Source organism: Dermochelys coriacea, chromosome 4 (assembly GCF_009764565.3).
Source record: "Dermochelys coriacea isolate rDerCor1 chromosome 4, rDerCor1.pri.v4, whole genome shotgun sequence".
Taxonomy (NCBI): domain Eukaryota; kingdom Metazoa; phylum Chordata; order Testudines; family Dermochelyidae; genus Dermochelys; species Dermochelys coriacea.
The window spans coordinates 97330720-97474898 of record NC_050071.1 but is presented as its reverse complement, the minus strand read 5'-3'; the positions used below and the strand labels follow the sequence as shown (position 1 = coordinate 97474898).

General features: G+C 39.9%; 2 long non-coding RNA genes across 2 annotated transcripts; both read right to left on the bottom strand.

Moving 5' to 3' along the window:
• Positions 1–30109: 30109 nt before the first annotated feature.
• Positions 30110–33364, bottom strand: LOC119854867. The gene is made up of 3 exons (XR_005292661.2): positions 33133–33364; positions 30971–31082; positions 30110–30572 (listed from the first exon to the last, which is right to left on the bottom strand). It is a non-coding gene; the product is annotated as an uncharacterized LOC119854867 (long non-coding RNA).
• A 62158-nt stretch (positions 33365–95522) lies between these two features.
• On the bottom strand, positions 95523–121406 carry LOC122459849. Its single transcript, XR_006280803.1, has 3 exons — positions 121223–121406; positions 116115–116198; positions 95523–95885 (listed from the first exon to the last, which is right to left on the bottom strand). It is a non-coding gene; the product is annotated as an uncharacterized LOC122459849 (long non-coding RNA).
• Between the last annotated feature and the right edge of the window lie 22773 nt (positions 121407–144179).

Here is a 144179-nt window from a genome sequence, read left to right as displayed (position 1 = left end):
CCAAAAGGCCAAGTTGATATGATTCAAAGACTGTTGAAATTATGCTGTTAAAAATGAGATGTGGAGCCAGAGGATAATGAGCCAAAATTGGCATGTCAGAAAACAGGCCTAATTGGTGGACAAAATAATGAGGGGATGGGCTATTCTACCCTTCCTGAGTCATTAAAAGAAAGATTGTGGGGGGGGGGGGGGAAGTACAAAAGAACAAATGGAAGGAACACAAAGGCTACCATCCTGGCTGCCACCGTAACCATTTCCTTGGGCCTTCATCATCCTGATCCTGAGAGGTGTCCTGACCAGAACAGGCCAGAGAGAGAGAAGCACCCAGATGACATCACCACCATTACCAGCTCCAGCTGAATCTCAAGCACCACCACCTGGGATGACAGTTATTACCATCTTTGATACCATCTCAGAGACTGTCAAACAGGGGTGTTTACCTTCTAAAACTTGCCTACATCTAAAGGAAAGAGGAACAAAAACTGTTTAAAGGAAAGCTTAATTTAATACTTTGCATTTCCCATGCTTGATCTGTTTTTCCTTCTTTTCTGCACCTTTAATAAATGGTTAAAAGGATTTTTAATGGGGGTTGTCTCATGGTGCTAAGATAGCTGAGGTCTCTGTATTCCACTTAACACTGTCTAATGTTTGACACTGACTGGGTTATGTTAACATCTTTAGCCAATATAGCCCCTCTAAAATTAAATATAATAATTATAAGTGAGATCAAAATCAGGCCCTAATTTTCTCCATTCCACATATTCTCCAGGAAGACCTTGGACAGTGACATTGCAGTTCATCTGTATACAGCACTGTGATGGGGTGTTCATCCCACAGTAGCTCTGAAGGGGTTAAGGTGGCAAAAGAGACCAGTTAGCCATAGGATGGATCTGCTGGGCAGCTAAGGAGCATTGATACTAATTGAGAATGAAGCGCACCTGGGCAGGAATAGGCAGGACTTCTACAAAGTCCAAGAGTTGAAGATAAAGGGGGCTGCAGTGAGGTGAGTCTGTAATCACACTTCCTGATACAAGGGGGAGAGTAGGACCTTGAAAAAGGCAGTGTAGGAAGCAATCCAGAGAAGGAGCAGTGAAAGTCAGAGATAGTGTAGACCTGAACTTCAGGTTCAAGGGTCCCTGGACTGGAACCCAGAGTACAGGGTGGCCTGAGATTCCCCTACAAGCCACTGTGGGAATGGCACAGTCAGAGCAATGGATATGGAGCATTTGAGACTTGGTCGGAGGACTAAACCACAAAGGAGTGGCGCTGCAGCACCTGACTAGCAAAAGCGGGGCCACAGAGAGAGTGTGACTAAGGCAACTGGCTGATTGACCACTGGATGGGGCATGAACAGTGGCAAGCTAATTCCCCAAAGAGCCACAAGAGCACTGTTGATCAGTGAATAGCTGATCCTGTGACAGGGACTATATACATACTTATTCCTTTTTTCCCATGCAACCTCTTCGCCAGCATGTGGCTCGTGCTTGGCTGATGTTAGCACATATGTCAATGGATTGTTATCTATGCATACTGGAACCTTGGCTACATAAAAGGTAGTAATTAAATTTGTCCCATTTCATGCCAAGAACTCCAACTTGTGAGCAGAATTGTTCTTTTCTGCCTCTTCAGACTTCTACAGGCAAATGTAACTCATCTCAATTCTCCATCATGCGCTTGATACAGTACTTATACCAAGTCTAGCATTTCTGTGCAAGATGTAAGGCTTCTGAGGATCAGCATATGCAAGTACAGGGGCCTGTGTCAAGCACTTGATGATCCATTGGAATGTCTCCTCACATCTGAGTCCCATCAGAGTTCAAAGTGCTCATACTCCTTAAAATAGGTCTTCTCTTTAGGTGTCTTCTTGTCAGTGCCCTGAGATCTGGTAGGGGGAAATATCCCTGTAAAGTTCATATAGGGATCTCAGAATCAATGAATAGTTCTTGACAAACCTGTGTTAGTATCCACAGAATCCTAAGAAGGATTGTGGGCTCTGTCAGTTGTATGCCAAAGGACAGGTATTCCAAGCATTATTTTATTGGGGTCTGGCAATAACTCATGTTCACACATGCTGTGGCCCCCATACTTAACTGAGGTCTGGCAGCAAAGAAATGTCCAGTGACAGTTTCAGGCCATAAGCCTGCAGACGATCCAGGATCTTCAGCAGATGTCTCTTGTTCCCTTAGGGTCCTTCCAAAAATAAGGTCATCTAGGTAAACTAGAATTTCTAGTTTTCAGAGTGGTAGCCATGTTAGTTTGTATCAGCAAAAACAATGAGGAGTCCTTGTCGTGCCTTAGAGACTAACAAATTTATTTGGGCATAAGCTTTCATGGGCTAAAACCTACTTCATCAGATGCATGGAGTGAAAAATACAGTATAAATATTACAGCACATGAAAAAATGGGAGTTGCCTTACCAAGTGGGGCTTGGTGCTAACGAGGCCAATACAATTAAGGTGGAAGTGGCCTATTCTCAACACTTGACAAGATATGGAAAAGTACTTTTGTAGTACTAACGAGGCCAATGCAATCAAAGTGGACGTCCCCCATTTCCAACAGTTGACAAGAAGGTGTGAGAAACAGCAGAGGGAAAATTACTTTTTGTAGTGACCCATCCACTCCCAGTCTTTATTCAGGCCTAATTTCATGGTGTCCAGTTTGCAAATTAATTCCAGTTCTGCAGTTTCTCATTGAAGTCTGTTTTTGAAGTTTTTTGGTTGAAGAATTGCCACTTTTAAATCTGTTATTGAGTGTCCAGGGAGGTTGAAGTGCTCTCCTACTCATTTTTTAATGTTACAATTCTTGATGTCTGGTTTGTGTCCATTTATTCTTTTGTGTAGAGACTGTCCAGTTTGGCCAATGTACATGGCAGAGGGTCATTGCTGGCACATGATGGTATATATATCACATTGGTAGATGTGTAGGTGAACAAGCCCCTGATGGTGTGGCTGATGTGGCTAGGTCCTATGATGGTGTCCCTTGACTAGATATGCGGACAGAGTTGGCAACGGGGTTTCTTGCAGGGATTGGTGCCTGGGTTAGTGATTTTGTTGTGTGGTGTGTAGTTGCTGGTGAGTTGCTTCAGGTCGGGGTACTGTCTGTAAGCAAGGACGAGCCTGTGTCCCAAGGTCTATGAGAGTGAGGGATTGTTCTTTAGGATAGGCTGTAGATCCTTGATGATGCACTGGAGCGGTTTTAGTTGGGGGTTGTAGGTGATGGCTAGTGGTGGTGTTACTTTCTTTGTTGCGCCTGTTCTATAGTAGGAGACTTCTGGGTACCCTTTACTCTCATTGTTTTTGCTAGAATTTCTAGGAGATTCATGCCTCTGACCACCTTCTCCATTACCTCTAGAAGGTTGCAGATGCTCCTGCGATTCCCTGAGCCATCCCCTCAAACTGGTAGAACCCAAGAAGGCAGATGAAACCAATTTTCTTTGTCATGTTCTCCCAGAAGGATCTGATAGTACCCGCTCCTGAGATCAAAAGCACAGGATGATTTGCTTCCTCACAGACAGTGAGGGTATCATGTACTCAGGACATTGTATATTGATCTGGAATAGTTTGCCTTAGATCTAATAGTCAATGCAAACACGCACTTAGCCATTCTTTCTTGCCATGGCAATGGGAGAGGCATAAGCACTCAAAGATTCCTTGATAATTCCCACATATATCAGCTTTTTGATATGTCCTCTCATATCTTTTACATCTTCAAGAGGAAGCCTCCTGGATCTCTTCTGAAAGGGTCTGCTGTCACTGAAGCAGATGTGGTGTTCTTCTCCCTTGACAAAGCCTACATCACACTCATGGAAGGAAAATATCAGGCACCTCAGCCATTTTGATACAGATGCTATTTTCCATTTCCCAAGTGCAAATGATTCTCCAAAGGCCTTTGGGTCTAGGTATCTAGACTGTAGGTCTTTAGTGGCAGCAGCCATTGGAATCAGTTATGTACATGTGGGCTAGTGTCATATTCACAGGTATGGGAATCTCAGTCTTCATTTTGACTGACTCAATATACTCCTGCTGAGGATGCTGGAAGTATACTAGTCTGCACAAACAGTTCTTTTGGTAAATCTTCCTCAGGAGAATCAGTCAGGATGACCTGGTCATTCACTTCCTCTTCACAACTTGCAGTGCCTTCCACAAGATATTCTGCTCCTATAGGTATCAGTACAGGCTTCTTCACAGACGTCAATATCTTCCCCATAGTTCCACCTCAGGGTTGGCAAGCCTCTCTATCCTTTTTGTGGTAGGCATGCCTCACACAAAGATAGTCTTCTCCTCCCTTTTCATGGCATTGTCTGGTAGATTGTCCAAACATATTGGCATTAGTACCAATGAGAATAGACATCTGGCTGTGCCTCTGCAGATCCAGTGTTGCAACCATGATATTAGAGAAACAAGGTGGGTGAGGCAATATCTTTTATTGGACAAAAGGCAGACTAAGGCTGATGTGTCCACTTTCCCCCTGAAGTGACTGGAGCCAGATGTCAACTCCAGATGAATGGTGATGTATCTAGAGTAAGGATACTCATAATCTGCTAACCCCTGCAGTGGTAAGTGTCTCAATAAATTGTCATACAGGCTATTGAAGATAATGGTCACTTGTTATCCACTAAAATGGCTTCTACCATCAATGAAAATTCAAAGGCAAGGCCTACCAGGCCTTTCAGATAAGTATTATCTCCAGCTTCTTCACAACTGAAACAGATCAGAGGATTTTGGCCCACAGGATGACGTGGTCTCCATCTGTCCTGATCTGGAGGTGTTACAGTAGACTGCTTATCTCCCATCCTCATGACATGCTACCTTCAACTGCTTTTGCACATCCTTTTCTGTGGTGGTTACCGTTTCTTCCCGACCACTGGAAGGTGCTGCTGCTTTGGCCTGTTATACGGGAGCCAAGAAGGCCTTTGTCACTGTCTCCCTATTTTCTTCCTCTCTGACTCTCTTTAATAGGACCGGGAAGGTGGGCCTCTCTCAAGAATAAGCTCAGGAGTAACACATCATCATAGAGGGTCCCCCAACACGTCAGGCTCTCTCTCTCCAGCTAGATACCCTGTTTCAGAGTCACTTGAATTAGTAACTTCTCCAACGTCAGCAAGAACTCAAGACATTTTTTCACCCTGATGTTTAAGATTCCTGAACCGGTAGTACAGGCCTTGTCCATTCTCAGTGGTTCCACATGTGCTCGCTAGGGCAACCAGGTTACATTGTACAGTGGTATCAGGTTTGCTGATCCTGAGGACCCTTATGACATCATATGCAGAATCATTAGGTTTTCTGCCATCCTCTCTTTTCTCTGTCAGAGTATTGGCACTCCGATCATCTGGGTGGCCTGGGCCATCAAACTTTCAAGATACTCCTCCCCTGAAGCAGTGGGTAACTGCCCTGAAAATGTTCTGAGTCTTTTAGGTGCTGCCATAGTTGTCAGGTGAGCCACACTTTTCCACACGTTGTCCTACTATCTGGAATTAAATTATCAGTTGTGGGTACAGGGGGAACATTCCCGACATCAAATTTTTTAAATTCCTTAGGGCATTTCATAGATAGTAAGGTCAGAAGGGACCATTCTGATCATCTAGTCTGACTCCTGCACAACACAGGCCACAGAATCTCACCCACGTACTCCTGCGAAAAACATCACTTATGTCTGAGCTATTGAAGTCCTCAAATCATGGTTTAAAGACTTCAAGGAGCAGAGAATCCTCCATCAAGTGACCCGTGTCCCATGCTACAGAGGAAGGCGAAAAACCTCCAGGGCCTCTTCCAATCTGCCCTGGAGGAAAATTCCTTCCCGACCCCAAATATGGTGATCAGCTAAACCCTGAGCATATGGGCAAGATTCACCAGCCAGACACTACAGAAAATTCTTTCCTGGGTAACTCAGAGCCCACCCTTCTAATATCCCATCACAGGCCATTAGGCCTATTTACTATGAATAGCTAAAGATCAATTAATTACCAAAATCACGTTATCCCATCATACCATCTCCTCCATAAACTTATCGAGTTTAATTTTAAAGCCAGATAAATCTTTTGCCCCCACTGCTTCCCTTGGAAGGCTATTCCAAAACTTCACTCCTCTAGAGAGTGAAACCTTAGAAACCTTTGTCTAATTTCAAGTCTAAACTTCCTGATGGCCAGTTTATATCCATTTGTTCTTGTGTCCACATTGGTACTGAGCTTAAATAATTCCTCTCCCTCTCCGGTATTTATCCCTCTGATATATTTATAGAGAGCAATCATATCTCCCCTCAACCTTCTTTTAGTTAGGCTAAAGAAGCCAAGCTCCTTGAGTCTCCTTTCATAAGACAAGTTTTCCATTCCTTGGATCATCCTAGTAGCCCTTCTCTGTACCTGTTCCAATTTGAATTCATCCTTCTTAAACATGGGAGACTAGAACTGCACACAGTATTCCAGGTGAGGTCTCACCAGTGCCTTGTATAACGGTACTTAAACCTCCTTATCCCTACTGGAAATACCTCTCCTGATGCATCCCAAGACCGCATTAGCTTTTTTCAAGGCCATATCACATTGGCAGCTCATAGTCATCCTATGATCAACCAATACTCCAAGGTCTTTCTCCTCCTCTGTTACCTCTAATTGATGCGTCCCCCGCTTATAACTAAAATTCTTCTTATTAATCCCTAAATGTTTCCTTCCTATACCAGAAAATACTGTAGTTTAGAATTAAAATCTGTAGTTGCAGGGCCAGTGGCCACAACTCGCACTACATCCTGAATCATTATCCCCCAAACTGGCAGTCCTTCAGATGGTAGCATCTACTTTGGTACTGCATAGGATCAGGGCACGGAGGTTCCCAGTTGTGGTCCTGATAAGTCTGCTTCTCACTGTGATTTTTCCCCAGACCTTCACAGTTTTGAGGACAATCACTGTTTGTTCAGACATACTTTCACAGTGGATCCCTGTTACTATAAAGGATTTGTCTGGCTACATGCCTTCCACTTTGCTACAGTCAGAAAATAAAGTGCTACCCATCTTGTACTTTAGGGACTACTCCAGTAGGTGGCACTGGAGTCACTGCTCACAAACTGAGCAATAAATTCTGTACTGACACCCTTATAAATTAAAATCTCCTTGTAAATTAAAATCCCAGCAGTGCTTTCCTCTGTTGCTTCTCCCAAAGGTGCAACTCAAACCTCTCCTGGACACTTGCTACATGGAGTGGCTTCTCCCCTCTCCTCGCATGAGTTGGGGGCTGACTTCTTTCTCTAACACCTGGTGCCTCTGCCTAAGGTAAGTAAATGTTTGAGACACAAGATGTGCTGACCCTTGGGGAAATGAATAATGCTACCACTGCTGGCAAGGAGAATAAAACCCAGTATACAAAAAAGAAAGTACATCAACACAAATTCCAGCAAAAAAATGACATCCAAAAAAATAACATAACAAAGGCGGACTTTACTGGAAGCAGGAAATGAGGATCTGTGGAAAGAAAGATCGGATTAACTAATAAGTACTAACATCAACAAAATGTTTTGCTTCCCAATGCTCACAACTCTTCCCAATTACCTTCCTTGCACCTCCACAGGCAAGTGATGCTCTGGATGAGACTGGAGATGACTGCTGTAGCACTGTGAATGTTGTCCAGCGTAAACAAAAAAGGTCCTCTTACAGTGTATTTCACCTCAAGGTGAAACAAGGTCTGGTTCCCTGGCCTGGAGTCCTGTAGGGGTCTCAGGTAGCTCTCAGTAGCCAGCGTGGGATCAGATCTCTACCACTCTGGAGGCTGGTCTCTGCAGGGCTGGCACTGCCTGATCAATACCTTAGATCCCATAGCAATTCAAAGACTCCCTTAGTGGGGAGTGGGAATTAATCAAGACTGCCTGAGCTATTCTGCGTCTCTTAGCTCTCATACTCAAAGCTCAACACCGAAACTAAACCTAATCGATCTCCGACTCAGGCTGTCCCCTCCCACTGAGAGGTGGAGAAGTCCTGGCTCATCATTGGTCAAGCACACTGCTTGTCCGGATCACACCAAACAGAAACATCCCAGTCGGCCTCAGCTGGAGTTTCTAGTCCATTCTGTCCTGACCTGACTTCAAGCACTGACACCATTTCCCCGAGGGCTCTGGTAGCCACTATTGTTGCAGAACAAAGGGTAGCACCCCCTACAGGCTCAGTCCAAAGTTCCAGGAACTGGCAAACTCCAGATAAAAAGTTACATCCAGATTTCTCATGTTCTCACTTTTGTCATGCCTATGGTCATTTTAAACCTGTGGCTAAATGTTCTGGCTGGATCACCACAGGTACATTTATATTCTTTATACCCAATGTTTTCCCTTTTGTTTGTATTTTTTTTAGTTGATATTAAAACTTAAGTGTCAGAACCTTATTGAAAAAAGAGATAGATAGATAGATAGAAAAACAGCTGAAGAGGTGGCAATCAGATATTTATATATAAATATTTGGGGAACATATATAAACCCCTTTGGAGTGCAATGAGAACAGAATCAGAAGAATTATAGATGATCTAGGCCATTTCCATCAAATTCATCCCTCCATCAGGAATAAAATCTGCCAGTATTTATCTGGTGTAGCATTGGGTTTTAGTCAGAAGACTTAGAAGCACTCTCTCTTAATAAGTAACATCCACTGCTAAAAGCTCTATCAGCTGCTAGAGATTTGAGTAAAGTAAATGTTTGTCCAAATTAGTGTAGCAACACAGACGTGAGTCAGACCTTCCCCTTTAAAAAATTTAAGACTTCTTCTTTTTAGAAGCAACTCCATTTATTGCTTTTTTTCCAGCTCAGAGAGGTGAATGCCGAACTAGCAATATTTTCCTAAATATTGCCATTTTCTGCGGACAGATGGGGCTGGTTAATTTTGGCTTTTCTGGCTGCATATGTGGAAGACTTGGAAGCAACCACTGCTACATACAGCACATCACAGTATGTGTTACATATGCAAAGATTTTTATTTCACATGAGTTCAAAGTGGTAGCAATAGGAATTAAGGACAGATTTAGTTTAGGTTTGGGTTTGGGGATTAGATTTAGACTAAATCAGGTCTAGGGTATAGATACAATAGCACTGACCCCTTACAAATCATTCTGGCAAAGTTCCAACCCAAGATAGAAGATGTGCACTAGGAACAAATGTTTTCATAAGATTTTCATACACATCTGACACAGAAAATAGGTCTTTTCTCATTTTGGATTTAACTCATAACCTTAACCACAGAGGTATTGAATACAGCTCTATTGGTATAGATCTGTCAACCCTTATAAAAGCCAAAGGTATTCATATTTAAGATACCAGTTTTGGGCTATCTGATTAGCTGATCGTCAGTAATAAAGGAATGGCAATTAAATAAAAGAGCGGCAATTAAATAAAACAGCATATGCAAACAGTTTATGCTCAGATTCTACTGAGAGACGTCACTATTATTTCTTTATAATTAGAATAGACAATAACTGTGGTAAACTGTGTGGTTTACTGTTGGCCTTTTCCCCTGCTGCTGGTGATGGCTTATCTTAAGTGATCACTCTCCTTACAGTGTGTATGATAAACCCATTGTTTCATGTTCTCTGTGTGTGTATATCAATCTCCCCTCTGTTTTTTCCACCAAATGCATCCGATGAAGTGAGCTGTAGCTCACGAAAGCTTATGCTCTAATAAATTTGTTAGTCTCTAAGGTGCCACAAGTACTCCTTTTCTTTTTACTGTAATTGTGAAGTTATAGTACTGCAAGATAACAGCCATGAAATCAATCTGTGAGAATATTAACTTTGAAACAATGCATCTTTCAATCTTTCCTTTTTCTTAACAATGCATAGATAGTTTATAATAGCAATCAGGCACTACAAAGTATGCAGAATTGTATTTAGGAGGTTAAAGCAACCCAAGCCTTCAGCTGTGTGTCTCATAAGAGAACAATGAAAACTGTATTGTATTTTCTTTGCTAGGCCCTATAACCATCTTCAGATAGGTGCTAATAGGTGATTGAAAATAAAATGTTCCTAACAAGAGAAATGCTGTACTTTACTGATTCTCTTCGAGTCAAAGAGTGAATTCTCTGCTCTGGGCTAGCAGATCCTGAGCAGAAAAGTTGTTTTAAACCAAAACAAAAAGGAATATTTAGCACTGTTAAGAAGCCTGAGCTCTCTGGAGCTAGGCTTTAGTGTGAATGTAGAAGCTGCTTTATAAGAGCTCTAAAGAGCTGCGTATGTGGCTGAGGAATCAACAGCTTACATTTATTGAAGTGATTTAGAGGTGGATCTTGGGCCAACTGCATCACAAGCTATTAACAACTTTTTTGTAATTTGTCATGTGTTTTTCATGATGTAACTCATTAATTATTATTAATCAATCAGTGTCTAGAAATACATCCCTTGCAGACAGAATACTGAAATTAATCCTTCCATATAAATGATTCCCAGTGTGTCTGTTACTGCCAATGGACTTTGTGCTGGGAAGAATTGGCTCTCCCTGTAGAAAATTAATTACACTGCTTGGGTACGTGGCTTGTGAGTACCACAGAAGTGAAAACATAATTTTTAAATATTAGGCTGTTTCTAGTTGAAGATAGAAATGTGCCCTCCCCTCTTTAAAATGTAACATTGATTTATTCCATTTCTTGGAAGTCTACCTCATGACTGAATGTGATACCTAATGGGAAAAAGATATCACTTATTATCCTCTTAAGTCTTGAAGTTTTAGAAGTAAAGATAACAGGCAACACACTGTAGAAGAACAGAGTCTTGAAAATCCACCATCAAACCCTAACAGCCATAAATTCATTAAGGATATAGACAATATCTTCCTTAATGCTTCAAAGTGTTAACAATGAAAACCTACCTAGTAAAATTGCTTTTTGATAAAAACCTCTCTCTTCTCAATGGCAATTCTACTATATTTAAAAGGGAATTTAGAGGAACACAGACTCATTTCAGGTCAGCCTTTCCCATAACAATGTGCCTGCAACAAAGGGCAAGACTGGTTAGGTCTTTTATAAAACTACCAGAACACATTTGCCATACAATCCACTTAGGTAGCCTGTTCCCCAAAACTGTAGCCAATCCCAGTTATCACAGTCAGTGTCATGCTTTTCTACTAGTTTCCACCAAAGCAGTTTCAACTTTATGTATTTAATTTACTTTGAAGCATGACTAGCCAAATATTAATGGCCAGTGGCTCCATCTCCCACTGATCTTATGAATTAATAATTTTAAGTCTTGTGAATGTACTTAAATTCACATAGCAAGATGTGAATGCTTTCTGAACCACAAATAACTGAACGGCTACTTGCAATTTGGACTAGATTATATTCAGGGCCAATAGAAGATTGCAGAAAACCCTGAGGAAAATGTTAAGTATTTTCCTTCATTAGTAAAGAAAGTATGTAGAGGTTGTTTCTAAAAAAAGACCACATTCTCTGAAACATAGTGTCAAATGTTTATCATGTATCAGACGAGGGTCTAATATTGTTTGTTAAGAAATCAAACTAGGCTGTGAGGTTTAGTATACAGAGAATGAATGGTTATATAAAGTGAATCTCTGAGTGCCTTTCCATCTTCTCCTGATTTCTCTTCCTCATATTTCACAGCATCTGACAGTCTTACTAATAAGAAGTGAAGATAAGAGATGTCCCATAGGGAAGGTTGACATTTTGGGCCTCTAAGGGCTCCATATATTAAAAAAAAAAATCAAACCCTTCTTATCTACTTCATTTTAAAACTAAAATGTTGCATGAATTGGAACAGGTGACTACATGGCTGTGCTTGAATGGAGACCCAGAAACTCTCAGGTCTAGTGCCCCATTTTCCCTGTGCGGAGTTCCCATGGCAACACTTTTATAAGAAGTAAAAAGAATTATTTTTTTTTAAAATTCTCTCTTTTTTCTCCCCTTTCCTCTTGTGCCCATTTGGAAAGTGTTGCTCCCTCATCTTCAGGACACTGGAAATTGCCACTCCATCTGCTCTATTTGTTGCATTTGAAAAGCCTGTCCTAGTTCCCCCGTGTCCCTTGGGTGTCTGATTTACCACATCAAATGCAATGCAGGCAAGGCAGGCTTTCAAGAATGAAAGTTGTGAGAGGAAGGGGCTGGCCCAAAGCTATCTTCAGTTCAAGCACTTGAGAAACATAGTGTGTGTCATTTAAAAAACAAAAAAACAAACATGTCTGTAATTTTCCAGGGACTCTGGCTATAATCGCTAAAGATAAAACACAGAATATGAAGTGTAACTGCTAGTTGGATGCTTTCTGAATATTAGAAGCCATTTATTGTCAGATGATTTGTGCACTGATTTGAAAGTTGCTCTGTCAATATTTAGTAACTGAAAGGTATATAGGTTTGATTGCAGTTCACCTTGGGAAACCAATCTAGGCCTCTATGATGTAAATGGAGCATTTACTAATTAATAAATAAAATAAACTCATTTCACAACGAATTCTTTTTTTTTTCCTCTTAATACAGACATGCAACTCTACCGTAAATAAAAGTTGAATGACTGGCGTACAACGTATAACTATTATATAGGCTTTATACGTTAAGAAAGAACATAAAAGCCAGGTGGCTTTCATGCTGATTTTGAGCATCTGTCTCACTAGGGGCCTGATCTGATCTGCAATGAAGTCACTAAAAGAAAAGGAGTAATGAAGTCACTGGGAGACTTTCCATTAATTTCCATGGGCTTGGGATAAGGCCTCAGGGGAAGTGTGCAATGTTATCATAATTCAGGATCATTAACATAAGAACATAAGAATGGCCATACTGAGTCAGACCAATGGTCCATACAGGCCAGCATCCTGTCTTCTGACAGTGGCCAATGCCAGGTGCTCCATAGGGAATGAACAGAACAGGTAATCATCAAGTGATCCATTCCCTGTCGCCCATTCTCAGCTTCTGGCAAACAGAGGCTAGGGTCACCATCCCTGCCCATCCTGGATAACAGCGACTGATGGACCTATCCTCCATGAATTTATCTAGTTCTGTTTTGAACCCTGTTATAGTCTTGGCCTTCACAACACCCTCTGGCAAAGAGTTCCACAGGTTGACTGTTTGTTGTGTGAAGAAATACTTCCTTTTGTTTGTTTTAAACCTGCTGTCTATTAATTTTATTTGGTGACGCCCCAGTTCTTATGTTATGAGAAGAAGTAAATAACAGTCATGATTTTTTAGACCTTTATCATACCCCCCCCTTAGTCGTCTCTTTTCCAAGCTGAAAAGTCCCAGTCTTTTAATGTCTCCTCATACGGAAGCCATTCTATACCCTAATAATTTTTGTTGCCCTTTTCTGAACTTTTCCTAAGTCCAATACATCTTTTTTGAGATGGGGCAACCACATCTGCACACAGTATTCAAGATGGGGCATACCATGGACTTATATATAGGCAATATGAAATTTTCTGTCTTATTATCTATCCCTTTTTCTTAATGATTCCCAACATTCTGTTCACTTTTTTGACTGCTGCTGCACATTGAGTGGATGTTTTCAGAGAACTATCCACAATGACTCCAAGATCTCTCTTTTGAATGGTAACTGCTAATTTAGACCCCATCATTTTCTATGTATAGTTGACATTATGTTTTCCAATGTGCATTACTTTGCATTGATCAACATTGAATTTCATCTGCAATTTTGTTGCCCAGTCACCCAGTTTTGAGAGATCCTTTTGCAGCTCTTCGCAATCTGCCTGGGACTTAACTATCTTGAGGAGTTTTGTATCATCTGCAAATTTTGCCGTCTCACTCTTTACCTCTTTTTCCAAATCATTTATGAATATGTTGAAGAGGACTGGTCCCAGTACAGACCCCTTGGGAACACCACTATTTACCTCTCTCTATTCTGAAAACTGGCCATTTATTCCTAACCCCCTATCTTATAACTAGTTACCGATCCATGAGAGGACCTGCCCTCATATCCCATGACAGCTTACTTTTATTAAGAGCGTTTGGTGAGGGACCTTGTCAAAGGCTTTCTGAAAATTTAAGATTATATCATATCCACTGGCTCTAACCATGTCCACATGCTTGTTGACCCCCTCAAAGAATTCTAGTAGATTGGTGAGGCATGATTTCCCTTTATAAAAACCTTGTTGACTCTTCCCCAACAAATTATGTTCATATGTGTGTCTAACAATTCTGTTCCTTACTATAGTTTCAACCAGTTTGTCCAATACTGAAGTCAGTTTGCCTATAATTGTTGAGATTATCTCTGGAGCCCTTTTTAAAAATTGGCGTCACATTAGCTATCCTCCAGTCATCTGGTACAGAAGCGGATTTAAATTATAGTTAGTAGTTCTGCAATTTCACATTTGGGTTCCTTCAGAACTCATTCATTTTTCCTTTTGTCAAAGGGTGATGTTGGCCTGGAAGGGGCTCAAATACCATCTCTGACCTGGTTTGGTTTTCCTCCAAGGTCATGACACATAGAGGCATAGATTCCAAGGCCAGATGGGACCATTGTGATCATTTAGGATGACCTCCTGTATAACACAGGCCATAGAGTTTCCCCAAAATCATTTCTTTTGAACTAGAGCATATATTTAAAAAAAATCTGATCTTGTTTTAAAAATTGCAGTGATGGAGAATCCTCCATGATCCTTGGTAAACTGTTAACATTTACCCCTTATTTCCTGTCTAAATTTGTCTGGCTTCAGCTTCTGCCCATTGCATCTTGTTATACCTCTCTCTTATTGCCTGAAGATTCCATTATCAAATATTTATTCCTCATGTAAGTAATTACACGCAGTGATCAAGTCACTGCTTTATCATCTCTTTGTTAAGATAAATACACTGAGCTCCTTGAGTCTATCACTATAGAGCATGTTTTCTAAACTTTTGAACATTCTTGTGGCTCTTCTCTAAACCCTTTCCAATTTATCAACATCTTATTTGAATTGTTGAAACCGGCACTGGACACAGTATTCCAGCAGCAGTCACACCAGTGCCAAATAGAGAGGTAAAATAACCTCTTTACACTTATTTGAGATTCCCACGTTAAGGCATCCAAAAATCTCATTTGCCCTTTAGGCCACAGCATTACATTGGGAACTCATGCTCAGCTGATTGCCCACAATCCCCCCCCACCCAATTTTCTTTCAGAGTCACTGCTTCCCAGGACTGAACCACTGGGAGCCTCTCCAAGAGGAAACATGAAGTCTTAAGGCTGACTTGGTGGGAAACAGCTCTGAGGAGACCCAAGCCTGAAGTGGAGATCTCAGGATAGAAGGGTTTCCTCCACAAGACCCCACATTACATTGTAAACTTTAAAACATGGTGTGGGTGGGTGGGTGCCACTGGACGTTGGAAAGATAAGTCATATGCGTTAATAAATACTTTTTCAATAATACATGTACAACTGTCTCCAACATTACACTCCTCCCTGAAATTCCTTTCGCTGGTCCAGCTTAAAGGTAAAAATCAAAAACTGATTTTGTGATTTGCAGTGTCCAAGGTCCTTGATTCACCACTTTTCAGGAGCAAAATAATTTTAAGAAAACAAAAACTACATTAACAACTTCAACAAAAAAACTTCAAAAACAGACTCCAGCGAGAGACTGCTGAATTGCAATTAATTTGCAAACTGGATACAATTAACTTAGGCTTGAATAGAGACTGGGAGTGGATGAGTCATTACATAAAGTAAAACTATTTCCCATGTTATTTCTCCCCCCCAATCCTACCCCCCACTGTTCCTCAGACGTTCTTGTTAACTGCTGGAAATGGCCCACCTTGCTTGTCACCATGAAAGGTTTTCATCCTTTCCCCTTCTCTCCTGCTGGTGATGGCTCATCTTAAGTGATCACTCTCCTTACAGTGTGTATGATAAAACCCATTGTTTCATGTTCTCTGTGTGTATATAAATCTCCCCACTGTATTTTCCACCGAATGCATCCGATGAAGTGAGCTGTAGCTCACGAAAGCTTATGCTCAAATAAATTTGTTAGTCTCTAAGGTGCCACAAGTACTCCTTTTTACATAATGTGTGGGTTGAGATTTTAAATGTCTAAATATTAGGAAATTCAGTGTTATTACTTTTCCAGTGCAATCATAATTTATCTCCTTATGCCAATGTATTATTGTATGTATGGATTTAACTTCAGAATCTAATATTAATATATTCTGGAGCACTGACACTTATTTCTCGGTAATGTAGATATACATGTACTTTATTTCATCTTGAATATCTTTCAGCACCTAATGAAAACTTATGTAAGGCCTGAGTTTTCCAAGACCTTCTGGCCATACTTTGCTTTTTTTTCAGTTACTAACTCCCTGATAGGTAAGCAAAGTGTCCCATAATGCTCTTCATTGGATGGCATTGTGTGGTGCACAACACTCAGCAGCCATCATAACTGAAGCCTCAAATTTTACATAAACATGTCTTTGCACATATGCACTGAACTGCAAAACTGCCAATTTAAAATGGCAGGTGTCCTGAAAACCTAAGTGAAAGATTTTGTATGGGCCAATGGAACCAAAGAAATCTCATTTAACAAGCAATTGCAAAAGGAAATCCATTATACCTTCTGTCCAAGGAACTTAAAAAGGGTATTTTCAATGTAAAGTTACGATGATCTTTGTTCAAATGTAACTACATGGAAATATTCATTTTTAAAATACTTTTGAAAGTCTCAGATTCTGGCAGATGTTTTTAACCTCTTAAGAGCTGTTAGTAGTGACCAATTTGTTACTTTTTAAACATCTGGGGAGCATGCAATTAATCTATGTAATAAGGGTAGCATCCTGGGCATGGAGCAAAGCCCACATAAGAGAACAGACCCTGGAGCTCTGGGGTGAAGAGGCGTGAACTTGGCAAACAGACTTATATAGTTGTGCAGCTTAAGAGACATTTGGTTATCACTGTTATAAGAGATGAGGGAAATTCTTTTATAAAAGTGAATGAACGTGATCACACATTTGGAATTTGTCATTCCTTAAGAAAGGCATAAATAAATCAGGAATGTTAGTCAAGAGTTTCTTGCAGTGGAAATTTTTTTAAAAGATGAAAAAGTAAATTCAATGTGCTTACTTTATACATACATAGCAGTTACATATTGCTGATTCCTGTTTATATGCTTCTTAACTTTAGGATGACTCTTCCTTAGAGGTTTTCAGTGACGGAGCTTCTATATAAGGCTTTTTTTTTCTTTTTGGCCCGAATGAAAGAAATGGAATATTTTAAGCCTTGGTTTAACAACCTTTAAAATATTGAGTTTCTGAAATATTGGGCTTTTGTTTTTTGGTCCATGCAGCTGAAATACTCCATTGCCCAACGTATTCATCATTGTAACTTCAAAATGCATGATGGCTATTATTGCATAATTTGTCAGCCTTCCCTTTCTAGTCTAATAATCAAAAGTTGAAAAATTGTGAAATCTGGCCTGACACACAATTTCACTTTTTGTTTTTTAAAATAAGTCTACTGTGGTTACTTTACAATGTGCACATGAGTAAAATCCCCCTTGGCCTTCCACTAACAATCCTTTGCCTCCTGCTGTTTCAGCTAAGGAGAAGGAGGTTCAGAACCATGTAACAGATAGTCTTTTCCCTTAACAAATGCTACAAACCAAGGAACTGATGAGAATAGAATATAGAAGACCTAAAAAAAGACAAAACATGCTTTAGGTAAAGATCTCATACACACTAGATCACCAGTGATTATGTATTGTATGACAAAGGTTTCTCAGCATTTTATATCTTATACAAGACTCTACTCGTCTCACTAGACTTACAGATACACCACTTATTTTTCAATACTAATGTACAGCTTAATAGAAATTCCTCTTTCCTGTTTAATTTATCATAATCAGACACAGTAAAATAAAATAATTACATGCAACAGAAACAATGGCTCATGAAGTAAGATTTAATTATTGTAAATTAGAATGTTTTTCTAAAATCAAGAAACTCACGATTCTTTAGTCAGACTGCCAATGTACCTACATTCTTCTGTGTAACTAGTAGGGCCGCTGAAAATTCTGTCAAAATTGCTTCATTTTGCCCTTAAACATTTTGAAATGTACATTAAGTGTATGAAGTTTTTTTAAAAAGGTTAAAACAGCTCAAAAACTTAGTGAAATGTTTCATTTTGGGGTAAAAACACATTTCAAAATGCATTTTGGTGGAGGAGGGGCATACATTTCAGTATGGCCAGTGAACTTTAAAAAAAAAAATCACTTATTTGCACAGTTCTAGAAAGCAGAACTATTAGGGCAAATTTCATACACCATGCTATCAGATTTGGCCCCACTGAAGTGTGTGACTTTAAAAGTGTAATTTAATACTTACTATTTCCTTTTTAGCTATATTTGAAAGGGATTGCATAATTTTTTTTATTTTTTAGGTCTAATTTTCTCTGGGCTGATTTGGGTTGTCTTATTCGGTCATCTTCGTTTTTTTAAGATGTGTATTTGTTACATTTTGTAATGAGTCCAAAGGTCTTTGGGCATAGAGTGCCCAAGAAATGAGAGTTATTGGGAATCAATTTCCTATACATACATACACACCTTATTTAAAGGCAAAAAGAAGCTGCTTCCAATGGTTGACTCATTCAATAGGATTATCCTTCTGTGCGTTGATCATCGCCAGGGATCTATATAACAGGTACATCTTTGATTTGTATATTTGTCATTGTCTTTTTGTGGAAGGAGAAAGGTGTTACCTCCTTTTTTACCACAAAGTAATTTTATGCTGTATCCTTTGGTACAATACATTAGCGCATACTGACGTGGCTCCACTAAAGTTAATAGAGTATGCTGATTGACACCGGATGAAAATCTGACAACTACAGCTAAGAAGTTGTTTTTTAAATTTTTTGACAGTAACATATCAGCTCTTTGTTCATATTTAATAGATTTAGCTTTAGGATATAGTTAAAGTCATTTATCGGTTATCCTCCCCATAAAACAGTAGATAAACCATGAATCAATTTAAAAAATGTCTATCAGAATTATGATTTTTTTTCTCTTGTTTACCTGAACTTTGTGGATTGTCTAGCCTCTAAATAAAAATTTAAGCTTTCTCCAGCTGTCCACAGACCAACTTTCTTAGAACATTTGGACACTTAAATCAGTCTGTCCCTTGCCCTGTCATTTGCCATTCCTCCTAGGAATTACTATAGACCCAACCTTTATTACCACTGTCTTATGGCATGACCCAAAGCCCATTGCAGTTAACTGAGACACTCATCAACATCAATGGGCTTTAGACCAGCCTCTTAGTTTGTGTTGTATCAATTATGTCATGTGAACTATGTTTATCACAATTCATAATATTCCATCAAGGAAAAAAGTTATGAAAACTTCATAATTTGTTTTAAATGACCTACTCTATTCAAAGTTATATTTTTCCATACTGTAAATCAATGCTGAACATACATGGAAATATGTGGCTGAAATTTCAGAGGATTATCCAAAACCTGATAATCCATGTATAGTGCCTAAACTATGTTGAATATATTAGGGCCGTGGTTCTGAACCAGAGATACCTGTACCCCTGAGGGTACTCAGAGGTCTTCCAGGGGTATATCAACTTATCTAGATATTTGCCTAGTTTTACAACAGGCTACATAAAAAGCACTAACGAAGTCAGTACAAAGTAAAATTTCATAAAATCACTTGTTTATACTGCTCTATATACTATACACTGAAATGCAAGTTCAATATTTATATTCCAATTGATTTTATAATTATATAGTAAAAATGAGAAAGTAAGCAATTTTTCAGTAACAGTGTGCTATGATACATGTGTATTTTTATGTCTGATTTTGTAAGCAAGTATTTTTAAGTGAGGTGAAACTTGGGGATATGCAAGACAAATCAGACCCCTGAAAAGGGTAAAGTAGTCTAGAAAGATTGAAAGCCACTGTATTAGGGCCCTGTCTATCTGCACACTCACAAATTAACGTGGTTCAACACCACATAAAAGCCTGATGATTAAAAAAAAAAAAAGGCTAGCATACAGTTACTTTACGGCTATGTCTGACTCCCTGTAATCTTGGCATTGTCTCTTTCACAGCTAGTATGATGCCTTCCCTGGGACTCTTTCACTGGCATTCTGCCTTTCTTTTCCCATTATACCTAGAATACTCTGAATACTTTTAATTGGCATCCAGTCAAAGAATGGCAGGCTGCTGATAAAACACACATTGTAGTTTACCATCTGGCCATTCTTCCACGGTTTGCAGAGTGTACAGTTTCTTTTTGTCATTAAACATCATTATTCAGCATCAAAGGAGCTTATTTGCTATTAGGGAGCTGATTCATAGAAGTGTTACACATCATTTACACAGATTTTACATAGAATTTGCTCACACAAAGTGCAGAGTTTTCAAGTAATGTACAAAAAAGTTTTAGAATAATGGATCCTTTTCCCTCCAATGTTATACAGGTACCTAATTTTTTAATTTTTGTTCTTATTCCACAATCAAGTAGTTCACAAAGGAAAAAGCAGAGAGGAAAAAAAAAAGAGCTTGAGCACTTAGATTGAAAGCTCTCTAGAGAAGGGACTATCCCTTTTGTTACTTGTTTGGACAGTGTCTAGCACAACATTGTCCTGATGCTTGATTGCTGATAATAGGCTCTATTGTAATAATAATGAACTTAGTGGATATATTACAAAGAATTTCACCCCGGATCAGCTGATAAATAGAAACAAACCAACCACATCTTTGTCCTGTGCCCAACTGAGTAATGTGTATTTTTCCTTATCTCAACATTTTATAGCACCCACAAACGTAATTGCTGCTTCCAACACACAATTTTTAATATCTCATTTCTGAAGAGCTCAAAATCTACAACTCCATTGCACGATGTATATGTACTAGCAAAGAAACATGCAACTACACAAAGTCCAATTCAACAGGTCACCACCTGGGCTCAGTGGTCCACAACTAATGCATCTGGTTACAGGACTGGGGCCTAAATGATGGACTCTAGAGACAAAAGATGACATAACATATGTGAGGACGCTTTCACCCTCTCCATCCCTGTGGAAAAACACCCCCAAACCAGTTATCCCAAGACATACTTAGTCACAGGGTAACCAGACATCCTGTTTTTAAAAGGACAGATCCATATTTAAGCCCTCCTGCAGGTGTCGTGACTTTTTCTTAAAAATGAGCAAATTGTCCCATATTTTCTGCCTTCTCCCCCCACCAGTACTGGCGGGTCCTGCTGCTGGCCAGGTCCCTGCTCACCAGCCACCTGCCCACCAGTGGTGAGCTGGGGCTGGGGGGTGTCCAGAGGCTGATGATGGGGATGGGTGTGCAAGGCTGGGGCAAAGAAGCAGTGTACAGGGCCAACGTCTCCCCTTGCTCGTCTGTCAGTACAGCCCCCGCTGCATGCCAGCTCTTGGCCAGCAGGGCCTTGCCCCTCCGTCCTGTTTCCGGCCGGCATTGGCTGTGTACTGCAAGCTGCACTGGCTGGTCAGTGTGGGCAGGTGCCAGGGGGCAGCCAATTATGTGTTTCCTCTGCTGCCCACCCATCAGCCCTTTATGTGCTTCCCCTCTGGCTGTCCTCTCCTGATTTGCCCCTCCCCAGCCCCACTGCTCCTCCGTATCTCCCCCCGGTGGGGCACATCACGCTCCCAGTGCGATGCAGAGAACCAGCTCCTGGGCAGAGTGCTCAGCTCACCAACAGCCTGGCTGACAGACTCCTTCCTTCCCCCACTGCCTCTGGCTGGGGCAGTGCCCTGGGAAAGACCAACACCCACCAGTGCAGGATGCTGGCCAGGAGGAACCGAGCTCTGCATGTGCCCAAGCAGCGCACAGCGCTGGCACAGGGATGCTAAGCTGTGAATGGAAATGGAATGGAATGGAATGGAAAGAACTTGCAGCCAGAGGGAACAGGGGAGAGACTGGAGAATAGCACTGTCACCAGGAAAAGGCAGGTCTATGTGATCGGGGACTCTTTATTGAGAAGAATAGACAGGCCTGTAACTAGAGCTGATCCTGAGAATAGAAGGGTGTGCTGTCTTCCGGGTGCTAAGATACGGGATGTAGACCTGAGGTTGAAAAGGATCCTCAAGGGAGCGGGAAAGAATCCCCTAATTATCCTTCATGTGGGAACAAATGATACAGCCAGATTCTCGCTGGAAAGTATCAAGGGAGACTATGCTAGGCTGGGGAAGATGCTTAAGGAAATTGAGGCTCAGGTGATCTTTAGCGGGATCCTTCCTGTTCCTAGAGAAGGGCAACAAAGGTGTGACAAGATTATGACTGTCAACAGATGGCTTAGGCAGTGGTGCTATAAAGGAGGGCTTTGGGATGTATGGCCACTGGGAGGCATTCACGGACAGAGGTCAGTTCTCTCGGGATGGACTTCATCTGAGTAGGGAAGGAAATAGACTTCTAGGATCATGGCTGGCACAACTGATAAAGAGAGCTTTAAACTAGGAATTGGGGGAAGATGGATGGGAGATGTCCAGAAAATCTCCACGCCAGATTTTAGCATTGAGAGGGAAGAAGATGAAGTAAGAAAGGATACAGCCATGGGTAGGAGAATGTATATAAGGAGCGAGGGCGGTGTGGATACTAGTCTAATAGGTTATACTGGCTGTAGAATGACTGTGCCTAATAGGGTACAAAATGTGAGCGAGGCCAAACAGCAAAAATTAAGATGTTTGTACACCAATGCGAGGAGTCTAGGTAACAAAATGGAGGAACTAGAGCTACTGGTGCAGGAAGTGAAACCAGATATTATAGGGATAACAGAAACATGGTGGAATAGTAGTCATGACTGGACTACAGGTATTGAAGGGTATGTGCTGTTTAGGAAAGACAGAAACAAAGGTAAAGGGGGTGGAGTAGCATTGTATATCAACGATGAGTTAGAATGTAAAGAAATAAGAAGCGATGCAATGGAGAAGACAGAGTCTGTCTGGGCAAAAATTACATTGGGGAAGAAAACTAGTAAAGCCTCTCCTGCGATAGTGCTTGGGGTGTGCTATAGACCTCCGGGATCTAATTTGGTTATGGATAGAGCCCTTTTTAATGTCTTTAATAAAGTAAATACTAATGGAAACTGCGTGATCATGGGAGACTTTAACTTCCCAGATATAGACTGGAGGACCAGTGCTAGTAATAATAATAGGGCTCAGATTTTCCTAGATGCGATAGCTGACGGATTCCTTCATCAAGTAGTTGCTGAACCGACTAGAGGGGATGCCATTTTAGATTTAAATTTTGGTGAGTAGCGAGGACCTCATAGAAGAAATGGTTGTAAGGGACAATCTTGGCTCAAGTGATCATGAGCTAATTCAGTTCAAACTAAATGGAAGGATTAACAAAAATAAATCTGCAACTAGGGTTTTTGATTTCAAAAGGGCTGACTTTCAAAAATTAAGGCAATTAGTTAGGGAAGTGGATTGGACTGAAGAACTTATGGATCTAAAGGCAGTTGAGGCCTGGGATTACTTTAAATCAAAACTGCAGAAGCTATCGGAAGCCTGTATCCCAAGAAAGGGGAAAAAATTCATAGGAAGGAGTTGTAGACCAAGCTGGATGAGCAAGCATCTTAGAGAGGTGATTATGAAGAAGCAGAAAGCATACAGGGAGTGGAAGATGGGAGGGATCAGCAAGGAAAGCTACCTAATTGAGGTCAGAAGATGTAGGGATAAAGTCAGAGAGGCTAAAAGTCGAGTAGAGTTGGACCTTGCAAAGGGAATTAAAACCAATAGTAAAAGGTTCTATAGCCATATAAATAAGAAGAAAACTAAGAAGGAAGAAGTGGGGCCGCTTAACACTGAGGATGGAGCGGAGGTTAAAGATAATCTAGGCATGGCCCAATATCTAAACAAATACTTTGCCTCAGTCTTTAATAAGGCTAAAGAGGATCTTGGGGATAATGGTAGCATGACAAATGGGAAGGAGGATATAGAGGTAGATATTACCATATCAGAGGTAGAAGCGAAACTGAAACAGCTTAATGGGACTAAATCGGGGGGCCCAGATAATCTTCATCCAAGAATATTAAAGGAATTGGCACCTGAAATTGCAAGCCCATTAGCAAGAATTTTTAATGAATCTGTAAACTCAGGAATAGTACCGAATGATTGGAGAATTGCTAATATAGTTCCTATTTTTAAGAAAGGAAAAAAAAGTGATCCAGGTAACTACAGGCCAGTTAGTTTGACATCTGTAGTATGCAAGGTCCTGGAAAAAATTTTGAAGGAGAAATTAGTTAAGGACATTGAAGTCAATGGTAAATGGGACAAAATACAACATGGTTTTACAAAAGGTAGATCGTGCCAAACCAACCTAATCTCCTTTTTTGAAAAAGTAACAGATTTTTTAGATAAAGGAAATGCAGTGGATCTAATTTACCTAGATTTCAGTAAGGCATTTGATACCGTGCCACATGAGGCATTATTAGTTAAATTGGAGAAGATGGGGATCAATATGAACATCAGAAGGTGGATAAGGAATTGGTTAAAGTGGAGACTGCAACGGGTCCTACTGAAAGGCGAACTGTCAGGTTGGAGGGAGGTTACCAGTGGAGTTCCTCAGGGATCGGTTTTGGGACCAATCTTATTTAATCTTTTTGTTACTGACCTTGGCACAAAAAGTGGGAGTGTGCTAATAAAGTTTGCAGATGATACAAAGCTGGGAGGTGTTGCCAATTCAGAGAAGGATCGGGATATTATACAGGAGGATCTGGATGACCTTGTAAACTGGAGTAATAGTAATAGGATGAAATTTAATAGTGAGAAGTGTAAGGTTATGCATTTAGGGATTAATAACAAGAATTTTAGTTATAAGTTGGGGACGCATCAATTAGAAGTAACGGAAGAGGAGAAGGACCTTGGAGTATTGGTTGATCATAGGATGACTATGAGCTGCCAATGTGATATGGCTGTGAAAAAAGCTAATGCGGTTTTGGGATGCATCAGGAGAGGCATTTCCAGTAGGGATAAGGAGGTTTTAGTACCGTTATACAAGGCACTGGTGAGACCTCACCTAGAATACTGTGTGCAGTTCTGGTCTCCCATGTTTAAAAAGGATGAATTCAAACTGGAGCAGGTACAGAGAAGGGCTACTAGGATGATCCGAGGAATGGAAAACTTGTCTTATGAAAGGAGACTTAAGGAGCTTGGCTTGTTTAGCCTAACTAAAAGAAGGTTGAGGGGAGATATGATTGCTCTCTATAAATATATCAGAGGGATAAATATAGGAGAGGGAGAGGAATTATTTAAGCTCAGCACCAATGTGGACACAAGAACAAATGGGTATAAACTGGCCACCAGGAAGTTTAGACTTGAAATCAGACGAAGGTTTTTAACCATCAGAGGAGTGAAGTTTTGGAATAACCTTCCAAGGGAAGCAGTGGGGGCAAAAGATCTATCTGGTTTTAAGATTCTACTCGATAAGTTTATGGAGGAGATGGTATGATGGGATAATGGGATTTTGGTAAGTAATTGATCTTTAAATATTCAGGGTAAATAGGCCAAATCCCCTGAGATGGGATATTAGATGGATGGGATCTGATTTACTATAGAAAATTCTTTCCTGGGTATCTGGCTGGTGAATCTTGCCCATGTGCTCAGGGTTTGGCTGATTGCCATGTTTGGGGTCGGGAGGGAGTTTTCCTCCAGGGCAGATTGGAGAGGCCCTGCAGGTTTTTTTGCCTTCCTCTGTAGCATGGGGCATGGTTGACTGGAGGGAGGCTTCTCTGCTCCTTGAAGTTTTGAACCATGATTTGAGGACTTCAATAGCTCAGACATGGGTGAGGTTTTTCATAGGAGTGGTGGGTGACATTCTGTGGCCTGCGCTGTGCAGGAGGTCGGACTAGATGATCAGAGTGGTCCCTTCTGACCTTAGTATCTATGAATCTATGTGCCAGCAATGCCCCTCTGCCATGTACATTGGCCAAACTGGACAGTCTCTACGTAAAAGAATGAATGTACACAAGTCAGACGTCAAGAATTATAACATTCAAAAACCAGTTGGAGAACACTTCAATCTCTCTGGTCACTCGATCACAGACCTAAGAGTGGCTATACTTCAACAAAAAAGCTTCAAAAACAGACTCCAACGAGAGACTGCTGAATTGGAATTAATTTGCAAACTGGATACAATTAACTTAGGCTTGAATAGAGACTGGGAATGGATGAGTCATTACACAAAGTAAAACTATTTCCCCATGGTATTTCTCCCTCCCATCCCACCCCCCACTGTTCCTCTGATATTCTTGTTAACTGCTGGAATTAGCCTACCTGCTTGTCACCATGAAAGGTTTTCCTCTTTCCCCCCCCTGCTGTTGGTGATGGCTTATCTTAAGTGATCACTCTCCTTACAGTGTGTATGATAAACCCATCGTTTCATGTTCTCTGTGTGTGTGTATATAAATCTCTCCTCTGTTTTTTCCACCAAATGCATCCGATGAAGTGAGCTGTAGCTCACGAAAGCTTATGCTCTAATAAATTTGTTAGTCTAAGGTGCCACAAGTACTCCTTTTTTTTTTTTACTGAAATAACTAAAGATGCAAATTACCACCAATTTATTTATTTTGCTCCCAGTAACTAGGTAAACAAGCTCTAAATTGATATGACCCAAAGCATTTAAATCTTTATAAATTAAAACCAGCATCTTATACTAAACCCAGAAATTAAGTGGAACCAGATTATTGTGTGCACAATTATACATTGCTGAGCATGCTGCCCAATGTTCCCTAGCACCATTGTAGCATCCTGTACACAGAATGGCTCAGGAGCCTTCCACTTGGCTATCATCACCCTATTCACTCCGTTCAAAGAGAGTCTGAGAGAAGCAAAGGCAGAATTTCACCCTTAAATATTTTTGATGATGGAAACAATTAAGCAGCTCCCAAGAAATTTAGTATCTCTTTAAATCTTGGTATCAGCTAGGAAAAAGATCTCTTTGGAACTCTGCAAGCCATGTATTTGATTGAAACATGCACATACTTGATGAATACCTGTTCTGTTCCTTCCCTCTGAAGCACCTGGCATAGGTCACTGTCGGAAGACAGGATACTGGACTAGATGGATCATTGGTCTGATATAGTATGGCCTTTCTTATGTTTGCACACATTTTTTTTTCCTTCTTGCAGTTCTCATTATGTTTCTAGTGGATTCAGCAAATAATAGGGGAGCCCTCCTGCTGATAATTTAACATTGTAAAATCCCAAACCTTAACCAAACAGTGTGTAGCCGAGTGGATAACAGGCCAAATTCATCCCTGGTGTGAATCACATCATGGATGAATTAAGCCCAATGGGCCTGATCCTTCATTCCATTGCACCCATTTTATATAGAAATAACTCAATTGAAGTCAATGGAGTTATATCATCATAAAACTGTCATATAGGAGCAGAGAGTCTGGCTCCTGTGCCTCGCCCAACTTTAAAAGTTGCACTCACATGTTCACCTCTTCTAAGGTTCTGTTTTTATTAATATACTTTAGCTATACATAAGTTACTGAATATTTATCACTTTCCTAAAGCAAAGGAAAAGCTACCTAACCGCAAACTATATCACATATAAAAATGCCCAGTTACTATCTGTTCATATGGCTGGACTGTTGGTTTTGTATCTGTAACAGACACATCAGAAAAGAGTTAAGAGTTCAAAAGGTCTGCACATGCATGTGGAGAAGAATGTCTGTAGGAGGGTCTCTCTCTGCTCACACTCTAGCAGGAAAAAGCCATCTCCCAGACATTATGCCCACTCCTTTGCAACTTATGAAAGCCCATGCTCTGAAGCACCACTTGGAAGAGACTCAGACTTTGAAAAAAGAAAAGGAGTACTTGTGGCACCTTAGAGACTAACAAATTTATTTGAGCATCAGCTTTCGTGAGCTACAGCTCACTTCATCGGATGCAACCGATGAAGCTTATGCTCAAATAAATGTTAGTCTCTAAGGTGCCACAAATCCTCCTTTTCTTTTTGCGAATACAGACTAACACGGCTGCTACTCTGAAACCTGTCATTATGTCAGACTTTGAAGTGAGGGTAGTAGTGGGAAGGGTGCAGCTAAGGCAGATGCTGCCACAGAATGGTCTATGCAGAGATCTGGGATGGAGTTAATACAGATGTAGTCCCTGTAGGTTCCTTTCAAGGCTCATCCTTGTGCAGTCAGTGGCAAAAGAACGAGCGAATGGCAGCTTGTTCCCAGCAGATAACAAAAATATTCCCCTAAGAATGGTGAATTGAAAGGTTAAGCTTCTGCCACAAATAGCACAAACCAAGTGAAATGTAGTCATTTGAGCTGTTAGTATGCAAACTCATTTATCAGGCAGTTCAGTACTCTTCAGACCTCCTTAAACATTTCTATGCTAAGTAGCACACCTACCTAACTTGGGTCCTTCTGTGACCCCATCACCAACCTGTCTGTGCCTCTCATAATCTGTAATGGATTTAGCATCTCAACAGCCCTGTTAATATTCCCAGTTTACAAAGGGGCACCTGAGATCCAGAATGTTGCATTATTTGCCCCAGGTCACTCAGAGTCTGTAGCAGAGCTAGGAATTGACCGTAGGACTCAAGTCCCAAACCACCATCCTAATGCTAAGATCATCCTTGTGTCTATCTAGAACACATGAAAGGCAGTGGCTGTTTCCATCTATTTGGAAGTTATTAATAAATTTTGGGATGACTGAACTAGCATAGATGAAATAAGAACAAGCCTGAACCCAAAGTTATTCTGGGGATTAGTTCAGTTTAAAAAAAAAATTAAATTAAGTCCCTTCTTCCAACATCCCTCATATCTAATTAATCCCTGCTCCCTAGATAGAAAATAGTACAACCATTTTCCTGCTATTTCTCATTCATCCAAAACAAGACCATGGTATTAGAGCAAGAAAAATCTCTTACTGGTTCCTTTTCTGAGGTTGCACAAACTTAAGGTCTAGTCACTGATTGCTCTCACTGAAAGTCTATGGCAGCCCTCATGTCTTTGACATCCTGTACATCAACCAGTCTCCATCTCCTGCTTCAAATTTACCCCCCACCAAGACAGCATTACAATGTTGACCTCTCTTTCTCCCTCTTATCTTTGAGCCCTCAAAACACTCAGTACCAGTTTTAAGAAATTCTCTTAAGGGTGTGCAATTCATGCTGGCTCTTTGTTGTTTTGGACTCTTGGTTGTCTCTCTAATGACCTTGCTTTTGTGCCAAGTGAAAAACCATTTTTTGCCCTCTGTACATTAATAGAAAAGATTAAAGGACTGATTCTCATTTACACTACGGCCATTTTCCACCACTCGGTACTATAAGGAGATTTTAAAGTGCATAGAACTGTAATTTATTTGCATTCAGGCCTCTTGGACACTGCTAAGAGTAGTGTAAAAATAGCATCAGTGTAAATGAGAACCAGGCCCTAAGTCCCTCTCTGGGGAAAGTGAACCAGTGCCCAGATCTTCTGATTTGTTAGTAATTAGAAGTGACGGTATATGGTTGTGATTTCAATTGCTTTCATGCTATGCATGTTTCTAAAACAAAGTCAAACACCCGATCAGATCTAGTGTTCATGGATGTCTTGCTAGTAAAACAGCTAATCCAATTCCTTTAATGACATATTTTGCTTATCTGCTGTTTTTTCTATTTTGGGCATAAAAGCACATTCAATCTAATGTTCAGGGATTTGGAGCTTGCAATTTGTTCACCCCGTTAGACTTCTGGTTCACATAATGTTTTATAAATTGAATACTCATTGTACAGCTGCTTCTGTAACTTGTTGTCTAGTTTCAATATCACTTTTTTTCTTAACACCACTACTAGTTTTAAAATAAGAAAGTACTTTTTCATTTGCCCATTGACTCACTTGAATCATTGCTTGTAGAGTAATTACAATTCTAAATCTTCTATCCTTTCATTAGTTTTCATGACTCTTCATTCTCTACATGGTTTTAGGGGAGAAAAAATCATCTTTTTTTTCCTCCCTCAGACTCCTCTCCTTTGCATACTTATTCAATGCCAACCCAAAAATATTAAAGAACCCTATCTGAAGCAGAGCTGGTGAAGATTGCAGAATGTTTTCTGTGAGCATTCTTTTGAATTTTTAAATTAATTCACTTTAACTGTTCAGACCTTTTTCTTTTTCCATAAATTTTCTAGCAAATTGCTGTCACTGGTGGGGGTGTCAAAAAAAAAAAAAGCAGCAAGTTGTAAACAAATACTGTAGAATCAGAAAACAAAAACTTCAAATCTGTAATTTTAAGTATTTCCATCAGAAACCAGACTCTAAAGGTACATGCATGCAGTCAGGGAACAGAAAAATATCAAGTGTCCAATCAAAATGGTTCTAATTTCAAATTCTGAATACATGGAATGAACTTGGGAACAAACTACAGATTAGGAATTAAACACACAAATTATTTGCTGAATAATTTTGAATAAGAAGGAGAAATACATTGAATAAATTATCTATTGTAAACTATTCATCCAGCACTAATTTAGACTAACATCCTAGCAACCCGGAGTATGGAAGATCCTCCTGTCCCACCTCCCAGAACTCTGCTAACAAATCTGCAGCAGAAGGTCACGTATGGGGTCCAAAGGTCATTCAGAGCAGGGTGAGGCAGATGGCCCAGGATGAGAAGGTATCAAGCATCAGAGACTGGCTCACACTTTGCCCTATTAAGGTCATCTATATAGGAAGACATACATTATCAGCAAAATGACAGGTTTCAGAGTCAGTGTTAGTCTGTATTCGCAAAAAGAAAAGGAGTACTTGTGGCACCTTAGAGACTAACAAATGTTAGTCTCTAAGGTGCCACAAGTACTCCTTTTCTTATTATCAGCAAACTTCCCCAAGTGGGGAAATGATGGAAAAGCTCCGATAGGTAGAGTGCAGGCAGACAACATGTGGGGTACAAGGCTACACAGGAACAAAATAGTATTTAATTTTTATCACTTCTGCAGTAAAAATGGCCAATTCCAAACTGCAAGACTATTACAAATTCCACAACCAAAAAATCATGCATAACTATACATTGAGCCCTGAGTGTATAGCAATAGAACATAAACAAAATTATAAATCAGTACCTGAATCCCAAATTCTCCAGCATTCTGAGGCACTCATACTTAGTTGAAGTGTCAGCATGTTGGAATCCTACTGAATCAGAGTGAGATTAAGTTTTGTTCCTGTTATTCTTTCCTAAAAGAAATATATGTAGAATTTAGTTTGTTCCTGTTATTCTTTCCTAAAAGAAATATATGTAGAATTTAGTAAAACTCTCCAAAATATGTTTATTGATTTAGAGTAAATGCTGTTTGAGGGCCAGTAGGTGCCTTTCATGGTATAAATCTCCTCACTTGTGATACGAGTTACTGGTCTCCTGCAGCTACCACCTCTAGGAAAGTTTGTGTTCTATTCATGCTGCTCTTAAAGTAGCATCACAAATTCAATTTTTGACAAGTGGGTAAAATATCACTGACAAGTGAGTTTTATCATTGTCAGGTTGAGAAAACAGTTATTGTTAACCTCATCTGTTAAATATTCTAGATGATTTTGCAAAGCTTCCCTAAAGATACAGCTCTGTATAATATTAATTAATATAAGAAATTTGTCTAGCAAGGTTTTTATCATGGCAGCCATAGCTGGAGTATCTGAGCACCTCTCAAGGAGTTAAAAACCCAATTCACAAATGGCCTGTGGCTTAAGTTTCCTCCCTACTTATCCCATAATACACTGGTTGAAGGGGAAAGTCTGGCTGAAAACTAACAACTTTAAGGTTCTGAAATCTAGTGTTAAAATAAAATGTTTTAAAATGTGGATGGCTTGGAATGTCACCTTATTTCCTGACTGTGAAGCAGTCAAGTCAAAATTCAACTTGTAAGTGATTAAAAGAAATTAAAAAAAAACCCAAACAAAAATCTTCTTTTGCATTACACCAGTAATGAATCTTATCTTCAACTTTTTTTTTTTTTTTTACTTCTACGATGATTGTGTCTAATGAATATACCTTTTAACCATCTGCCTCATGGATCATTAAATGCAGAGGACAACTCTGGAAAGACAACTCAAGTAAAATACAAACCCAAATGACACGGGCTGAAGCACTTGTTTGTTTGTTTAAAAACAAATTTTTTCTAGTAGTATTTATGCATTAGAGGAATTAATTCCAAGTATATAAATAATAATTGAGAATATAGAGCCATAAGTGTACATAGCGCTTTACAAAAACAAGTAAAGACAGCATCTCTGTTTAGGAGAGTTAATCTAAATCATGACAAGGACAACAGGAGTTTCAGAAATGGGGGTGGTGGGAAATTACAATAATCTTGCAGGTGCTTCATGGTAAGCGAGTGAGACATCAGAGGCTATTTTAAAAAGTATGGTTCATAAACCTCCTTGAAGAAGTGTACCTTGAGAAGTGGTGCAGGCATCGCATGCAGGGTGCAAGATTGCCCCTGTAAGGATATCTCACCAAGACTTGTCATCAAGGAATGAACCTGGGACATTTGGGGCTAAAAGCATAACCCCCATCACTTAAGCCAAAGGAGTAGCTCCATTAGCTGGTAGCGTTAGTAAACTCTTATCCTTTTCTGTTTACCAATCTCCAGTGGAGGAGGAGTAACAGCCTCTGAACCATAGGAAAATGTAGCATGTTTTAACTACAAAATAGTCAAGACATTCAAGACATGTAGTAAAGAGCCATTAAATACATTCCTACTTAGTCCCCTTGCTTTTTTAAAATAAATGAGCATTTCTCAGCCAGTTATAAGTGTACAGAAACTATTGAATGGCAAAATGCATTAATGTCAACCACACTGAGACAAAAAAAATCATATGCAAATAGATACGATTTGTTGTTTTTTTAAAAAATTTTCTTCACCGTTATTCTATTTTAGCTTTATTTCTCCTAATTTAAAAGTTGCTCTGCCTTCAGTGCATGCTATTTCTTTCTCTGTAAAATACCATTTAGATGCACTAATTGTGAATGTCATTCTGTTTCCAGAGAATGATAAATACATTGTTGCTAGGCAACTGTTTCCCAAAGACAATATTTTCAAAGGACAGATGCATATATATATATATGCGCAATACAGAGGTGTCACAAGACATCTCTGTCACTCCTCAGTATACTCCACTGCATGAACAATTCATGTGGTTTCACACTCACAAATACACACCAGGGTGCTAGCCTTTTAAGGAAGCTGTGTATTTCTTCTTTTCTTACAAAATAACAATAATACAGGCTTACAGCAAGGGAAGGCTTCCATACCACCATCACTCTTCAGCTCAGGCTTATGCTCTGAGCTTCCCTTCCAAGCTATCTCTTGCTTCCTGTTCCTCCCAATTACTTCATAAGCCCAGTGATTTCCACTCAGGTGCTCAAAGAATTTGCATAATTATCTCCAGCTGGGCCTGCAGTCTTCTTCAGGCTGCAGCAATGTCAGCCATCAGGATGCTGCTGATAGTGCCCTGTAACAAGAGGCCAAGACAAAACTCCCTTTCAGGAGGGTTGAAGTGATAGCTAGTTAGTAGCTGTCTGTCTCAGATGGAAAACAATTTATATGCACCCTCTCTGTTAACTGTCTTCTCATTGTGCACAGCAATTTCCTCTGAGGGATTAGAACTTTTAGAAGCAATACTTACACATGTAATGTTTTGGTGCTTCTGGATCATTGTTTTCAGTGCTAGGGCCTGATCTCTGCCCTAGCACTGAAGTAGTATTTGTTGTGTGCTTAGTTAAGCAGAGGACATTGTGTTGCCTTGGTGATATGTAGGTAATATTGAGCATATTCAATTATGCGAGAACTTGTTCAACGATATAAAGGCCTGGCCTAAACCTCAGCCTAGTTTTTGGGGGGGAAAAACCAAACAAACACCTTTCTAAAGATTTGTATAATTTAAGTGCCTTTTTTGGCTATCATAATGAACCCACAGTTTTTGGAAGGGAGATTTCTCAGCTGCTATGACTATGCCATGGGAAGCACTGCTTATAAACTTCTCATATCCTGATGTGCAGTATGTTTTTGGGTGACCTTGACCAGGAAAAGTCCAGGGCAGACACACATGAATACAGAGACCCAGAAGAGCATCTGCTAGGAAAGTGCGGTAAGATTAAAAGAGCTAGCCTTGCATAGTTTGGCAGAACAGCTCAGACAAGTATGCTTACTGTGTACATGCATTGGACAGTCAGAAGAGTAAGAAGGGACAAGAATTACTTAGGGTGACATGCACATGGGTATGACCTTAAGTGATTGGATGAAACTAAACAAAGGAAAACATAAGATGAATGTAAGGGCTAATTTCCTACTGGTGAAGTACATTCCATTATGTAACAGTTTATAAAAAGAGTCCCAAGCCCTTGGGCAATTTGAAGTCACATGAGATGAAGCTAGGCATCGTTAACAATGCTCCTTTGCTAAGGAATGTCATTGGGACTGCATGAGGTGTAAATTGGGAAAATTTGCCTAGAAATATATTACCAGGAAGTTGCAGGGGAGGTTCACAAAGTTTGATGCTAATCTATAAAGGAAACAAAAAAGGAAAAAAAATCAGTGGAATATCTTCAAAATATCAAGTCACAGACCAGATTTTATTGCAAATGCCTTATTATGTCTGAGAGTGAAATGATACAATTTTAGGGACAGTGAGTTTAGGGTATGTTTTTGCAACTGTTTCATAGGCAAAGTTAGACTTATCTTGGTAGGAAGTGGCACTCATTCTGTAGATTCAAGCAACAGGTACATTGAGGAATTTTAAGCTGTAACCATATTGAAAAAAAGGGAATTTCAAGCCTCAACCATAGAAAGAAGCCCACAAGAACCAGGCCACAGACCTCATTGTAACATTCCAGGACTGCTAGTCTCAGGCCTGTTGTGAGTTTGGCACCTCTGCATTTATGTTCCCATAAAAAATACTAATAGACATTTTCTTTACATTTAAAATTTCTTGTTAGTATTTGGATTATGAGCATACTGAAACATAATTACCTGGGGCTACTAACCTTCCAATTATTGAGAGTTCAAACCCATATTGAAAACAGGAGTCTTTACCAATACACAATACACATGCTTACGGATCAATATTAACATATCTTTAACCAGTTTGTGTAAACTCCAATTGACAAGCACACTGAGATATTTCATTTGTTTTGCTACCCATTTGCAGTAGGGCAACAGCAAGATGATGGCCACATCTGTGGACCCTTATTCACATTGATGAGCACTTACTCTCTTGATTAGTCCTGGTAAATCAAAGTATCTGATTAGGATCAATAGGATGCCTTACAGGAGGAGTAAATGCTCACCAACTTGAGAGTGGATTTCACAATGGAGACTCATTGTTCTCCTGGCAATCTTGAGAAAGCATAGATCGCTCCACTGAATGGTCTGAAGTTCTGATATCAGCATTATGAAAAGCTCTGTATTCCACTCCCTCTACTCCCTTAATTTCCTAGTGTTTCTTGATCATATATGCTAATAGTGTCAGAGTCAAAATGAATAAGCCTGGTGACAAGAGCAATTTGTTTAGTTCCCCCCTTGCTAACCTAAATGACCAAAAGTGATTTTGCTGTATAGAATTAGCCTGCCTCTGAAAGTCACATGCATATGTAGCACAAGCATAATGGTCCCTGATCCTTGATCAGGGCCCAGTGCTTGGCCAAAATTATAAATATCCAGTATTACAAAAAACTACCCCATTCTATCCTGCCAAATACCATCTCTGTGGTTTTTTAATTTTCACAAATGACAATTTAGCCATCACAGAAGTGCTAACATTCTATTTTGAAGAAATGGAATGACTTGATGGTTATGATACATTAGGCAAGGCTTCAAAAATTGCTGATGGTACAAGAAAAGTACTGTTGAGGGCTTTCAGCAAGTCAGATCATGAGATAGGATTTCTATGACACTATCAGCTCTTCTTATCCACCAAAGACTACCTCATACAGACCTTCATTTCTCCAGTGAAACTAGAATTTTATTTTGTAAAATAGCAGAATTAGAATGTTTTCTTGACATAAGACATATTTCCCAACCCTCTTCTGTTATGATTGGTAGGAATACAACATTTCTACTGAACACAGTAAAATATAGATAGCTAAAAAATCCTATATTTAGAGGAAGCATATATTATAGCGCCTAAGAAATAAGAACTGTATGGAAGTTTAATGAAAATTCAGTTTCCTTTTCCTTATCTCTCTCACATGCTTCTGATATTCTGAGTTAAGAGAAGCCTCTGTTTCAGCTGAAACAGTAAAAATGTGAACATGTCTCTAAAACTAACCTGAGGTTTAGCAGTATAGTAAATGAAAGAACATTCCAAGTTGCTTGCAATTTTCTTATCAGCCATGAATGTGAGCCTGTGCTTAAGTAGTACTGCAATATATTCTGGCTACAGAGAGATAGGAGTCCGGTGATATAAAAGCTTAGAAACAAATTTTGCGGATTTTAAAATCATGTTGAGTTCTTGCAATGTAGAATAGGCAACAATCACTGTCACTTTTCTTTCCTCCAAAAGCTGGATTTTTGTCTTCAGTATAGCGGACTCCCTCTAAAACAGGCATGGCTGATCAGCCACAATGCTATTAAGGTTCAAACCCATACTTTATATAAACAGGCTCCAAATCTCCCCTTTGAAGTTTATCCTTAAGACAAAATTCTTATTTTCTGGATACTCATTTGGTTCTCTAATTCTTCCACACCTGGGTTTACCCGTTGAACTTCTTCAATATTCATTCATCAGCAGCTTTTCACAAAGGCTTCCAAGTGGACAGGAACACAAACTAAGGAACAGTTTGAGGAGAAGGAGATAAGTATCAGAGAATCCTTCCTTTTTCAGGCTTTCTTGCCCAGGCATACAGAGTTTAAAGGTAGGGTGAGGGGAGGATGAACATTTACACTGCCAGTCATACAAGCTGGTGGTAGATCCTGAATGGGAGATTCCTTGTCTTTTCACAGGTTTGCAGATTGCAGACAATAGTCTTAAAGGCTGTGCTGAGCGAGCTTTTATTAAGAGGAAAAAAATGAAAGGTAATGCTGTTGAGGAAGACTGTTTTTATATGCTTGAAAATTACATGTTATATTTAGGATAGGAGGATACTCAGAGACTGGTGATTCCAGACATGTGTAGACTTTTAATACCAAGATTATTTATTTCTTAGACTGATCCTCTCCAAAGTGAGAAGAAGTTGTTTTATTGGCCTGAATTGTTTAAAGACATAGGAAAGCTCTGGCAATATTTGACTGAGAACTAGTTGACATCCAGGGATTTAGGGTTTGTTTGTTTTTTTCAGTCGTTTCCTATTATTGATGAACCTTTCTCAGGGATTGTCTTGGATGAGGTAGATTCCTTGGTTCCTAGTAAATCAGACAGCCCATATATAATTGCAGTTTGTGAATATGTAACTAGATACCCTGAAGCTTTTGCCATAAAAGATATATCAGCTAACACCACGTCACCTGTCCTGGTAGCATTATTTTTTAGAGTAGATATTCCCAGAAAGATACTTGCAGACTATCGTCCTAATTTTATGATGGGGTTTATGAAACAATTTTACCATATGTTGCAAATAAAATGAATTAAGTCCTTTCTAGATTACCCCAAGCAGACTGGTTTGCTGAGCAGTTTAACCAGAGCCTTAAGTGCATCAGGGAAGGATTATGACAAATGAACTTGTGGAATGAGACTGCTGGCTATCTTTCATTTGCTTAAAGGGAAGTATCTTTGGTCTCTTCTGTTGGATTACTCTGTGTCAAGCATGTTATAGTCTGTGTCTAAATTCTTTTGTAGGAAAAAAATCACTTTTTTATGAGTTAGAAGTTACTTAGAGTAAATGTACTAATTAGTATCTTCAAGAGACAAAAAATAAACTGAATGTCTCATATGCTTTGTAAGATCCTTGACCCCTTGTTTGGGATATTAATGTTCTCTTTAAATTTTAAGTTTTGTTTTGAGCAAGTGTTATTAAGGGAAATTGCTCTGAGAAGCTTCAAACACCTCCACCATCATAGAGTGCAACACACATAATAATGGGCATATTAGGTACAATGATTATTAAAAAATAAAACTATATTTCCTCTTTCCAATGAGCTTGTACATCTCTCACCTGCTTTCGCATGTTCATGTGCAGCAAAATAATATACAAGCTGGTATCCTCCCAATAACTTTCTACTTTAAAATTAACAGACTAGTCTTCTTTCTAATTATGTAATGTCCCCACATCATCATTGACTTTGATGGAACAGGATCATGCCCTTACTGTGCTAAAACATTTGATAAGAACAAAATTATTTAGATTAGACAAGACTAGGGTGGACAGGGAAGGAAATTAGGAATTTGTTACATAATTAAATAATGTGAGGGCAGTTGAAATTCAACAGAGAGACGTGCAAAGTAATGTATAATAGACGGAGAAATTTAAACTTTTCATACATAAAAAGGGATAAAGAAAATGGTTAAAGACATGGAGATGAGTAGCTTCTTTACAAGGAGAGATTAAAAAGTGCGGGACTAATTAATCTGAAAAAAGTGAATAAAAGGAGCTATGATAAAGATCTATTAAATCAAAAATTCTATAGAGAATACCCATCCCACAATCTCAGCACTGGAAAGCATTCATAGAAAATGAGGCCAATACTTTTTAAATAATTCAGGGAATACTTTTTAGGCACCATAATTAACCTGAAAAACTCATTGCAGTAGGATATCATTCTGCCTCATTGTTTAGGATATTAGTTGATCACTAGCTTTGGTTAAAAAAAAAAAAGAGCATTTGGTGTATTTTGTGGATTATGCTTTTTTCTGACATACTGGGCATTTAATACTCTGAGAGATAGGATATGGAAATATGTTTACTATTGGTCTGTTCCAGTTGGGAATTCCAATAGGTGCACAATATTTATTCCAATATATTTGCTGACATTAGAACTCTCTTCAAAACAGAGTCTGAGGACAAGGCCAGAATGAGTTAACAAGTCTGGCCAGGGGTGCAGTGGGAGAATGAGAATGTTCTACAGCACTTGCTTGTAATGGCTACTGTCCAAGCTAGATCAAACCCTAAAAGAATTTGCAAAATGCTGAGTTCTCTGTTCCCCATCCAGTAAAGTGCTTGGACTTGTGCTTAATTTTGCACATGTGAGTAGTTTTATTGGCTATATGAGTGTGGCAGAGGCTGTAGCTACAGAAAAAGAGGGGAAAATAAGAAAAGAAATAGAAAAAAGTGCATATCCTACCACTTTAAGTCACATAATTCAACATTTCTCTACTGGCCAGACATAGAAGTCATCTTTTTAGGGCCTATTTCAACCTGCTCCACAAAATAAATACAGAAATAAAAAACAAAATGATAGCAGCAGAGAAAGCAGTCTTTAACATACAAAGTACCATTTAAACAGTGTAACTGGATCATCAGTTTTCCGGTTGCTCCATGCTTCCTGATGAAGGAAGAGAAAAATTCCTATTCTACCCAGGGACTCTCCTACTAGCCTTTATGTTCCTGCTGTTTATGTCCCTACTCTAATGACTCTAAATTAGCCCCTTATCTCTTTAAACTGGTGTGGGATTTATACAATAATGCATAGCTCTTTGAATAGCATTTTTTAATCCATGGATTTCAAGATGCTTTTACAAAAGTTACAAGGCTGATTATGTATATTTCAAATTCCCCCTCTTCTCCTAAACAAATCACTACAAGTTGTTTCTTCTCATCAAGGCTAACAAAACAAAAGCAATTATCAGTTTATGGGCCCAGCCATTTTGGAGAGATGATGATCCCTCACACCCAAAAATAATTTAGGAAATGATAAGAAAGTCAATAACAAGGAATTTTAAACAAGATAAGTTTAAGGCCCCTTTTCTGATTCTTTCTGAACTTCCCAGAGAAATTCCATGAGATACTAAATGGTATGTACAATTTCAGGGTATTCTTTCTCGAAAGCAGAGGGTGACAGTTGAGGTTGCAATGGGAGGATAGCTTCAACCGTAGACATGGAGTGGCAAATAACTCACTTTCATGAGTATTAAAATCACTCACAAAATAAACTTTCTCTTTATGTAAATTAAAAAAACCCCCAGCAGGAATCTTGGTTAAGCCATGATTTTAGAAATCCAGTTAAGCATGGTAGGGCTGCTGTAGGCTGTTATGTAACCTTGTCAAGTGTGACTGATTGATTTTATCTGCAAATTGTTATTGACTGTAAATGTTGGCTGAGGGTTGTTGCCAGAACTGAGAGTGCTGGGTATTCTATTGAATGAACAGAGGATGCATAATAAGTCCATTTTGTGCTGAAGAGTATGCAACTAGAATGTATTTAAATGATTTTAGGCGTGTGTGTGTGTGTATATCTATATATATCTATCACATCTGGGCAAAACTGCTAAACATTTCCCAAATATATTTGTCTGAATAATTAAAGGAGTTTGCTTCCACTGTGTTTACACTTCCTTCGTGTTTGCTTTTTCTGAACATTGTAGGAGAAGCATTTACACACAGGAACCCTTGTGGAAAAGTCCTGTAGAATGTAATAGAGAAGGATAACTCTTCTCTGAAATTTTTGAACCACACAGAGAATTTGATCGAATTCTCTATGGTGAGTAAAAGTCTCCCTTGCATTCTGTAGGCCAAATCATCCACTCAAACATGAATGTGAATGGTGATATTTCTTTGAGACAATGGTGGCAATTTCTGCATTTGGGTAAGATGTTTCTTGCTTAGGTTACCAATGCTCTGATTGCTGTGCTGCTTAAACTGGCCCACGTCTTCATTTTCTGCCAAGTATAATAAAGAATGTATTGAAATTATTCTTGCTGTACTATTCATTAAGCATTTGCAGGCAGAATAGTGCAAATACGCTGTTGCTGTTGCCAGTTGGCATTGGCATGGCATACACGTAATGGAAAAATCAGAGAGGAAAGCCTAGAGAGGAGAGTGAAAGCAATGTCTTTTGATGGAAAGGAGAATTCCCTAAAGTGAACTTCACCTATAATGCAACTGAAAGAAGTTCTCCAACACAGAAAATTACCCCTTTCAAAATCCATCAGGTAAACGCATTCAAACTTCATCTGCAATGATGAAATTTGCTTTTAGAACTAATGAAAATGGGAGTGACTGGCTTTTTATAAAGAAGTTCTTCCTAAATTTTGTAAATTTTTGACCAGGTATTGCTTAAAAATAATTTATTTCAATGGAGTTGTGAAAGTTTACACCATCTTAGGATCTGCCTCCAAGTCTCTGGGCCAAATTCAGTCAGTCAATTCTTTCTCTCTTCCCTGCCCTCTTGCCAAGCATAGCTCTCTGTTTGGTCAGTAACACATCCTAGTCTCCATCCCATCTTTCTCTCGCTGGGCACATAATGTTTTTTTTAATCTAAATCATACCACTCTCCTTTTACTGATTGGTTTTCAAGTCCTGACTCAAATGAACCTTTGGGTATTGCAGTTCTCCATCCCCAGGAACTCTATTTCCTAACAGTTTTCTACTAGCACTCAGCTACAGTATGGACCATGAGTCATTATCCCTTTGTATATCCCTTTTTTGAAAAGGACTCTTTGGTCATAAGTTGGATGAACTTCAGTCCATGAGTAGCATTTTCCACCTAGACTTTTCCATCTGCTAACATGATACACATCAGGTATTATTCTTGTCTTGGCAGACCCTGTACTATATATTTTCCCAAAACTTCCCTAAGTACAAGTTATTTATATGTGGCAGGGCCCACTCACTCCTGACTCTGAGAAAGTCCACAAACAGCTCAGAGACCTTTATGCTGGTGAAACATCTGGTGCAGTTTACTTACAACGTTGGTTCCCATCACTCTTGTAAACTATACAGCCTTACTCAGTATTGAACTGTCAAAATCTAAAGAACTGTTTCCTTCAGTCACTCCAGGTCTTCGGTGGCACTTTGGCGGCACGTCCTTCACTCACTCTGGGTCTTCAGCGGCACTGAGGGACCCGCCGCTGAAATAAGACCAGTGTGCCACCAGGTGAGTAAAAAGGGTTTCTCAAGGGGAGCCTCCTCGGCAGGGAGCTCAGGCGGGTTGGACAGAATGGTCCTGCGGGCCAGATGTGGCCCGCAGGCCAGAGTTTGCCCAACCCTTTAACAACCGTTCTAAACTTAACACGAGTACCTGTGCAAACCACCTCCAGCTCACCACTGGCCTTACTCTTGGGGTATAGCCTGGGGGAGCCTCAGCTCCTGAGGCAAACAGAGAAGAGCAATCTCTCTGCCTCTGTCTGCTCCCTCCCACACTTCCTTCCTCTTCCTTTCTGTGTCCTCTGCCTAATGGCTTAATTAGCCTTCCATCTCTCCTCCACCCACCAGTTAGGCTCAGCTCTTCTTAACAAGGTCTGTTCTGCACTATTTAATTGGAGCTGTAGTGACCAGGGTGCTGGCTTAGGTGTTGTTGCCCAGTACTTTGTCCCATATATCACACAGCCAATAGAGATTTATATGTATCACACCCACCAAACCTGCTTATTATCTCTCTCTTCCAATATAAGTCTTGGCAAATGGTATGCCAGAAGTATGTAGGATTTGAGGAGGTTCAGGGAAATTCAGTTTGAAATGAAATGGAGAAGATTAGCTAGGGACAGGTAGGACTACAAGATTTCCAAATCACATAAATGCCAAGAAAAGCCTTTTAAAATGCAAGTTTTTTAAAACAAAAATCTGTAAAATAGAACTAATGAAAAATATTAATACTGCTGGGTTATGTAAGTAGAAAGGCCATAATGTATAGCTGTCTGTCAGCAATAATATTCATATGATCAAAATATTTAATATTGTAGCTAGTGAAATATAACTAGATCATTGTGCTGTATTAATAGTTCTTTTCAATGGACTGTGGTCCTTTACTTGTGTTATATATGTCTTATGCAAACAAAGGTGATGCTGAATTGGGGGTATATGTTAGATTTCAGGTTAATAGTAAGGCATGTTATTTTAGCAGCTGTTCATGTTTGGGAATCCTTCTACAACAGCAAAAGAGAAATGTAAATGATTTAAGTACATACAGACTAAACCAGTCCTGAACCATGAGGGTATTTTGTAGTTCAACACTGCCTGAAGGCTGACAAGTTTTTGTTCAAATTCAATATTTGCACATCCACTGACGTTATGGATGCAGATATCTTGAATGAAGTGCTAGCATCAACTGCTATATTTACGAATGAAATTGTTGCACCATCTCAATTTTAAAAAAAATAAATCAGAAGACCTGGTATTGTAGAACAGGGGGAACAGCAGGGGATGCAGTTACATTTTTTTAAAAAAATATTAATTTAAATATTTATGAGATGACAGAAGGGAGAATTCTCCTTGATGATTGATATTAAAGCCCAGCAGGTTAGTCAGTGCCACTAATCTGGAGATGGTACCTCTGAGAGTGATGTAAAACAGAATGATCCTAATAGGTAGATGTTGGGCACTTGTTAATAGCATTTGGGCTGCTCAATCACGTATGGGATTTTGATACCAGTGAATCTCTATTAAAATATATAATTTTAACAATTTCCCATTGCATTCAGAAGAAATGCATTTTTGGAGTACATGTCTAATCTATTAAAAACAGAGTCTGAATTATCAACAGATGGTTTAGATGCATGTGTGTTTATTACTTGCAAATCTCTACAGTAGGATGGATAAATAACATCAACCTCTCATCATCCATCTTTTATCTTTATTCTTCAGGCTTTCTAAGCGCTATATTGTTTTCATTAGATCGGATATGGAAACTAACACAAAGGTACAAAAATACTAAATGGATTTCTGTATTGATGCTCATTAAAATGATATTTTGGAACTGGAGTTATTTTTGCATTAACTTCAGGGTTGCACTGACAGCCCACTTTCAGGTGTCCAACTGTTAGGTTCTGAGTAAACATACCTAGTAACTAAAGGTGACATTATAATTCCTCTTTGTGAGATATATGCTTTAAATATGTATGTTTGCCTCTTTATTTTTAAAATGAGAAGTGAATTGTCATGTAAATATTCATTAATGCATATTTTATGTGAACTCCTTTTGCAGTTATTTGGGATTTGAGAGTCTCAGTTGAGAACTGAACTCATTAATGTCATTAAAGCTTTTGTCTTCTCATAATTCTTTGAAGTCCGACAACAATATCAATCTCATCTGATGTCTATTCTTTATTATATTTTTTTCTAATAACCCCAACTTCCCTTTCTCTGCAACACTGACAGTTTTTTTCATAAACATACACAGAAAACTGCAGGTTTCAGAGTAGCAGCTGTGTTAGTCTGTATTCGCAAAAAGAAAAGGAGTACTTGTGGCACCTTAGAGGCTAACAAATTTATTTGACCATAAGATTTCGTGAGCTACTGCTCATTTCATCCACTGCATGCATCCAATGAAGTGAGCTGTAGCTCACGAAAGCTTATGCTCAAATAAATTTGTTAGTCTCTAAGTTGCCACAAGTACTCCTTTTCTTTTTACAGAAGACTGCAGATACCCAAATTCATTTTGCTCAGATGATATGCCCAAGAATAGGAAATTATTTAAAGTAAAAGATAGGGATTCACTTTTTTTTACTTAACATTCTAAAACATGTTATACTATTTAATTATACATCCTTAAAATATATTATGCAATATTTGTCTATATTTGTTAATTTCAACTTCAGCTCCTCTTTCATAATTATTTTTCACTCTCTGCTTTCTCATTTTGATGGACACTTTGGCAATTTTTGGGAGGGGGGGAACTGATGAAGATTCTGCTCCAACTTTTTTAAAAAAATGAAAAACTGGTCACCTTCAAATGCCAATGGGATAATAATGCTCCCACAAGTTGTAAAATGTATGCCTTTTGTGAGTTTGTCTGCATGCATTCTTGTTTTTCAACCAGCTCTAGAGATAGTCAGTGGCACAAAGCCAGAATTTCCCCAAAGTACTGACATACAGCAACCTCATCACACACATTTCCTTCTTAAAACACATGCTCCATTTCCACTGTAACTCTACACACTGATTTGATTGTGAAATGTTGTTCTGGGTTAAATTACTGGTGATGTTCACTGCTGCTGTCTTCAGAAGCAAAGACCACCTAGGGCCATTTAGATCCAATTAGTGCTTGTTATGGATGGCAGCATTCAAGCATCACACAACCAACTCCCCTGGAGTCCTAGTGAATGCCCTGTTGCATTTGCAAAGCACATCTGCTCCTTGACACGAATACACCATGTCAAGTTCCCATCCATTGCTAACATCACTCACAATGCTACTTCCCAATTTTACTATCTTGCTTCTCCCTATGCACCTGTGTAATAAAAAGCAGAACTTTAAGACAAACATGACAATATTTGATAGTTTATCCCTTGCATAGTTTATTTCCCTAAAACCTTATGCTGGGTACATGCTAAAATTATGCAATTATTTCATTTTTCTGCTAAGTGATTAAACAAGAACATAAGAATGGCCTAACTGGGTCAGACCAAAGGTCCATTTAGCCCCGTATCCTGTCCTCCAACAATGGCCAGTACCAGGTGCCCCAAAGGGAATAAACAGAACAGGTAATCATCAAGTGATTCATCCCATGTCACTCATTCCCACACCATCCCTGCCCATCCTGGCTAATAGCCATTGATGGATCTGTCCTCCATGAACTTATCTAGTTCTTTTTTGAACCCTGTTATGATCTTAGCCTTCACAACATCCTCTGGCAAGGAGTTCCACAGGTTGACTGTGTGTTGTGTGAAGAAATACTTCCTTTTATTTGTTTTAAACCTGCTGCCTATTAATTTCATTTGGTGACCCCTAGTCCTTGTGTTGTGACGAGGAGTAAACAACACTTCCTTATCTACTTTCTTTACACCAGTCATGATTTCATTGACCTCAATCATATCTCCTCTTCGCTGTCTCTTTTCTAAGAAGAAAAGTCCCAGTCTTATCAATCTCTCCTCATATGGAAGCCATTCTATACCCCTAATCATTTTTGTTCACCTTTTCCAATTCCAATAGATCTTTATTGAAATGCGGTGACCACATCTGCACATAGTATTCAAGATGTGGGCATAACATGGATTTATATAGAGGCAACATGATATTTTCTGTCCTATTGTCTTTCCCTTTCTTTATTATGCCAAGCATTCTGTTCGCTTTTTTGACTGCTGCTGCACATTAAGTAGATGTTTTCAGAGAACTATCTATGGCTCCAAGATCTCTTTCTTGAGTGGTAACAGCTAATTTAGACCCAATCATTTTATATGTATAGTTGGGATTATGCTTTCTAATGTACATTGTGACAGATTTTTGTTACCAATCTGCCTGGGGCATCAGTTGATTAGGCTGATGCTGCAGGATCATTTGGGGAGGAGATATGGAACACAGTAAGTGTCTAAGTTTTTAAAACTTTATTGATAAAATAATAAAATAGCAGCAGAGAGTGCTGGGAATGCTCCAACATCACTTGGGGGGAAAAAGCGCTAGTGCCCCAAGCCCTAACCCACTTTCATACTCACACACACACTACCCAAGACTGGCCAGGCCTAGGTGTAATGTCAGAAGAAGTGGAGGGGGGAGAGAAAGGGTGGATGGGAGTGGTGTTCTGGGCCCAGGTTATCCGAGGATCTGCTGTTGATCTATGAGTTTCTCCAGCTTTCAGAAGGGTTTTAAGTCCTGGCTCCTTGTGGGGGGTATTCCACTCATGGACCTCTGCTTCTAGTACCTTTTGTGCCAGTCCAAACCGGCTTGCTGTGGCCTCCTCGGTTTCCCAAACATCGTGGCTCCGGAGCCTTTTTTTCCCCCTTCTATTGGCCTTCACTGTAACCATCTCATTTGCTCTCACTGTTCTCACTGCAATTTTTGCAGCTCTGATCAACTTAGTTCTCCTCTTCTCACGGCTGGGCAGCTGCTAATTTCTCATCAAGCCCATGACCTTGGGCTGGGGCCAGAGTCTTATCTTCACACAGAGCTAGCTAAAGTGCTAAGTTAACCTGTTCTCTGTTCTTCTTTCTCCCGACCAGCCTCACGTATTCTGCAAAAAACAAAAACAAAAAAACTTCCACTCTCCACTCACACACCTTTGACCCGCCCCAAAATGCTTTCCAATACTTGCAACAGTGTTAGCCACATACAATGCTAATCTGCCTTCCCTGAAAACTCCCCAAGGGAGGGGGCCATTGGGGTGTAACAGCATTATTTTGCATTCATCAACTTTGAATTTCATCTGCCATTTTGTTGCCCAGTCACCCAGTTTTGAGAGATCATTTTGTAGCTCTTCACAGTCTGCCTGGATCTTAACTATCTTTAGTAATTTTGTATCATCTCACATTTTGCCACCTCACTTTTTACCCCTTTTTCTAGATCATTTATGAATATGTTGAATAGGACTGGTCCCAGAACAGACCACTGGGGGACACCACTATTTACCTCTCTCCATTATGAAAACTGACCATTTATACCTACACTTTGTTTCCTATATTTTAACCAGTTACCAATCCATAAGAGCACCTTCCCTCTTACCCCATGGCAGCTTACTTTGTGTAAGAGCCTTTGGTGAGGGACCTTGTCAAAGGCTTTCTGAAAATCTAAGCACACTATATCTACTGGATCCCCTTGGTCCACATGCTTGTTGACCCCCTAAAAGAATTCTAGTAGATTGGTGAGGCATGATTTCCCTTTAGTAAAACCATGTTGACTCTTCCTCAACAGATTATGTTCATATATATGTCTGACAATATTGTTCTTTATTATAGTTTCAACCAGTTTGCCCCATACGAAAAAGTCAGGTTTACACACCTGTAATTGCCAGGATCACCTCTGGAGCCCTTTTTAAAAATTGGTGTCACATTAGCTATCCTTCAGTCATCTGGTACAGAAGCTGATTTAAATGATAGGTTAGACTACAGTTAGTAGTTCTGCAATTTCACATTTGAGTTCGTTCAGAACTCTTGTGTGAGTATCATCTGGTCCTGGTGACTTATTGAGGTTTAATTTACCAATTTGTTCCAAAACCTCCTCTAATGATACCTCAATCTGGGACAGCTCCTCAGATCTGTCACCTAAAAGAATGGCTCAGGTTTGGGAATCTCCCTCACATCCTCAGCCATGAAGACTGATGCAAAGAATTCATTTAGTTTCTCCACAATGGCCTTATCATCCTTGAGTGCTCCTTTAGCACCTCGATCGTCCAATGGCCCCACTGGTTGTTTAGCAGGCTTCCTGCTTCTGATGTACTTTAAAAAAAATGCTATTACTTTTTGAGTCTTTGGCTAACTGCTCCTCAAATTCTTTTTTGTCCTTCCTAATTGTATTTTTACACTTCATTTGCCAGTGTTTATGCTCCTTTCTATTTTCCTCACTATGATTTAACTTCCACTTTTTAAAGGATGCCTTTTTTGCCTCTCATTGCTCCTTTTACTTTGTTGTCTAGCCACAGTGGCTCTTTTTTGGTTCTCTTACTATGTTTTGTAATTTGGGGTATACATTTAAGTTGAGCCTCGATTATGGTGTCTTTAAAAAGTTTCCACTCAGGCTGCAGAGATTTCACTTTTAGCACTGTACCCTTTAATTTCTGTTTAACTAACATCCTCATTCTTCCTTTTCTGAAATTAAATCCTACAGTGTTGGGCCACTGTGGTGTTTTTCCTGCCACAGGGATATTAAAGTTAATTATATTATGGTTACGATTACCAAGCGGTCCACCTATTTTCACCTCTTGGACCAGATTCTGTGCTCCACTTAGGACTAAATCATGAGTTGCCGCTACTTTGGTGGGTTCCAGGACCAGTTGCTCCAAGAAGCAGTGATTTAAGGTGTCAAGAAACTTTCTCTGCATCCCATCCAGAGGTGACATGTACCCAGTCAATATGGGGATAATTGAAATCCCCCATTAATTATTATTTTATTATTAATAGCCTCTCTAATCTCCCTTAGCATTTCACAGTCACTATCACCGTCCTGGTCAGTAACATATCCCTACTGCTATATTCTTATTATTAGAGCATGGAATTTCTATCCATAGAGATTCTCTGGTACAGTTTGATTAATTTACAATTTTTACTTCATTTGATTCTACGCTTTCTTTCACATATAATGCCACTCCCCCACCAGCACGACCTGTTCTGTCCTTCCGATATATTTTGTACCCTGGTATTACTGTATCCCATTGATTATCCTCATTCCACCAAGTTTCTGTGATGCCTGTAATATCAATATCCTCATTTAATACAAGGCACTCTAGTTCACCCATTTTATTATTTAGACTTCTAGCATTGGTATATAAGCACTTTTAACAGGAAGATTCTTATTTAAAAATAAAGTTAACAAATTTTAATCAACTCTCAAACAGTATATATATTTAAATACATCATTATAAAAAGGCAAATAATCTTCTGAGTTCTTTGAAGGATTCAGCACAAATGAATCTCTTGCAGGTATTGTATTTTGTTCAAGACTTTATTAAAACTGTTTAGTTACAGATAACCAAAACCTGACCACTGTTTACCGTATAAAACTCATGGCTCTACAATTTTTTCTAACTATCCCCTTAGAATGGTAAGCTATTCATTCAAGATTGAAAGTTAATGAAATGTTATTTATCGTCCTGTCCACTTCTACAGCATAGTTATGACTATTTCTCAAGTTAACAAATTCAAATATGATTTAAATGAAAAATGTCCATCTAAATATTTTATCTAGAATTAATAACACTTTGACCAATGAATACTTACATTTATTTCCCATCATACCTCCTTAAAGTGTAGATTATTAATAATAAATAATTAAATGTATTTTCCACCAATAGGTGGCACTAGAAATTTTGCATTTGATCTAATAAAACTAACACACTGGTTGTTAGTATTTGGATAAATATATATAACCAACAAATTGGAAAGACTTTGAAACTCTGCCATCAGATATTCCAGCTTTAAACTGGGGGTAACTCCACTGACTTTAGTGGAGTTGCTTCAGGCTCACTCATGTGAGAGAAGAATTTGTACTTATGCATTTCCTGCCACTGACATTTCTGTTTTCAATTTTAATGGTTCTTGTATAGTACTCATTTTCCAAAGAAATTGCTTTTTGTAGTCTTCAGACTAATGACTAGCAATATGACAAACACTTCACTTTTGTTATACAAGTCAAGTTTCCTTTAATTTTTTGCCAACCTGCTTTTTAAATGAAGGAAGCAAACTAAAATATATCTAACCCTAATACACCACCTCTCTCCTCATGCCTTAGCACCACAGTTGCAATCAATTGGGGTCACTCATGCTGGACACGCCTCACTTTAAACAAACGGGGGACGGTAACAGGGCATTTCCCAAGATAAGGGGTCAGCTGTGGCATCAGCAACCCCCGGTCCAAAATAGCCCTACTATTGCACAGGTGCTGTGGATGGTGGATGTTAATGGGGCTTTCAGAAAGTACAAGGAGGGTGAGAGCTGTGGGAGGGTGTGTTCTGCTAATTGATTAAAAAAAAGTTTCCCTAATTTATTGACTTTCATTGAAAAGTTAGTGGCATTACATAAGTACATGTGGAAGAAGATGTTAACTATTCAATATCTGATCGTTTTGCTTCACTGATTTTCATTAAGTTTCTACCGAATCATGGTGACATCTCCTCTTTGGATCTTGAATAGACATCTTGTGTTAGGGAAGTTTGAAAAGTTCTATTGCATGACTAATGAAATCTAATTGACTGCCCTCCATAAGCCTCCCATACATGCCCCTCCCCCACCATCTGAAATGCGCAGGCGAAGGGAAGGGGCGGGGGGAAAAAAGTCATGAAGGAAGAGTCCAGAGAAGAGAATGGAAAAGGCACCAGCAGAAATGGAAAAGGCAAAAAGAAAAGAATATGGAGAACACAGGAAGGAAGAACAGTAATTTCAGAGAGAAGAGAGAGAAAGTAAAGAGGGAGTATAGGAAAACTGAAGGGATAGAGAAAAAAACAAATAATTAGCACAGTTACACTGTATCTTAGGAGAGTAAAGTCTTTCAGTGAGCACCCAACCTTTGTAGAACCAAACATTTACACATTTTCTCCAAAGACATTTACAAGACAGGCTCAATCTAGATGCAGTCTCATTGCACCATGTAAACTATTGAATTGATGTGGATTGGAAACAGACATAATAGTATGATTAAACACAGAGGCTGCAACTTTTAAAAAACTATTACTCAGCTGGGGTAACCACCTCCAAACTACCTGGCAGGATTGTTCCAGTGCAGTTCTCAATGGGCATCAATGGCCCTGGTGGATTATAAACCTGAAGTTGAGTGTAAAGGCCATGCCCCTGCTGGACCATCAGGCCTGCCCTCGGATCCTGACTGAAAGCTAGAGACAGGAGCAATAAGACAAGGGGAGCCAGAGATGCAGGAGAAAGGGGCATACCACCTCACTGTGCATTGCTGTGCCCAGAACCAATGCCCAAGTGGTCCACTGGGTTATGGGGAACCCATTCAGACAGTCCCTAACCCAACCACGACACTGGAATATGCCAAAGATGCAACAATTGTACTTAAATCCCCAAAACCAGAGCTCTTGGATGGTGGATGGGAGGCGAGAAAACAGCCAACAGTTTGCCATATGGGAAGAATTCCCTCCAGTCTCCAATACTAGTCATCAGCCTAGCCCCTAGCATTGCTGGAGATCCAGCAAATAGATTAAGGGTGGGAAGGGTGGAGCTGAAACAGGGAGCCCATGAGGGCAACAAACTGTATCAAGCACCTCTCACGTTCCTCCAACAAACAATGGATGTTAGTCCCGTGGCTCCAGCAACACCTTCATAGTCCAATGGCAGCAGAAGTGAGTGGGACGAGCCCTGGAGCCTGGTCTCCGATGCAGCTTATGACATTCCCCCTCCCACCAAACCCTGTAACATGAAAAAGGAAAGAGGCAGCAGCCTTCACATGCTGAACGCTCAGGGGAGTTGGAGAGATAAAGGAAAAGTGACACTGTTGCAGTTACTCCCAATTGAGACCCCAGAAGTGACTCTACTGCTTCCAACCCCTTCAGAGCCACACCCATTAGTGAGGTCAGCATTTGTAGCTGTTACCTGGGCTAAGGACATAATTACAGTGTACCACAGCATACTGTGAAGTTCCCAAGTTATTTTCACACCTGCAGCAGGGTTCTTTGCAATTTACACTGATATCTGAAATGATTACAAACAAAAATTACATGAACATAGAATCATAGAAGATTCAGGCCCTCAAAGCAGGGCCATCCTCAACTAAATAATCCCAGCCAGGGCTTTGTCAAGCCAGGCCTTAAAAACCTCTAAGGATGGAGATTCCACCACCTCCATAGGTAACCCATTCCAGTGCTTCACTACCCTCCTAATGAAATAGTTTTTCCTAGTATCCAACCTAAATGTCTCCCACTGCAACTTGAGACCATTGCTCCTTGTTCTGTCATCTGCCACCACTGAAAACAGCCAAGCTCCATCCTCTTTGGAACCCCCCCTTCAGGTAGTTGAAGGCTGCTATCAAATCCCCCCTCACTCTTCTTTTCTGCAGACTATATAAGCTCAGTTCCCTCAGCCTCTCCTCATAAGTCATGTGCCCCAGCACCCTAATCATTTTCGTTGCCCTCCCCTGAACTCTCTCCAATTTTTCCACATCTTTTCTGTAGTGTGGGCCTCCAAAACTGGATGCAATACTCCAGATGTGGCCTCACCAGTGCCAAACAAAGGGAAATAATTACTTCCTGTGATCTTCTGTCAATGCTCCTACTAATGCAACCCAACATGCCGTTAGCCTTCTTGGCAACAAGGGCACACTGTTGACTCATATCCAGCTTCTCATCCACTGTAATTCCCACTTTTCTGCAGAACTGCTGCTTAGCCAGTTGGTCCCCAGCCTGTAGCAGTGCATGGGATTCTTCTGTCCTAAGTGCAGGACTCTGCATTTATCTTTGTTGACCCTCATCAGATTTCTTTTGGCCCAATATTCCAATGTGTCAAGGTCACTCTGGACCCTATCCCTACCCTCCAGTAGATCTACAAGTTTAGTGTCACCCGAGACCTTGCTGAGGATGCAATCCATCCCATCATCCAGATCATTAATGAAGATGTTGAACATACCGATCCCCAGGACCGACCTCTGGGACGCTCCACTTAATACTGACTGCCATCTAGACATCGAGCCATTGATCACTACCAACAATCTAGCCAGCTTTCTATCCACTTTACAGTCCATTCATCCAATCCATACTTTTTTAACTTGCTGGCAAAAATACTGTGGGGGACCATATCAAAAGCTTTGCTAAAGTCAAGGTATATCACATCCACAGCTTTCCCCATGTCCACAGAGCCAGTTATTTCATCACAGAAGGCAATAAGGTTGTTCAGGCATGACTTGCTCTTGGTGAATCCATGTTGACTGTTCCTGATCACTTTCCTCTCCTCCAAGTGCTTCAAAATGAATTCCTTGAGGACCTGTTCCATGATTTTTCTGGGAACTGAGGCGAGCCTGATCAGTCTGTAGTTCCCTGAATTATCCTTCTTCCCTTTTTTAAAGATGGGCACTATATTTGCCTTTTTCCAATCACCCAGGACCTCCCCCGATCACCATGAGTTTTCAAAGATAATGGCCAATATCTTTGCAATCACATCAGCCAACTCCCTCAGCACCCTTGGATGCAATAGATTCAGACCCAGGGACTTGTGCAGGTCCAGTTTTTCTAAATACTCCTTAACCTGTTCTTTCACCACTGAGGGCTGCTCACCTCCTCCCCATACTGTGCTGCCCAGTGCAGCAGTCTGGGAAGCTGACTGTGTCAGTGAAGACCGAGGCAAAGAAGCATTGAGTCTTGTTGCTAACATATCTGTAGAAACCTTTTTTGTTACTCTTCATATCCCATGATATGCAATGCCTGATATAATTTTTTTTGCTAGACTTGATATTAATTTGCATCACCTGTATCCACAACATCCAACAACAACATTTTGAAAGCACTAAAATGATTACCAAGGATTATTCAAAAAGTGAGAAATCATTCTGAATTTTCAAAGATCTCTGCTTTTTTGCTAAATCCCCATTTATCTCTGCAATTTGAACTTGTGTTGTCAAAGCTTTCACCTTTGATTAATATAGGACTTCCTGAATATTAATTTGTGTTTAGGAAAGCACATTCTGTTGGAATTGCTTTGCAAAGTTATGTGAAATGACCTTTTAAGAAGCTTTGATACTAAAAACTTTTAGATTATCGACACTGGTATTTTATTCTGTTTTCAGTGCTATTGGTCACTATTCATTAGGTTAGACAGAATTGCCTTCATGACCATTAGAACTTGTGCACAGGCTTAAACCATATTACTGTCTTTTAATTTACCATTCAACTTTATCCATTATTAACAGCCCTTTTCAGTTATTGGTACTCAACAGCACTTCATTAGATAGGATTTCTTTAGGTCTTTAGAACTTGCCTCAACTTTCTTCAAGTTTTGATTTTATATTATCTTGCACGTGAGCATCACAACAGAAAAAGTCAGGGCTGACTCAGGAAAGCCTCCTTATTTGTGAGATCACTTAGTCATGTGCTTAAATTTAAGCATGTCTTTCAGTGCTTTCCTGAATTGTGGCCAAAGAATGGATCTCTGTTTCCACTGTGCCACTAGTGTATAAGCTAATAGTTGCAGCTATACTAATGACTCATAAGTACTGCAGCTTGTTAAGTGTAGTTTAAAAGTGCTGACCTCCTCATCCACCCACTTACTCTACCATAACGAGTTATAAATGATCTTTAAGGCCCTTTCCATAAAGAAGAAGCAGTCCACTTTCAAAATGTATGTTTCAGCTGGGTCCTGTACCAAGGTGTGGCTCCACTCCTGTCTTCTTCCCTGCAGAAACTGCACAGACTCCAGTGGTTGTGCATTCATTCAGACCTTTTATTTTAACTTTCCTTCACCATTACCACAAGGATCCCCATATAGCAGTCTAAGAATATCTACAGTGGTTTGGCCTGCTTCTCATGGGCAGATGGGAAGAGAGGTCTCCCTTCTCTGAGGCCTCAATGAGACTCAGCTGGCCCTGGCCCTGGCCCTGGCCCCATTCCCTTCCCGTTCCCATGTCCCCCGGGGGGCAATCATCCTGTGCCTTTTTATCAGATTTAGGCTGATGGGCTAATTGGCTTCTTATCCCACACAGCCTGCCAGATTATCTAATTACTGCAATCAGCTTTCCCTGTGGAAATAATTGGCATCTAAGTGACTAAAAGACTGGCTCACTCGTTAGCCTCTCCACTCTGTCAGAGGGCCCTTTAGGACATTGCCACCTTTACTGGACAGAAGCTTCAGATCAAGAGTTCTACTTTAATGTCAAACTCTGCATCCACAGAGAATATTTTTGTTACAGATTAATCTTCTTAAACAGCACCCTGATAATTCCACATTTAATTGGGACGGCTACCAACTGACAGTTCCAGCATAATGCATTTCAGTTATTCTGAACAATAGTTAATAGCATATTGTAATGGCATGCCTATTGGCCAACAAGACTATTCACTGTAGTTTACAGTTATCATCTGGGTTCTGCTGGCATAAATTTTCTGCTTCTGTGTGTTCTCTTTTGGCATCCTCCCTGCTGGGGGCATTTGCCCCCTACCACCCCCGCCCCACATTAATGAAATAGAAAATATCTATAAACACAGGGGTAAATCCCACTTGCTATTGTCAAAGTGCTAAAGAAGATGCAACCCCTTCTTCCCATGCTCTGTTTGCTGGCAGCTGGGAACGGGCGACAGGGGATGGATCATTTGATGATTACCTGGTCTGTTCATTCCCTCTGAAGCACCTGGCATTGACCACTGTTAAAATACAGGATACTGGGCTAAGTGGACCATTGGTCTCACACATTATGGCCGTTCTTATGTTCTCCCCTACCACATTCACACAACAGCAGAGCAAGAAGTAAACTAGAGCTGACCAGAGGAAAACAACTCTGATTTGTGACAAATTACAAGGTTTCAAAACTTGTTTTTGTTCTACATTGGGATGGGAACAAAGCTTACAGAACATTTTCATGAAACAGAGGTGTCTTGGAAATGTCTCTTTTTGGAATGAAAAGGTCAGGTTTTGATTCATCTCCCTCTCTCTTCAGAAGTGAACAGAGTGTCCACCCCTGTATCTCAGGAACCTTCCATCAAATACTAAACATTGCAAACCTCAAAAACTTTGCTGAAATCAATACATCTCCACAAAACATTGTGCCTTTGACAAAAAAACAGTATATTTCAATGAAAGCACATTTTGTTGAAAATAGTTCTGATCAGCTCTAATGGAAAGTGTGCTCACTTGCCAGCCAGTCCTTCATGACTCATGGGACAATGAACATCGGACTGGGGCCCAGGCCCCTAATCCCTTGTGCATTTTCTGCAGTAGATTTTACTTGCTAGGAAACTGCATAATACTCTTTTAGGGGGCAGAATTAAGAGGTGGTGCAGAATACATTCCTCTGGTCTTGCCTAGGTCCTCCTCTTCTGCACTGCAAGGCTGGCACCCTCTCTTCCTCCACCCCAGGCCATTTACATGATGCAGAGCAGAATTTTACCCACAAAGCATACACAAGACCTGCTGGTACTTTGGACAATTGCTTAATTGGTACATTTCTGTATCTACCAGGATAGATCAAGTAAGAAGATTCTACTATAGTTATTTGCCTTAAATGCACATTGTAGCAGAGACCAACATTATAACTTTTTAGATTAAATCTATTGCATTATAATCAGAGATCATTTACTATTATAATGATTTTAATCTTGGGTTTCATAACATCCTGAAATTACCTCTTTTGTCATCTGATTTCCTCCCATGCTCTTATGCATTTGACAGGAAATGTATTCAGATTCTGTTCAGTTGCTTTGCATGTATAACACTGGTCTATTGGTTCTATTAGAAATTATTAGGAGTTGTGGGTTAAGCCTAAGGAATCACATAACATGTGCAATTTGCCCGAGAAGTTTCCCCACACACACCTACAGAATACAAGGTTAGCCAAAATAAAATCTTGCTAAAGGAGAATTAGAAAGATGGAAATGATTAGTGAGCATCTGTTTCTTTTTGAGTTACCGTTTTTCTCCCTCGGTCATGCAATGACGACAATTCTGTGGGAAGCTAATTTTATAGCCAGGTTGCTTTTAGCTGAGAAAAGTAAAGCAACTTATCTATAAAGTTACCTGGGCCTGATCCTGTCAGATGCTGAGTATCTGCTGAGGTGCTGTCTGAACCGGAAGCCTCAGCACCAGGCCCATTGTGAGTTAATGACTCAGTTGAGAAACCACATGCAAAGCAGACTTTTACAGCAGATAGAGAACTAATATTTCATAGAAGGAGTAAAAGTTCTGTGACTAAGACATGAAAACATGAAATAATGATACTTACCTACTTCATAGGATGGCATGTGGAATCCTTGGATGGGTGCCTCAATAGAAGTGTTTTTACCATTCCTAATTTTCAAATTTCACCTTGTTTTACTAGCACAAGAACCACATGATGGAAAGACTTTATAAAACAAAAAAAAAGACAGAGTTAAATGAAATTGGAGGAAAAGGAGAGAGAAAAAGTACATTAGACAGTCCAATTGAACCGAAGATGCAGAAATCCCTGGTATGTATAAGTGGGAGCTGGCCAAAACTGTTTATTTGAAACTTGTCAGTTTAAAAGGGTCTTTTTTTTTTTACAAGAAAATTTTCCACAGAAAATATTCATTTTTTCAAAAATTTGATTTTTTTAAAATTTTGTTTGAACAAACAAACAGTTAGCTTCCTGGAACGACAGCTGCCTAGCTCTGGCTGAATTTACAGCAGCAGTGGGGCTGCTCTAATTTACTTCCACCACTGCTACAAGGTTTGTAATGGGCATTATGCCATTGAAGGATCAAGAGTTGTGGAGCTTTGCTCCACCATGACCATTCCTGGGAATGGGCAACAAGGGATGGATCTCTCGATGATTGCCTGTTCTGTTCATTCCCTCTGAAGCATCTGGCATGGACCACTATCAGAAGACAGGATACTAGTCTGGATAAACCATTGGTCTTATCCAGGATGGTCATTCTTATGTCTATGCCATGCCCCCAGAATGTCCCCAATGCACCCCTCTCTTCACTTTTGATAGGGATGCTGAGATGGCTGGCTCAGGGGCAATGAAGCCACCTCTGCCAGCTTTCCACCAGCAGAGAGTTCCCTACACAAGAATTCTTCCTGGCTATCTCTGGCTATTTTAAGGACACTTTGTGCCACTTACTTATGAAGCGAAAAGTGACTTTAGTGGATTAGAGAGCCCATCCCAACATATACATTACAGTATTTTGTCTGAGTTTTTTTTTCTAATTATTATTACATCCTTCTTGCTCCAGTGTTGGTACACTGGGTAGAAACTAGTCTATTCCATCCCTTTTTGTCATTAGCTGCTGCTTCTATTTGCTCTATCGTGTTGTTCTGCCCTCCCTGCTAAGGGTTTGATTTAAGGTTTTTCTTGGGAGTCCTTGTTTCCTCATACCATTTGGTTTCCACTTGACATCGAAGAGTCTGGGACATGTTTTCTGGATGGCAGCACACAAATATGTCCAAACCCTTCTAATTCTAGTGATGGTGAACTGCTGGTTGATAACTTCTCGGATCTCTTTACGGGCGATAAATTCTCTCTAGCCAATTCCCAGAACCTTTCATAGACACATTTTCAAAGCCATTTAGTTTTGTAACATTATAATAGAACTCCAGCTTTTGCAGTCATATGTTAGCATCAAGATTATATTTGAGTTTAAAATTCTCATTTGAGTTTTAGTACTGTATATCTGATTTCCATATTTTATTGAGTTTAGTGAATGCTCAGGATACCTTTCCAAATTCTTTATTAAACAAGGTAGGTGAGATAATATCTTTTTTGGATCAATTTCTGTTGGCGAGAGACAAGCTTTCAAGCTACGCAGAGCTCTTCTTCTGGTCTGGGGAAGGTACTCAGATGGTACTTCTACACTGCACTGGAAACTCAGGGTTTGAACAAAGGCTGAAGCCTAGCACCCCTCTCTCCTCCCCTTCCATTTACACACAAATGTCCCTAACTCAGGGCTCAGACCCAGGGTCCCAGGACCGCATGGGAGTGGAGGGTTTGAGCATGAGTCAAGCTGGGCCCAAGAGCTCAAGCCCTATTGCTTTGTATTGTAGGCCCAGCCCCATTGGATTCATGTTGTGGGAGTCCATCAAAATATCCCTCAGTCCCTCTGGACAATACAGTTTGGTGGACATCAAGTTTTTCCCACACTGCATCATGAACAAAAGGTCTAAAGAGGCCACATTTTGAGAGGGTGCTAGGAAGTCTGGGATGTGGGAGGTTGGACTCAGGCCTGCATAGTGCAGTGTAGATGCTGGAGCCTAAGGTTGGGACCAAGGGTTCAACAATTCCTAACCTAGGGTTACAAATAAGTGTAGATGTTAAAGCCCTAGGTTAACAAACCCAGCATCTCCTAACTCGAGTTCTACTAACCCCATGGCTTACGTTGCAGTGTAGACATACCTTATATTTGGTTGCATCCGATGAAGTGAGCTGTAGCTCACAAAAGCTTATGCTCTAATAAATTTGTTAGTCTCTAAGGTGCCACAAGTACTCCTTTTCTTATATTTGGTTGTGACACTCTGAGTAAAACAGATAACATATAGTCTAAGAAACCATTCAAGGTGAAGAGGCCCATTAACACCTCTCCAGTCATAGGACAAAAAGGGGGTTAGTGAGTTATAGATTATTATAGTAACTTTACTAGACACTAAAAACCATTATCTTAATTCAGACACTGGATTTATGGCTTATTACAACAATCTGTAACCCCTTTTTTGTCCTTTGACTGAAGAGATGTTAACAGAACACTTCACCTTGAACAGTCTCTTAGAATATGTGTTTACTACTTATGCTAAACAATTTGTTCCATTTTATATTTACTTGGGACACTCTTGTATATCTACACTGCAATTAAATACCCACAGCTGGCCCATGCCAGCTGACTTGGGCTGGAGGGGCTTGGCTAAGGGACTGTAACTGCTGTGTAGACATTCAGGCTCAAGAGATCTGATTTTCAAAGCTATTTGGTTTTGCATAAATGATTTTGAGCCCTGCTTGGCCTGAGGTTTTGCCAACATGTCTGTCTTTGTAGTTTTACGAGGGTGTGGCTCAATTAGCATGATATTATCAGCAAAGTCTAGGTCTTCTAAGCATTTGCCATCTAGCTATGCAAATGTTTGCATTGCTAATTCATTTCTTCATTATGCAGTCTATGCCAAACAGCAGAGGTAGAATGCAGCCCTGTTCATGCCAATGTCTATGCTGAAGCATTCTGTCATCTGGTTGTTCAATCTTACAGCACACTTTGCGCTGCTGTACGTAGCCTTAATGATGTTGGCAACTTTATCTGGAATTCTGTAAGAGTGAAGAATATTCCACAATGTATGCCTATGCAGACTGTCACATGCCTTTTGAAAAATCAATGAAATTGATAAGGGGAGCCTCCTATTCTATAGATTCTTCTATGAGGGTCAGTGTGAATATCTGATCTACACAACATCTCTTGGGCCTGAATCCAGCCTGTCTGTCCCTAAGCTTTGCCTCTTTCTACCAGCATCATATCACAGTCTGGAAGATGTTCCCTACAACAGGGTAGAATGACTCCTTTACAGTTGTTATTAAGATCACTGTTTGGGATATTCTGATAACTGTTCCATATTTCTACCGGTCAGGAGTAGGCTTTTTTACCCATACTTCATTGAACAGCTCTACCAATTTCCTGATGGTGAAATTATCAAGTGCTTTTAGCATTTCTGTTGTATTTTGATCCTATCCCACTGCTTTGTTGTTTTTCCAGCTTCTTGAGTGCAACCTGTACTTCTGACATGTTGATATCAAGTTTATCAGGTTTGCACATTTCATCAAAACTCCGGTACTGAGGTAGGGTGGAGTCTTGTTGAGACTTCTTTGAAATGCTCTGCCCATCCATTATTCTGGTCTACCTCACTTGAAAGCATTTTTTCATCTTTGCTTTATATTGGTCCGTTTCCTGTTTTGATGTTTCTGTACAGGGTTTTAGTCACTTGGTAAACAGCTCTGTGATTTTCTATCATAGTTTCAGGTGCTAGGTCTGCAACATGCACTGTTCATCTTTCTTTCCTTTATTTTTCCCCACTGCTTTATCTGCTTTTTTGTACTCCTTTCCAGTATTTCCTTGGTCTTAGCATTCAGGAGTTTTCCTTTCAGTGCTTTTCTGTCCTTAATAAGATGCCATGTCTCTTTGCTTATCCAATTCTTGCTCCATTTATGCTGATATCCAACTGTAATAGCTGCAGTTTGAATCACATTGTCTCCCAGCACTGCCGGTTTTTTGCAGTTCATCTCTCTCTAAATGCAGTGACAATAAAGAGATTATAAATATAAACATGGATGCAGTTCTATTAACGTTATGTCCAAAAAGTAACAATGTGATTCTCAAACCCTTTCTCCTCCCCAAACAGCCCCCCTTCTTAATCAAGTCTCCATGAGAAAAAGCCTGCCCTGAAGCACAACAAACTCGGATTCTACTGGAGTAAGAAGGAAGCAAACTCCAGACTTGCGAACCCTCTTCTAAAAATATCTGGTCAACCGCACCCAGGCTGTCAAATGCAGGTACAGTCAGTTCAAGCATCCCTGCTAGTTTCAACTGTCAGTTTGGCATGCAAAATGTGAGGCAACCTCTGCAGTACCCAGGGTACTGCTACAAATTAATTGGAAGCCTAGAGTGCAGTCTCTGAGCACACAGCTAAGGGGCTACCTATGTGAAACACCACTAAATAAGAAGGCAGCTGCATTCTTCATTAGCTGAATTTCCAAGTGGTCTTCACATCAGCTTCTGTGTTAATTAGTTTCAGCTTCCTTGTTACAAATCTTTTATTCATTATATCTAAAAATTGGAATTTTTGAAAGAATTAAGATATTAATGTTACATAAAACATATCTAGTTAATAGTTTGAAGAGTCTTATTTGTTTTCAAAGATTGCTAGAATTTGTTTCCTTGTGATTTCCTTTTCTAGGTTTCTATATCAGGGATATTTGCATGGATATCTTTTTGTGTGCTGTTGAATCATTGCAATAGTAAATGGGCTTTAGAGTCTTGAGAGGATTTCTAAAAGCTATAGTTCCCCTGTAACATCTGTGAGACAGCAAACAACCAACATCTTTGGTCTGATTAGTTGATAATACTATCTCACTGGGCTCCTATGGCCATAATAATGAGTCAGCAACATTAGTGGAAATACTGATTGCTTAAAGACTCTTGGGGCCAGATCTTCCACATGTGTAAACCATCACAACTCTACTGAAGTCAATGAAGTCATGACTATTTACATGAGCTGAAGATATGGCCTGGTTGCCTATCACCAACCATTATCACAGATACCTCATTTCTATAGTCTAGAAGACTGAGTGCAGGAAAGCAGCCAGAACTTCCCAGGTTACATGTGATCACTGGCTTGGCCAGCAATGACATAACTGAAGACAATGGAATAGCATATTTGTCACTGAAGGATCAAAATGGACACTATGTAGAATCAAGCACGTGGGTTTATTATGCATAGCACTGGTAGAGTATTATCTTGTTTATTAGGCTCAGAGACGCTGCCAAATCAATTGATTAGTGGATTATATGAATTAAACAAGGGAGGAGGGAAATGGTGGGGTTGGTTAGTCCAAAACCCCTTGATAGGTTTAGCAGCAAGACAAGATAAGCACAGTAGCCAATAGTCAAAGATTACATAATGTCTCCGCCCATAGGTTCAAGTTAACAAGTAACATACAATTAGTACTTCAAACAATGTATAAGTATTAGTATAAAATATATATGTTGAATTCTGATTTGGGGTCCATAGCAATAAAGTAGCTCCTCTGATTGTCCAACAGGTACATATCTAGAGGTTAAAGCAAAGAGACAAATGAAAAGTAGATGGCAATAAAGATTGTTTTTCAGTTGTTCATTTGTGTTTCTAAGGCAGGCACTGGTAGTGGCTTGGGAGGAGGGGTGTACATCTGTGAGAGGGAGGATGTCATATCTCCTACTCACATGTTTGAACCTCTTCCATAAACTCAGGTTGGTGTGTGGAAAGGTATCTCTTCTTACAAAAGAAACAGGGCCCCTTTCATCCCTTTGGTCTGTTTTCAGCTTTCAGATAAAGCCACCAATTATGACTCCCCACCTGGCACTTTACTGACCAAGCTTATCCTAGCAAAAAGCAAGGTTTTCTTTTGTTTGTTCTGCTTCTTTTAGCTATTATTGTTCACTATTTACTAGGCCTCCAGCCTCTTGACCAAACTCTGGACTTTGGGCCTGTAAAAAGAGGTGGCAGTCTATATATCAGGTTGCTACATAAACAGCACATGGATTTCGGCCCTTCAGTCACAAAAGGTAGATTTGATCTTGTAGGCAACCTGTTTCATCTAACATTGAGTTACCTATTTTTATATACTCTGTTCATATGATGCATGTGTTTTATTTTGCATGTTTCTAAGGGTGTTTGATAGCTCAAACACATGTGGATTAGATAGTCTGGGTACTTGGGATGAACCATGAGGCCCTGGCTGCTGCCAAAAGCAGGTTACCAGACAAGATGATCTAAACCAGTGCTTCTCAGGCAATCTGATGTGGGGGACCGGCAATTTTTTTTTCCCAATGTGCGCAGAGACTGGCAGCCAATGGCTTGCAGACCAGCACTGGTCCACAGACCACCACTTTGAGTAGCACTGGTCTAAACTGTTCTATTGTGGCATGGCAACATCTGTGTCCTAACAAACATTATTGTTCCTAATCCTACAGTCAAGCACACCAATATCTGGGTAAGGCAGCGAAAATTCCATTTATTTGTTCTCTAAGTGGGAATCTGGGTTGTTACAAAAGTTGCACTTGACGTATAAAGTGATACTTCTTACACATGGAGGGCTCGTTAGTATTTTTCAGAAACAACATCAACTACTTGTATTCACCAGATCTGACTCAGAGTGAGATTCGGTATTCCTCATTCTCCATCTGTGTTGTAGTTCATGGATTTTACATGCAAGAAATAGGACCTATTTATGATGTTCTAGAAGCTAGCCATTTCCAAATTTTCCTTTCCTAGAGATGCCATTTGTTAATGATGCACAACCAAACTCTGAGGCATCTGTCCATATCAGGTCCATTTTTAGGGATGTTAATTATGAGATAAACCACATAAGATTCCACATTATTCTAAGTAACTGATCAACCAGTTCTTTGACTATTTTATTTTATGCAAGTGACATTGTAGTAAATTCATGTATAAATGACCTTCACTAGAAGCATGCAATATCTTATAAAATCCATTCATTCACAGCAAAGGATTGCATTAGTATTTTCTTTTATAAAAGATTTTTCTTTTAGATAAGCAACCATCCTTTAGCGTTACAATTTCTACTATATAAGGAAGAAACTGTTGTACAGACGACCCCTTTAAATATCCATTTGCAGCATTGAATTAACTAGTATCCTGAGCTACAAAAACCATAAGAGTCTGAAGTTCTTGTGAATAAAGAGCTACTGTGCAGGAAGCCATGCACTTCAATAACCCTTTAAATGTTCTTTGGGTAATTAAAACTGCTGAATGTCATTTAATATTTACACAATATCCCCATTTCAAAAAAAGAGATCCAAGCTGTTTTGATGACAGTGCATTACTATATTTAGAAATAGCTCAAATAGGTTTTTGCCAATTTGACAAGAAAATTACATTGAAATATTTGAGATGCGTCCATTCTGATTCCATCATTAAGAGTGAATTCAAAGATTTAACAAAGTATGATAACAGCCTAATGACTTTTGTACAGCAAATAAATGGACTAGATTGTCCATCAGAGCAATCTGACCTCCAAAGGACAAAATGAGATTTGACTTGTAGTGTGGAGGCTTAACCTTCTCTGCTTTGGGCCCATTGTATAATATTAGTTCACTGTATGTACATGATTTATCATGCATTTATTAAAGATAAATCTGATTTTAAACATAAGTGTTGCTAACAACCATAATGGATTAGACAATTCTTTGTTTTTAAGGCTAATTAGCTAGAACAAAGTGTTATGGATAAGGAACCTGCAAGAGTTGGAAAGGACACAGTGTGGATATGTGGAGGAGGAGATATTAAAGACAAACACCCCAGCCCCCATTTATGGGCCTAAATGATATGGAATTTGATGACATTGTAAGTGGAGAATGGGATGAATTGTGGGGGTTTCTGAGAGAAGACCCAAAGTTCATTTTTGGCCAAGTTAAACTTAAGTTGATGGCAAAACATTCAGGAAATGTCAGAGACAGGACAAAATGCAGGATTGGATAGGGGAGGGATCAGGAGTGGAAAAGTTGATCTCTGGGTCATCAGCAGTAAGACAGTAGTTGAAATTGAGAGAGTGGATAAGACTTCCATAGCAGCAGTGTCAGATCCTAGGATATTTATAGATTGCAATGGACATCTGAGTAGCTGCTTCCTGTCAGACTTTGAGCTCACATACCTGTGTTATTCCATTTCTTTCTGTATGTTCTCCTGTGTTTGAATCAATCTCCTTTGATTCTCTCCTGTGTTATTCCATGTCTTTTTGTATGTTCATTTCCAAGCAGTGTTCTGCTTGATTCATATTCAAACATTTAAAAAATATAAGTAACTAAAGATGAAAAGAAAAGGAGAACTTGTGGCACCTTAGAGACTAACAAATTTATTTGAGCATAAGCTTTCGTGAGCTATACACAGGATGGAAATATTTGTCTTTGTTTTTAAATATCATTGAATTTTTATGATGAGCCTTAAGTAAAATAAAGCTGGTAAAGAACTGGTTTCAGAAAACCTTGTCAGTCAATTGTATCATCTTACCAAAAATACAACTTTGTGGATAACACCAAATGCATCCGATGAAGTGAGCTGTAGCTCACGAAAGCTTATGCTCTAATAAATTTGTTAGTCTCTAAGGTGCCACAAGTACTCCTTTTCTTTTTGCGAATACAGACTAACACGGCTGCTACTCTGAAACCTGTAAATATTTTCTATTTGCAAAGATCTAAATACATCTCCTGCCCTGTTCCCATGTCAGGACATCCATCTTGTATCTTGAAAAATTATTACACTTATGAGATTATGTATTGGGGTGCAACATGCCCTTGTCACACATTACTGTTTCTTTTCCTAGGTGGCTACTTAGTGTTAATTAAGAAGATGGAATCTGGTGAAGCACATACAGAATTTTTATTTAATACACACAACTATAAGTGACATCATAGGAAAGGATCAATGTACATAAATATAAGGATAAGATAAGTGTGGTAAAGTGGTTTCCTGCACAGTTCATACTTACAATCTTGCATTGTGCATACTTATATCTTATGGGGAACATTGGAAACGAAAAGGAGTACTTGTGGCACCTTAGAGACTAACAAATTATTAGAGCATAAACTTTCGTGAGCTCACGAAAGCTTATGCGCTAATAAATTTGTTAGTCTCTAAGGTGCCACAAGTACTCCTTTTCTTTTTGCGAATACAGACTAACACGGCTGCTACTCATAAACCTGTCACTGGAAACAAAGACAGAGAAGAAAGTAAGTAGAGCCCATCAGAAGGTAGGTCTTGATTCAGTTTACCCTGTTGAAGTCCCAACAGGACAAGAACTGAATGTGGTATTTTATACCCTTCCTTATGGTAATAGTACCATAATTTACCATATTTGATTCTTTACCCTGATTGCTATAAGGTCAATAGCCATCCCTATCCATATGGCCTTTGGGATGTCCATAATTAAGCATCAAGCATTAATATTGATGATTTACATCACTTATCTCTTAGGCCTGTTCTATACCACAGCCCTGAGCAACACAGTTAAACTGACCTAACCCCTGGTGTAGACAGCACTAGCTAGCTACTGCCTGCTGGGGAGGTACAGTACCTATGCTGATGGGAGAACTTCTCCCATTGGAGCACACATACCTCCAAACTCCCTTTTTGCAGAACTCTGTGGTGTACTGTACCTGTTTGTGGTTACAGGTTTGTCTCCCAGCACGAAAGTAAAAAATACATGACCTGGAGTTATTGCCTTTGGTCTCTTGCATTTCAGCTACACTTCAGGTTTTAGTATAATTACTCCCACAAAGCCTTAACTTAATATAACAGGCCCTTAACTATAGCAACCTTAATTCACATTTAGCTATATTCACCTATTTGTCTCCAATGCTTGTTCCGAACTAATAAGCAATACACCCCTGGCAATCTTGTATTCCTACAAGGTCATTTTTCTTCTAGTAAGCATTAAATCACCCACAAGACATGAGACAGGGTCATAAGATCAAGTCACGGGTCAACATTCTTGCTGGCTTCTATGACCAGGGTGTTACATTGTAAAAATTAAAATATGCCAGAAGCAGATGATTGCTGAACAAATATTACAAAAGCATCACCTGTAAATCCAGTGCCAAAGCCAAACTGTGAGGAGCAGCGAGAATGATACATCTGGCACTTTTTTGTAAGATGCTCAGATGCCACAATAGTGAGCATGGGACAGACAGGGAACCAGTAGTCATTCTTCTGCACAGGATAAAATCCACAGATCCATTACAGTTGGTTTGCCCCTTCTGGCAAATGTATTGCAGGCAGAAACCAAACCTGTCAATCAAAATAGACTGGGAGTGGCTGCATCTTGAAGTAGAGTGGAAAAAATAGATCTGTGAGTCACCGCATAAAGTCAGTTGTTGAAATGTGAGCAGCATCCAGTCCTAGGATATTAGATTACCATGCAACGGTCTGGATTGACAGGACTGGTTTTCTGACTTTACCTGCTGCAGACAAGATCCACTAGACTTTTTTCTAGAGCAACATATAAAGAAAATGGATTTAAAGGTATCACAATGATCAGTGTGGGGTGGTCCCAGGCAAGGATTTGGCTACATACTACTGAAAATCTAAAAGAGGAGACTACATCTAGCACAGTGTACTTCTAATTTATTTTATTAATGCAGTGTTTTAGTTTTCTATTCCTGAGTGGTTATTTGTGGCTTGTTTTCTGCAGTCAGCACTATGGTCATTATCCATTATTGATGACAGGAGGCATGTTCACATAAGCTAAGAGCTTTTACTGACCACATTTGGACAGGAAGTCCTACCTGACCCATGCCCTAGGGAATAAAAGGTGGGGGTGAAGTGGTTGCAGATACATGGGAAAAGAATCTAACAGAGACTAGTCTTAGACTGACACTAGGACAGATGCATGTATGATTACTGGATTGTGTGGTCACTGCGCAACTAAGTCTGGAATGGTATACTGAGTCTGTGTTGTGGATAACCATTTGCAGAAGTCAACATTTTCTAAACAGCTATTATATGAATGCATCTTAAAATCTAAATCAGATGAGTTCATGCTAGTGAAATTTCCTTTTTATATAAAGCATATAAAAACTAAAGAAAGCAGTGATGTAGGCCCCTTTGCTAATAAAAGATATTAGCTCAACTATCCACTAAACCAGTGGTTCTCAACCAGGGGTCTGGGGACTCCTGGGGGGGGCCACAAGCAGGGTTAGGGGGTCTGCCAAGCAGGACCAGTGTTAGACTTGCTGTGATCCAGGGCAGAAAGCTCAAGCTTGAGCAGGGCTGAAGCCCAGGGCCCTGAGCCTGCCACCTGGGACTGAAGCAGAAGCCTGAGCAGCTTAGCTTCGTGGGGCACCCTGTGGTGTGGAGCCCTGGGTAAATGCCCTTAATACCAGCCCTGGCTTTTATATGTGGAAAACAGGTGGGGGTGGTAGAGGTGGGCTGTGGAGTTCATAGCATGTTGGGGGTGATGGGAAAGAAAAAGAAAGACAGAGGTTGAGAACCTCTGCACTAAAACAATGGATTTTATTTCTGTAATTTTAGTTATATTGTCTCCATTTTCTATTCCTTCTCTTTAAGAGGGTCATTTTCTTTTTTAGAATTAAATTAGTGTTTGCAAAATGTGCCAGTTTGATAGGCCTGGTCAATGAGATCCTTTTTATTTATCCATAAGTAACAATCCAAGCAGTGACTGTAACCCCTTTGACCCATTAAGAGACCTTAATCTTCTTCTGAAGCAACCACATTTAGAGGGTGAGAGGATGGGTCAATCTCAGTCCTCTCCATTCAGTCCTTTGTGTTTTCCATGACTGTTAGAGGGTGTCAACGGGGATGAGAATGCCTATTCATTAAGAACTGGACTTGATAAAGGATAATTCCCTTAGCTCTGAGGAAGTAGAAGAATGTTATATTCTCAAGAAGAGCCATTAGTGGGAAATGCCTGAACTTGGGCATGTCAGTGGGACTTCTTTGGGCATGTGATCTGGCTCTAGGCCCTATCTTATATATCCAGAACTGCCATTTAAGTTCAGGGAAAGGTTTCATGTGTGGAAGCTCTCATTCTGCCTTTTGAGGAGTAATGAGCACAGCATATTATATAAGTGCTAAATCATTCTAGTGCTCCTAGTAAAGTTCATGCATTGTCTCCTATTAGTCCCTATATAGGTGGGGAGATTTTGTAGGCATGAGGAATGCCAATGATATAAATGACAGCCTCAGTTGCAGCATGCCTCTCAGACTCTGTGGTCATGATGGCCATTTATAGAGTTCTTTCTCTGTATTACCAACAGAGGAATAAAAGGCATGAGAAACAAGAAAGACTGAAGTCAGTAACAAAGTCAATGCAAAAACAAAAAAGAGGAGTCCTTGTAGCACCTTAGACTAACAAATGTATTTGGGCAGAAGCTTTCGTGAGCTGAAACCCACTTCATCAAATGCATGGAGTGGAAAATACAGTAGGCAGGTATGAAATACAGTAGGCAGTACAGACAGCACATGAAAAGATGAGAGTTGCCTTACCCAAGTGGGGGTGTGGGGGGAAGTGCTAACGAGCCAATTCAATTAAGGTGGAAGTGGCCTATTCTCAAACAGTTGACAAGAAGGGGTGAATACCAAGGGGGGCGGGGGAGAAATCACTTTTGTAGTGCTAATGAGACCAATGCAATCAAGGTGGCCCATTTCAAACAGTTGACAAGAAAGTGAAAGTATCAGCAGGGGGAAATTACTTTTTGTAGTTACCCATCCACTCCCAGTCTTTATTCAGGTCTAATTTGATGGTGTGCAGTTTGTAAATTAATTCCAGTTCTGCAGTTTCTCGTTGGAGTCTCTTTTTGAAGTTTTGTTGTTGAAGAATTGCCACTTTTAGGTCTGTAATCGAGTTACCAGAGAGATTGAAGTGTTCTACTACTGGTTTTTGAATGTTACAATTCTTGATGTCAGATTTGTGTCCATTTATTCTTTTGCGCAGAGACTGTCCAGTTTGGCTAATGTACATGGCAGAGGGGCATTGCTGGCACATGATGGCATATATCACATTGGTAGATGTGCAGGTGAATGAGCCCCTGATGGAGTGGCTGCTGTGGTTAGGTTCTATGATGATGTCCCTTGAATAGATATGCAGGCAGAGTTGGCAACGGGGTTTGTTGTTGTCCCTCTTGCTTTATGTAAGCAAAAAGTCTAAAGCTTAAAAGACAGCTTTACATTTTGAGTTGTAGAGGTTACAGTGCCAAAGCTGGAAGGTGAGATAGAAATAAAGGGACCATGACCATACTTGTTAGGCCAAAGGATTTAATCTTGAAATTACGTATTCTTATAAATATAAAGCTCTGTTAACAGGGGTTTTTAGTTTTGCCAGAGTGTGACAGAGGATTTTAGTTCCTTTTAAGCATTTGCTTCAGAGATTCTAGCTTACATGCAATATATTTGTTCTGTTTTAGATTATAGATGCTATGGTCATGTTTACTTCAGACCTTAATTACTGTACTATCCACAGTGCTAACTTTGTGGAGTTTGCTAATTTTTTATTCTATCCCATTTTCCACCACAGTGATGGACCTACATGCAAATCAATTAGACCTTCCTCTTGGAAAACCTCATCTACTCTATTAATGACTATTTGACTATTGTTTCCCCAGGAGAAACACTGGCTAGCTTTGATGTTCTTTCAATGTAGAACTTGTACATGTTTTGCCTTTCACAACAGATTTTAGTGCTTTTTATGGAAGCTGGGTGTTACTCATATCCTTGCACAGAAGGATTCATTGAAGATATTGCCTGTACATGAAACCTACATGTGAAGATAATTTCTAGAGTCAGTTCCATCAAGGAATGAAATGTTGAATCTCTACTTCTTTAGACCTCCTTTATTTTCATACTGTCAGACTCACGTAGTGAAGTTGTAGGATGAACACTTTCCTCTTTACCAACCTGGATATTGATCCCAGCTCTGTCTCTGCAGGTGAATTATTTTATCCTCTTGCTGCAATTTGAACTGTGCTTTGTAGGTTGATATACACTTCTCTAGGCTATCAGGTTCAGGCGCTTCCCCTCAAATGCAGGAATTTCCTAGCAATAATTCTGGAAATAATTCCATCAGTTTTATGTGCTGGTCATGAAAATGTCATGCTTATTCATCAATATGGGATAGCTTTTTCTCAGCCAAAGTGCCGATGCATGGGTGAATCACAGAATGCCACTGAACATATTATTTCACAGCACCTGATGTAATGTGTTCTAGGAGCACAAACAAATACAATGCAAGGGTAACTTGACAGTAACTATTCAATGAGAAAATTTCCACAGTATTTTGTGATTTTATCCCTATTGACTAACTGCTACACTTCTAGAAGGGAGGGCAAGATGCATAGGCCCCAACTCACTAAATTTCTCGGTCCCAATCAAACACTTGAACTCAGCCCTTAGAGGTTTTGTTGCAGCTAAAACAGATCAGTCTGTATTTTCTCATCTCATACAGTTTAAACTCAGCCCTTAGAAGGTTTCACAGTAGCAGCCGTAGAAGGTTTCACAGTAGCAGCCGTGTTAGTCTGTATTCGCAAAAAGAAAAGGAGTACTTGTGGCACCTTAGAGACTAACACATTTATTAGAGCATAAGCTTTCGTGAGCTACAGCTCACTTCATCGGATGCATTTGGTGGAGCTGAGTCTTGGGAAGGCTACAGAAAAAGTTGCACTCAAGCAAGAAGAGACAAAAGCATGTATAATGATGTCAGAAAAGCTGGGGTCAAGGTAGTCATGGTATTTTGAAAGTGTTCATAAGCAGATTGATAAATATGAGAGGTGAGAGAGAGGAAAAGGGAAACTCTAGTAAATCAAGGAAGTCATCAAGATTATGAACCAGGGACATAAATGGAAAGTCTGAGTTAAGAAGGAAGCTAGGAGAAAGAGTAGTGTCCAAAAAGCTCCTTTGGCTCAAGGGAGGCTCCTGCATCCGATGAAGTGAGCTGTAGCTCACGAAAGCTTATGCTCTAATAAATTTGTTAGTCTCTAAGGTGCCACAAGTACTCCTTTTCTTTTAGCCCTTAGAAGCTTTGTTATGGGTGGACATGTCCCAAGAATACCTGCAGTAAGGTACAGAGGAGCCTGTAGCAGGATGATCAGATTAGGTAGTCTTGGGACGTAGGCTTTGTTTGTAACCGGGCAAAGCATCCCAAGGTGGATCAGGTTATCACCATTTGAAGCTGGCATGGAGTATCTGAGCCTTAAACACCATTGTCCTCCTCCCCATTTCCTGGAATAGCTGGTAGAACCATCTTCATTGTACCAGGATCACAAGACCACCACCATGAAAGCCTGTCACGGTGGGAGGCGCAGGGGGAAGAATGATCATCAGTCAGGGCAGGTAGTGTTAGGATGAAGGTTTTGTATGCATGCAGACAGTATCTCATATGAGCTAACATTCCCAGGTATCTAATCATGGAGTGCTTGTCTCCAGGACTAGATCTCAGGAAGGAGAAAGCAAATAATGGGAAATTGAAATGGTAAAAATGTAAGGAAAGTAGTGTCATGAAGACTAATAATTTCAATAAGCAATGGCTCATGCTACAAACCCAATGTTGTTAAATAGCATATCTTAAGATACATTTTTATGAACAAATTACTATGGAGTTCTTATCAGCAATGACTTTTCTAAAATATACACAGCAATGGCTTACCTGAGCCATCCTCGTGTTGTGAAGGCACTTCCTCCTGGATTTTTTTTGATTAGTCCAGTATTGTTTGGTGTTAAATTGTTGTATAAAGGGGAGGGGTACAAGTAATTAATGATAAATACCAAATTAATCTAAATTGTACCAATTTAAACTTCATCTATTGTGCAAATGAAGACAGGAACGAAGATTAAAAAGGTGTTATTGTCAGAAAAAAAGAAAGAAAGGCCTTATGGCAATTTAGTAATAGTGCACACAACTGAAAAGTGACTAACTCTTCCTAGAGCAAGATAATAGCATGTGAGATAAATCAGTAACTCTGCACCATACTAATTAATGGGAAAATGGATAGTTCTTCACTGATAAGCATTGTTTACAGCCTGTACTCCTCTTACTCACTTGTGTATGCAACTTCAAGGGGGAATATGAAGGTTATACTTGTTATTGTTATGAATATTAGTCTCTCTACATTACTAGTAAAAAGAGAAGTCCTTCAGCCTCTCAGCATTTTCCAGCTACATAGAATGAATGACATTTGAGAGGAGTTGTTTTTTTTTTTCCACCAAATGCATCCAATGAAGTGAGCTGTAGCTCACAAAAGCTTATGCTCAAATAAATCTGTTAGTCTCTAAAGTGCCACAAGTACTCCTTTTCTTTTTATTTGAGAGTGGGAAGCTAGGATACTCTGATCCATTGTCAGAGCTTTAATAGGCCAATATGGTCTGGGGAGCATATCATATCACTCCCTATGTGGTGCTCATATGAGTTAGGGAAAGGTCCTGTACTATTAAGTGAAAGACAAGACTTACAGGTGCAGAATTTTAAATCTCCATTTGCTAAAGTGTGGGCAGCAGCAACCAGAACCAGTGATCGGGGATGGAGCATGTCCCAGAGCAGGAGAAAATGCTATGGACTAGAGTCACAAAGGTACTTAGGTGCCTAACTCTGACTTTAGGTCCCCAAGTCCAACATTTAGATGCCACTGGCATTCACAAATCCCCCGCTCAGCCACCACATAACTCTGAAGGTGACTACATTCTCTAAGCACATACATTTTTGCTGTAAAAATCCTCAAGGCACTTAAGTTTCTGCCACTGGGCATGTGGACACTGCCTCAGTCAGGCGTCTGGATGCCTATCTCATACCTAAGCACCAGAGGGCTTCTAAAACTAGGACTGATCTTCCCTGTGGGAACCAAACCACTAGGCCTTCTCTCAGCACTCCTTGCTCCACACAGATAGCCAAGGCAGTGTGTCGTCCTCACTGTGTCTCTCTGGCCCAATGCATATTTGATTATTTATTCACAGCAGAACAGTTTAAGTTTGAGAAAAACCCACCTCAGAATATCCCATAGCCCTGTGATTAGGGCTCACAGCCTGAGAAGTCTCAAATCCCTTCTCTTCATGAGGCAGATGATGAATTGAACCAAGGTCTTCCACAGCCCAGGTGAGTGCCCTATCTTCTGGGCAAAATGTTGTAAGAGAGTCCTTTTCCTCTCCCACCACCCAACCAACCATTTTGTTGGGAGTTAGGGGCTCACCACCACCTTTCTTTCAAGAAACAGCTTAGGTGCTTGACTGCCGCAGAGGCAGGACCCAGTAATTACTTCCCCATGGTCACATCCTTACAACCACCCCTTCTCCTGGGGAAGTGTGCACTAGTGGTAGAAGTCAATATGGCCATTTTCTCTCTCTCAAGGTTGTGTTGCTCAATGGCCAGAGTCGGGTAATGGCTTGAGTCAATATGGCTTTCCATTTCAGCCAGGTTGTATCACCTAGTGGTCAGAGTCAGTGTGACCACCTGACTCAGCAAGGCAGTACGGCCTAGCAACAAGAGTCAGTAGGGCTGCCCTCTCTCAGGGCTGTATGACCCAATGGCCAGAGTCAGTAAGGTCACCTCTCTCAGGGCTGCATGGCCTATTGGCCAGAGTCAGTATCACTGTTCCTTCCATGGGGCTGCCTGGCCTAGTAGCTGTTAGGGGAGTGGGCCACCACCCCAGGGTAGGTGGTGACTAGGTAGTGGGACCCAGGCCCTCCTATTCCACAGGGTCCCAGCTCAGGGTCCTGTCAGTGGCAAGTATGCCCACCACTGGGTCAGCAGGAAATATGTCCAAAACACACTGACCTCACTCAGCACCACAACTAGTCTCCCTGAGCTACTTCTACCAGATCCCTGATGCTATGGTCCCAGTGTCTCTGGGCTCCTCAGTCAGTGCAGCTCCCTACAGCTCCACTCCTTGGGCATCCTCCAGAGTCTGTATCCCTGGCTTCTGCCATCTGGATATTCTGCAGTTCCTGGGTTGCAACTCACAGCATGTGTCCTCTCTCCTCAGCAGTCAGCCCTGAATGAGCTGAGCTGCTCTCTTTTATCCCTAGTCTCCAGCCGGAGCATGTCCAGCAGGGCTTCGGGGGTATGGCCTCGTTGGCCAGAGAGTGGAGTTAACCCTCACAGTACCAGTGCAGGGCCAGTGCACTCTATCACAGTCTATAAGGCAGAGAACTAGGCACATGGAAAGGAAAATGAGGTGGGGAGAAAAAGAAAGGGCAGGAGAGAAAATTTGGGTGAGATATTGGAGAAAACAGGTTAGCAAAGAGGTATGTGGGGGAGTCAGGGACAGAAAGCTGGGAGATTGTAAAGATGAAGGGAGAAAAATAGAAGGTGTCATTTTAAACTATGGGTTGGGCTGAGGAGAAATTGTTGAGACCATCAGAGTCTTAGGGTGAGGAATATACTATACAATACTATTAGTCTGTCAAGTGCAACATCACCTCTTATGAAAATGTAAGAAGCCATACATATACATAGATAATTTATGCCTTGAACTACACCAACCTGAAGTATAGTAAAAATAATACTATATCATTCATAAGGCCTTTTATTGCTTCCTCAATCTGTCTGTTTTTTCTCATGAGGTTTCTCAAGCAGTAAAACACAAATGCTGCAGACTGTTGTTACAGGTCCAACAATCACAGGCTCACCTCCCTTTGCAGTCAATGGAGAACTCAATTTTATCAGCTCCCAACACACACCAGCATTCCATGTGGGCTGCATCTCTCTTCCCCTGCCACTCCGGGGGATAGTAAGGCCAACAGCCGCTTCATATACACTGACCTATCAGAGCTATGGCTGCTGTATGCATAGCCAAAATGGACTGACATGTTTTCTACTTTTAAAGTTCTGCTCTGTAAATTCATTTAAAAGTTTGTATTGCATGTTTTTTTAATTGCACATCATGTTTGTGCACTGATTTTGGTACTCAATAAATGTCTGCGTTTTGGAAATAACTTCATCTTTATTAATTTACACGGTATACTGAGGATGCCCAGCACTATGGAAAGTACTCTCTACTTGTAAATAAACAGGACCACAAAACTCAAATTTCAATGAAAAACAGTGTAATAATTATAAATGTGCAGCAAGCACCACACATTTCCTAACAGCCCCCAAAATGTCAGGGCCAGGTAGAGAACAGCAACCACCCCACATAACTCTGACTGTGCTGACCATTATAGTACTCTTTCCAGGCCTCCCTCAGCCATCTAGCTGCGCATCGAGTTCTTCAACAGGCTCTTGTATCTGACTGATGAAACTCAGCAGACAGATGCTCCACCTTCACTCTTCACCCCGGCAGCAGCTTTTCCCCCTTTGACTCTTAGATATTATGCAGCACACAACAGGAAGCTTTAACTGTTTGGATTTTAATGAGAAAAATATCCCATCTGGTGAGTAAACACCGCCATGGTACCTTTAATCTACCAAAAGTATATTCAGTCTTTCTGCATCTGCTGAACTGGTAGTTGACTCTTTTCTTGATGCTGACAAGATGACCAGCACATGGCTTCATGAGCCAAGGTCAAGGAGAAGCGGGGACCCCCAGAATCTGTACTGGCATTTCAACATCACCAGTGTTAATCCACCGATTAGGAAAGAACGTCCCTGCTTGCGAGTGTCACAAACCTTCCCTCACCAGCCCAGATTGATGTCAGTGAAGCATCCCAGTGATGTATCAATGCTTCCATTACTCTAGAAAAGTAGTCCTTTCTGTTGATGTACTCTGTGGAAAGGTGGGATGGTGCCAAAATAGGGATGTGAGTGCCATCTAGTACCCCACTGCAGTTTGGGAACCCCACTGCTACACATCCATCCACTATGTTCAGCACATTGCTGAGATTCACAGTCCAGCATAGCAGGAGATAATTAATGGCCCTACAAACTTACATGACAAGGGACCCCACTGTGAATATACTAACTCCAAACTGATTTCTTGCTGACTGGTAGCAATCCAGTATTGCAAGCTTCCCTAGTGCTCTAATCTTTCACTTCTCAACTGTCAGTGCAGCTCTCATTCTGGTGTTCCTGCACCCAAAAGTTCTGTAGCCACTGCTTGTTGTCCCAAACCTGCATTATGATGCAGTCCCACCAGTCAGGTCTCATTTCTCAGGGCCAGACATGGTGCTTGACTGTCTGCAGCTGCTCCATAAATACCAACAACAATCTTGAGTTGGTTTTCGCTGTGTCCTCAGCAATTTGTCCGTGAAGAAATTGTCATGTCCACGGTTGTTGCAGTTCTTGTGGTTCTACACATATTGGAGGATCATTCATCCTGTGCTTGTAATGGTCACAACGATAGTGCAGAGATCTCTGGGCTCCATACTTCTGTCAGAGACAGTGGACAGCAAAAAAATGCTGTTAGGATTTTAAAAAATAGCTGTGAAATTTATGGGATGTGGATGGCATTATGGAATGGAGGAAGTTGCATGATGTGAACATGACCCCTTGCACCTATGATCCCTGCATGACTCATTTCTGCCACACAATACATTGTGAACATTTCCCAAAAGGCAGCATGCTGGATGATGGCAAGTGGCACATTGTGATATCTACCCATAGTGCACCGCACTGCGCACCAACACAAGCACTCCTAATAAGTATGTGAAGCACTGATGCAAACAGCCAAGCATGCATGTGCACAAGTGATATACTAACTGCTGTGGCTTTATGCCAATGTAACTTGCGTTGACCAAAGTTTATAGTATAGATATGGCCTCTGTCTTTCTTGTCTGGTTCTCAGTTTCTTTGTGTTGTGCCTTCGTCCCACACTTCCACGCCTATCCAAAACAATACTCAGCAAAAGTTTCTGGACAAGGTCACACACTTCTTTTGTTTTAGTGGGATTTATGCTTATAGTTATGTTAATGGAAGGATAAATTCACATCTGTCAATCTCAATTCCATAAAAAGTTTTCTCCCAGCTCATAACAATACTTTCTGTCAGTTAGTTGGGGGAATGTAGTTTTATGATCCTACAATGATTTAATTCACTCTAATTATACCTTGTATTTTGGTAGTTATGGAGGTATGTTTCTGCTATGTATAACCTAGAAATATTTCTCATCTCTGTGCAGAATACAACCTCAATATGCCCTAATTTTCAAAGGGATCACAATCTGATCTCCATTTGCATGATCAAGCAATTTTACACAGGAATATGATAAGCATATGTAATTTTGTATGCAGTAGCCCTTCCGCAAGCTCAGTTTACTACTAGGCATACATACATACATATAATGTATACATGTGTAACTTTAGCGCCCTCCTGGCCAAGATGGAGCCTGCTCTGCAGGCAGCTCTGACCAAGAGAAGGTGCGAGCAGGAATGCAGCAGGAAAAATCCCTTCCACCCCAGGGGCATCTGTTCCAAACCCCCCAGAGTGAACACACACACGTGTACTGGAAAAGTACAATGGATATAAAAAAGAGAAATTTATTTACAGAGGGATGAGAGGAGAAAAACAACAAGAGGAAATATAAGGGGAGCAGGAAAACAGGGTTGCATTCAACACAAGCACCCACAGGCCCAGTGGTAGCGCAGTCTGAAAGGGCAGACACTGAGCAATGTGTCTGCACACAGAGTTCAGAGCAAAGTTCCAATCCAGTGGTGAGTCTTGGGTGCTCCTGGTCATCTTCAGTGCCAGTAAACTTTCCCCAACAAACCCCTCCACAGGGGCAGCCCGTCCATATAGGCAAACTAGGTGGGTGTCTATGGTGCCAAGTTAATGGGGCGCCAAATTTGGGGGGAAAAATCAAATTTAAAAAAAAAGAAAAAGAAAAAGATAAAAAATACAAGTAAAATAATGAAGATGTCATCATTTCAATTTCCTTGCACATACAGAGGGAATATGAATTATAATTCATTTCTCTACATCTCTGATAGTTTATTAATGTCAAATCTTTTATTTACTGCAAAAATAAATAATATTTTAGCAAAAAAAATTCAATTTGTGACATAGGGTCAAGGTGACCCACTCAACAATTTTGATAAGCAATAACTCAGCCACAATGAAATACATCTGCCAGCAGCAAAAGCTGTAATCATAGTGACACCTGATTCAAATATACATCAAGGTCACATAGTCAGAAATTCATGTAGAGTGGAGAATTTGCAAGTTGATCCATGTCAAACAGTCATTTTAACACACATCACAGGTAGATGGTTAAGAATCGAGCAAATACTCTGGAAAAGTGTGTTTCTTGGTGACAAAGAATAATGTCTTTCAGAATTATAAATCCAAAATGTGAGTATCTTTAAGCATTATTAAACCTTAGCAGTATTATCGAGCTGTATAATTATGAACTTTTCTTTGTTATAATTGGTTCACGTGTAATAAATAAGGTCCATAAAAGGAAAGTAACAGCATTAACACTTATGTCATGGTGCAAGACTCACCCCTACAACGCCTCCTGCTGGTCATCCAGGGAATTAGCGTTCCAGCCTCCAGAGCACCCTCTGCAGGCTGGTGTCCCACTTGCTGCTGGCCCCCGTGTCCCTCCCAGAGTCCGGTGCCCCTTTTACCCAGGGTGCTGCCCCCTGGCAGTACCCCCACAGTCTCTGGGTCTCCCCTCCCCAGGGAACCCCCACCCACTATCCTCACCTCATCTCAATCTTTGGCCACTGCCAGTCACCATTGAGCCCCTGCACATTGGGGAGGACTTCAGTGTATAGGCCAATCATCACAGGCAAGGCGGGGTTGGATCTGCTGCCTCTGCCTACCTTTGGGCTGCCCCCTGCAACCCCAGTACCTATCCGGCCTTAGAGTAGGACTGCAGCCTAGGGTGCGGGGGAGAGGGGAGTTTCTAGGCTGGAGCTCCCCAGCTCCTCTGGCCTTTCCCCAGCCCTGCTCCACCTCAGGTACTCTGGTATGCTCCCTAGCAGCCAGGCCTGTGTCCCTTCACAGGTAGAGGAGACCATATGCTCTTGCCCCCACTGCCCTCTTATAAGGGCCAGCTGAGTGCTGATTGGGGCGTGGCCACAGCTGAGCCTGCTTCCCCCAGTCAGCCTGGGAACTGCTTGCTCCCAGCCACAGCCCCCTCCTGGGCTGTTTTAAGCCCTTTAAGGCCGGAGCAGGTGACCTACAGCTACAGCTTAATAGACTACAAAAGGGATGACACCACACTCCAAGTGGGTAACCATGAGGATGGGGATTACTTTCCAAACAACTGGTGTCAGGTTATAACATCAAAAAAGGTCATTTTTTGTAAATGCCGTAACTAATTGTTTTAATAGGTAAGGGAGTGTATGTTACTAATCACTGAACCTTTAAGCAATGAAAAGATGTGTTGGGATGGCTGCAGCACAGTTTAAATCGCCAATCATGTGGTGTGTCAGCCATCCTTAACGCTATCGTGCTTGCAGTCGGGAGCACAGTACATAACAATATTCAAATGTCCCATGGCAGAAAGAGGAAAAAGAAAACCCTTGGGAGCTGAGTATCATAAATGAAAGGATGAGAAGGAAAAGGACCAAGCAAAACAGCAGGGATCCTTCCTGAAATATCTTCTCTTTAATCCAAATAAAGATGGAAGCCATTCACAGCATCCAGATGAAGGAATTTTACTTGGAGAGGAGGTTAGCTCACATCCTCATGGAAGCAGTTTGGAACATCAAGATGAAGGTGTATTATTTTGAGATGAGGGTAGCTCACATCCACAAAAAAGCAGTTTGGAAACTCAAGATGATGAAAACCTACTTCTAGATGAAGGCAGCTCACAGCATCAGACTGATATGGAAGTGGAGAAAATTTATTCTTTTTCAGAGACACATGCAGAAATTGAAAAAAATGAAGTAGAAGGAAGAAAGGATGAGGAAGTTACAAACAAGTTACAGTATGGGGACCAGGCTTCATGGCCCAGATGTGATGACAGTGTGCGGCAAATTCTCATGGAACATAGACACGAACAAGTTCATGAAGTTCCCTTCCTTAAGGATGAAAATAAAAGAAAATTGGATACAATATTCATTGTCGAAGGACTCTGTGTTTTGCTTTTGCTGCAAGCTGCAAGCTGTTTAGAAATCAGGCAATTGGTACATCACTTACTGAAAATGGTTTGAAGCACTGGAAAAATATATCTTCCGTTCTCTCTTCACATGAAAAGTACAGAACATTTGGAATGTTTTCAAAATTGGAAAGAACTGACTTATGATTGAAAAAAGGAAAACCTATCAATGAAGAAAATTTACGTGTGATCAAGGAAAAAGAAGAATATTGGCAATAAATATTAGAGCATCTGATTGCTTTAGTGAGAGTTCTCGGTGGGAAAAATTTAGCATTCCGTGGCTGCTGTAGAAATAAAAAAATATATACTCCAGGTAATGGAAACTTTTTAAAATTTGTTGAATACCTAGCTTTGTTTGATCTAATCATGAAGAAGCATCTACGTAAAATAACTGATCATAAAACACAGGTTCATTACTTAGGAAAAAATATGCAGAATGAACTAATTCAAATCCTAGCAAATGCCATTAAAAAGAAAATTGGAGAAGCTGCCCATTCTGCAAAATACTTTTCAATAATACTGGACTGTACACCAGATGTGAGTCATGTTGAACAAATGACAATCATTCGTTTTGTGGATATGGAAAAGTCTGTAGATGAAGATAACGTTGACGTGCTCATAAAGGAACAATTTTTGGATTTCATACCACTGAAGGAGACGACTGGAGCATTTATGACAAACTATTTTACAAGAGCTTGAAACAATGTCATTATCTGTTGAAAACTTACATGGCCAAGGCTATGATAATGGGAGTAATCTGAAGAGTAAATACAATGGTGTGCAAAGCAGAATGATAGAAATCAATCCTAGGGCCTTTTTTGATCCTTGCAGTGTGCATTCTCTGAATTTGGTTGTCAATGATGCTGCTAGATGCTGTTTGGAGGCAAGCAGTTTCTGTGACCTGGTGCAACATGTTTATGTGTTTTTCTGAGGGTCAACACACGGTTTGGAGATTTTGACTCACCATGTGAATTCTCTAACTGTGAAACCACTTTGTCAGACAAGATGGGAGAGTTGCATTGATGCTTTGAAGTCTCTTTGCTATGAACTTGGAAACATTTATGATGCCCTAGTTGAAATTTCTGATGATACTACCTTTATTGGATCATCTGGCAATACGGCATGTTCAGATGCAGAAGCTCTGACAAATGGCCTTTCCAAGTTCAAATTTGTGACTTCACTCATTTTGTGGTACAGCATCCTTTTTCGAGATTAACCTCCTAGTAAGCAGCTTCAAGAAAAGAACTTGAACATACATTCTGCTATTCAAAAACTGCAGCAAACTAAAAATATTCTGGAGGAATTCAGAAGTGATGAAGGGTTCAAAAGAACACTGGTAGATTCTCTCTAGCTTGCTGAAGAAATAGACTTTCCAACAGAATTTGAACCATAGCCAGTTCGCATTCAGCAAAAGAAACAGCAGGTTTTGTATGAAGGACAAGACACACCCATTCAGAACCCAAAACAAAAGTTCAAAGTGAATTTCTACTTGGCAGTCCTTGATACTGCTATTCCCTCTGTTGACGAAAGATTTCAACAGATGCAGCAGCTAGAGTCAATATTTGGCCTTCTATACGATATCCACAGCTTGCAAAAGAAAACAGCAAAACAGATAAGAGAATTTTGTATAAAAATGGAGTCGGCATTAACTAATGAAAATTCAAAAGACATTGATGCTACAGATTCGTGTAGTGAGCTTCAGGCTTTTTCAAGATCACTTAAGAAAATTCCACTCCTGAAGAAGTACTGAAGTTCATGAAAATAAACTCACAGACAGTTTTCCAAATATTTGTATAGCTCTACGCATTCTTTTAACTTTGCCAGTTTTTGTAGCTAGTGGGGAATGTAGCTTCTCTAAGTTAAAATTCATAAAAACATATCTCCTTTCAACAATGGTGCAAGAGAGACTTGTTGCACTTGCCACAATGTCAATAGAGTATGAAATAGCTGGAAAACTGGATCTAAAAGAACTAGTGACTGAATTTTCAAAACGTAAAGCAAGAAAAGTCATGTTTTAAGATCAGAGTGTTTTTTAGTTGGAATGTTTTGTAAATACAGGTTAAAGTTCATTGAAGAGTTTTCTTATTTCTTTCTATATTGGATGTGGTTGTAATGGCAGTTAAAGCAGGATAGCATAACGGATGATTTTGGATTTGTAATAATAAAAATTACAATTAACATTTTAATGCATTTTTATTTGAAATTGGATGGAAATATCATCTAGCTGTCATGTAGAAATCTATTCTCAACATTTCGTGTGTCTGTTTTATCTGATCTCAGAAACATTAGTTGGACAGAGGGATGGACAAACCGAATAATTAAGGCTCTGGTTTGTTTTTAAAAAAAATAAAATAAAAAAAAGCTTAAAAATATTAAAAGGAAAAAATGTTTCCCAATTTACCAAAAACTTCAGCTTAGATCTGCCCTTGGGGTTTGGGGGCACCGATTGCATGGTTTGCCTAGGGCGCCAGTTGCTGGCAGCTAGTCTAGGGCCACCCCTGCCCCTCCGGTGTCCTCTTCTGCCACTCTCTGCAAAGCCATGCAGAGCAACCATCTCCCCACTTAACCAGCTAGCAGCCTCCCTCCTTATTCCCAATACAGAGTCACAAGCCCTAGTACTCACAGCCCCATTCAGCTCTGGGCAGCAGTGATACTGGGTCCAGCTCCGGCTTGTCCATCTCGGGCAATTCCTCCCTGGCACAGTGCTCCTCCTGGCTCCTGTCCTGGGGTGTCCCCAGTCAGCCGCCCTGTCATTCCCCAGCTTCAGGCAGATTTTCTTTGCTTCACTTTGCGAGGGCCTGCTTGCCACAGCCCTTCTCTCTCTGGAGCTGCAGAACAACACCCTCTAGTTTCCCTCCTTTCTCTCACTGCTCCTCCTCCAGTTAGGAAAAAGATTTAAAGGGGCCATGCTCTCTAAACTCCAAAAGGGATTACACATGTAAATTATATTACTTGTACACAAAAGCGTCTGTGCCTAAATAAATAAAAATTTCACATACAAGAGATTGTGTGTGTACAGACAAGAGCTGTGTGTTGAAATTTTGACCTATGATGTTTAGAGATGGATAGTTCTTCACTCTTCTAATCTTAGTTTACTTTAAGAATAGCAGGAAACATACCAAGTTTTTGATTGCAGCCAGTTCTCAGCATTATTTTGGCTAAGAGAGAGGTAGTATTAGAGGAAATATTTTTGCCAAAAAAATACTATCATGTAGACATCCTCCTATAGCTTTGGCAGCAGCTAGATGACATTTTGTTTTATAGCCATGTTATAGTGTTACTTTGCATAATGCATGCAATGGAGATGCGTCTGAATTAGTAATTAAATACTGTCTCACAGCTGCCCTGCAAAAATGGCAATCATCACATACCTGCATTTATTGTGGAATGCTACCATCAATTCCAGATGAGGTAGAAGGTGGACCAACAGAGTGGCAAACAGAACAAGTGTCTGTGAAATTTGTGAACAGCTGATAAGTCAGGGTTGCTGATATATGAATTGCCCATTAACAAAACAGTTCATTCCTATATGCAGCTTGTTTTCATTCCAAATCTGAAACTAAAGGGAAAGATCTACTAGTAACTAGTAGATTTATGTGGAGTCCAAACATGTGTAGAGGGAAAGTGATAGATGGCTAGAAACGTTGCTCTCCATAAAAATAAATCTTGCAAATTTGTCTTTTAAGTACTAATGCTCTAGAGATTAGATTGTGATAATTATTTTTAAAAATAAATTAAATTGCAGTGTTATTCCAAAGTACTGATTTGAGAATTAAAATGTTTTTCTGAGTTAAACTGTACCTAGGTTTCAGTCTTACCAATGTTATTACTGGGTTCTTAAGTAAAGAGATACAGCCATCCAAAGGGTAGGTCAAAACGGTAGTGCACCCAAAGTGCACCCAAAGTATTTTCTAGAAATAAAGGTTGGCAGTGGTCACTATTAAAAATCCACCACACTTTGACAAGACATATTTTCAGCCTCAGTCTCCATATTTTGACCCTGTTTTAAATATAGGAATAGATGGACACACATTTGCTGGCATAAACATTTGCAACATTGGAGGCTGATTTGAGGCCAGAGGAAAATTTGACTCAACGTAGTTGCACTCTATTTTTAAAACTGATACTTATATCTTATAAAGAGACATAAGTGAGTAGTACATGGTGTTATTAATTTAGCAGTGTTTGATAATGACAGCTGTGTGAATACCAGATTTTTGGTTTGCAGATAGAACCAAAAAAAATTAGAAAAATAATCATTTTGAGTTGACCTGAAACAATTTTGTTTTTCGAATTTGATAAACTGAAAATTAATAATAAACAAAACAAAATTGTTTGGGTCAAATGAAACATTTTTTTAAAAAAATAAACAATATAGAAGGACATTTCAAAATGAAAAAGGTATTTTGAATCAAAACATCAAAATGTTTCATGCCAAATTTACATTTTTAGATTAAACAAATTGATCGGAACCCCAAACTACATTTTATGTGTAGGATTCCCAACATGGAGGGTTGGAGTCAGATGGAGAAGATGTTGTCAGACATTCCCCAACAGTCACAAGGCCTGTGAGTGCAAGCCATTAAGGCTGAATGAGTCTGACTCCCAAACAATGGAACAATAATCACAGGGGCATTCGGTTGAATGGCCTGGATGGCCAACAGGGTAAAACCATTCTAAGGCAACATGAAGACTTCACACCTAGGCCCCCCTCTCCCTCCCAAAGCAGTATGGTAATTGGGTCAGGCCCACAGGGAGGCTTTGAAAAGGGAGTTTTCCCTGAGATAGGAGAACAGCCTGGGAGACATAACACCAGGAAGTCAAAGAGAGACCAGGCTGGGTTCTGGGATCTACTGGGTTTCCTTCAATAATGTAAGTTGGGTCTGTTCTGTTCCCGTAACTCAAGAGGAAAGCCCTTCGAACTTGGCTTGTGGTGAAGCATAAGATTAAATGAATCTAAATATGCATGGTGGGTTTGTTGCCTTGAGATCATTTTCTCTAATGTGGTGTACCATTTGCTAACAACATACTTGTTTTAAGTAGTCAGTTGGCCATCGTATCACTGGTCACAGGCTCCCAAATGGAAGAAGAAAAGGATTCCAGTCAGATCTACAGTGTAATAAGTTGCTGTAAATATGGCACTATAACCAGATCCAGCTCTGGGAGAGAAAGCATTGTGAAATTCTACCCCAAGACAGGTAAGACACCAGAAAAGTAACAGTGGTGCAAGAAGTCCCGGAACAGTGACACCTGGAGAAAATTCTAATCATAGGCAAGTGAGATGCCCACTTGCAGCTTCCGTTACAGCTGCAGGGGAGGAGCAGAATACAAAGGTGGAAATTCTTGCTTCCTTTAGCAGACAAAGGTTATCACAACAAAAAACCTCACAAACTGAGAGCCCAACTCAATCTCCATTAAAAACAATAGAAGTTGGACCAGGCCTTTAGGCCCTGACTTCACAACTGGACTCCTGAGAGCTGAGGCCTTAATCTATACGGACCACCAATGATTTCAGTGGCACTCTATGCAGGGACATAGGTCTAGTCATGTGGACCTCATTTCAGCATAAAAGCTTCACTAAAAGCTTAATCACAATTTAGAAAAGCCATCAGTGTAGAGGATTAGATGCTGAAGACACACAAAGACCTGAAATCAAAAAATACTAAAGAACCTTCCAGAAAGGCCAACTCCCATCCCAGAATCAGACTCCAACGAGAAACTGCAGAACTGGAATTAATTTGCAAACTGGACACCATTAAATTAGGCTTGAATAAAGACTAGGAGTGGATGGGTCATTACACAAAGTAAAAACTATTTCCCCATGCTAATTTTTTTCCCGTACTGTTACTCACACCTTCTTGTCAACTGTTTGAAATGGGCCATCCTGATTATCACTACAAAAGTTTTTTTCTCCTGCTGATAATAGCCCGCCTTAATTGATTAGTCTCATTAGAGTTGGTCTAGCAACACCCATTTTTTCCATGTTCTCTGTGTATATATATCTTCCTACTGTATTTTCCACTGCATGCATCTGATGAAGTGGGCTTTAGCCCACGGAAGCTTATGCCCAAATAAATTTGTTAGTCTCTAAGGTGCCACAAGTACTCCTCGTTCTTTAGACATCTATATAGTTATAAAAGTGTAACAAGAAGCATAAATAAACAAGTAAATGTTATGCTGGGGGATCTGAGTAAAGCTGGAGTTTGTAAAATATTGGGCCTTTTTAATAAAGAAAGCTTCATAAATTTTAGTTAAATATAAGCAAACAAAAATTTGGTCTGCCAAAACCAACTCAGACACCTATCAAATCATGCTTAAGGTATAAAAGTTATCAATGCCGCATAATATAGTGTTGTGTGTTAAGTATGCAAACCAGAATTCCTATTTATCTGAAACATGTCAAGGGCAAAAAAAGACTAAACTTCCCATACATTGATGAAAATGGGACACAAATCTAGAAAAGACAGGCACTATAAAACTCCATTAAAACAGATGTTGTTTAATATCTTTCATAAAAGGTGAGAGTAATTAACTATTTACCAATTGTTACAGTGGATTCTCAAGCACTGCCAATTTTTAAATTAAGATTGGATTTTTTTTTCCTAAAAGATCTGCTGTAGGGACTATTTTGGGGAAGTTCTCTGGCCTGTGTTATGCAGGAGGTCAGACTAGATGATCAAAGCCTTCTGGCCTTGGAATCTATAAACTTTTAGGACCATCTCTCATAGGAGCATACTTGGTTTAAGTGGTAATAATAAATGTTGGAACAACTGAAAAGTTTTAGATGATTATAGTAATCTTTTTGAATGCAAAAATGTTAAAATATGTTGTAGTACAGTAGCATTAATAATGGAATAATATTTGGAGAAAAATAAGTGTACAGCTATGATTCTGAATTCCAACATGTTTCAGGAGTTAATGGAGTCCCTAAATCAAGGTGAAAATGGATATCTAATAGCTTTATCATTACTAAGAGAATCATATCTAGGCATCAGAAGGACGAATGACTTATTTGGAAAAGAATTTCTAATAGAGCTTGCAGACACACCCTCACGTAGAAAGGTTTGTATATATATATATATATATATATATATATATATATATATATATTAGAGGACAAAAATGAAAGAATGCATAAAGATTTGGAACACATTTTAAAATGATATGGGGGGGAATCATAGGATTATAGACAATATATGGTTTGACTGTGCTGAGCATAAGTAAGAACAAAAGTAACATTCATAGATTGGGGAAAGTTGGGGAAAGATTAGGGAAAGAGATTTCTCTTTTGTCTCTCTCTAGATAAAACTCTAGTTGCAGTAGTCCCATTGAAGTTAGTGTGTCAGATTCACTGCTGCAAAAAAACAGGCTGGCCCTCCAACCAGCACTAAATCTGCCAAGAGTGGGGGACAGCATTGCAAAGTCACTAGCATCCCCTGCCCTGTTGGGTGGGCCAGTCCCTCCTGGCAGGATATTCATTCAACATCTGCACATTTCCAAATTAGATCAGGATCTTGGTCACAGTCCCTTGACCCCAATCTTAGCAAGTAATAGGACCAACTGAGGGGAAGGGGGGAGGAACATAGCTTTGCCCTAAAGCATAAGCAGAGGATCAGCATGACTCTTGACTATATAGAAAGAAAATTAGATACATTCTCTTCATGTCACTGGTTGCTACATCCCATTACTTTAACCAATTTGCTGGTGAAAGTAAAAGTAAAAAGTCTCCTTGTTTTCACATTCTCCAATACTAACTGTGAAAAGGGAATTCAGTGGATTCTATTTTAGAGGGTTTAATGTAAACTTACAATCATTGTATCAAAATCAACATTTTTTTGGTGTATAAAAAAGTTTCACAAAAAGAAAAGGTGTATTTGTGGCACCTTACAGACTAACAAGTACTCCTTTTCTTTTTGCGAATACAGACTAACACGGCTGCTACTCTGAAAAAAGTTTCAGGAGTCAGAGTTAGCTGAAAGTTCTTTAGATTAGATTTTCTATTTTGAATTACTCTTTTGGAAACTAAATACAATACCTTCTCTTTCCTCCATTGCTCCACCAGGGCCCCTGTAAAGGAGGAGTTGATATATTTACGAGTCTTGCATGGATAAGGTTTGTAGGCTTGGGCTTAAATGCTTACAGAATGGAAAGCAAATCAGCCATTCAAAAGTAATTACCAAAATATGACATTCTCAATATTTTAGGAAAAAAATCTGTATTTCTTTGAATTGATTATACTGCTTGCTAGGACCATCATCATAGTTTCATAATCAAAATGCTCATGTGAATTCAAAACCTTTTAAATAAAAGTCTGGTTCAACTAAAAGCTAGCCTCCATAGCTACTTATAATGGAAACTGCAGAGTCGTTTTGTACATTTCAAGGGTACCCTGAGAGTGTTCTGTGAGTCACCACCAGATTTATTATTGTGGGAGGAATTTTAAGAAGCCACACTGGACAGTTTTGTTGCTGAAATAAGCCATGGACACCCATTTATTATATTCTTTTCTCATTAATCATTCTGATATTGAGACATATTTAGAGGCCAATGGCAAGTGTGCATGTGCTTCTATGTCTTTGCTCAGTCACAAGCTTTGAGCCAGGGAAGAACAGCAAAAGGGGCAATACACAGTTTAAGATTTAAAAAAAATCCCAAATTTCTACAAGTATGAATAAAATGATAGCTCCCACTGAGAGGTTCCTGCTAACATTAACCAAGAGATTGCAAAAGTAAAGTGTTTATTCAAAGGCACTGCCTGGGGCTTGACTACAGGAAGCTCATACATTACTCCCAGAGTTTCTGTTATAAAATAATATCTGTTGGATTTTGTGCTCATCTCAGTATAACTTCTGAGTAAATCCATTGAATTTAATCAATGCATGTAAAAAGTGGACCAGGACCTACACATTTCACAAGTCTACATATCATTCCTCTTCAAGGAGACAAGTAGCAAATACAATCTGCACTGTAGAGCACTTAGTTTTAAACAACTCCATCCAAACCCAGCCCAAACCCATCCATCTGTGTAACTGTCCATGAATGCAACCATAGCTTAGAACAGTAATAGTCCCTGAGGTGAGCATAACTGCAGGTAGGAGTGTGGTTCATACAAGATGCAAATTTTATTTTGACAAGCTTCAGCTCCACAGTCCATGTCCTTAGAGTAGAGTGATTGTGCTATTGGAGTTCCCATGGCAGACAGATCTTCTTGCTGAGTAGAATGGCCTGCTACAGTCTTAGGATCAGCAATATTCCAGGATTTGCATGGACTTAGAATGTTGATGATATTTGTAAGTAGTTCAGGAGCTGATTGCACCCTTTCACTTGCTTTCGTTTAGAGTTTGGTGGTACTGTGGGTCATACAGACAACCTGAGATATTATTTAAATCCAAATATAGGAAACTGTATTCAAAAATAGTAAGTGTCTTTTGAGAGTACATCCATAGAGGTAGGACATGATTTACAGAAAGAGGTGGGGGTGGGAAGGTGGAACATAAAGAAGCAGTCAAAACTGAATTTCATTAATACCCTTGTCATCTCAACAGGAAACAAAGATGAAAATAATGAAAAAAAAAACTTCTTAAAATGTGTGACTTCATCAGGACTGTGAAGGTTGATTAAATTAAATAACATTATTTACATTGATTAATAAAAATAGACCACAGTAGGCTGTATGAAGAAAACAATTCTATCATTATACAATTAAACAAACTAATTAACAATGAGAATGTTGTACACAGCAGGGAAAAAACAAGAGCAGGTAGAAATTATTATTTTTTTTTGCAAAAATAAAGAGCAACTAAACACAAAGCATTTCTATTAATAAACTCTTTGCGCCATTTCTATGCAAGCATCACATTTGTAAGAGAGAGACGATTTATGGAAAAAACAATCAACCCTTCATACATAGGTGCTGGAACAAGAGAAACTGGGGGTACTGCCGCATCCCTGGCTTGAAGTTGTTTCCATCATATACAGGTTTACCATTTGGTTCAATGGCTCTAAGCACCCCCACTATACAAATTGTCCCAGCACCCCTGCCTGCAAAGATGTATACATGAGCAGTCTATAATTTCGAAAAAGGGTAAACAGCAAATTTGCCATGGATTTAATCCTGAATGAAGACTAGTGATTTTAATATATTTTAAGACATTTAATTCTGAAATCAAAAGTGTTCTGAATGCAGCACTAGTTATTCAGAATATTTCATGTTTTGTCATGTTTACACCAACAGTTTGAGGTTCTGTTGGTACTAGGGAAATGACCCTTGTAGCTGAAAGATGTTAACATTGACAACAAACTCATGAACTGCATCGACTCATTCAACCAGAGTTGAAAACAGTTTGGCCAGTGGTGTAGCAGACAAGCCCAAGCCATTTTCAGCACCTGTTACAAAAACTGTTCTATACACCAGGGCACTCTGTATTTCTAGAACACTCGCTGTAACATGTTCAAAACTCTTTGGACCCAGCTATCCCTGTGGCCCAACCACTCACAAATTCAAATAAGCTGGTGAGAGGGTCCTATTGTTCTCACCATTTACAAACAATAGGTTATTTCGTAGTGTAAATATACCCTCTGCGATTGAAAAAAGATGAAAAGATGTTCTGTGCATGGCATACTCCAGTGCTCCCCTTTTCATTAAAAGGAGTTCAATATATACTATAAAGCTGAATAACAGAAATTAATACTTATCATACAATCGGGGCATAAGAGAAAAAATGGTTGCTGCCACTAGCAGTTGTGTGGTTGAGGAAATAATTTTTAAAAAAATCGTGGATGGGAAGTTGTGGTGCACTACAATATTAAGCATGTGCTTTAATGTGTAGAAGGAGGCCATAGAGTAGACATTATTTTTCAGTAAATATTTCTGAACTCTTGAACTTCCGTTGTGAAGCCCAGACATGAACACCAATTGCAGGCTGGTTCTGTCTTCTTAGATAGCCACTAAAATGATTATATTTTGCCACAATGGAGGTATGTAGTTTTGTCACTAGAAAGCCAATATAGCTCTGTACTTGGCATTGGTTTTTTTAATGTTCCAGAAAAATATATTTTTTCTTTTCCCCACTGTCTCCCATATTTCTTCAGACCACTCCCCATGATTTAAAGATTGTCTGTATAGGATCTTTTTGTATTGTATGTTGGCATGCCACCACAGGAAGTGGTGCATAGATTTAGAAGGCAGGTTTTGTAATAAATTACTATACCATTCAGCTGTTGGTCCCAGGTCCATGAACAAAAATAATATAAAATCAATAAAAAACAAAAATACAGAGGAAGGAAATGCATTTGCAAGAAAATACATTCAGATGAGTGCAATTCGGATGCTGTAATGGAGTCAGCAGTTTATTTCACCATTCACAGATTTCATTGTTTTAAAAGCTTATTAGTTAGCGATAAACATTTACACAATTTGAAGTGTCCATCTAAATGGACCATATGGAACTATCAAGTCTCTCTACACACTTGATATTACCTTTGGTATTCCTTAATGGCCTTGGTTTATGGTTGTTTGTTGAAAATTCAATCTTCATTTGTAGGTATTTCTGCTGAACTGTTCATGTTTCCATAACACTTATTCCGATGGGCTAAACATCTAAATGTAGATATTCTATAAACTTTATGGACCAACGCAGAAAATATCCATCTCCTGATTTTCATTTTATAATGGTTTATTTTCTCCTTAGTTCTAAGGTAGGATTAAAAGCACTAGAGGTTTTATGATTCTTGATTGAACTGCAAGGACACATTTACCCGGAAGATGAATCCCTTGGCTATTCTTTTACTGGGAAGAGTAGGTCTGAGATCAGTTGTAAGCTTCAGCACAATAGAAATCCCCCAAGACTATACCTTTCATTAAGCCTACCTTTAAAAAAATAGTCCAAACTGTGGTTACAGTCAATTCATTAAAATGATTTTGAAAATAGAAGTGCTAATCTTCATTAGGAAAAGAAAAATGTAATTAACTTTTGGTTATGGCATACCTTCCATGAACCAAGAAATGTTAAAGTCCTTCTGTCATGGGGTGTATATACCCCATGCTGGCCCAGCAATCTAGGGGTTAATGCAGCTACTGCCAGCCAATGGTTATTGGCAGTCTCACATTCCTATGTTTTGTCTTTTGGCAATTCAGGACAATACACTACAAACATAGAATAAATGGGGATTTATAGAATCATGCTGGGTTAACAATCCAATTCACATACAAGAGAACAGAAAAAGATGAGTGAAACAACTTTAACCTCTTTTGGTTGGAGATAATCTAGCCTTGAGATTGGGAAGCCTGCCCTGAACCTCACCCCTACTAGGCACAAGAGTTGCTGCAATGTGGATGAGGGAACATAGTTTGAGTTTCACTTTGATTTACTCTTGTGCTTGCTGGGAGACAGAGAACACTCTCAAAGTTACAAGGGCCTCATATTCACGTAACACACTAATGAGCATGTCCCCTGACTTGGAATGATGCCCTCAGTCAAGTTAAGTTATCTCCAGGGAGTGAATCCAGAACCACTGGATCTAAAAGCAAGAGCTTCTACTACTTGAGCTAAAGAACAAGGTCCATTAGTTTGGAGGTAGTAGCAAATTCATGAATGCCTGTGGTCCAGGCACTACAGCAGAACAAAGGCACACTTGGCCAGTGTGTTATATCCATAACAACTCAAAGAGGCTATTCAAATGCTTAGAGATAGATGTTAGACTAATAAATTTATAAATATTCATCCTGCATATGCAACTTGATTCAAACATGTCACAGTGCATAAACCAGAAACGTTGAATTAAGGGACTTCAGACAGAACAAATTTGCCTAGAACACATTAAATTCCACAGAGATGGGTGCTATAGAAAACCCTAAGATAGACAGATGGGATCCACTTCTTTGTTTTAGTTATTTGCACTCAAAACCCTCCTTCAATCATCTTGCCTTATATTAGCTATGACACCTGCAGAGCGGAAAGCATCTCTCAGAACCTAACTTCAGCAACTCTTTCATGATGTTTTCATATTCAATGAGCAATCCAGGGTTACAACTTTTTTGCAAGATGTCACGTTAACTATTAGGTACTTTCTATGGCTGCTGATTTACATGATCCAGCATGCACCATAGGACAGGTTGACCCCCAGATTGTTAGGACCAAGATAATCCTCTAGGATGATTACGGCCTCAGAAGAGCAACCCCTCGTAGACTTTGGAGTCCACTCCAGAATATCTCCCATTGCCTACCAAACTAACCCCCTTTTATTGCAACAGTCAGACTAAAACCTATCAAGTCATGATTTCGCTCTGCAGTTTTTCTTGAGCACTATATCTGAACAACAATCACAGGCCTTGCTGACACTAAGATGGAAGCTCATCTTGAATGAATAAGATTCTGGAAGAAGATATATATATATATGGGACCTAATGTGGCTTTTGAAAGAAAGAAAGAAACCAATAGTGGGCATTATTCTAACTTAAATAAAAGTCTTTTAAATGAGGGTTGGGTTTTATTTAAATAAGTGTTTTGAATCAAAGCAATTTTCTTTTCTGAACATATGAGCCTGGATGCCAGAATTAATGGTAATGAATGATTTTTTTTAAAAAATAATTCCAAGGACTCTGTAGATACACTGAGTTTCAATTAACAGCAATGCAGGAAAGATTGAGACAGCTGAATCCCATGATGAAGACAAAAAACTTCTGGGGATGCAGAGCCCCCAGGAGATGGAGACAGAATGCACCATTTTTAGCACACAGTGTGTAGGAAAACAAACTACTTATGGTGGAATGATAACAGACCAGCAGCAATGCAGGAAAGACTCAAACAGATGTTAATGGAGGCAAGATTCACAGTTGGTAGTAAAGAGCACAACAGTAAATGACTCACCTCCCAGGTAATGGTGATAAGAGTTATGGTTTATAGTAGACAAAAATGTGATAAGAAAAGGAGTACTTGTGGCACCTTAGAGACTAACAAATTTATTAGAGCATAAGCTTTCGTGAGCTACAGCTCATTTCATCGGATCTGTAGCTCACAAAAGCTTATGCTCTAATAAATTTGTTAGTCTCTAAGGTGCCACAAGTACTCCTTTTCTTTTTGCGAATACAGACTAACACGGCTGCTACTCTGAAACCTGAAAAATGTGATAGTGATACATAAACCTCTTGAACCTGTGAAAATAAGCATAACTCAGCTTGGCAACACTAATAAATGTCAGTTATTATTTTCCTCTTTCTTAATAACTTGTATTTATCTCACTAAAACTCTGTTGAAATTGCATACTTTTTTTTATACCAAGGCTGACCTGATCACACATGAGAGCCTTGAAAAACAAAGCTCCAAGACAAATGAAGGGGGTTAAGAAAGGCAAAAGCACACATCTTTCAGTAAATAGCTCTGCAGAAAATTACTCAAAGATCACATAATGGTAATAAAATTCACAATTGTCTAGTGCAAAACTCAAAGCAGACAGTTATTTTCAAAACAAATGACTCAAGGACTGAAGAGAGGAAGATCTGTTTATCACTCCTGCTTGCGGGCATATCCATGTTGCCCCTTCTTCCAAATTTCTGTTTAAAAGAAACACCATTTAAATCAGTCTAATCCTCTGAAGTAGAACTTTCATCATTTTTAAAGAATCATTGATGGAACAAAGAACTGAGATTGAATGTGTGGCTGCTATTTTTTCCCCAGCGAGCATCTGCCATTCTTCTGAAGAAGGAAAGAAAGGTGTATTCACTGTATTCATTTGCATCAGAGAATAGTTCACTAATACCATCATATACTTTTTATAATCCCCTGCCTCTTCATTTCTCTTATTTTCTTTTTCCTTTTCTCTTTGGTAATGCAAATTCATTCCCTAACCAGAGCTCAGAAGCTAAAAAGATTTAGGTCATGATTAAATGCTCCAGTCGCAGTGACTATCAGCAGATGAAAACCTATGAAAAGAAAAGGGTTCAATTTCTCAGTTAACTGCGAGAAATATCTGATTCCATTGGTTCTTTTCATTTATTAGAAATATGCAATAGAAATGGCATGACTGGGTAATTTTAACAGCCAGTACAAGACATAGCTATGTGTATCTTTTAAATTTGCACTGGGTGGACAATTTATTATTTTTATTGGATATTAAAGAACAGAGTTACAGCAAAAACTTATTTTCTTCAGGTCATAATAATATTGTAATGGGCATGTTTGCAATGGTTTGGCAATAAGCTAAAAAACCATACTCACTCACATAGAATGATCATTGTCAAACCATATGGTAAATTCCTTAGATCTCTTCCACTGATATAGCCTGATCTAAATGGCTACTGAGCAATGGATATAGCTTCCTGAATGCATTGGTAAATGTTTAGCAGATGAGTATAAGGAATATTTTGCACACCATTCCTGAACGGAGTAGAACATCTCCCAATCAGTGTTCATCTATTATCCCACAGTTCTCTTGTAAGAAACAGACAGACAGTATAGTAATAACATACTTGTTATAAAGTTACCAGTTTTTAAACATACACAAATTAAAAAAAGATACCAGTTTTTAAACCTCAGTGCATGTTGTTGGTTGCCAGGGCCTGCCTGATACAACTACACTAACAGGAATCAGTTTCCAAAATGGTTAGACAAATTAGCCACACTGCTAAAATGGTACAGGCTTCCCTTTGCCAGGTGTTCACAGGTAAGAGTATCTTATACATATGGCCCCTCCGCTTGCCAAGGCATCCCACTATTTTCTAGGGGATGGATTTTTTTCTGCCGGAAGCAGAAGGGAGGGACAGGAACCAGAAATATAAAAGGCCACACTCCAGCTGTTAGTTAGAGAGGAGCTGCCGGAGGAGAAAGACCTGTCTCACCCACTGCTGGAGCTCGGACCCAACAGCAACAGCTGCAGCGACAGAGATCTGGAGGGACTGCCAGAGCTTTCGGTCTCTGGAGATGTCGAGGAGTTGCTGGGGCTGCCATTAACCATTTACCCCAGCACCAATGTACCCCCCTCAAACAGGAGTGTGGAAAGTAGCCCCCAGGGAGCTCAATATAGTTTGGCTGTGTTGCTGACTGACATCTGGCCAGCGTGTTGCGGCTGGATTTCCCCGCTGACCCAGTGGCAAGCCACTGTTAAGGCCCTGGACACAGTGGTGTCGGGTGGGCCTGCATCCCCCTACCCCTGCCAGCCCACCTCTGGGGAGGCTGCCTCCCCAGCACAGGCCAAGAAGCTTGTGTTTGTCAGCAGTCTGCCAGAGCCAGGACAGACTGCCCCTGTTTGAGGGCCTGGGTGAATAGATTCCTTATTTGCTCTGCCCTAAATACCAGCCTGGGACACCTAACTGCTTGCTGCTTCGCCCTGCTGGAGGCCAGGGGCTTGTGGATACTCCTGCCCTATCCTGACTGTAGGCTAGAGCCCCCTAACTGTTTGGTGCAATGTCCAGTCTGAGGACTGGGGTCCCAAGACTCAGTACTGGATTACCGCACCGAGTGGCAGAGAAACCGATGCTAATTCCCACCTGAACTGTGCTCTTGCAGAGGACTTGTAGTGAGGGGGATGGCCTCTCTCTCAGGCAGACGGAGGGAAATCCGCGACTGCCTTACAGTAGATAATTATCAGACACTTTGCTGAATGCAGGTACTGATACTGAGTCTGTCATGTCATATTTATAATTCAAGCTGAACCTTGCTAGCCAAGACCATATTTGAACAGGGATCTGACACAATCTCCTTATGGAAATACATTCACTGCTTGAAAATCACAGGCCAAGACATCTGACACACTTGTATAGTTTCTGTGCATTTTTAAGCACACTATTTGTCCATGTGCATTTTTTTTCTTTATACACTTTCATACAGTCAGACCCAGGGACATGATAAAGGCCAGGATGAGAGCTCCGGCTGTCTGGGGAAAAAACAGAAGATGGACCTTACAGATGTTTTGAGCACAGATTGGATGTGCTTTACAAGAGGGAGGGAGGGACTGAAGGTGATCCCAAGACCATGACCCTGGTGGTATTGTCAAGAGTGACTGTGGGGAGTTGAAAGGGTTTTGCATGCCACGGCAGGAGAGCATTTCTGGTCACATTAAGTTTCAGATGATGAAGACATCCTAGAGGAGGTGTCAGAAAGACAGACCAAGATTAACGTTCAACTATAAGGTAATTCAAATTTCTCACAGATCCAAGCTATTCCTCAACTACAGCCTTGTATATCGGTCATACTTGCCTCGTAATGGCTTCCAGATTGTCTCATTATATTGTCTGAATATTTGCTCACCAAAATAAGTTAACAAACTGGTCTGCTCAATCACCTACCAACACAGGCAAAGATACTCAGCTATGGCTGAGGAACGGCCAGTGTGACGCAGGTAGGTGCATGAGGGTGTGTACTTTAGGAGTGTGTATCTGTAGAGGACCAGTCCTTCAGCACAAATCTTAAATGCTGCCTAATGGTGTTCTACATTACACTGGCTGCCAATGGGTCCAAGGGGGCCTGTATCAGAGGATTAGCAGGACATACAGAAATCCTGGGTACATCATCCAATTTCTCACCCCCTATGCTGGCAGCAGGGAAATGGGTAGGTGAAAGAGCCACTACGCTGGCTGAGAGGATCCCCTCACCCCTGTTCTTGGGCAATCCTTCCATTTCTCTCTGTCAGATTTAGCACCAGAATCCACTATGAGTATGGTTTGATACATGAGTCACTTAAATCCCCCATGAGCAACATCTTGGCTATTTCCTAGGCCTTCCTGACAGTGGTGAAAATATTTAGTACATTCAACTTTCTCTAAGTGCTCTGAAGATACTTAACAATAACTATGAGTAAACTGAAAACCTTATTTTTCTTTAACTTGTATCCAAACTTCTTGTGCTCTGTCAATTAAGTATTGATTCTGCAGAGATAAAATATTCATCCTTCATCAATATTGTAACTCTTTTTGCTACTATATTTTGCTTTTCCATTTGGAAGGTGAGTCCCACAAACCCAATCCTCAGAAATGGAGCTATACCAATTTGTGCCAACTGAGGATCTGGCCCTAGAGCTTGTATTACTGTTGTTTTTTTTTTAAAGTCCCCATCTCTTCTTTATTTTACATACTAATTTTACTCATCTTTGAAAATAACCTCCAGCTCAGGAATCATAATACATATGCTCTTCATCCTACAAAAGACTTGCTTTTCAATTTCATTTTTCCCCCAAAGTTCTCATTTCATTTGTCTACATGCTATTTCCTGCAATATTAACCAATAGCTATACTGGGCTTGATTCTGATCTCATTTAAACTGGGTTTATACATATTTGATTCCTACTGAGAGCAGCAGCAAGCCCATTTTCTTGGGACCCAGGAGACTTTTTCTACTGTGTTATTACTATCCTAGCATAATGGCCAGATTAGCTAACTTCCCATGTTCACAACCAATTTAGTTGCCACCATCTATTTAATAACTCATTAATTTTGAAGGCCAAGTTCCTTTTTCACATTGTACACTTTCATCTGATTCAGTCTAGAAACCTTGCCTACTGAAAATGAGAGAACATGCTGTAAAGATGAAAGTGTATCAATGCACACTCTATTGTATGCCTGCATTTCAGGGGGGGTCTGTATCCGATGAAGTGAGCTGTAGCTCACGAAAGCTTATGCTCTAATAAATTTGTTAGTCTCTAAGGTACCACAAGTACTCCTTTTCTTTTTGCGAATACAGACTAACACGGCTGCTACTCTGAAAAAAGGGGGGTCTGTGTGACACACCAGCTGTGCTATAGCAAATGACTACAGCGAAGCTTTCTAGCTGATCTAAACACATCAAACAGTCCAAAAATGTAAAAATGAGGCTTAATGTGCTCCCTAATTGTCAGGAGGGTAGGCAGTTTGCAATCTATTTTCCCAGGTCTCATTTATTTAATGCATATAGTGGTAGCTGTAGCCAAACCTCATCTGCTGTCATCACAGATAAATCAAAGTTGTTGGGTTTTTTTCAGAAACTCACAACAGGTTGTCAGAAAGTTTTCTAGTCATTTCTCCCTCTCTAATTTAGAGTCACTGAAGTGGTGTCAGTGCCTATTAGCATAATCATGTTGACTGGGACACTTCTGCCTTTCACTTTCATGCCAAACATGCCTTTTTCCCCCACAATTGCTTGTAGGTAGGAAGAAACAGAAAGTTCAGAGTTGCTCTACCGGGGGGGGGGGGGAGGGAGGGAGAGGGAAACGAACTAGGTAAACTGTTCCAGTATGCTGCAGGCTTTTTGAGAACACATGTCAGTTAGACATAAAAAGAATAAACTTGGCTTAACTGTGTTTACCTTATTTAAGGCATCCTTGGGCTATAAAAACTACCTTAACTTCTGTTTCTTATCACCTACAATTAGAGTTTGTGGCTGAATACAACTCCAAGCTTGATACAACTCCACTGAATTCAGTAGAGTTACACCATGGATGAATTTGAGCTTTGGTCTTTAAAGCAGCCTTTCCCCTTGTATGAATTAAATACCACTATATGGTGAGTCCTTAGCTTACTGTCTGCAGCAGAGTTTGTTGACATTCTTTTCAGATTGTGTTGATGGAAAAGGTTAAAATCTGCAGAGCTAGTTCAGTCAATGCCAAACCTGCAACCACAGGAGATCTCACAAATGTGTGATGCTTTCTGCTCATGCCCCAGTGCTGCACATTGCAGATCACTTAGTGATGATAATGAGTTGAGCCCCATGGAAAATCAGAGCAACCTTCACCCCTATTCTTACTAGTGTGTAGAGCCAACAAAGCACAAGGGTAGGGTAGTCAATGAGATCTCCCTGTGTGAAGGCCACTTGAAGGGAGACAACTCTTTCCTGAGCCCTGTGTAATAGTATGGCTTCACACTACTTCCAGTATAGGTCAGTGCCTACACCATACACTTTGACCCTGAATACTGAACCTATAGCTGTGGACCCCAATCAAATAGCTTTGCAGAAGGGTCCAAGATTGACTTGAACTGGACCCAAAAGCTTGCATTCTAAAAATCCATTCCCAGGTGCTGAATTTATAAGGAGGAAAATTATAGGGAAGTTGCAGCTAGCTACTCTATGTACTTATCCCCTCACTTTTCAGACAGCGACTGTCTGGGAGCATCAGCCTCACTTTGGTTCAGATCATCTGCATGAATGACCTCTACATTTCCTCTAAGCATTCACACTAAAAATAAGTGGAGAGAATCTTTTTTTTATATGGACATAACACAATCACTGGACACAGTCCTATCAGCACCATGACATTAAGTTAACTTGCTTAAATTCATTGTCTGAGCAGTTCTTGCTTTAACTTCAGAGATAAGGACAGACAAATATGTATCTCACACTATGTATGTTTCTGGCTCAACAATCTGACTATGTCAGCCCCTTGTAAGTTCCTCCACTAGTTCCTTCATTTCTACCATATCAAAACACAAACATTTTGTCCTAACCTGCAAAGCCCACCACTGTTTAGCCCAGCCACACCTACTGTCCTATAATCTTATTATGAGATCACCCCCTGCCTGCATTCCACCAACAATGCTGGACTTGACCACCTGCTTTTCCACTTCTCCCACAACGGTCTTCATGCTTCCCCCCCCCCATGCTGCTCCATACACATGGGAAATCACTCCTAGTCAAAAACCATAAACTAACACCCTTACTGTCCTTCAGCTCTTTCCTTAATGCTCACTTCTGCTGTAATGCATAGAGAAATCATAGGCAAAGAAGCTGGCAAGTCATGATGGTTGATACTGCTTTGTACTTAAATCAGGGATTCAATCACTTTGTTATGTGTGAAGAATATAGCATAGCCTAACCAAAATTACAGCACATACTCCAAAAATCTTTTAGTATGTACTAGTGCAGTGGTTCCCAAACTTGTTCTGCCGCTTGTGCAGGGAAGGCCCCTGGCGGGCCAGGCCGGTTTGTTTATCTGCTGCGTCTGCAGGTTCGGCTGATCGTGGCTCCCAGTGGCCGTGGTTCACTGCTCCAGGTCAATGGGAGTTGCGGGAAGTGTCGGCCAGCATATCCCTCGGCCTGCACCACTTCCAGCAGCTCCCATTGGCCTGGAGCAGCAAACCATGGCCACTGGGAGCCACGATCAGCCGAACCTGCGGATTTGGCAGGTAAACAAACCGGCCCAGCCCACCAGGGGCTTTCCCTGCACAAGCGGAGGAACAAGTTTGGGAACCACTACCCTAGCGAATCTGTTAATTAGTTTAGTTTAGAATCAGTCTTTTCAGAAATTTAGCATGCTATGTCAGACCATTTTTTTGTCGCAAATGATCTCAGAAATGAAACAACACAGACTCTTCAAACTTCCCATAGAGTTAAAATTCACGGAAACCTGTGGTAGAGGACCCATCTGAAGACTTTTTTAAAGAAGATTAATGGTCAGTTTTTTCTGTTCTCCCCAACTGAAAATTTGTCCTCCAGAGGGACTTTGTGCGGATGCAGTATGATACGATCTTTAACTGCATGATCACATACTACTTTTTTCTCCACAAGAGCCCTGCATCATTCAGTGCACAAGACAGACAGTGCTTGCTGAATGAGAAGCTATTCTATATTTTAGCGAATCCTCAGTGGCAAAGTGTGGCCATAGGCCTTATTTACTGCCCACTATTTAAACCCTGCTCTGAATTATGAATTTCTTCATGTGCTTTCCTATGATGCTCATAACTATAATATCTGAAGGCAAAATTCACAAAAGGACTTAAGCTGCCAGTTTAGGTACCTAAATCCCAGAATCATCCCCACTGAATGGTTTAGGCACCTTAAGTTGCTCAGCACCTAAATGTTTTGCAGTAAAAGTTGCCTAGGAACCTATATTTTTGCCTTTGCACATATCCACTGCTGCTTCACTTTAGGCCTTTCTTAAGCGATGCATGAACCAGAGGAAAATAGGCATTTCTCTACCTAGCTCACCTGCAGGCCCATCTGGTAAGCATGCTCAGAGTTTACCTACCAGATGCACCCCCATAGGTGAGCTCATACAAAGCTGGGAGGATGGGGGGTGGTAAGAGGAGCATCACCACAACTAGGTTCCTTTGTGACTCTAGCCCTGAGTGCTTAACAGGCATTCATTAACATATCTTCACAGTGCTACTGTTGGTATTATCCCCATTTTACAGATGGGGAGCTGAGCACACAGAGAGATTAAGGTCAATTGTCCATTCATTTGGCAGGTGCCCTATATGAGATGCTTAGGACCTGATATTTTCAGAGTACTTAGTATTTTATAGCTTTTTATAAAAATCAAAGCTCATCTCCCTTCAAATTCAGTTGCAGCCATGAGTATTCAGCACTTCTGCAAATCAGACCACAGATGTCGCACACTGAACACAAAATTAGTTACCACCTGTGAACGGTTCTGGTTTAAGTAATTGGCCCAGCAGCACATGAGAATCTGTAGAAGAGGCAGGGATAGAAAGCAGTTCTCTGAGGTAGTATTCTACAGCCTAAGTCATGAGACCACCATTCCTTTTCGTCTACTCACCTGCCTCATTCAGACCTTCCAACTTCTGCAAGAAATGAGGCGGGGTCCTACAGACAACAAGCCTGATTCATTCCCAGAGAGGTTCAGCCAGTGCATTGAATGAGGCAGGGGTCCTGTGGAAAATAGAATTTGTTCATGTAATTAAAGACCATCAGATAATGCATATCCACAAGAAGAGCAAATTAAAGTTGCACAATCAACCTTGATTCTAGCATTTTCTAAATGGAGTGCTTGACATTGCAACCCTAATGCTCTTTTAATGAAGTTTTTTGTGTGCAGTTTCCTTGATTAAAACAAAAACCAACAAACAATCAGACTGAAAAAACAAACATGTGGAACTATATTGAACCCCGTATTGGTCATCAGCTGAGGTGGAACCTTTAAAGCCACAGCACAGACCACTGTCATTAGAGCTAACAAAGTAACTGAGAGCAGCAGTAGGTTTTCATTCTCTGTGTGGACCAGTTCCAAAGGGGGATGAGACACAGTGGCAAACAATGGTGAGACTCATGATTCTTGGGTTCAGTTCTAGGTTCTGGAGAGGATTGTGCTCTAGTAGGAACATAACCTTCAGCCCCTTTATCCCCCAAGCCTGAGCTCTTCTACACCCATGCCCTTCTTGTCTATTCTTGTCCAAGTCCTCTCTCTCTCCCCCTACAGCTCCTTGTCCCAGTGTCCACACTATCCCTGGATTCTGATCTCAGTCCAAGTCTTCCTGGGCTCCTCATCGGAATCCCACTCTTTCAGTACCCCAGCCCACAGTCCTACTTTTCCCCCATTCAGGGCTCATCATCTCAATCTCCATCCCAGTCTCCCTATACCAGCCCCAGTCTCCCCCATCAGGATCCACAGCCAAACTGATTCAACACCCCAGTCTCCCAGTCCCAGTGTATCCCATCTGTTCCTTCCGATCCCACCCAAGTCCATACCCCTTTGCATTCCAGTGAGGCTGTTCCTCCTTCTCATGGGCACAAGTAGTGAGGGCACTGGTAAGACAGTCAGGTCTACCTACCCTCAGTTCTTCTGTCTGGCAGCCAGGAGGAATAATTGAAAGGAAAGTTCTGCTCAGTACCTGCAGGAACATTCCCAGGGCAGAATCATCAGAGGTTTAGCTGTCAAACTAACAAGTCTCAACTGAGTATGTAAAACTGAGATTTTTCTGAATGTTATAACTTATCTACATTTTGGTAGATATTCACTGGAGCAGCAAAAGACACACCCTGACACTAGGGCAACCCCCTGAAAATTAAAAGGGTAAGATTTATTTATTTTTTAAGAGTGGGCAAAATAAGTTTTAATCCATTTTTGGAAGATGCTGAACTTTTATTTGTTTATTTATTTATTTAGGGACTTTCTAAATAAATACAGCCTAAAGCAAACACCTGACATGCAAAATCTCAGCCAGAACAGTTAAAATTTGCTAATGTTGTGAAGAACTGAAAACAGGGTTTTATTATAACGGGCAGTGTTGGGCAGCCATAACTATAGGCATATAGCTATCAGTTCTGCCTGTAATATACAGTTTACCATATAGCTATCATGGTGGAGAGAAATATTTTAAAATATTGCCAGGATCTTTGCAATTTCCTAGTAACAAATAATGAATAAAATAATTCAATAAATTATGAAGAATCCCTAGAAAACATATTGCTGGTTTCCAGACTATACTGTTTTGTCCTTAATTAATAATATATATATATATATATATATATATATATATATATATATACACATTTATACATTTCACAGGGCAAAAAGTATTATACAAGTTTTCATTAAGTACTGAATAGTATTGTGTGTGTGCCCACGCATGAGCGTGTGCATGTCTATAAGACAGCATCTAGACAAAGTCAGTAGTATTAATATATGCCTAATCATAATGGCAGTTCACTTATTAGCATTTTCTATTGTTTAATGTCTAGGTTTTTGCTGTTGCCTGCATCCTGAAAATAGACATGGCATATCCTTTGGCTTCATAGACAACTGTCTCTGCAGCTTTGTAGAAAATGTGTGTTAATGGGATAAGGCAGGGCTTTAAAACAAATAAACAAACTCTGTTTTGCTGGATGAACATAAAGCTGCTTTCCCTATCTCCCTACTTCTGCAACTCACAGGAAGATTACGAGTCCCCAGGCAGCTCATGGGTCTTTGTAAACTAAGAATAGGAAATTAGAGCTAGGAGAGCTTCCTCTTTTCATGGAGAAAGCTCTGTTAAAAACCGAAATATTTTCCTTGTTTGCATATAACAGCCTTAGTAGCATAATTCTAATCAGAGAAATTTAAAGGGAGGGGGAAGGATTTGGAGCAGCAAAATATACAATAAGATATAAAATCTCATTTGCCTCCATTTGGTGACTCTAAATCCCACCCTGTGCCATTTTCACTAAAAACATACTTCAATCCCCTCGTTTTCCAGAAACAAAACAAAGGAACTTTTGAACTTTATCAGTTAAAAAAATCCCAAACCTCCACAGACACTTCCTTCTTCTGATAGTTGTGTTGCCACTGGGACTTGAAGCGATATTTCTTTAAAGACTTTTTTATATTAAAATATTCCAACAGGGTCCATAAATTTATTTGAAAGCATAATCTTTTGAAGTTCTTTGTCAGTATAATGTATTTTTCAAGTACATATTTGAGAGAGAGAGAGAGAGAATTCATTTTGGTCACTTAAACCTGTTCTCAGCCTACTCAAACAAACAATGGAATGATTCCTTGAAATAGTTTGCTAATATTTACATGCTGCAGGAGAAGCATCTATATAGTACCTGCTACAATAACATTTCCTCCAATTTAGAGAAAAAAGATTTTCATTGACATGGACCATAAACCATTTTTATTGCACACTAATAATTTATTAATCTCTTTAGCACCACCTACCATGTGCTTTTATTGTTCACATGCTTCCCATAACATAAATGTGCTGTACATAACTTCTGTGGAACCCAAAGCCATACAGTGTGTATGCCCACAAGATCTTATGGGTGACATTATTATTCTACATATACATTATGGGTCTAAAAATAAATAAATAAATCACATTTCAGATCTATATAACAGATCACAGTTCCACTATTCTGCAATTCCTGCCTCTGTTGAGCTATAGTTGTCATCAGTGGGAGATCAGGGTATGTACGGAGAAAAGAACATTAGGAGATGATATTCAAGAGGATGAAAGAAGAATTTTGCCCTGTACTGCAGATTAATGAGGCTATGGAAGAATAATGAAGTGCTCTTGTAAGAAGCAACCTTGAATTCGGTAATGATGATAGTTACAGCATGGTTCTGTAGTAATGTTAAATCAAATGCACTCCTTTGCATGTCTCCACTTACTCACAGTATGTGAACTGTTGCATTTTCATTTTATGATTAGGATTAGCCTGCATAAAAACACTGCAGCCATATTTGTTTTCTGATAAATTGGCCTGTCGGCTGAACACATTGTGGAAGGTGTGTTGGGGCAGTGTTCATAACCAGCTATGAACAGTTGTGGAGATCTCTTTACTTGAAAGCAGAAAACTGTGTTTTGGATCTATATTAATTTCTTCTAGACCAAGGGCCTGCTCTCACTTAAATTCAATAGGATTTTTCCATTTAGTTCAATAGGGTCAGGGCTTGGTACAAACATTTTGCAAAAAGCAGAGAAGAATATTTATGGGAGAGGAATTTTTACATGCGGAATCAAAACTGTAAAGGAAGAGTGAGCATCTGTGCTTAGCAAATATTCTGCTATAATATTTAAATATTACTAATAATCTAAATATATCTGAAATACCCAGAAAAAGGTTTAAATCAGTTAGCTTTTGTATTAATAGATTTTAATGCCAGAAGGGGCTATTAGATAATTTAGACTGACCTCATGTATATCAAATGTCCTTAATTTTTTACCCAGCTACCCCAGTACTGAGTCCTAAAACTTGTGTTTAATTAAAGCATATCTTCCAGAACAGCATCGAGTCTTGATCTGAAAGCATCAAGAGATGGTAAATCTACTATTTTCATGGTAATTTGTTCCAAACAGTTCATCCCCCTCACTGTTAAAAATTTGTGCTTTATTTCTAATTTGAATGTGTCTGGTTTAAGTTCCAGCCATTGATTCTCATTAAGCCTTTGTTCACTATGACCCCTAAATCCCTTTCAGAGTCACTGCTTTCCAGGACACAGTCCCCCTTTCTGTACATATAGCCTGCTTTTTTTTTTGTTCTTAGATGTATGTCCTTGCATTTGGCTGTATTAAAACATATTTAGTAAACTCAGAACTGGTAGGTAAGTTATCATGGGAAGAATATCTACAGGAAAAAGTTTTTCAGGAGGGTTGGAAGTTTCTCAGAGACAACATTAAAGGCACAACAGCAAACTATCCCAATGTGAAGGAAAAAGAGAGGAAGAATAGTAAGAGACGAACATGGCTCATCAGAAGGTTCTTAATGACCTGAATGTAAACAGCCTCTTACAATTTGTATGACAACTTCCATCTTCTCTGTAGGTATATATCTTCTTGCTATATGTTCCATTCTATGCATCTGATGAAGTGGGCTGTAGCCCACAAAAACTTATGCTCTAATAAATTTGTTAGTCTCTAAGGTGCTACAAGTACTCCTGTTCATTTTGAGGAATCCTACTAAACATGGAAACATGGACAAATTGCTACGGATAAGTACAAAAGAATAGCACAAGCCTGTAGGGACAAAAATCAGACAGACAAAGGCACAAAATGACTTACTTAGCAAGGGATATACAAGTCAATAACACATTCTATAAATACATTAGGACCAAGAGAAGGAAGGCAGAGCTAACATCACATGAAGAAGGCTGAGGTGTTAAATGAGTATTTTGCTTCAGTCTTTAATAAAAAAGTTAATTCTGATCAGATGATTAACACAATAAATATTAACAAAATCAGTGGGAAGAAATGCAAGCCAAACTAGGGAAAGACAAATTAAAGAATATTTAGATAAGTTAGATGTATTCAAGTCAGCAGTGTACTTAAGGAACTTTGCTGAAGCAATCTTGGAACCTTAGCAATAGTTAGGGCCCTACCAATTTCACAGCCATGAAAAACGCGTGTCAGACCGTGAAATAAGCCCTTGCCCATGAAATCTGATCACCCCCGTGCTGCTGGGAATGCCCCAACCAGGGGGGGCTCCTAGCTGCTAATCCCAGCCAGACTTGGGAGGGACAAGACTTGTCCTTTCCCCTGCATGGCCGCTCTCAGAGAGAAATCAGACCCACTTCCAAGTGCCTCTGATTTCCCCCTGCTGCTGGAAGTGCTCCAGCCGGGAGATGGTGGTGGTGGGGTCCTAGATGCAAGTCCCTGCTGGGCTGGGGAGGAATAGGACTTGTCCTTCCCCTATAGGGGGAGTAGGAAAGATCAGGTACCTTTTGGGTTGGGACAGTTACAACACTGTGAAATTCTCAGATATAAACATCTGAAAATGTGAAATTCACCAAATTAAAAACCTCTGGCCATGAAATTGATCAAAATGGACAGTGAATTTGGTAGGGCCCTAGCAATAGTCTTTAAGAACGCATGAAGGACAAGCGAAGTCCCAGAGGGCTGGAGAAGGGCAATCATAATATGTATCTTTAAAAAACGGGGGAACAAAGAGAACCCAGGGAATTATAGATCAGTCAACCTAACTCTAATACCTGGAAAGATACTGGATCAAAATTATTAAACCATCAATTTGTAAGCACATAGAGGATAATAGGGTTACCAGGAATAGACTACATGGATTTGTCAACAACAAATCATGCCAAACAACTTAAGAACCCTCACTGACCAGGTTACAGGCCTAGTGGATAAGAATGAAGTAGTAGATGTGATATATCTTGATTTTAGTAAGACTTCTGGCACAGTACCACATGACATTCTCATAAGAAAACTAGGGAAATGTTGTAGATGAAATTACTCATGTGGGTGCAAAAATGATTGAAAGCCAGTACTCAAAGAATAAAGAAAAGGAGTACTTGTGACACCTTAGAGACTAACAAATTTATTTGAGCATAAGCTTTTGTGAGCTACAGCTCACTTCATCGGATGCATTTGGTGGAAAATACAGTGGGGAGATTTACACACACACACACACACACACACACACACATACACACACAACATGAAACAATGGGTTTTATTATACACACTGTAAGGAGAGTGATCACTTAAGATGAGCCATCACCAGCAGCAGGGGGCGGAAAAGGAGGAAAACCTTTCATGGTGACAAGCAAGGTAGGCTATTTCCAGCAGTTAACAAGAACATCTGAGGAACAGTGGGGGGTGGGGTGGGGAGGGGGAGAAATAACATGGGTAAATAGTTTTACTTTGTGTAATGACTCATCCATTCCCAGTCTCTATTCAAGCCTAAGTTAATTGTATCCAGTTTGCAAATTAATTCCAATTCAGCAGTCTCTCATTGGAGTCTGTTTTTGAAGCTTTTTTGTTGAAGGATAGCCACTCTTAGGTCTGTGATCGAGTGACCAGAGAGATTGAAGTGTTCTCCAACTGGTTTTTGAATGTTATAATTCTTGACATCTGATTTGTGTCCATTGATTCTTTTACGTAGAGACTGTGCAGTTTGACCAATGTACATGGCAAAGGGGCATTGCCGGCACATGATGGCATATATCACATTGGTAGATTCACAGGTGAAGGAGCCTCTGATAGTGTGGCTGATGTGATTAGGCCCTATGATGGTATCCGCTGAATAGATATGTGGACAGAGTTGGCAATGGGCTTTGTTGCAAGGATAGGTTCCTGGGTTAGTGGTTCTGTTGTGTGGTGTGTGGTTGCTGGTGAGTATTTGCTTCAGATTGGGGGGCTGTCTGTAAGCAAGGACTGGCCTGTCTCCCAAGATCTGTGAAAGTGATGGGTCGTCCTTCAGGATAGGTTGTAGATCCTTGATGATGCATTGGAGAGGTTTTAGTTGGGGGCTGTAGGTGATGGCTAGTGGCGTTCTGTTATTTTCCTTGTTGGGCCTGTCCTGTAGCAGGTGACTTCTGGGTACTCTTCTGGCTCTGTCAGTCTGTTTCTTCAATTCAGCATGTGGGTATTGTAGTTGTAAGAATGCATGATAGAGATCTTGTAGGTGTTTGTCTCTGTCTGAGGGGTTGGAGCAAATGCGGTTATATCGTAGAGCTTGGCTGTAGACAATGGATCGTGTGGTATGATCTGGATGAAAGCTAGAGGCATGTAGGTAGGAATAGCAGTCAGTAGGTTTCCGATATAGGGTGGTGTTTATGGGACCATTGCGTATTAGCACCGTAGTGTCCAGGAAGTGGATCTCTTGTGTGGACTGGTCCAGGCTGAGGTTGATGGTGGGATGAAAATTGTTGAAATCATAGTGGAATTCCTCAAGGGCTTCTTTTCCATGGGTCCAGACAATGAAGATGTCATCAATGTAGCCCAAGTAGAGTAGGGGCATTAGGGGACGAGAGCTGAGGAAGCGTTGTTCTAAGTCAGCCATAAAAATGTTGGCATACTGTGGGGCCATGCAGGTACCCATCGCAGTGCCGCTGATTTGAAGGTATACATTGTCCCCAAATGCGAAATAGTTATGGGTGAGGAGAAAGTCACAAAGTTCAGCCACCAGGTTAGCCGTGACATTATCGGGGATACTGTTTCTGACGGCTTGTAGTCCATCTTTGTGTGGAATGTTGGTGTAGAGGGCTTCTACATCCATAGTGGTGTTTTTAGGAAGATCACCGATGGATTGTAGTTTCCTCAGGAAGTCAGTGGTGTCTCGAAGATAGCTGGGAGTGCTGGTAACGTAGGGCCTGAGGAGGGAGTCTACATAGCCAGACAATCCTGCTGTCAGGGTGCCAATGCCCGAGATGATGGGGGCGTCCAGAATTTCCAGGTTTATGGATCTTGGGTAGCAGATAGAATACCCCAGGTCGGGGTTCCAGGGGTGTGTCTGTGTGGATTTGTTCTTGTGCTTTTTCAGGGAGTTTCTTGAGCAAATGCTGTAGTTTCTTTTGGTAACCCTCAGTGGGATCAGAGGGTAATGGCTTGAAGAAAGTGGTGTTGGAGAGCTGCCTAGTAGCCTCTTGTTCATATTCCGACCTATTCATGATGACGACAGCACCTCCTTTGTCAGCCTTTTTGATTATGATTTCAGAGTTGTTTCTGAGTAGCAGCCGTGTTAGTCTGTATTCACAAAAAGAAAAGGAGTACTCGTGGCACCTTAGAGACTAACAAATTTATTAGAGCATAAGCTTTCGTGAGCTACAGCTCACTTCATCGGATGCATTTGGTGGAAAAAACAGAGGAGAGATTTATATACACACACACAGAGAACATGAAACAATGGGTTTATCATACACACTGTAAGGAGAGTGATCACTTAAGATAAGCCATCACCAGCAGCGGGGGTGAGGGAAGAAGGAAAACCTTTCATGGTGACAAGCAAGGTAGGCTAATTCCAGCAGTTAACAAGAATATCAGAGGAACAGTGGGGGGTGGGGTGGGGGGCAGAAATACCATGGGGAAATAGTTTTACTTTGTGTAATGACTCATCCATTCCCAGTCTCTATTCAAGCCTAAGTTAATTGTATCCAGTTTGCAAATTAATTCAAATTGAACAACAAGAGTTGTTTCTGAGGCTGTGGATGGCACTGTGTTCTGCACGGCTGAGGTTATGGGGCAAGTGATGCTGCTTTTCCACAATTTCAGCCCGTGCACGTCAGCGGAAGCACTCTATGTAGAAGTCCAGGCTGCTGTTTCGACCTTCAGGAGGAGTCCACCCAGAATCCTTCTTTTTGTAGTGTTGGTAGGAAGGTCTCTGTGGGTTAATATGTTGGTCAGAGATGTGTTGGAAATATTCCTTGAGTCGGAAACATCGAAAATAGGATTCTAGGTCACCACAGAACTGCATCATGTTCGTGGGGGTGGAAGGGCAAAAGGAGAGGCCCCGAGATAGGACAGATTCTTCTGCTGGGTTAAAAGTATAGTTGGATAGATTAACAATATTACTGGGTGGATTACGGGAACCACTGTTGTGGCCCCTTGTGGCATGAAGTAGTTTAGATAGCTTAGTGTCCTTTTTCTTTTGTAGAGAAGCAAAATTTCTCCCCCCCACGCCACCCCCCACTATTCCTCAGATGTTCTTGTTAACTGCTGGAAATAGCCTACCTTGCTTGTCACCATGAAAGGTTTTCCTCCTTTCCCACCCCCCCTGCTGCTGGTGATGGCTCATCTTAAGTGACCACTCTCCTTACAGTGTGTATGATAAAACCCATTGTTTCATGTTCTGTGTGTGTGTGTATAAAAATCTCCCCACTGTATTTTCCACCAAATGCATCCGATGAAGTGAGCTGTAGCTCACGAAAGCTTATGCTCAAATAAATGTGTTAGTCTCTAAGGTGCCACAAGTACTCCTTTTCTTTTTGCGAATACAGACTAACACGGCTGCTACTCTGAAACCTACTCAAAGAATAATTATCAAGGGTTTGCTGTTAAACTGGGAGGGCGAATGCAGTGGGATACTGGGGGATCTGTCCTGGACCTAATACAAGGCAATATTTTCATTAATGAATTGGATAATGGGAGTGGAGAGTATGCTTATAAAATCTATGGGTGACACCAAGCTGGGAGTGGTTGCCCTTTGGAGGACAGGATTAGAATTCAAAATGACCTTGACAAATTGGAGAGAGTCTGAAATCACGAAGATGAAATTCAATAAAGACAAGTGCAAAGTAGTATACTTAAAAAGAAAAAAAATCAAATGCACGATGAGAAAATGGGGAATAAGAGGCTAGAAAGTAATATTGCTGAAAAGGAGCTGAATTGCTGAAAAGGATTGAATAGGATTCAACAATGTGACCCAGTTGTGAAAAAGACTAATATTATTCTGGGGTGTTTTCACAGGAGTTTTATATGTAAGACACAGGAAGTAATTCTCCCACTGTATTCGACACTGGTGAGGCCTCAGCTGGAGTACTGTGTTTGTTCTGGGTGCCACACTTTAAGAAAGATATGGACGAATTGGTGAGTGTCCAGAGGAGAGCAATAAAGAGGTTTAGAAAACCTGATCTACAAGGAAAGGTTTAAAAAAAACAAAACAAAAACAAAACAAAAAAACAGGACACATTTAGTATTGAGAAAAGACGGCTGAGGGGGAAACCTGATAACAGTCTTCACATATGTTAAGGGCTGTTATGAAGAGGATGGTGATCCAGTTTTCTCCACATCCACTGAAGGTAGGATAAGGAGGAATAGACTCATCTGCAGCAAGGGAAATTTAGGTTGGATATTAGAAAATATTTTCCAACTAAGGAGAGTTAAGCACTGGAATAGACATCCCAGGAAAGCTGTGAAATCCTTGTCATTAAAGGTTTTAAAAAGCAGATTGGAGAAACATCTGTCAGGGATAGTCTAAGTATACATTCTCTTGCCTAATTGCAGGGGGCTGGGCTAGATGACATCTCAAGGTCCCTTCCAGCCTACATGTCAATGATATCTTATTTGAATGGACCCAGCTTACTCAGTGATCCAGATGAGTCTGTATGATAGTCCTGTCCTCATCATTCACAAGTTTTTATGCAATCCACAAATTTTAATCAGCCTTGATTTTATATTTACTTCCAGATCATTGATAAATATATTTAATATTAAGAATATTACAGGAAAACAGAGAAGAAGACATAGAACTACTCCTACATAGTGCTCCTATATATGGTACACAAACATAAGATTTTATATTCCAGAGCTGTGAAAAGACCATTTTGTGGAGCAATTAGTCAGTCAAATTTTGAGAGGAACAAGATGCAAAGGAACTTTGTGGCACAAAATAACTGTAATTAGGGCAAAGAGAGGGAGATTGATATATCAGAGCATGAAGGGGAAGATGGAAGTCAGGCCAGAAGACGGTCAGGTGTCTCTACCATATTTAGTCCTGTAAGCTATGTTTTAATTATTATTTATTAGAATTTAACATTAAAGTGTTAGAATAAATCAGTCACACTTTGTCTGACATTATGCTGCCACACAGAGATGACTGAGAGGAGTGACAGGTTTCAGAGTAGCAGCCCTGTTAGTCTGTATTCGCAAAAAGAAAAGGAGTACTTGTGGCACCTTAGAGACTAACGAATTTATTAGAGCATAAGCTTTCGTGAGCTACAGCTCACTTCATCGGATGACTTTCACTGGTGAAGCCCTCAGGAGAGACCAAAAATTTAAGGCCTTTCCTCACATTAAGTAGTGTCTTCTACAATGGAGTAGTCTCATTGAAATTACAGGAGAACTGTAGAACTATGAAAAAAGAACGAGGAGTAATTGTGGCACCTTAGAGACTAACAAATTTACTTGAGCATAAGCTTTCATGGCTAAAACCCACTTCATCGGATGCATGCAGTGGAAAATACAGTAGGAAGATATACATACACACAGAGAGAACATGAAAAAATGGGTGTTGCCGTCCACACTATAACGAGAATGATCAATCAAGGTGAGCTATTATCAGAAGGAGAAAAAAAAAACCTTTTGTAGTGATGGGCCATCCTGATTATCACTACAAAAGGTTTTTTCCTCCTGCTGATAATAGCTCACCTTGATTGATCACTCTCATTATAGTGTGGATGGCAACATCCATTTTTTCATGTTCTCTGTGTGTGTGTGTGTGTGTGTGTGTGTGTGTGTGTGTGTGTGTGTGTGTGTATATCTTCCTACTGTATTTTCCACTGCATGCATCCAATGAAGTGGGTTTTAGCCCACGAAAGCTTATGCTCAGATAAATTTGTTAGTCTCTAAGGTGCCACAAGGCCTCCTTGTTCTTTTTGCTTATACAGACTAACACGGCTACCACTCTGAAACCTGTAGAATTATCTCATCTTATGTGCCTTCTCTCTCTCTCTCTCTCTCACACACACACACACACTTTTCAGATGTTCAGATGGGCTATTTGTGGGGTACAGCTGAGTGCCTAATGGCTTCCATATTTATCTGTGCACTCACTGCAGCAATTAACTTACTAAGTAATGTGCTTTGACTGTGAAACAATATTTTGAGTCTGAATGAGCAACAAAAAACCTTCTATCTATTCTTTGTTCAATGCAGCAGATCTGAAGTAATGATGAGAAGTTTAGGCTCAGTTTTTGTAGAAAATCATTTTCTTAGTAAGCTTTCCAAGGAAGTTAAATGCTATCTTTATTGCATACAATATGCAGATCCCACCAGGGGGTAAATTATTAATAGTAAATCTTCAACATTTAATGAGCACCTGCTATGCAGTGTGGGTCAGGTTTTTTTGATGAAACATTTACAAACCACTTATTATAATTAGCGTAATAAGGCCTTTTGAATTGCTGCCCCATTTGAAGAAAAACAGATTCTCAAACCTACTTTGTAGGTGGTTATAATACCCACTGATTTAGATGAGTTTCCAGCTGTTCAGGCATCATTTATTAAATTCACATATTTTATGGGAAAATGCTTTGTAGCAGTTATAGGAACATAGAAATTTCCTTACCTGATTAGACTAGTTGTCCATCCTAAATCAGTATCCTGTCTCCGCCAGTGGCCCAGATGATTCAAAGGAAGGTACAATAAATCCCTAGTGGATAATTACAGAAAAACATACTTGCACTGTACATATGGGGAAGTTTCTTTCTGACCTCCCTTATTTAGTGATGCCCTGAAGCATAAATGTTTCTGTTGCTTATAAAACACATATTGACATAAAATTGTTTAAATATTTGAATGAATATTTACTGAATATTTTTACAATATTCACCCAGGCCCAGTTCTAACCGACTTACAAACCCTTGAATTGGCAGCATAACAATGAAACAACTGAGTATCGATAAGCATCAGTCTATACACATCCGCCTTGCTTGTCATCCATATTCTTCCAGGCAGCTAGATCTTCATTAAACTCAATTTTTTTTTATGTCAGACTCCTAGGGAATTTACTTTAATATATGTGGAAATTGTATGCCAATAGTACCTACATAAGGCTGAATATATTTTTTCCTTTGCTTGCTTTGGTTCATGAAAAGCAATCGTTTCAGGAGGGCTGAAAGGCTCTTCTGGCAGGATACCAGCTCATATTGAATGGCTCAGTTTACTCTACAACCTGGGAAATTCAGCTCAGATTCTTATATAAAAGATATTTCAAGAGTTCTACTAAGACTCCTAAATACTACAGTGTTATCTTTCTTTATATCTTAGAACCCTTGGCAGCATAAACTATTGTAAATAAAATAAATTTATGAAATGCCTTCCAAAATGTTGACTATACCAGGCTTAATTTTTCATCTGTAAAAAGGTGGCCAAAATATTTGAAGTATTGTAGAGATGACTTAGGGGGAAAAAACACACTAACAAACTAAGAATTGCTTTGATCAAAAATCCTCTTGAAGCAAGCAAGTTTATTTGCTAGTTTAATCATCTTAGAGTGCTTCAATACTTTAGATCTGCTGCATTAAAGTTGTCAAAATGTTTTCAAATTCAGAAGCTATGACTTCAGAGAAGCCGTACTTATCAGTGCCCTAGTTTCAAACAGGTTTGTTCTTTCTCTGCCTTGATCTAACTTAAGAAGAGTGACATCAGTTCAGAATGGTGAGAATGTGTTAGCTGATGTTATATTTCAGCTCTGCTCTGGGAAAACTATGGCCTACTTCCTTGGCGGTGGCCAGGCAACAAACAGTCCAAATTAGGAAGGATATGGGCAAAAAGTTGCTTATAACCGACTTTTGTGTCTCCTCTCCTTCTCCCCCCCATAATTCCTGGGCTAACTGTGCACCAAGCCAGTTCTCAACAAAAATTAGAGCAGAACCAGGGCTCTTTTAAATTATGCCAGCCATCAGTAGATCCCAAGAATTATTATGGCAGCTGGAGATCAATGAGGCAAAGAGGAAACTTGGCCATGCCCCTTTTCCCCTCACTATGCTGCCTCTGCTGGCTGCAGTTTAGCATAGGATTTGGTATAGGAACAAGTTTGCAGCTCTATACAACCAGAAGATAATTCTCCCAAGGCAACTATGCCATCTTTAAGATGGTTATATGCCAGCTATGTGGTACAAGGCAGCCCTAACCCAGTTAAAAAAAAAAATGAGGCCACAACCTCCAAGCAGTACCTTACACTGCTGAGGATTCTAAAATATGTTCAAAAGATGTTTTGTGATATTGAGTGACTAATCGTAATCATAACTGACATTTTTTGCCCACATAATGACATCTCTGAATTTTAGATATCTTTGGTGGTGATTCTTTTACCAGTTAATTGGGATTTTAAGGCATTATTCTGCTTCTCTCAAAGATTTTTGATTAGGGAGCTCACCTTCGGTTCCTGCATCTCTGCTTTAGATGCAGGAGGAAATGCAGCTAACTTACTGATCAAAGCAAGGGAGAGAAGGAATTACTACAATGGGAACAACAGTAAGTTATTTTATTGTGCTGAAACTGGAAGAGTGGAGTCCATTATCATCTGACACATTGAGAAAGTTTCATCAACACAAAACAAACTCACTCCAGAAAATGGCACTGTTTCTTAAAAGAACTTTCAAGCGAAATCATGTCCTTATCACAACAATCTGTTTCAGACTCTCTGAGGTTCACTTCTTGATCCCACACAGCAGCAAGCAAATTACAGTTTTATTGTATGTGGTTACACACAGTAAGGATGCAAATTTTAACAAAGACTGTTTTAAAAAGCTTACCAGTTTAAAACTTGTGTTTATTTATAGGTTAACCAGTTTCTGCTCAAAACATATTCAGTCACAGTTTGAGCAGACCCACAAAAACAATTCTGTGGAACGACAAGGTATTAAAATATGCAAAAAAACAAACACTGAAAATGAAGGAAAATACAACTGAAAACCACAATCAATAGTCATTATTCACCTCACAGTTATACATGTCCATATAGACCTGCTAAATATCTTATTTTATAGCTTTATTTTGGTTTTAAAACCTCTTGGTATTAGATGCAACCATAGTCCTTGCCTGTGCGGATCGAGCACTGTTTGTGACATTTATGTTTTTCCATCATTTGGGCTAGTTGAAAATTATTCCATAAAAATCTTTATTTTCAGACATATTATGAACTGATAATATTGTTCTTGAGGTGTCACCAGGTGGCACTGTTACACATTGAACCTAGAAGGCTATTTAGGATATTGTCTATACTTTGAGCTGGGGATGTGATTGAGCTCAAGGAGACATACTTGCACTAGCTTGATGAGAACTAGTGTGACTCGTGAGCATTTCTGCTCAAAGTGTAAACATACCCTTAGTGTGAGAGTAAATGTTCAGTCTCAGGAGAACATGCTGTATTATTGTTAGTTTTTATTATGCCAGGCTCTGCACAGAGGCAGTGGTGTTTGGAGAGGGAGCTGTGCAAGCAGCCAGAGATGTTGTTCTCTACCTTGGTCTCTGATTAGAGTCAATTCTTGAGGCAGCGATTCTCTCTGGGAATCGGGTGACAATGTTGGTCAGAGGTTCCTGAAAGAAGGGATTACTCTGCATGCTGTTTCATCACCTCTGTTATAGGACTGCTGTTTATTGAAACTAAAAACAAGTTACACTTAGAATCCAAGTATATTCTATGTCACTAGTTTCTTCTTGCTGGAAAGCTCACTTACAAGCCTCCCACATCTACCATCACTTGGTAGAGGATGACATTCCCATTAAAACAGGACACTGGCATCACAAGAAGAGGCAAAATATATAGGGTCTAGAGGTTGGATAGAACCCTAGAGGTAATGGCTCTCCCTCATAAAAGTTGTTCTTAGAATTTTTTGTTTAAATGATGTTATTGGTCTGCCTTCTTTACTATTTTATTGCACTATATACTAAAGGTTATTATGCATCATATCCTCAATTTGAGAACACAAGTCCCGGTGGCATCACTGTGTATAGATAAATTACACTGGTGATCCCAAGTACTGAAACAATACAATTAGAAAAGCTTGGATTGTTAGCACCGGAGAAGAGATTGTGTGTAAAAGTTGGTAAATTAAGGCACAGAGAAAAAGTTAAGTGAATTAGCAGATGGCAGAGAGTGAGACTGTGACAGAGCCAGGAGCAGAACTGAACCCTTGTCCCTGCTCTAATATTTACACCATACTCCCTCATAGCTGGATGTAACGTAATAATAAAGTGATATGCCTTTAAGCAATGTGAGTCTTCTACCAGCACTCACTATATTCTATATTTTAGAAGCCTGCAGAATCCAATCAGAGCACACATAGCTAGGTCTTGCATCTTGTTTATATTTGGTAAAAGCAGTTATTTGGACCCCACCATGTCCAGGTGGTTCCTTCAGACTATGTTTGTTATGTAAAAAGCAAAACAAACAAAACAAAAAAGACAAACACAGGAAAAACTATATTGTAGGCAAAATGAGGCAAAACTGTAGACATAAGGAGTGTGGTGGACTTGTGGAATGCATTTAAAAATGCACACAAGAAATGGATTATAGTCTTCAGTGAGAATTAGGATTGAATGTGACTAGCTCCTGAGCACCCATTCTATCCATGATACAAAATGTAGTAGTCTAGCAAAACCAATCTGCTTTCATATCTGTCTTGCAACTAAAAGTTCAACCAATTTACCAGTGTGAGAAATTGTGATCCAATCCAAAGGGCATTGGACTAAAGGCAGGAAATCTAGATTCAATTCCAGACTCTGCTATTGACTTGTATAACCTTGAGCAAATCACTTCTCTTTCATCATCAATTCCCCAACCTGTAATGTGAAGATAACAATGCTTCCTGTCTTTGTAAAGCACATTGAGATCTATGGATGATGATGGCAAAGAACATGCAAAGAATTACACACATGCTTAATTTCCCCCTACATACAACCTGTAAAGCTAGAATGCCACATCTTTTGTTTTATTAAAAAAATACAGAATTTTCATAAGTGATGAAAGAGAGATACTTAATCCACAATTTTTTTTTGTTGTTTCTAGGAAAATTAAAATTACTGTTCTTTAAGATGTCAAAACTATTCCACTCCAAGAGCATGAAGCAGAATTTAAGAAAAATGAACTCCTGTTTTGTCACAACCCTAATACAATCTTTAAGATGCTTTGAGAATTGCACTGTACCAGGAGTTTGATTTTTATTTTTTGTTAAAACTGTTGAATGTTGTTTGAAAACTTTGAGAATTAGGCCCCAAAACACAAGGTTTCTCATTAAACGAGTTACTGAAAGATTATTTTTCAGGGGTCGGAAACAGCATTAGAAATTGCTTTTATATGCCATTTTCAAGTTACACCTCCTCACCATGAGGCAAAATGTCAGAAAATAATGAAGCAACATTATACATATCAAACTTGCAAGATGGGAAATAGGATTCAGATCAAAGGTCTCTGAATGATGAAACTTACAAATGAATTTCTGGCATTGAAGGGTGAGCAGCCTATCTTTGAAATCTTTTCTACAACCACTGGAGCATGCTTAATGGGTTTTGTGTTTCTTTTCTGAAAAAAACTTTTCATGTGACAGAATTAGGTATTACAAACAAACTCAGGGTTATGGCTGCATATTTTCTATGAAGTGGAGGACATTAAATAACAAGCTAATCACTGACAAGCATATTAATATACAGACATCAAAATATTTCATTTACCTCATCCTATGTGTGTAATCCCAGAAAGTCAGGGTGATCTTAAATCCTCTTCAAATATTTGCTTCTGGCCAACAGTGCAATATCAGAATCTTTTAATCATGCCTAGAACCACTGCCTTTCTTCAGGAAAGGAACTTCACCCTCTCTTTTTCTTTCCTTTGCTTCCTGATCAGTATTTTCAAAAGCCTTGCAGAACTATCACCAGTACCTCCCTCCAGGTGAAGTGCATTTAACTCAGTTCACTTTGGAGGTAGCTAACATTATTCAAAATTTGCTCAAGTGAGGCACATTGTAGGGTGCTTACTCCCTTCCATCAGCGGGATTGAGCTCAGATTCTGAAATCAGATCCTTAATGTGGCAGTGCACTGGGCTACCATTATACTGCTAGGCTCATGCATACACCTCTGATTCAAAATTATCAATCAAAAGATGCATAAGTGAATTAACACCATGAGCCAAATTCCCAGTTGTGTAACTCAGTGTAATGCTATTGAATTCAGTGGGGGATCTGGGCCAGTTAAACTGATTTAAACTGTTCATTCTTCTGTACAGAACGCTGCTGAATCTTAGTTCATTGCATTTTGTGTAACATTTTACTTTTATCTGACTACCTTTTTGAGTCAAGATCCTTAAGCTAGATATTTTAACTGTTATGTTGCAACAGAAGCTTCCTGCTAATTCAGTCATCTTTATTTTGAAGTGTTGCGGAATCACAGAGGCAAAGAGTCTTTTCAGTCTATTTTAATTCATTTAAATTCTGCTCATTTAATTTAAGAGACAAACCATTTCAAGTGAATCTTTGGTCAATTAGCTGTTTCAATATTCTTAAATCATTTCTCACCAGACATATTAATTTTTACAGTAATAAAAAGAGCTGCCCAAATCCACTGGGTGTCAAAATCTTTTGCAAGATAAGATATAAGACAGAATGTTAGAAGAGAAAATAAAGAAATGGGCTCATTTTTCAGCAAAAATCAGGGCTGAGAATCCAATTGAATTTAAATAATTGTTTTAGGATTTTAGACAGATCTACAAGAGATGACTGTTTTCTCTGACAAAGTAAAATAATTTCCAGAACAGGCAATCATCTTTGGAATGACTGTGTAGGTGTCACGCTTAGCTAATTATGAAATTCATATTCAAAATTATTAATGCATTCCTCTTACAATGTGAATCAAAGTAAAGTATTTTGTAAATAAGATCAGCCTTCTTTAAGTTTTGGAAAATACTGTTCACTGGGTGCACCATAATGCAGTCCCCTCTCTCTTAGTAATGAAAGCTGTCATTCTTTTTTCCATAATGTTCCTGAAGACTGGGAACTGATAAAATAAACATGCAATAAAAAACTTTGAGAAGTATGAATAAAGCATCAAAAACAGACTGTGGAAATCTAAACGCAATGGGCTTGATCTGTGCATTCTCTGTCTCTAAATCTCTCCTGCTGTGTACTTCCTGTGGATTGATGACCGTATTCCAATCCCACTGAGGTCAGTGGGAGATAAAGATTTTCACCACTCATCCTGCAGGATCAGAACCATAAATCTTGTACTTTAAATGACACAATTAAAAGTTAATTCCCAAATTGGACAAAGCATTGACATTGTTACAGTAAACCTAGTTCTATAGCACTGTTCCTTTTATTTCTAGACAATGTTTATAGTAAAATAGGGTGATGGGAATTATGGTCACTCCAAGAAAAAAAGTCTGCTGCATTTTTGTGAAGTTGATATACGTAGTTCCATTAGAAGGCTCTACTCTCGTCTTATACTATTTACATTTTCCATTTGTACAAACGTTTCAAATTTTTGTTTTGTGTTTGAATATCATTTTTCTTAGTGTAAAATGTAAATTTTCACTATCATGCATGTGTTAGTGAATCTCAAATGCTAGAATCTAAACTCTGAACCTATACAGGCTTCATTTGTTTCTCTTTCTGCAGCAAAGTCTTTAGGTGACAATGTCTGTCTTTCAGTAACTCATGCCTGAACATGTCATAAGAATTCTTCCTACTGCACAGTAGTACTGTACATTTTTTGACATTCATAATGGTGAAAGACTGAACCTATACATTATTTTGTAAAAGTTTTAGAGGAAGGAAAAGTTCCCAGACTAGCAACCTGCTAAGTTTAACCTCCTCATACTCTGAAAGCTTCCAAGACATACACTTGCATTAATTTTGATTAGGTTCATTACACAATTGTTTTTCCTGCTTGCACTTTTGTACAGTAAATCTCAAGGACAACTAGGTTATATTTCACTGCTTTTTAATGTCAAGACAGAGATAACAGAACAACTGTGTGACGTTGCACTCCATATTTTTATAAAAATATGTCTATAAGTGTGGATATAATGTAACTGGAATATGCTTTATGCAACAGGTCTTTTGTAAGGTATCATTACAAATCTTAGGTTTCAGAGTAGCAGCTGTGTTAGTCTGTATTCGCAAAAAGAAAAGGAGTACTTGTGGCACCTTAGAGACTAACAAATTTATTAGAGCATAAGCTTTCGTGAGCTACAGCTCACTTCATCGGATGCATTTGGTGGAAAAAACAGAGGAGAGATTTATATACACACACACAGAGAACATGAAACAATGGGTTTATCATACACACTGTAAGGAGAGTGATCACTTAAGATAAGCCATCACCAACAGCAGGGGGGGAAGGAGGAAAACCTTTCATGGTGACAAGCAGGTAGGCTAATTCCAGCAGTTAACAAGAATATCAGAGGAACAGTGGGGGGTGGGGTGGGAGGGAGAAATACCATGGGGAAATAGTTTTACTTTGTGTAATGACTCATCCATTCCCAGTCTCTATTCAAGCCTAAGTTAACTGTATCCAGTTTGCAAATTAATTCCAATTCAGCAGTCTCTCGTTGGAGTCTGTTTTTGAAGCTTTTTTGTTGAAGTATAGCCACTCTTAGGTCTGTGATCGAGTGACCAGAGAGATTGAATTGTTCTCCAACTGGTTTTTGAATGTTATAATTCTTGACGTCTGATTTGTGTCCATTCATTCTTTTACATTGAGACTGTCCAGTCTGGCCAATGTACATGGCAGAGGGGCATTGCTGGCACATGATGGCATATATCACATTGGTAGATGCGCAGGTGAACGAGCCTCTGATAGTGTGGCTGATGTGATTAGGCCCTATGATGGTATCCCCTGAATAGATATGTGGACAGAGGGTGGACTCCTCCTGAAGGTCGAAACAGCAGCCTGGATTTCTACATAGAGTGCTTCCGCCGACGTGCACGAGCTGAAATTGTGGAAAAGCAGCATCGCTTACCCCATAACCTCAGCCATGCAGAACACAGTGCCATCCACAGCCTCAGAAACAACTCTGACATCATAATCAAAAAGGCTGACAAAGGAGGTGCTGTCGTCATCATGAATAGGTCGGAGTATGAACAAGAGGCTACTAGGCAGCTCTCCAACACCACTTTCTACAAGCCATTACCCTCTGATCCCACTGAGGGTTACCAAAAGAAACTACAGCATTTGCTCAAGAAACTCCCTGAAAAAGCACAAGAACAAATCCGCACAGACACACCCCTGGAGCCCCGACCTGGGGTATTCTATCTGCTACCCAAGATCCATAAACCTGGAAATCCTGGACGCCCCATCATCTCAGGCATTGGCACCCTGACAGCAGGATTGTCTGGCTATGTAGACTCCCTCCTCAGGCCCTTCGTTACCAGCACTCCCAGCTATCTTCGAGACACCACTGACTTCCTGAGGAAACTACAGTCCATTGGTGATCTTCCTAAAAACACCATCCTAGCCACTATGGATGTAGAAGCCCTCTACACCAACATTCCACACAAAGATGGACTACAAGCCATCAGGAACAGTATCCCCGATACTGTCACGGCTAACCTGGTGGCAGAACTTTTTGACTTTGTCCTGACCCATAACTATTTCACATTTGGTGATAATGTATACCTTCAAATCAGCGGCACTGCGATGGGTACCCGCATGGCCCCACAGTATGCCAACATTTTTATGGCTGACTTAGAACAACGCTTCCTCAGCTCTCGTCCCCTAATGCCCCTACTCTACTTGCGCTACATTGATGACATCTTCATCATCTGGACCCATGGAAAAGAAGCTCTTGAGGAATTCCACCATGATTTCAACAATTTCCATCCCACCATCAACCTCAGCCTGGACCAGTCCACACAAGAGATCCACTTCCTGGACACTACGGTGCTAATAAGCGATGGTCACATAAACACCACCCTATATCGGAAACCTACTGACCGCTATTCCTACCTACATGCCTCTAGCTTTCATCCAGATCATACCACTCGATCCATTGTCTACAGCCAAGCGCTACGATATAACCGCATTTGCTCCAACCCCTCAGACAGAGACAAACACCTACAAGATCTCTATCATGCATTCCTACAACTACAATACCCACCTGCTGAAGTGAAGAAACAGATTGACAGAGCCAGAAGAGTACCCAGAAGTCACCTACTACAGGACAGGCCCAACAAAGAAAACAACAGAACGCCACTAGCCATCACCTTCAGCCCCCAACTAAAACCTCTCCAACGCATCATCAAGGATCTACAACCTATCCTGAAGGACGAGCCATCGCTCTCTCAGATCTTGGGAGACAGACCAGTCCTTGCTTACAGACAGCCCCCCAATCTGAAGCAAATACTCACCAGCAACCACACACCACACAACAGAACCACTAACCCAGGAACCTATCCTTGCAACAAAGCCCATTGCCAACTCTGTCCACATATCTATTCAGGGGATACCATCATAGGGCCTAATCACATCAGCCACACTATCAGAGGCTCGTTCACCTGCGCATCTACCAATGTGATATATGCCATCATGTGCCAGCAATGCCCCTCTGCCATGTACATTGGCCAAACTGGACAGTCTCTACGTAAAAGAATGAATGGACACAAATCAGACGTCAAGAATTATAACATTCAAAAACCAGTTGGAGAACACTTCAATCTCTCTGGTCACTCGATCACAGACCTAAGAGTGGCTATACTTCAACAAAAAAGCTTCAAAAACAGACTCCAACGAGAGACTGCTGAATTGGAATTAATTTGCAAACTGGATACAATTAACTTAGGCTTGAATAGAGACTGGGAATGGATGAGTCATTACACAAAGTAAAACTATTTCCCATGGTATTTCTCCCTCCCACCCCACCCCCCACTGTTCCTCTGATATTCTTGTTAACTGCTGGAATTAGCCTACCTGCTTGTCACCATGAAAGGTTTTCCTCCTTCCTCCCCCTGCTGTTGGTGATGGCTTATCTTAAGTAATCACTCTCCTTACAGTGTGTATGATAAACCCATTGTTTCATGTTCTCTGTGTGTGTGTATATAAATCTCTCCTCTGTTTTTTCCACCAAATGCATCCGATGAAGTGAGCTGTAGCTCACGAAAGCTTATGCTCTAATAAATTTGTTAGTCTCTAAGGTGCCACAAGTACTCCTTTTCTTATTACAAATCTTATAATCTACTGAGAGTGGTCATCCTATTTGTATAAATGTATCATTCTTGTATCTGAAACTAGGAATATATAACTAGGAATAACTCTGATGTCCTATTGTAATTATGCAAAGTGTGGGCCATTAATGGTGGTTTGGAATCTGGATGGCTCCCATTAATTAGAACAATTGGTTTTAAATGGCTCTGTTTATTTGTAGACTTTCTGTATACCTGTGTGCCAGCAAGTGGGTAATGAAGTCTCACAGGACATGTGATCATGTCACCTGAAATGGAATCCATCTTTAACCTGGTGCTTTTCCATTTAGAAGGAGGGGTGGGAACCCAGAGAGAGTCAAAGGAATCCTGCTTTGTGTGAAAGCTATTAAAGGGGGTGAAACAGAACAAAGGGGGTCCCAGTCATGTGGAATCCCCTGCTTTTCACCTGAGATGCCTGCTGGAACTAACAAGGTATGTACCAGGGGAAAGGATTGGGCCCAGACTAAGAAGGAGTCTAGTCTGTGAAAGAAGCTTATTGGAACATCTCTGAGGGTGAGATTTACCTGCATTCAGTTTCTTAAATGTATTAGGCTTAGACTTGCATGTTTTGATTTATTTTGCTTGGTAACTTACTTTTTTCTGTCTGTTATTACTTGAAAAATTCTACTTTTTATTCTTAATAAAATCACTTTTGTTTATTATTGAACCCAAAGTGATTAATACCTGCGGGAGCAAACAGCTGTGCATATCTCTCTATCAGTGTTATAGAAGGCGGACAATTGATGAGTTTACCCTGTATAAGCTTTAAACAGAGTAAAACTGATTTATTTGGGGTTTGGATCCCATTGAGAGCTAAGTGTGTGGGTGCTGGAGACAGGAGTACCTGCTGAGTGGTTTTCAGTTAAAGCCTGTAGCTCTGGGGACATGGTCTGTGTTGCAGCAGGCTTGGGTTTCTGGCTCAACAAGACAGGGTTCTGGAGTCCCAAACTGACAGGGAAAATGGGCTCAGAGGTAGTTTCAGCATATCAGGTGACAGTCCCAAGGGGGTCTCTGTGACCAAACCTGTCACTGTGTTTTCCAAAGAAGTTAGAGGCACACAACACTTTCTGGATAAAACACAATGGCAAGTGTGGATAAATAAACAATGATGATGGGTCAGATTGACCTTTGCTGTTGCCTGGAGGTGTAAATTGCATTTCCATGTACAATGCTAACCCCCAGTCCACCAAAGTGATTCACCTCAAAGGAAAGGCAGATGGCAGGTGTTGAAAGAGTAGATGAACAGTAATTGAAAAATTTCCCAAATTACAGAATTTTGCCTGCTATTCCTTTTCCAGTAAGACAATTTTTCACTTGATTCTGTGTTTCCTGGTAGACTTTCCAGTCATTTAGAGTAACTAGACAAAGTGACAGAAATACAATGGAATAAGAAGGCCCGTTGTTCTGTGAATTGAGTCAGAGAGTTTAAGCCCAGTAGGGACCACCCAATCATCTAGGCTGACCTTCTGCATTGTCTCTTTACATGTCCCAGCTCCCCAAACTCAAAACACATTACGCCTGGGACTTCACTCTTCTTGACCCCTGTGTTTTATCAGTTTCTTTAACAGCTATCAGAGCCTCTGGCTATTGAGAGCAGGCATCTTTTGTAATATGGACCTCCCTGGGCATGTCAGTACTCTGTGCCCACCTCTAATCTCCCTTGTCTCTGTTACTCCAGGGGCTAACTGGTCTTTTATGCCCCTCTTGCCCACTGTCCCAGCAAATCCTTGGTGGGCCTATCTGACTCATTTCCCTTTTGGGGTCTGCAATGGTCAGGCTTATTTGGATGCTGTAGTAGCTGCTGGGCTCCCTGCCAAGCCTGAGATGGGATAGCAGACATTTCTCACTTGAGACAGGCATAAGCATCACTCTTGATTGCCACTCCTCCTTGATAGGACGGAGGTCTCATAACCCCACTTTTGGTATCAATTTGTAATGGGGATGGAGAGGGAGCACTTAGCAAAACTGCAGTCTTTGTCTGCCCCCTCCCCGTATCCTCTGTAAGTTGTTGCTCTCACTTGGCAAGTCTTCAGTGCCTTGGCCCTTCATCCAGGTTACACAATCAAAATGAACCCCTTCTGGGATAGCAAAAGTCTAACAAAACTGTCTATCTGCCTTCACCAGGGTCTTTAGCCCCTGCAGTGGATCCTTTAAATTCAGCCCGTCAAGTCAGACCTGAAGAAGAGATTTGTGAAGCTCAAAAGCTTGTCCTTCTGTTTCTTCCAGGAGCCTTCCAAGCAGGTAGCCCAGGAATCCTCATTTCGCTTTCCCCAACAAAAAACTGAACTTTTTCTGCAAAGTGAAATTTTTAAAATGTCCATAGGAGTTTCGCAAAAAGGGCATTTTTCATCAGAAAATCATGCCAATGAAAAATGTTCAACCAGCTCTAGCACCTAGCACAATGGGGTCCAGACTGGCTGCTACCTTTAGACACCACTGCAATATAGCTGCTAAATAATAATGATGATGATGAAAAGTTGGGAAAGGGAACAAATGAATCATACCACTAAGATTAGAAGGACTCTTTTGGCTCATCAGTTCTCTCATTAATAATTATTTGCTTAATTGTTTATACTATAAATTGGCTTTTACTCTCAGACCTTTGGATGGTATATTCAAAAAGTGTAAATATACTTGCATTTTACCCATGGTTGCAGGAGCAGGATTTTATAATTGTACTATAAGAATAGCAGTACTAATGTATGGCTTGATTTCATTTTACCAGTCACCCTTTTTGAATAGCAGAAAGGAATGACCCTCTGGGACATAGGTAGGAATGCATCTGAGACTGCCAGTGACTGTACTGATGTAAAGGCAGGGAGAGACCAGAACAATCCTTATGATTGATTATGGTCACCCTTTTGTTTTAGGATAAGTTATAATGTCTTCTATGGTTTCCTATATGTATTACAAATTAGGCACTCTAGTTAAATATACATTTCTTTGTTTTAAGATTTAGTAAGTAAAAGACAGGATCTTGTATTGTGTCTATGTTAAGGAGATTCAAAATAAACTGACACTATTTGTATTCTCAAAGGTCTCTGTAAAAAGACTGTTTGGGTGAATGAGGAATGTATGCATCAGAAAAAGATGCGAAAAAGGTGTGAAGGTCATTGTTATAGCCAGATGGTCAAGGAAAAAGAGACTTAACAACACCAGAAAATCATCAACGAGCATCCATAATGAAGGAAGGGCAAATTGACAACCCTGAGGTGAAGGCTGGCACCCCTAAAGACAGAACAATTGATTAAATCGAAACCAGGACAAGATAACCCTCTCTGAGGTGTTTTGGAATGTTTACATCAACAGATACACTAATTAAGGAGTAACCTGTCACAAACTGACACAGCAAAATTCATAGTCTTCAACAAAGAAAAAGAACTAGATTAGGGTGCTCTGACATGGGATTTTGGATTCGTCTTGCCACTACTCCAGGAGCATCGAATCGCAACCGACAAAGCCCAGCTCCCCTCTGCGACCAATCTGGCTGGCCACTAGATTGATCCAGACTCCAGACTGGTAACTATAAAAACATCAACTGGCAAGACTCTGTGTGTGTGTGTGTGTGTGTGTGTGTGTGTGTGTGTGTGTGTGTGTGTGAGACTGAAAAGCATATACTAACTGTTGTATTTTCAATAAATATGGCATATTTGCCTTCTCTCTTATAAAAGATCCCATGTGCATTGTATAGCATAACATGGTCTCTATGGACATAGGTCCAATAAAGAAGGATCTTCTGGGTTTATTTTATTATATGTACATATTTATACCTCAGTATTTTACCCATTGGGCATATTAATCTTCCACATGGCATCTGGTTTAAAACTTAGCTATGAGGGGTAAGACAAGCCCTATTTATAGGTTAATCTAATTTTACACTTCTAACATGAAGATTTCTCTGAATGAGAACTCATCAGATGTCTTTTTAAAAGGTAAGGTGAATAACTAATAGGTAACAAAATAATATATGCTTATTCCTGAAAAACTATTACCTGTTCTTTAAACTAAAAATAATTTCTGTGTTTGTTTTTTGCTTCCTTCTTTAGGCTAATGTTGGCTTTTGCCTTTTCTTTTCCCCTCTGCAAGAAGGGGAAGGCTCTAAATAACCTGAGTTTGGGTCAGAAGCAAGATAAAGGTCCTTGCATTCATCACCTAGTTCCCCTTGCAGGCTCTTCACTGTCAGCTACTGGCCCCTGTGGAGCATGTCCATGTGCAATGATACCTTGGCAAGATTTGTGTGAGTGTTTCATTCCACTCTCCTTCACCCTCCACCAAGGGTGTTTGCTGAGCAGTTGTATCCTTCACTGTCTCCACTGCCAGCTTGAATTCACCCACCTCATAGGCTGGGCCATTGCACACCCTCTTATTATCTTGTTCATTCTTAGGGCCCCTGCATTTCTTCTTTCAGTAAGTCTACCACTTCAAGGAGCACTTGTTCTACCAGATCTCCATGTCTCTCACCTAACAATTACTCTTTTCACTCTTTATTTGGATTTTGTTATGGGGCTTTATGCTCTGTTCCGACTCCCATGTTCCCAAGATCTTGATCTAACTGCACAAATATTTTAGATAATTTCTTCACTTACCTGATAGGTATTCTTTTCAAATACTAGAGTATCCACTTAGTCATGGTTATTACTGGATCCCACAATTACAGAAAAAAAAACAAGATCTTTTAAACTTGTCCAGATTAAAAAAAAAAAAAAAAAACTTTCCAAGTAGTCACCATCAATTCAGAGAGCTAATGGATCTGGCTCTAGATTTTTCTGTAAACAAGAACTGTGTGAACAGTTAAGAAAAGCGATTATTGTAAGTGAACAACTCAGAATATTGACAATACAGGATCAATATATCACTATTCCAATAGCTGGCCAGGCAGTGCCTACAACACAATGTGTAATTTCTATTTTTTTTTAAATACTGTAGTATTAGAGATGCTCCTGAATGAGGAGTCCCTTGGGCCTTCACACAAGGTTTGTGTGAAGCCTGCGTACATTCTCTGTCTCTAAATCTCTCCTGCTCTGAACAGTGACAAGTGGCTGGAATACTAGCCAAACGAGCTGTTCTCTTGCATATCTCTTTAACTCCATGATGCTGTGTCCTTTCACACAGGCTGGTATCTTATTGGAGAAACATCGCTAGAAAATACAACTATGACATGATTCACTTTCACACTTTTAAAAATTTATTTTAGTGGCATGGGTACATAATCACTCCCCTGCATGCCTGCAAACAGCCCTGTTTCTATCCCATTAAAGGAGAAATTATATATCTGAAGCTGTACTGTCATTATCTCCCCTAGTGGGCCAAGAAGATTAGTATATCTACATATAATCTTATTTTCCTGTTTCATTAGTAACAGTTTAACATTTACTCTAGCTTGTATCTAATGGGATACAGAACACCTCTCCTTGCACTCCCTCTTTCAATTAAATCCCTTCTTAAAGCACATTTCTATCATCAATCTTCCAAATATATTCCCCAAATTTAATTTTTAATTTAATTAAAAAATACATATCTGTACAGCTTCAAGAATGGACCACTGAAGTGGGTGTTTGATAGTATTGTCTCTGTTTGATAAAGCCTGTAAACTTCTTTGGGCACTACAAAGCACTAGATATGATTTTGGGGCCAGCAAATTGCAAATGAAACCTGGCTTCTTTGGTCCCTTCTAATTGATTGCATTTGGATAAACTAAGTACATGAAAATGCATTCCTAGTCACAAAAAGTCATCTCACGTCCCTGGGGTCCACAGGAATTTAAGTCCCATGTGGGGTGCCAAAACCCCAAACCCTCCTTTTGCTATTAGTGAACAGCAGACTCTTATACTCAAGGCTGTCTAGTCATTATAGAGACATGATTTTTGCAAATACTGACAGTGGCCAATGCCAGGTGCCCCAGAGGGAACGAACAGAGCAGGTAATCATCAAATGATCTATCCCCTGTCGTCCATTCCCAGGTTCTGGCAAACAGAGGCTAGGGACACCATCCCTGTGCATCCTGGCTAATAGCCCTTGATGGATCTATCCTCCATGAATTTATCAAGTTCTTTTTTGAACCCTGTTATATTGTTGGCCTTCACAACATCCTCTGACAAAGAGTTCCACAGATTGACTGTACGTTGTGTTAAGAAATATTTCCTTTTGTTTTAAACCTGCCACCTATTAATTTCATTTGGTGACCCCTAGTTCTTGTGTTATGAGACAGAGTAAAGAACACTTCCTTATTTATTTTTCTCCACACCACTCATGATTTTATAAACATCTATCGTATCCTGCCTTAGTCATCTCTTTTCCAAGTTGAAAAGTCCCAGTCTTTTTAATCTCTCCTCATACAGAAGCTGTTCCATACCCCTAATCCTTTTTGTTGCCCTTTTCTGAACCTTTTCCAAGTCCAATATATCTTGAGATGGGGCGACAACCTCTGCATGCAGTATTCAAGATGTGGGCATACCATGGATTTATACAGCAGCAATATGATATTTTCTTATTATCTATCCCTTTCCTAATGATTCCCAACATTGTTACCTTTTTTGACTGCTGCTGCACACTGAGTGAATGTTTTCAGAGAACTATCCACAATGACTCCAAGTTCTCTCTCTTGAGTAGTAACAGCTAATTTAGATCCGATCATTGTATATGTATAGTTGAGATTATGTTTTCCAATATGCATTACTTTGCATTTATAAACGTTGAATTTCATCTGCCATTTTGTTGCGCAGTCATGCTGTTTTGTGAGATCCATTTGCAACTTTTTGCAGTCTGCTTTGGATTTAACTATCATGAGTAGTTTTGTATCATCTGCAACTTTTGCCATCTCACTTTTTACCCCTTTTCCCCGATCATTTATAAATATGTTGAATAGGACTTATCCCAGTACAGACCCCAGGGGGACATCATTATTTACCTCGCTCCATTCTGAAAACTGACCATTTATTCCTACCCTTTGTTTCCTATCAGTGTCTGCACCAGTTTAATATAATCAATAATCATCTTTAGTGTAGACTAGACCTTAAGGAGAAGAAGTAGATAAACAGGTTTAGATAATTTTTACAAATGTTAATCCTTTCCTGTGTGGGTCACACAGGCCTTGCCTGAGGCATAATTCCTAGAAAAATCAGATTATTTTAAGACTAACTGGTTGTGTGCAAATTTTACATTTAATTTTCTCCGTTCACAATCACACAAATATTTGTGGGTGTGTATGCAGGATCCTAATTGCAAAGCATACTGTTAAAGTTATATCTGGTTCATTGAATTGTTTTTGTATCAGGGTTCTGGCAAGCTATTTTGTATGTTCAGTCACTGCCAGTTAAAAAACAAACATCATATAGCTAGGAAAATCTTGGTCCCTGAGAGGCAAGGCCAAATAACTGCATGTTTGCAGTTTTGCTATTAGAATGGGAGGATGGGATAAGAAGTGAATGTATAGTGAGAACAGAAGAAGTTTTTGGATGGCTGACCTTGGTTTTGAGCACCTCTGACACCTTTAACACGTAAGTTTTATTGTTGTTATGACTAAAAATATTTTGATATGAGATGAGTAGTTTTGCTGAAAACAGGAGAATTGTTGACCCAGTAGGGATTACTATGATGACCTGCTAGTAATCACTATAGGTTATGTGCTTTGTTTGAAGTTAGTTATAAAAGATTAGGCAAAAGAATTTGCTTTGGGAGCAGTCTGAGAAAATTTTTTTGGGCAAGAATCTGGCATCTGAACTTTCCTGCAGTCAAACAGAAGCCTGGGGCCCCCTAAAGCCTGGCTGCTGATCCCTCAAAACCATTTCAGACTCTTTAGATAACTATAAATATTTTGAAATGCTCTAACCCTACCGTGACAGTATGCATGCATGCGCGTGCATGTGCTTGAGAGTTAAAAAAAAAGTAGTTTTAGGCAAAAGCACTTTTGCTTGTGCCCAGCATTTATCATACAGATGAGTTGTGCCCCCATTGATTTAATCCAGGCACTTCCTGGAGAGAAACAGTGAAGTTACCATTGCTTTGAGTTCTGAAAACCCTGGGTAACAGAAATATCCTACAATTGCATGGGACAACTTCATTAATCTTCTCTATCCCAACAATCTACCATCCACTCTATTGCAAATGGAAGCCACCTCACCTTTGCAAATGGCAGCAGCTCGAGTCAATGTTAGCCCATTCTTTTCAGATCACTGATCTGTAAGCAGAGTATCAGACAGCTTCCTGGTTTGCAATGAAGAGCAGATTGATCAAGCCTTTTGCAAAGTGAGCTTCTTCCTGATAATGTGCAGAGTGGGCGGTAAAGTTTTCTCACAGGGACCAGGGTTCTAGGGCTAGAATGGCCACATTTCAGCGGGAGGAATGCACTAGGGACTCTGGCATATGGTTACTTTGACTTGCGTCTGTGTACTGCAGCATGGACGCCAGAGCCGTAGGTTCAAGCATGGATTAAAAAGTCTTAACATAGGGTTAAATTACAACAGACGCTCAAGCCCAGGGTTTCCTAACATGGGGCAGATGATTCAAGTCCCACTAACCTTGGGCTTGCGTTGTACTGTAGATGTACCCTTAGTGCCTGCTAGTGCTAATCAATGGCTTTTTACTTTTAATGCTTAATACTTTGTATTTTATTAAAGGTAAAAAAAACATTATTGAGATTATTAAAACACCAAAATTGTATTAAACACAATGGACATAATTTTAATACAATTTTAACAAAGTCAAAGTTGTTGTTTTGCTCTTTAATACAGTGTGAAGTGAACATCAGCATTATTCCCTTCATTCCCTGTATCTCTATATCAGTGATATTAAAGTTCAAAATATCATTTCCATTTATCCAACCAATGCCTGGTTGTCCAACTATTTTGGATATCCCCCAGGCTGTGTGTGTGTGTGTGTGTGTGTAGGGTGGCTAGGAGGGAATTATCCTACTTTTTTAGCAATAATTACATAATTTTTGCTCCAAAAAAAGTTAAATCTAATCATACATACAGGAAACCTGTTTTACAGCAGGTAGTCAAGGCGCTGATGAAGTAAATTGCTTAATGATAATGGTCCACCAATATACGCAGAACACAACTCTATTGAAAAATGTGATGATTCATAGATTAGAAAATTGTCTAAGTGTGGTCCTTTCTTTGCATTTTACTCTACATGATAATACTATATAATATATAAGTACTGATATGCTACCACATTATTGTTGCCCTTCCCCAGTTTATATAAAATGAGGATTCTTGGCCTTAAAATATTCTGTAGCCCAAACTTGATGAGATGTCTGATTGCAATTGTTTTAAACCTTTAGCCTAATTTTAATCTAATTAAGCAATTATGATCAAAGTGCAGGACATCTCCTGATGGTCCATGACCAAACAGGAGAAGTTGATGGTCCTCTGTTCAGTGGCCATTAATCTCCAGAAAACGTCCATACCAAAACTATTTGCTTTTATAAGACATGTGACAGGGGCCCTGTGTATTGAGCTGGATCATCCCCGTTGGCCCCGTATGGACTTGGTACAACCTGTCACCAGGACTCCCTGTTAAGTGGGTGATTGAGGGCAAGTTGGTTCCAGTCCCCTGATGGGATTACATAAACAAATAGTCTGTAACCCCTAAGCGGGCAAAGCAAACAGTTTAGAGCCCTGCAGGCTCCTGGCTGGGGCAAACAGTAGCACTTGGAGTGTAGTAGGGGAACCCAGCCCCACCCTCTCCACCAGATTCCAAACCAGGGCCCTATGAAGCTGGAAAACTCTCTGTCACGGTCTCAGGTATCCCCCTCTACTACCTCCCCTGGGTCACTTCCTAGCACTAAGTGCATCCTGGGCAACTTCTCAGCTGTCGGCGGCTCAGCTTTCCCATCAGTCTCTGCAGCGAGCAAGTTGTCCACGGCGTAGTCTGGATCTACCAGCTCTACCGCCTGGAGCGTCGCAGGTACTTCTGCAGAAACCTGCAGTATGTGTCTTGCTCCCTCCACGACCCCCCCAACTGAGCTGGGCTGCCTCCTTTTATCTGGCTCTTCCACCTGGAGCATGCACAACAAGGGAAGGGGGCATGGCCTCCTGGACCCACAGTGATTTGTTCACCCCCATTGGCCCCGTGCAGGATTGGTACACCCCCTCAAAAGATGCTCTTCTCTTTCTAAAAAAAGAAGGACTTGTGGCACCTTAGAGATTTTGTTAGTCTCTAAGGTGCCACAAGTCCTCCTTTTCTTTTTGCGGATACAGACTAACACGACTGCTACTCTGAAACTTCTCTTTCTAAGTGATCTTTAGTGCAGATTGACAACACTGAAGACTGAAGCCCTCTTTTCATCCAGAGAAGAAGTTTAGTGTAATAGGTTCTCCTTTTTAAGCCCAAGAACCTAGACATGGCTAGTAGTTCCATTGTTTCATACTCTGTATCACCATGTGCACTAAATACTAGATATCTGCAACTAAAATAACACTAGACCTGTTGCTGAATGTATGCGTGGATTTACTTTCAGAAGACAGTATACCAGGTTAATTCATTTTTATGAGCTTTTATCACCCCCAAAATTCTGTCATTGTCTTAAAGCTTTAGCAAATCAAAACATACATTTTTATTCTGTTTTTGTGCATTTCATTGTTTAGTCTGATCCATTTTTCAACTCCTCCAGAAAACACCAATGCAGTAAAATCAGACACCTCTAGCAAAGGACAGATCTGCTTATCAGGTAACGTACTGTCTGCTGTTAGCTAATGTCATATTTCTAGAAAGTTTTGTACTTATGCCAGGTTGTATAACTATGAACTATATTCCCAGAATGCCTTGTACTCATTCTGTGCTTTATAGTGGAGATTTATTAGTAGGTAAACTATGTATAACCCCTGTTCCTTGTACACGTAGGAATGGTCAGAGTCAAGATGTATGTTCGGTTAAGGCTTGCTAAATATGAACAGCATGCCAGGCATGATTGTTACCGTATGCTAGGGATAATTGTGGCATATGTGTTTGTATCCTGAAAAACAAGTATGAAACTAGATAAGAAAAGAAGAGTAAGGTCTGTAATTATACAGTAGTATTTGGGGGTTTTCTATCTGTTGTAAACAAGGGGGTAGAAATATGAGCAGAACTGAGATCATACTTTGGAACAGATTGAAATTGCCACAAGACAGTTGTCTGGATTTGGTAATGTATTTATCTTTCCATATTGTGCTGATCTATCTTTGATTAATAAACTGATAGAGCTGTCCTCCGACATGTTATCAATAAAAAAAATTGAACCCTCAGCACTGAATATGATCTGTCCCATCGGATGGAATGGATAGCTTAATCTACTGTTTGCGGTACATGATTGATCATATAAGTTACGTAGTTCTACTTCTGCTTCTTGACTGGGTGATTGAAACTGAATGATTTTAAACAGAATATGAAAAGCAAATGACTGGATAATAAAAATGCCCTTGTTACCACATACCTGCCTTTGTCAGCTTATGATAGTAAGAATAGCCACTTTTCTGATATTCATGCAAAAAATATCATTCCATCAGTGTTTGTGAATTGCCAGTGAAAAAAGACATGGTCAAAGCCAACAAATTCAGAATTCAAATTAATGTTCAGAAGCATTGCTTTGAAATGCTTACTCAGCCTTAACTGGCATCTTTTAGCAGACATGGAGATTAGAATATCCTTTACACCTACATTTGGTCCCTGCAGTTAGGGTTAAGATACATCAGTGGAACAGTGTAGGAAAGCTTGCACTGTTGGTGCAGTAACATTAGCTTAATTATTATCCTTATGTGGCTGTAAAATTGTCAGGTTGATGTGTCTACAAAAAAAGGATGAAACCCAGAAAGATATTTGAATGTTCAATCTGATTTCCATGAGGTCTGAAATATTGTCTCATACTGAATTAGGAACAGTATCATACTTAGAGATGAAAAAGACCTATTAATATCATATGCTTCGGCTGAATGGATCTGTGGGCGGATTTCACTTTAACATTCACCTTACTGTTTTTTTTTAAACCTACTTGTATTCTCCTGGGTGAAACGATTTCAGATAAAGTTATGGTAATCAATGCAAAAGTAAAGTAGGTACTAGATCAAACTCTAGACTTTTATAGTCTGATTCCTTAATGGAGATTACCACAGCCCAAAAACTTTCTTTTAAAAAAATAGACAAAAAGAAAATGAAATTAAGTATAGCACAAAACCTTTATCTAATATGTTAGGTATTTGTGTGTATTTTTCTTTGGCTTCCAGAAGAATTTCTGTTCAATTTATAAAAATAGAAGTTTAAATTCATCTAATTAGTTTTACAATTGAAAGCATAGAGTGCTTTGTTGGGACTATTACAAACCTTTGGAAGCTTAGGAAGGGAGTTGCTTTGAACGGTCTCTGCTTGAATCTACAAAGAAAAGGCATCATGGATGGATCTTTTAAGTGGGAAAAGGGCAATAATGATGTCTTTTTCAGCGATTGTATATTTAATAGAATGCTCTTCAATAAACAGAGCACCAAACTTGAAAAATGTATTTCATTACACCTGTGGAATAGTATATAGTAGTTCATATCAACAAAGGAAGATGCATTTCAGAATGGTAATAGACATAACAGTGTTGTTCATTTTGAAACTATGGCGTTTCCCACAAAATAGAAATTCTGGTTCCTGACGAACTCTAGCTGTACTACTGTAAACTCTATGAAGCACCTTGCTGGGATGAGTCCCAAGTAAAATGCTCAGGATCTGACAAAAAATGTGTCTGCAGCACAATGAGTTACTTCCAGGGTTAATCATGGGGAGGCACAAGCCACTATGGAAGAATAAATCCTAAATTCAAGATGCCCAATCTAGTCATAGCTGGGAAAGATCAATTTGAAAATAATTTAGGAGGCAAAAATACAAAGTGCTGAAATTCTGACTGAGAAGTAAAGGCTCTGATTTTCTTTTCAGAACTTTGAGCCTGGAAAAAAATTTCACTGTTCAAAAAAATATGAATAAAGTGCTTTCAGTAAACTTGAATATAGACTAGCAGTCTATACCAGCACATACCTCTTAGTTTCCCTGGGAAATTATGACTAGCGCTGACTCACATCAGCTGACAGAGGCTGCATCATTTTTTCTCCCAATAATATGAAATCTAGAGTGTGAAACTATAACTTAGCTGCATTCAGATAACTCAATTACATACACTTGACAGATTCAAAATTGCATCACAGTATATTAAATTTGCATGAATTGTTTAGGTTTGTAATTAACATGTAAGAAAATATCTACATTGCAGCACAAAAACTGTATCAATTAATAATTAACTGGTTATAACTTTCTTAAATGTCCTAGTTACATACCTAAACATCTTCAGAATGTTAATATACAAATAAGAATTTAATTACATGGGTGTTACTTATGACTAGAAATGGGCCAAAAAGACTTGTGGTTTTGGATCTTGATCAGAAGCTGAACTTCCCCCAACCAGATCCAGTGTTCAAGTTTGGGTCCCTATGTATTGGATGGTATTGGTCTGGTTTTGATTGAAAATTCAGTAGGAAATAGATCAAGCCTTTTAGAAAGACTTTGTGTATGTTAGATAACATGTACCAAACCATAGATGTATGTACACACAACAGATGATAGGTGGGAGTTGGGGGGAGGGGAGGAAAATCAAACTCTGAATCTTCAGTACTGAGATTTCTATCATCTCAGATAAAGAAAAATGTCTTTAGCTGCAAATTATAAACTGTGCTAGTCACAGGAACTAGCACAAGAGGGAAACATGATCATACATTCTAAGCCAGTGTATTATTTATATATATATATATATATATATATAAACCCAGCTGTTTTCTTCGCATGGCCATGTTGCCATACCATGCCAGTGAATATTAACTAAGCAAATGGAAAGTTCATGTTTGCCAATTTGGCCTAGGAAAATGCTGCCTTATTATAAAAATCTATTAATTAAATTCTCACAGATTTAGACCCGGTGCCACTCCATATTATAGGCAGCCAGCTACCATGGTGGGGGTATAGTAGAAATAATTAGAGATAAATAAAGTAGATTGGAATTTATACCATCATTTTCATAGGTAGGGAAGAATTTAATCATATGGATACTGTCTGTACTTGATAGGGAACTATAGAGGCAAAGCAATATGCTAGATGTATTACGGATATGACACATTGGCATGTTGGTGAGAGACAGTTCTCTTAATGAAAGCAAGGAGATGTGGAAGAGGAATTTTAAATAAATCTGTCCTAGATACTACCTGCTTCTCAAACAAAATTTGACTAGCTGAAATGAGAGAGAAAAAATGATCAAGCAGGGTTGGCTCTTGAGAGAATGATTCTAGATGGAGGGCTGACAGAAGAAGTCCAAGCACTTACAAGCATTAACAGTCATTGAGATTATAGAGATGAAATTGCCACATACAATGGGATTCTAGACAAAGCAAAATGTATCATAACATTGCATGATAAGAGATCAGAAATGCTAAGAATAACCCGTTGTGCCAATTTGGATACTGAGAAGTGTAAAAACAGAGGATGTCCTCTTCTGGCCAGGCTTGACTGCTACCAATGAAAGAAAGGTATCCAAGTGTGAAGTCATCAGTAAATACAGGAAACAGAGTGCAAACAAATCACTGAAACTACATCCGATTCCTGATTCCTTTGTTTCAAAGTGGACATGAGTCTATTTAAATTAAATGGGAAAGATTACCTTTTATCGTAGACTACTGCTTTTTTTTTTAAACCAAGCTGTTGCATTGATTACACTGTAATAACACACGGTAAATCACAATTTGCTTGCTTGTGATTCTAGAGGAGCTAATAACAGATAATGGCCAATAATTCAGGAGTGACTTATTTTAGCAATTCTCTTTGACATTAGTTCAAGTGCACCACATCAAGGCCTTACTGTGCACCCTCAAATAGGCTAATGGAAAAGTTAGTACAAATAGCAAAGGACTTGACTATAAACATTCAGGCAGATTCAAAGGATCAATAACGTAGCATTCTTAGAATATTGCACCAGAGTTCACAATACTTCATTAGGTTCAATAATTGAGAGACTTATTTGTAGATGACAAAAACCTTGGTGCCAGCATTGAGCAAATTTCTTGAGCCATGGCCAATTAACTGTAAAGTAGTTACAAAAGTTTATGCCCTCTGACAGAATTATATCTCTAGTAACTACTGGTTTCAGAGTAGCAGCCGTGTTAGTCTGTATTCGCAAAAAGAAAAGGAGTACTTGTGGCACCTTAGAGACTAACAAATTTATTAGAGCATAAGCTTTCGTGAGCTACAGCTCACTTCATCGGATGCATTTGGTGGAAAAAACAGAGGAGAGATTTATATACACACACACCGAGAACATGAAACAATGGGTTTATCATACACACTGTAAGGAGAGTGATCACTTAAGATAAGCCATCACCAGCATCAGGGGGGGGAAAGGAGGAAAACCTTTCATGGTGACAAGCAAGGTAGGCTAATTCCAGCAGTTAACAAGAATATCAGAGGAACAGTGGGGGGGGAGGGGGGAGAGGGAGGGAGAAATACCATGGAGAAAGTTTTACTTTGTGTAATGACTCATCCATTCCCAGTCTCTATTCAAGCCTAAGTTAATTGTATCCAGTTTGCAAATTAATTCCAATTCAGCAGTCTCTCGTTGGAGTCTGTTTTTGAAGCTTTTTTGTTGAAGTATAGCCACTCTTAGGTCTGTGATCGAGTGGCCAGAGAGATTGAAGTGTTCTCCAACTGGTTTTTGAATGTTATAATTCTTGACGTCTGATTTGTGTCCATTCATTCTTTTACGTAGAGACTGTCCAGTTTGGCCAATGTACATGGCAGAGGGGCATTGCTGGCACATGATGGCATATATCACATTGGTAGATGCGCAGGTGAACGAGCCTCTGATAGTGTGGCTGATGTGATTAGGCCCTATGATGGTATCCTCTTTTCTAGTAACTACTGTCACACTTGCTGTTCTCATTTCCTTCCCAACTAAGAATTTTTCACCTCACAGGTATTTCATATTTCAGGCTGGTGTGAGCACACTGATAGACAAACCAAGTTCTTTTCTAGAACATATATATTTTTAAAGCAAGATTGGAAGTTGTTAGGTGTGCAAGTGTAAATAAGAAAATAGATTAACCAATAAGACCATGCTGTGCATAGGAACACAAGAACAGATGCAGGGAATCTCCCATCTTATTCACCTCACACAAGCTGCAGCTGTAGATCCTGTATTCACCTCTTAATGCCTTCTGGGTTCCTACCCATGCCAAAGTGGAGGCAAAAAAAATACCCACCAAAAGTATCCACCCTCAACCAACAGATTTCCAAGAAGAAGCATTCTGAAACTTCTAGAGGGGTATACAGACAGTTGACTCCCTGTGAAAGAGTAAGAGCCATTGCATCTCTTCCTGAATTCCCTGCCCCAAAGTGCTCATATTCTGTGCTGATGAGAGCCAAATAAGTACTTTGATAGATTTCTATCTAGGTTTCTTCAAATCTGTGTGTGTGCCAGGTTCTCTGAAGCAATCTGTTTTGGGCTTCGTTACCTTGTCTTTTAAAAATTCTGGTTCATCTAAAGCACTGTTGCATCAAAAGCTCAACCTAGTTCTTCTCTCCCCTGTAACTCATCTGTCTAGTGGCTTGGCCTCTCTCCATCCCTAGAAACAGTGTGTCAGATTGTTGGATGCAGTTTTCTATGGCACTGCCAGCTGCTTTTCATTATGATATTTTATCTATAATGCACAGTTGAGAGATTTTGTGGCTACTAGTTACACTTAAATACAAACTATGGGGCAAAATCTGATGTCACTTACACCAGAGTTAAATCAGAATGACTGCTGAATCAATGAAGTTACCCAGGGTCCAGCTGGTGGAGGTGAGATCAGATTCAGCCCCTTAATGTTAGAGGTGACCTCTGCCATGCATAAATACTGTGAAAATCTGCAGCCCACAAGCAATTCGATTTTCTGCCTGCAAATTAATACAGAGACTGCCGTATCCGTTAGGCAGCCACTTTTACATTTTTTCTTTTTAAAAGATTATTGTAGAGGGCAGAGAAGATACTTTAAACAACAAAATAAAAACTGAACTAAGGTTCCAATATTAACAATAAATTAAGTTTGAAAATAAGGCATGATTCAGATGAGTATTTGGGTAGTCTGTGTAAATTTGGAGCCTTTTGATGGCAAAGAGTCTGCTGATGGCAGTTTCCATCTCATTAATCTGAGATCCCCTGGAGGGAGAGAATCTGTGGTGCATGGAATGTGTCAGACACAACTAGATGTGTCATTTGTTTGTCTTGTGAAAAAGCAAAATTAATCTGTTGCTTTGTGCCTATATCCTACATCCTCCAGCCTGCAGTCCAAGCAGCTACTGCAATCCTGTCAGTATGAGAGACAAAAGCCTGCCGCGTATAGGGCGTGATGATGCTTGGTCTCTGCTCAGATACACGTGTGGAGGGGCGAAGCAGGGAAAAGAGCACAAAGGAGTAGAGAAG